At 40.5% G+C, this 134,859-nt stretch overlaps 38 protein-coding genes across 38 annotated transcripts in view; 14 read left to right on the forward strand and 24 right to left on the reverse strand.

Moving 5' to 3' along the window:
- Nucleotides 1-16,498: 16,498 nt before the first annotated feature.
- K444DRAFT_576598 (FAD dependent oxidoreductase) lies at nucleotides 16,499-18,176 on the forward strand. Its single transcript, XM_024877541.1, has 3 exons — nucleotides 16,499-17,434; nucleotides 17,487-17,730; nucleotides 17,788-18,176. The coding sequence occupies exons 1-3, from the start codon at nucleotides 16,630-16,632 to the stop codon at nucleotides 18,035-18,037; spliced, it is 1,299 nt and encodes a 432-aa protein (XP_024727771.1). The 5' UTR covers nucleotides 16,499-16,629; the 3' UTR covers nucleotides 18,038-18,176.
- A 40-nt stretch (nucleotides 18,177-18,216) lies between these two features.
- Nucleotides 18,217-18,886, reverse strand: K444DRAFT_622206 (uncharacterized protein). The gene has a single exon (XM_024882051.1). It carries the CDS (start codon nucleotides 18,869-18,871, stop codon nucleotides 18,293-18,295), a length of 579 nt encoding a protein of 192 aa, XP_024727772.1. The 5' UTR covers nucleotides 18,872-18,886; the 3' UTR covers nucleotides 18,217-18,292.
- An 847-nt stretch (nucleotides 18,887-19,733) lies between these two features.
- K444DRAFT_622207 (uncharacterized protein) lies at nucleotides 19,734-20,602 on the forward strand. Its single transcript, XM_024882052.1, has one exon. It carries the CDS (start codon nucleotides 19,831-19,833, stop codon nucleotides 20,146-20,148), a length of 318 nt encoding a protein of 105 aa, XP_024727773.1. The 5' UTR covers nucleotides 19,734-19,830; the 3' UTR covers nucleotides 20,149-20,602.
- A 3,146-nt stretch (nucleotides 20,603-23,748) lies between these two features.
- Nucleotides 23,749-24,294, reverse strand: K444DRAFT_546990 (uncharacterized protein; the record flags this gene model as incomplete). The annotated part of the gene is made up of 1 exon (XM_024876271.1): nucleotides 23,749-24,294. One exon carries the CDS (start codon nucleotides 24,292-24,294, stop codon nucleotides 23,749-23,751), a length of 546 nt encoding a protein of 181 aa, XP_024727774.1.
- A 3,942-nt stretch (nucleotides 24,295-28,236) lies between these two features.
- On the forward strand, nucleotides 28,237-29,185 carry K444DRAFT_546538 (RTA1 like protein; the record flags this gene model as incomplete). Its single annotated transcript, XM_024876233.1, has 3 exons — nucleotides 28,237-28,387; nucleotides 28,441-28,950; nucleotides 29,019-29,185. The coding sequence occupies 3 exons, from the start codon at nucleotides 28,237-28,239 to the stop codon at nucleotides 29,183-29,185; spliced, it is 828 nt and encodes a 275-aa protein (XP_024727775.1).
- A 1,884-nt stretch (nucleotides 29,186-31,069) lies between these two features.
- K444DRAFT_622209 (uncharacterized protein) lies at nucleotides 31,070-32,518 on the reverse strand. The gene has a single exon (XM_024882053.1). The coding sequence runs from the start codon at nucleotides 32,462-32,464 to the stop codon at nucleotides 31,214-31,216; it is 1,251 nt and encodes a 416-aa protein (XP_024727776.1). The 5' UTR covers nucleotides 32,465-32,518; the 3' UTR covers nucleotides 31,070-31,213.
- Nucleotides 32,519-34,508: 1,990 nt separating this feature from the next.
- K444DRAFT_711141 (uncharacterized protein) lies at nucleotides 34,509-36,351 on the forward strand (the record flags this gene model as incomplete). The annotated part of the gene is made up of 4 exons (XM_024888236.1): nucleotides 34,509-34,712; nucleotides 34,848-35,943; nucleotides 35,992-36,103; nucleotides 36,157-36,351. The coding sequence occupies 4 exons, from the start codon at nucleotides 34,509-34,511 to the stop codon at nucleotides 36,329-36,331; spliced, it is 1,587 nt and encodes a 528-aa protein (XP_024727777.1). The 3' UTR covers nucleotides 36,332-36,351.
- An 878-nt stretch (nucleotides 36,352-37,229) lies between these two features.
- On the forward strand, nucleotides 37,230-37,949 carry K444DRAFT_670468 (glycosyltransferase family 31 protein; the record flags this gene model as incomplete). Its single annotated transcript, XM_024887629.1, has 1 exon — nucleotides 37,230-37,949. Exon 1 carries the CDS (start codon nucleotides 37,380-37,382, stop codon nucleotides 37,947-37,949), a length of 570 nt encoding a protein of 189 aa, XP_024727778.1. The 5' UTR covers nucleotides 37,230-37,379.
- Nucleotides 37,950-39,312: 1,363 nt separating this feature from the next.
- Nucleotides 39,313-42,522, forward strand: K444DRAFT_546796 (uncharacterized protein; the record flags this gene model as incomplete). Its single annotated transcript, XM_024876257.1, has 4 exons — nucleotides 39,313-39,408; nucleotides 39,490-39,830; nucleotides 39,889-41,962; nucleotides 42,013-42,522. The coding sequence occupies 4 exons, from the start codon at nucleotides 39,313-39,315 to the stop codon at nucleotides 42,520-42,522; spliced, it is 3,021 nt and encodes a 1,006-aa protein (XP_024727779.1).
- A 630-nt stretch (nucleotides 42,523-43,152) lies between these two features.
- On the reverse strand, nucleotides 43,153-46,316 carry K444DRAFT_547332 (putative pro-apoptotic serine protease; the record flags this gene model as incomplete). The annotated part of the gene is made up of 3 exons (XM_024876299.1): nucleotides 43,153-43,382; nucleotides 43,443-45,937; nucleotides 45,985-46,316. The coding sequence occupies 3 exons, from the start codon at nucleotides 46,314-46,316 to the stop codon at nucleotides 43,153-43,155; spliced, it is 3,057 nt and encodes a 1,018-aa protein (XP_024727780.1).
- A 1,051-nt stretch (nucleotides 46,317-47,367) lies between these two features.
- K444DRAFT_638180 (uncharacterized protein) lies at nucleotides 47,368-47,924 on the reverse strand (the record flags this gene model as incomplete). The annotated part of the gene is made up of 3 exons (XM_024884218.1): nucleotides 47,368-47,558; nucleotides 47,609-47,828; nucleotides 47,880-47,924. 3 exons carry the CDS (start codon nucleotides 47,922-47,924, stop codon nucleotides 47,368-47,370), a joined length of 456 nt encoding a protein of 151 aa, XP_024727781.1.
- A 2,934-nt stretch (nucleotides 47,925-50,858) lies between these two features.
- Nucleotides 50,859-52,396, reverse strand: K444DRAFT_622215 (uncharacterized protein). The gene is made up of 2 exons (XM_024882054.1): nucleotides 52,146-52,396; nucleotides 50,859-52,097 (listed from the first exon to the last, which is right to left on the reverse strand). The coding sequence occupies exons 1-2, from the start codon at nucleotides 52,209-52,211 to the stop codon at nucleotides 51,156-51,158; spliced, it is 1,008 nt and encodes a 335-aa protein (XP_024727782.1). The 5' UTR covers nucleotides 52,212-52,396; the 3' UTR covers nucleotides 50,859-51,155.
- A 1,929-nt stretch (nucleotides 52,397-54,325) lies between these two features.
- K444DRAFT_648590 (uncharacterized protein) lies at nucleotides 54,326-55,267 on the forward strand (the record flags this gene model as incomplete). The annotated part of the gene is made up of 1 exon (XM_024885478.1): nucleotides 54,326-55,267. The coding sequence occupies one exon, from the start codon at nucleotides 54,326-54,328 to the stop codon at nucleotides 55,265-55,267; it is 942 nt and encodes a 313-aa protein (XP_024727783.1).
- A 206-nt stretch (nucleotides 55,268-55,473) lies between these two features.
- K444DRAFT_278145 (uncharacterized protein) lies at nucleotides 55,474-56,449 on the reverse strand. The gene has a single exon (XM_024871542.1). It carries the CDS (start codon nucleotides 56,203-56,205, stop codon nucleotides 55,681-55,683), a length of 525 nt encoding a protein of 174 aa, XP_024727784.1. The 5' UTR covers nucleotides 56,206-56,449; the 3' UTR covers nucleotides 55,474-55,680.
- Nucleotides 56,450-57,526, forward strand: K444DRAFT_278139 (uncharacterized protein). Its single transcript, XM_024871541.1, has 2 exons — nucleotides 56,450-56,922; nucleotides 57,003-57,526. Exons 1-2 carry the CDS (start codon nucleotides 56,694-56,696, stop codon nucleotides 57,344-57,346), a joined length of 573 nt encoding a protein of 190 aa, XP_024727785.1. The 5' UTR covers nucleotides 56,450-56,693; the 3' UTR covers nucleotides 57,347-57,526.
- On the reverse strand, nucleotides 57,482-58,588 carry K444DRAFT_622219 (uncharacterized protein). The gene is made up of 3 exons (XM_024882055.1): nucleotides 58,499-58,588; nucleotides 58,068-58,310; nucleotides 57,482-58,005 (listed from the first exon to the last, which is right to left on the reverse strand). Exons 1-3 carry the CDS (start codon nucleotides 58,509-58,511, stop codon nucleotides 57,653-57,655), a joined length of 609 nt encoding a protein of 202 aa, XP_024727786.1. The 5' UTR covers nucleotides 58,512-58,588; the 3' UTR covers nucleotides 57,482-57,652.
- Nucleotides 58,589-58,867: 279 nt separating this feature from the next.
- On the reverse strand, nucleotides 58,868-59,611 carry K444DRAFT_711159 (uncharacterized protein; the record flags this gene model as incomplete). The annotated part of the gene is made up of 1 exon (XM_024888237.1): nucleotides 58,868-59,611. One exon carries the CDS (start codon nucleotides 59,609-59,611, stop codon nucleotides 59,165-59,167), a length of 447 nt encoding a protein of 148 aa, XP_024727787.1. The 3' UTR covers nucleotides 58,868-59,164.
- Nucleotides 59,612-60,584: 973 nt separating this feature from the next.
- Nucleotides 60,585-61,748, reverse strand: K444DRAFT_622220 (uncharacterized protein). Its single transcript, XM_024882056.1, has one exon. The coding sequence runs from the start codon at nucleotides 61,433-61,435 to the stop codon at nucleotides 60,809-60,811; it is 627 nt and encodes a 208-aa protein (XP_024727788.1). The 5' UTR covers nucleotides 61,436-61,748; the 3' UTR covers nucleotides 60,585-60,808.
- A 356-nt stretch (nucleotides 61,749-62,104) lies between these two features.
- Nucleotides 62,105-63,233, reverse strand: K444DRAFT_670476 (NAD(P)-binding protein; the record flags this gene model as incomplete). The annotated part of the gene is made up of 4 exons (XM_024887630.1): nucleotides 62,105-62,149; nucleotides 62,209-62,736; nucleotides 62,800-63,116; nucleotides 63,167-63,233. The coding sequence occupies 4 exons, from the start codon at nucleotides 63,231-63,233 to the stop codon at nucleotides 62,105-62,107; spliced, it is 957 nt and encodes a 318-aa protein (XP_024727789.1).
- Nucleotides 63,234-64,181: 948 nt separating this feature from the next.
- K444DRAFT_638187 (4-coumarate-CoA ligase) lies at nucleotides 64,182-66,045 on the forward strand (the record flags this gene model as incomplete). Its single annotated transcript, XM_024884219.1, has 3 exons — nucleotides 64,182-64,457; nucleotides 64,531-65,658; nucleotides 65,713-66,045. The coding sequence occupies 3 exons, from the start codon at nucleotides 64,182-64,184 to the stop codon at nucleotides 66,043-66,045; spliced, it is 1,737 nt and encodes a 578-aa protein (XP_024727790.1).
- An 877-nt stretch (nucleotides 66,046-66,922) lies between these two features.
- K444DRAFT_638188 (uncharacterized protein) lies at nucleotides 66,923-69,131 on the reverse strand (the record flags this gene model as incomplete). Its single annotated transcript, XM_024884220.1, has 4 exons — nucleotides 66,923-67,506; nucleotides 67,558-68,213; nucleotides 68,287-68,833; nucleotides 68,891-69,131. 4 exons carry the CDS (start codon nucleotides 69,129-69,131, stop codon nucleotides 66,923-66,925), a joined length of 2,028 nt encoding a protein of 675 aa, XP_024727791.1.
- Nucleotides 69,132-69,802: 671 nt separating this feature from the next.
- Nucleotides 69,803-74,253, reverse strand: K444DRAFT_622222 (uncharacterized protein). Its single transcript, XM_024882057.1, has 3 exons — nucleotides 72,210-74,253; nucleotides 70,945-72,161; nucleotides 69,803-70,897 (listed from the first exon to the last, which is right to left on the reverse strand). Exons 1-3 carry the CDS (start codon nucleotides 74,122-74,124, stop codon nucleotides 70,049-70,051), a joined length of 3,981 nt encoding a protein of 1,326 aa, XP_024727792.1. The 5' UTR covers nucleotides 74,125-74,253; the 3' UTR covers nucleotides 69,803-70,048.
- A 2,557-nt stretch (nucleotides 74,254-76,810) lies between these two features.
- On the reverse strand, nucleotides 76,811-77,500 carry K444DRAFT_638190 (uncharacterized protein; the record flags this gene model as incomplete). The annotated part of the gene is made up of 1 exon (XM_024884221.1): nucleotides 76,811-77,500. One exon carries the CDS (start codon nucleotides 77,498-77,500, stop codon nucleotides 76,811-76,813), a length of 690 nt encoding a protein of 229 aa, XP_024727793.1.
- A 1,642-nt stretch (nucleotides 77,501-79,142) lies between these two features.
- On the forward strand, nucleotides 79,143-79,871 carry K444DRAFT_638191 (uncharacterized protein; the record flags this gene model as incomplete). Its single annotated transcript, XM_024884222.1, has 2 exons — nucleotides 79,143-79,535; nucleotides 79,674-79,871. 2 exons carry the CDS (start codon nucleotides 79,143-79,145, stop codon nucleotides 79,869-79,871), a joined length of 591 nt encoding a protein of 196 aa, XP_024727794.1.
- Nucleotides 79,872-80,669: 798 nt separating this feature from the next.
- On the reverse strand, nucleotides 80,670-82,172 carry K444DRAFT_576629 (thiolase). The gene is made up of 3 exons (XM_024877542.1): nucleotides 81,952-82,172; nucleotides 80,958-81,902; nucleotides 80,670-80,912 (listed from the first exon to the last, which is right to left on the reverse strand). Exons 1-3 carry the CDS (start codon nucleotides 82,117-82,119, stop codon nucleotides 80,715-80,717), a joined length of 1,311 nt encoding a protein of 436 aa, XP_024727795.1. The 5' UTR covers nucleotides 82,120-82,172; the 3' UTR covers nucleotides 80,670-80,714.
- A 183-nt stretch (nucleotides 82,173-82,355) lies between these two features.
- On the forward strand, nucleotides 82,356-83,592 carry K444DRAFT_622230 (mus-8). Its single transcript, XM_024882058.1, has 4 exons — nucleotides 82,356-82,689; nucleotides 82,750-82,814; nucleotides 82,863-83,087; nucleotides 83,136-83,592. The coding sequence occupies exons 1-4, from the start codon at nucleotides 82,648-82,650 to the stop codon at nucleotides 83,257-83,259; spliced, it is 456 nt and encodes a 151-aa protein (XP_024727796.1). The 5' UTR covers nucleotides 82,356-82,647; the 3' UTR covers nucleotides 83,260-83,592.
- A 211-nt stretch (nucleotides 83,593-83,803) lies between these two features.
- On the forward strand, nucleotides 83,804-87,221 carry K444DRAFT_576637 (kinesin-domain-containing protein). The gene is made up of 3 exons (XM_024877543.1): nucleotides 83,804-84,021; nucleotides 84,070-86,495; nucleotides 86,542-87,221. The coding sequence occupies exons 1-3, from the start codon at nucleotides 83,908-83,910 to the stop codon at nucleotides 86,780-86,782; spliced, it is 2,781 nt and encodes a 926-aa protein (XP_024727797.1). The 5' UTR covers nucleotides 83,804-83,907; the 3' UTR covers nucleotides 86,783-87,221.
- On the reverse strand, nucleotides 87,104-88,107 carry K444DRAFT_711190 (uncharacterized protein). The gene has a single exon (XM_024888238.1). It carries the CDS (start codon nucleotides 87,890-87,892, stop codon nucleotides 87,320-87,322), a length of 573 nt encoding a protein of 190 aa, XP_024727798.1. The 5' UTR covers nucleotides 87,893-88,107; the 3' UTR covers nucleotides 87,104-87,319.
- Nucleotides 88,108-89,378: 1,271 nt separating this feature from the next.
- Nucleotides 89,379-90,728, reverse strand: K444DRAFT_648600 (Aldo/keto reductase; the record flags this gene model as incomplete). The annotated part of the gene is made up of 6 exons (XM_024885479.1): nucleotides 89,379-89,603; nucleotides 89,655-90,209; nucleotides 90,262-90,349; nucleotides 90,397-90,463; nucleotides 90,529-90,551; nucleotides 90,631-90,728. 6 exons carry the CDS (start codon nucleotides 90,726-90,728, stop codon nucleotides 89,379-89,381), a joined length of 1,056 nt encoding a protein of 351 aa, XP_024727799.1.
- A 387-nt stretch (nucleotides 90,729-91,115) lies between these two features.
- On the reverse strand, nucleotides 91,116-93,502 carry K444DRAFT_576640 (uncharacterized protein). The gene is made up of 4 exons (XM_024877544.1): nucleotides 93,092-93,502; nucleotides 92,561-93,034; nucleotides 92,040-92,514; nucleotides 91,116-91,987 (listed from the first exon to the last, which is right to left on the reverse strand). Exons 1-4 carry the CDS (start codon nucleotides 93,418-93,420, stop codon nucleotides 91,313-91,315), a joined length of 1,953 nt encoding a protein of 650 aa, XP_024727800.1. The 5' UTR covers nucleotides 93,421-93,502; the 3' UTR covers nucleotides 91,116-91,312.
- A 523-nt stretch (nucleotides 93,503-94,025) lies between these two features.
- K444DRAFT_546869 (MFS general substrate transporter) lies at nucleotides 94,026-95,913 on the reverse strand (the record flags this gene model as incomplete). The annotated part of the gene is made up of 7 exons (XM_024876263.1): nucleotides 94,026-94,387; nucleotides 94,449-94,851; nucleotides 94,901-94,996; nucleotides 95,046-95,338; nucleotides 95,388-95,505; nucleotides 95,553-95,648; nucleotides 95,698-95,913. The coding sequence occupies 7 exons, from the start codon at nucleotides 95,911-95,913 to the stop codon at nucleotides 94,026-94,028; spliced, it is 1,584 nt and encodes a 527-aa protein (XP_024727801.1).
- A 1,298-nt stretch (nucleotides 95,914-97,211) lies between these two features.
- Nucleotides 97,212-98,428, forward strand: K444DRAFT_648603 (alpha-ketoglutarate-dependent taurine dioxygenase; the record flags this gene model as incomplete). The annotated part of the gene is made up of 5 exons (XM_024885480.1): nucleotides 97,212-97,526; nucleotides 97,573-97,809; nucleotides 97,870-98,074; nucleotides 98,121-98,177; nucleotides 98,253-98,428. 5 exons carry the CDS (start codon nucleotides 97,212-97,214, stop codon nucleotides 98,426-98,428), a joined length of 990 nt encoding a protein of 329 aa, XP_024727802.1.
- A 238-nt stretch (nucleotides 98,429-98,666) lies between these two features.
- On the forward strand, nucleotides 98,667-100,496 carry K444DRAFT_604389 (uncharacterized protein; the record flags this gene model as incomplete). Its single annotated transcript, XM_024878806.1, has 2 exons — nucleotides 98,667-99,586; nucleotides 99,664-100,496. The coding sequence occupies exons 1-2, from the start codon at nucleotides 98,947-98,949 to the stop codon at nucleotides 100,494-100,496; spliced, it is 1,473 nt and encodes a 490-aa protein (XP_024727803.1). The 5' UTR covers nucleotides 98,667-98,946.
- A 587-nt stretch (nucleotides 100,497-101,083) lies between these two features.
- On the reverse strand, nucleotides 101,084-102,411 carry K444DRAFT_622235 (uncharacterized protein). The gene has a single exon (XM_024882059.1). The coding sequence runs from the start codon at nucleotides 102,222-102,224 to the stop codon at nucleotides 101,151-101,153; it is 1,074 nt and encodes a 357-aa protein (XP_024727804.1). The 5' UTR covers nucleotides 102,225-102,411; the 3' UTR covers nucleotides 101,084-101,150.
- Nucleotides 102,412-102,799: 388 nt separating this feature from the next.
- On the reverse strand, nucleotides 102,800-105,142 carry K444DRAFT_670489 (subtilisin-like protein). Its single transcript, XM_024887631.1, has 6 exons — nucleotides 104,933-105,142; nucleotides 104,823-104,884; nucleotides 104,285-104,775; nucleotides 104,029-104,234; nucleotides 103,850-103,973; nucleotides 102,800-103,798 (listed from the first exon to the last, which is right to left on the reverse strand). Exons 1-6 carry the CDS (start codon nucleotides 105,135-105,137, stop codon nucleotides 102,937-102,939), a joined length of 1,950 nt encoding a protein of 649 aa, XP_024727805.1. The 5' UTR covers nucleotides 105,138-105,142; the 3' UTR covers nucleotides 102,800-102,936.
- A 23,995-nt stretch (nucleotides 105,143-129,137) lies between these two features.
- Nucleotides 129,138-131,227, reverse strand: K444DRAFT_711216 (glycoside hydrolase family 43 protein; the record flags this gene model as incomplete). The annotated part of the gene is made up of 6 exons (XM_024888239.1): nucleotides 129,138-129,580; nucleotides 129,656-130,169; nucleotides 130,230-130,665; nucleotides 130,716-130,862; nucleotides 130,914-131,095; nucleotides 131,148-131,227. The coding sequence occupies 6 exons, from the start codon at nucleotides 131,225-131,227 to the stop codon at nucleotides 129,272-129,274; spliced, it is 1,668 nt and encodes a 555-aa protein (XP_024727806.1). The 3' UTR covers nucleotides 129,138-129,271.
- A 432-nt stretch (nucleotides 131,228-131,659) lies between these two features.
- On the reverse strand, nucleotides 131,660-133,243 carry K444DRAFT_670490 (chondroitin AC/alginate lyase; the record flags this gene model as incomplete). The annotated part of the gene is made up of 6 exons (XM_024887632.1): nucleotides 131,660-131,811; nucleotides 131,859-131,955; nucleotides 132,003-132,374; nucleotides 132,427-132,855; nucleotides 132,907-133,173; nucleotides 133,238-133,243. The coding sequence occupies 6 exons, from the start codon at nucleotides 133,241-133,243 to the stop codon at nucleotides 131,660-131,662; spliced, it is 1,323 nt and encodes a 440-aa protein (XP_024727807.1).
- A 1,217-nt stretch (nucleotides 133,244-134,460) lies between these two features.
- K444DRAFT_670491 (GPI anchored protein) overlaps nucleotides 134,461-134,859 on the reverse strand; it is a gene marked incomplete at both ends in the record, with an annotated part of 1,533 nt that continues 1,134 nt past the window's right edge. The window contains 3 exons of the mRNA XM_024887633.1: nucleotides 134,461-134,487; nucleotides 134,577-134,691; nucleotides 134,819-134,859. The exon at nucleotides 134,819-134,859 is cut by the window's right edge and continues 1,134 nt beyond it. Of these exons, the coding sequence (XP_024727808.1) occupies nucleotides 134,461-134,487; nucleotides 134,577-134,691; nucleotides 134,819-134,859 (183 nt within the window). The remainder of the gene's footprint in view (nucleotides 134,488-134,576; nucleotides 134,692-134,818) is intronic.

The following is a 134,859-nucleotide window of genomic DNA, read 5'->3' on the forward strand; positions in this document are numbered from 1 at the left end:
AGTAACTTACTAATACTTTCTCTATTAATATATAAGAGATCGAGAATACTCTAAAAGTAATTACTAAGATCTATAAAATTACTAAAGGCAAGAAGTATATTTCCGTTATTTGAGTAAATAAGAAGATACGAGATTTCTTTTTTAAGAACCAGGAAATTAAGAAGTATAAATATAAGTATTATATTTCCGATTAATTCTGCCCTAATCTATAGCTTTAATTTAATATTATAGTTCCTATTCCTGAGTCTAGTATTACTAATCTGGGTACTAATAGCCATATTTATAAAAAGGATTATTTGAAATAAATTAAGAAGCTTGGTATTTAAGAACTTTTAATAGAAGAAATAGAGATACTATAGTTCTATCTCTAAAAAGATAATATATTAATATATAGAAATCTTAGTAATAGCTACTTTATCTTAGCCTTTTAACTTTTAATAATAGATCTATTAATATAGCTCGGATTTTATAAGATATTAAGTAAGTATTCTATTTACCTAGTTATTTACTCTTAGCTAGTCTAATACTTTATTTCTGGAAACGTTAATTATAATTAGTATAAAGGCAATACTAAAGATCTAATTACTACTAAAGCTTTAAATAGCAAATTCTATCTTAATAAAAAGTATTAGAATATTAGCTATATTTTCTTTATAGACTATAAAAAGACTACTATCTTTAGTAAGAAGTTCTTTAAAGATATTAATTACTCTTCTATTTCTAATAAATTTAAACCGGAAATAGCTAAGGAAATAGGTAAATATTTACTAAAAATAATAGAAGAAAAGATTCCAAGTATAGTTTATTTAACTAGATAAATAAATACCTTTAACTAGATAATTTATAAGTCTGAAATTATAGGAAAGTATTAATTCTCGGATAATATATAAGTTAAAGAATAGCTTAATAATAATTTACTACTTAATAGGCCTTTTGCTATAGTTCCTATAAGTCTAATTATTATTAAGAATAAAATATATAAAAATGAAATCTTTTATAAGATTATTAAAGCCTCTTATTTAGAGCTTTCCCTTTTTATTAAAGGTTAATTTAAGAATACTATAGATAATATAAAATTCGAAGAAGCTATCCGTTTAGAATATATTAGTATAATTTAGAATATAATTTATTATAATAAGCCTTCTTAATATCTTATAGTAAAGATAGAAATTAAATAATAATTAAAAGTAAATACTAATTAATATAGAGAACTATATCGGATTTAATATAAGAATATAGCTAAGCAAGTTCGGATTATTTTTAAGTAAGTTCGGAAATATAAAATAAGACTATTTAAGGGTAATAAGTCTTATTTTAGGTATATAGAAAAGAAATTAGATTAACTAATAGAAGAGGATCCTGAATATTTTATTATTTTAAATTCTAAATAGGATTTTTCTATTATTTTTGGTACTTAAGAAACAAGTACGAATAAATAGGGGATTAGATATAGTATAGTAGGCTATACTTATTAAAAATCATATTATTTTAGCGGTTTTAAGATTTAGGTTATATAAGAAAGCTAGTTTTTCTATAGATTTAGAGAATAATTCTTTATAAATATTTAATTAATTAAGCTTTTATATACTATATATTATTTATATTTTACTATTTATACTTTTAATTTATTATTTTATTATTAAGTTACGTTTTGTATTCTAGTATACTTTATATGAGTTTTTGTTTTATTATAGTTTTTCTTCTATATTAGGTCCTTCTAATTAGATTATAGCAGATACCGGAAAGTAGTTTACTAATAAGAAGTTTGTTTAGTTTATAAATACTATAGGAACCAAGGTTAAGATTATTTTTATAAAAGCTTATAATTCTATTAGAATTATAGAATACTACTATAGCCCGATCTAATATACCTATTTTATTATTATAGCTAAAGTTAATGGAATTAATAAGGATACTATATTCTAAATAGCTTTTAAGGCTATTAATAACTTTATAGGACCTAATAGTATTATCCTAACTCTTTTGGTTTATAGTACTTTATCTCGAATAATTGAATATAATACTTTATTACCTACTATATTATAGTAATTAGTAGTATTTAAAAAGGTAATAGTAGAAATTCAGAAGCTTTAAGCTAAATATTAAATTACAAATACTTTAAATATCCGAAATAGTCCTAGTATTACTAATATTTATAAATTATCCCTGAATTCGAATATTCTTATTTAATATAAAGGGAATACTAGTTAATCTAGTAGTTAGGATAGACTATATAAGCTAGTAGCTATTAATAGAGAGAACTATATACTAGCTCTATTATATAGTAATACTACCTTCTATTCGATTTCTATAAAGCCCTTTTATATAGGGGATATTAAAGTTATTACTAATGGCCCCGAACCTGAATCTGTTCCCGAATCTAATAGTAAGGCCAAAGGTAATACAAGTATAATTCCTCCTGTTATTCTATTAAAGTATAATAGAAGATACCCTTATAAGACTCCGGATATTACGGTATTCCTATAGAATAATAAACTATATAAGAATTCCCGTTAAGTTAAAGTTACTAGCCTCCTTAAAAAAATATATTTAAGGTTATTTCCAGATCTCAAGTACTAAAAAAGATATATATCTTTAACTTCCGGTTTATTAATAAGATTAAGAATAAGAATACAGAGAAAGAGCTTAAGAAGTTAAGACTAGTTATCTAAGCTTATAATAATAGTAAGAAATATATAGTATTAATATAATTATTTATTATCTAATATATTAGCTAGAGAATTATTCTTAATATTATTACTATAATAATAGATACTATGAAATTATATTTATATAATATTTTATAAGCTTATATCTAATTAATAATTTTACTTAATTATAATTTCTATATTAACTCACTTTATAAGCTTACTAGAGAGCTAAATCTAAAAGACAATTCTATTCTAAAGGTTATAAAACTACTATATAATATACTAGAAGCTAGAAACTACTAGTTCAAGACTTACTATTCCTACTATATTAATAAGCTCTTTATAGAATAGTTGACTTATAACCCTTATCTATTCTATAGTAAATAACCCTTCGGAATTATTAGCCTTTAAACTAATAATACCCTATTTATTAGAACTAATAATTTTATAAAAGTAGAATAACTAAAGCTCTATAAGGCTAAGTTCTTGGCTAAAAAACGTAAATCCCTTACTTTTAATTATAATTTCAAATTTAATAAAGATATTATTTATATAGATATTACTAGAATTACTCTTATATAGGAATACTAGTATAAGAACCTCCGAACCGTTTCTATAAAGAATATTACTACTATAAGTAATAGAGGTACTATTTATTAAAATCTCTCTATTAAGGACTAATATATTACTTAATATATAAGAGAAACATATATTATATTAGTCTATTAACCAGAAGCTTTATATAATCTATTAATTATTATTTAAGCTATTAAACCCTCGGAAACTAATATAAAGGCACTTAATAAGTATATTTAATAGTAAATTAAGAATACTACTAGAGGACTAAGATTTATAAAGCTAGTAAAGAAGTCCTTATATTTAATTATTTTTATAAATACTTTATTTATAAATAATAGAGATCTTTTTTTTAAATTAGATATATTCTAGTTCTAGTAAATAGAACTAGATATACTAATATTATTTACTAGTTCTCTACTAAATATAAGAGAGTTACTAGAAGTATTCTAGCTTTAGAACTCTATAGTATAGCTTATGGTTTTAATATAGGTACTTTAATTAAATCTATAATTAATAGAATACTAGAAATGGAACTACTATTAGTTATCTATACGGATTTAAAGTTATTATACGAATATCTCGTTAAATTGGGTATTATTCGAGAGAAATGCCTAATAATTAATATAATATATTTTTGCCAGGTATATAAATAATAAGAAATTATAGAAATTAAGTAGATTAAAGGAAAATTGAATCCTATTAATTCTATAATAAAATCAAAGCTAATAAATACTCTCAAGTACCTAATTAATATAAATATCATATAATTAGATATAGAGAAATAGGTCGAGTATAGATAAGATAGAAAATAGGTATATGAGATGAGAGAATATTATAAGAGGAGAAGTTATATATAAAAGGCTATAGCCTTTAATATATAAACCAAACCTTAGAAGTAATATAAATATATAAAGTATTTGGGAAATCTGGTACTAGGCCGGATTAGGGAATTTATATATAATTAGAGGGAGATACTATTTTTTGCGTTTTTAGAGAGTTTCTAGTATTAGTATAGCTATTTCTCTGGGAATTATATATATAGTTACGAGATATGAGATATAGGATATAGGTAATAGGTAATAGGATATAAGTAATAGGATATGGGATATGGGATATAGTTATATAACCTCGCATCCTATTAGTAACTCGACTAGTAGACTAGACCCCTTTAGGTTTAGTAGATTTAGAAATTATATATTAATATTATAATATTATAATTCCTATTTCTAAATAATAACTTTATTAATCTTATATAAATAGTATTTCTATACCTATATAATAGTATTATATATTCCTAGTAAACCGATAATTAATATAAGCTTTAATATAATAGCTTACTTATCTTTCTTTTTAGTTAGGATAATAATATTTGATTTAATTATACTATTTCTGAGCTATTTAATTAATTTCTGGGCCTTTTTAAGCTTAATATATATATTCTCAAGTTATTTCTTTATAGTAAAGACTTATATATTAAAGGCAGCTATTTAAGCTATTTTATTACTAAATTCCCGGGCCTTAAGCTATATAATTTTAGTTTTATAGAAATTTCTAAAAAGTTTTCTGATTTCTTAAATAGTATTATATACTAATTTATTAATATTTATAGGATATTATTTCTTTAATTTAGCCTTTAGAATTATTTACTAGCTCTTGGTTTTAGATTAATACTTTATATAATAATTACTACTTAATATTGCGTATTTTCTAGTTATAATAAGTATTTTAATACTAGTTTAGCTACTTTTATTATAGTTAGAGTTTTCTTTATTACTAGAAGTTTTTTTATTCTTAGTTTTTTTATTATTAGAATTCTTATTATTATCTAATGCCTTATATTTCTTAAATAAGCTAGCCTTATTCTTTTTAACTTTTTTAGTATTTGGCTTTATAAAATTAATAAGGAAGTTCTTATTAGTATTATTTATTTCGCCTATTAAATTATTAGACTTATTATTACTAGTAACTAAAATTTTTATTTTATTATTCTTAAAAGATTTTACTAAAATATTTTTTATAATAATCTCAGGTATATTTTTAAGAATAATACGAGCTATATTTTATATATTAACTTATTTTTAAATAAGGAAATTACTATTTTTATTTATAAAAATAGTTTAGCTAATAATTATATTAATAATAGTAATAGCTACTAAACTTGAGATATTACTATTATTACTTAAGTTATTTAGGATCTAGTAAATAGCCTTATTTAGTCCGGCTATAAATAATATATTACTGAGATTTCTTATTTGTTTTATTTTTATTAATAGTTCTATTAAGGTAATAGTAATAATATAAATAATTAAGATTATAAAGATTAAAGTAATTAGAAAGGTTTTTCTTAATTTTTAATAATATTTCGAACTAATATAAGCGAGTATTTACTTTTAGTTTAGCTTTAAGAATTTACTTTTTTTTATAATTTACTTAGGTAATAAAGTATAATCTAATATAGTAAAGAAAGGTATTTTGCCTAGGTTTCTAGGAAAAGAAATAGGTACTAATATAGTAAAATAAAGGAAATATACTAGAGTTTAAATAAAACCCGGGAAATATCTAGATTTTTCTTTTCTTTTTCTAGTTATAGAGGCCTTATTATTAAGGTTTATTATTATCTGAGTAATTTTTATTAAACTTATTTTCTTTAGTATACTAAATCTATTTATTTAGCTAGATAAGAAGTCTTACTTTACTAGGGTTTTACTCGTGAAATTTATATAATTTAAATACTAAGTTTTTAAAGTTTAATATAAGGTATTATTTATTATCTATATTCTATTTCTTTTATTTAATCTTATAATAAAGCTTATTATAAAGTATTTTAAAAAAGAGAATCTTTTTGACTTTCTATTTAAGTTTATTATTAATTTTAATAAAATTAGATTCTTTATTAGTTTGGCTAGATAATAGGTTAATAGGATTCTTATAAAGTTTATTTATTTAAAAAATTAGTCAAATCCTATATAATAGAAAAAGATCTAATTAATATAAATAGCCGACTATTTTATTAATCTTAAATAGTCTAGTAAGAAAGTAGTCTAATTTATTAGATAAATAGTTCGTTTTTTATATTTTTTTAATTATATAAACTATATTTTCTAGACTAAAATCTGGTTCTTACTATTTCTTATTAGCTTACTTGGCTTAATACTTCTAAGCTATTACTATATATTCTCGGATATAATTAATAATAATATTAATTCTCTTAGCCTATTATTATATTTCTTCTTAATTAAGTTTTTTTCTCAGTATTTTAAACTCTATTATTAGTAGTATCTAATTAAAGTTTAGCCTGAATTCATATCTATAGTTAATTATTAAGGGAAATAGGCTAGTTAATTTATATAGGCAAGTAATACCTATAATATTAAATACTAGAAATAAATTTACCTAATTATTCTAGAAGTAATTAATAAAGAAATAAAGTCAGGTATTAATAATCTAGTTAATAATTTCTGTTTATTTATTAGTTTAGGTATATTCCGTAATTAAGAGCTTTAGCTTAGTTCTAGTTAATCTTAATAGTTTATTTATAAAGTCTGAAATGAATTAGGGTTCTTAATTACTTATAATAATAAGGAAAAATCCTCGAAATTACTAGATATAGTAATAGAATAGGCCGGTAATAATTCTAGCTATAGTATTCTTAGTTATTAGTAAGCTTATATATTATTTAAATAATTAATTAACTATAATAAATATATTATTATATTTCTTATTTATAGAGCCAGAAATATAGAAGTCTATAAATAAATTATCTTATATTTTTAGAGAAATTAATAATAGATATAATAGGTCTAGTATTTTATTTCTTGGCTTATAAAACTTTTAATATTTATAATAGTTTACTATAAAGTAATTAATATTTATAGAGAGAATAAGCTACTAGTAAAGTCTCTAAACTAGGATTTTTATCTTATTTTAACCGGGATATATAGTAATTATTATATTATAAATATATTATATAAGCCTAGTTTATAAATTATTATATTTATCTAATATAATAAGTCTTTTATTATAAAATATATAACTATTTAATATTTCTTATAGATTCATATTTTCCCGGACTTTCTTATATTTGTTTTTTAGAACTAGATTCGTCTAATTAGCTTATAGAATTTTAATTATAATAAATAGCTTATTTATTTCTTTTATTTTAGTAAAAGTATAAGCTATATCTATTATTTTAGTAAAAATAAGAATTAGATCTAATAAGATAACTTATCTAATTCTTTTAGCTTTCTTGGCTTATTTTTAGGTTAGTATAAGCTTGTTTTTTTAGAATAAGATATTAGTAATAATATTATTTTTACCTGGCTAATAAGTAATCTAGTAATAGAATTATAATAGGAAATTTATTTATTAGATTTATTATTTATTTAAGAGTCTCTTAGTACTAAAATACTCGGGAGCATTATAATTAGTAATAATTAGAAAATTAGATAAGCTAATTAGTTCTATTTACTATTTCCGGAATTCTTAGATAATAATAAGAAGTTTCTTATTATAAACTTTATAGTAGCTTTTGGTTTCTTAAAGAGCTTTAAAATAAAATAAGACCGGGTATTATTATTCGTTTTCTAGGCTTTTTTAAGAGAATATATTTATAGTAATTAGATCCAAATAATTAATTTCCAGGCGGGTTTCCCTATTATATTCAAAATAGAGAAATATAGGAATAGAGAGAAATAGATTTTTAAGCTAATTAAAGGCATCTAGCTAGGTTTTATTAAGTATAAACTTTAGTAAAGTATTTTTTTTTAGTTAGATAATTTAGGAAACAAGAAATATATTTATAGGCTTAGATAAACCCATAATAGAAGTTATAAAAGCCCAAAAATAATTATATCTTTCTTTTTATTATAGGTTAGTACTAGTTTTAAATAATAGAGGTTTTAGTAGGATTTATTTATATACCTTAATCCGAGATAATAAATCCTAAGAAAATTATCTTAGAGATTTCAAATTCGTATTTATAAATATTAATTTATAATCCGGTATTCTAGAGCTTTTATAAAATTATTCTAATATATTATTAATACTTTTTCTTATTTTTAAAGAAAATTAGTATATTATTAATATAGGCTAAATAAAAGTCATCTAAATAGTTTATTAGAATAGTATTAATATATTACTAGAAAATTACTAAACTATTATAAAGTTTAAATAATAGAACTACTAGTTTAAAGAATTTATATCTTATTCTAAAAATAGCTTATATTATAGAAGCTAGTTCTATATAAATTCGGTTAAAAGTATATTAAATATCTAATTTAGTAAATACTAATAATTTAGCTAATTAGTTAAGAGTTTTAGTAATAAGTAATAGGAAATAATAGTTCTTTTTTATTATAGTATTTAGTTATTAATAATTAATATAAAATTATAAGCTATTATTTTTCTTTTTAATAAATAAGACTAGTAATAAGAAAAAGAATTCGAATAGCTTAATAAAACCCTTTTTTTAGGTTTTTAATAAGATATTCTTTTATTTTTTCGAGTTTACTAAAGCTTATCTTATAAAAATAAACTATTTTTATTAAAGGATCTAGTTTATTAAAACAGAGCTTATAATTAAAGAGTCAAAACTAGAGAAGCTTATTTACTACTTTCTTAGAGAATATTCTAGCTATATTATATAGCTATATAGGAAGAGATATCTAGAGCTCTTAAAGTTCTTTAGGATTAAAAAATAATATATTACTAAGAGTATTAGATTTATTTATATTTAGGAAATATATTAGGTTACTAGTTTAAGTATAATACCCGGTAGGCTATAGTATTAGTTATTTAATTATTATAAGTAATAGTAGATATTTCTTTAGTTTATAACCCTATTTCTTAAATATATAATTAATCTTATTAATAATAACTAATTTAATTAAGTTACCGGGGTTTTTAGTACTTAATTAGAAAGTAGCCACTCTAATAAAATAGTAGGAATAGTCTAGTAACTCGACTATTTCGAGAGTAGTAAGGTCTAGCTTTTTCTTTCTTATCTAGTATTTAGCTTTTCTTATAAGAAGATCTTATAAAGAAATAAGAAATATATCTTTTTGCTTTTTAGATCTGGTTTTACTAGTTTCTTTTAAAATTCTAGTTAGAATATTTTTAAAGTAATTAGCTTTTTAATATTTCTTATTAAAATATTAGATTTTCTAAATAAGATCTAGCTAATTTATCTCGTAGTTCTTTAGCTAATAAAGTTAATTCTATTAATAGCCTAATAGAATATTATATTTTACTAGCTATTTTCTTTCCAGAATTATATTATAAGAACTAAGATTAGTAATAAGCAGGCATTATTAAGTTTAGAAATACTAGTTAATAGCTAGATCTATAATAACTAGATATTAAATAGCTTTATTAGGTTATTTATTAAAACCTTATAAGAAAATAGGGGTTTTAAGTTTATATAAGAATATTTATAGTACTTTTATTAAAGAGTAAATATGCTTTTAGTTAATTAGAATATATATATTTACTCCGGTATTTACTAAATACTAGAAAGTTATAATTTTGCCTTTCTAATATACTTAATAATTAATAAGGAACTAGTTCCTACTAATTAGCTAAATGAGATCTATAAGTTCTTAGTAAAATTCTTATTCTAGAAAGGCTATTTCTATATCTAGAGCTAGACTTTTCTCGACTTATTAATATTATATTTCTTATTAGATAATAAGTAAAAGTTAATATTTTTATTATTTATTCCTAAATTATTAGCTTTCTCTAAATAATTCTCTTTAATAAATATAACCTTATTAGAGTTAGGATAAGTACTTTTTATATATTTAGGCTTTTTATAGCTATAATAATAAAGACTTTTTAGCTAGTCTAGTTTCTTTTTAAATTCTCGGTAAACTATTTCTTTTAGTTATAAGAATACTAGTTACTAAGATTAATTTATTAGATATAGGATTACTATAGCTTCTTGAATCCCGGTAGGCTTTTTAGCCCGAGATAATATTTAATAATAAGTAGTTTTTATTAGTTATTTTTCCTGGAATTACTAATTTTTAATTAAGAGAAGCCTATTTTCTTATTTTATATATTATTTAGTAAGGTTCCTAGAAGTATTAAACTTCTTATTACTTAAGCTTTTAAGTAACTCGAGATTTATTTTATTTATTAAATTATTATATTAGTTATCTAGTAACTTTCCTAATTTTATTATTAAATAAGTAAACTTTATCTAGAATACCGGAAATAGCTTATTTCTTTATTTCAGGTACTAGTATACCTCTTTTATTTCCTAGTACTTTATTTCTTTATTTTTACTATAAGTTTATTAGAGAATCTTAAAGATTTATTTAGTAATTAAGATCTATCTAACTAATTCAGGTTCTAGTTAATTACGGATAAAGTTACAGGTATTTCTAATAACTAGTTATATTATATAAGTAATTTTTAGTAATTTACTATTAAATTTAGAAAAGTTCTATATTAGTTTATTTCTTATATTAAATATCTAATTATTAATCTAGTAATTATTCTTATTTATAAATAGGACAGGATTCTTAATTTTAATAAGCTATAATTAATTACTATAAACTAAAAGTAAGAAAGAGTCTTAGTATTAGTTCCTAAATAGTTCTCCTAATAGAAATCTATAATATTCCTAAATATCTGTCTATTTAGATCTCTACTTTATTACTTCTTTTTATATTAGTCTTTCTTTTATATAAAGTTAACTAGTAATTACTTCTAGCTTATTAACTTTTTTAGTAAATTAGTTAATATATAAATAAAATTTCTAGTAGTATTTCGCTTATTTATTAGTTATAAGGCAGTATTTATTAATAAAGTTATTTCATATAAGTAATCTCTATTAGGCCTTATTTATTTTCGAAATATTTATACTAATTTTAAGTTCCAAGTTAGCTAGCTATTTCTTAATATTTTTTTCCGAAATAGTATTATAATAGCTTTTCTAGTAATATAGGTTTATAATATTAAAGTCCGGCTTCTTTATTTTATTATACTAGGGCCTCTTATCTAATATATTTATAGTAATAGTACTTGGTCCCGGGCTATTTATAGTAGCTTTAGAAGAGATATTAGTTATAGAGATAAATACTAAGTAAGTTCTTCTTATTTAATATTAGTAAACTATAACTAATTATTATCTTATCTAATTTTAAGTTAGTAAACTAAAACTAATTATTATCTTTTCTTATTTTAAATTAGTAGACTATTACTAATTCTTCCTATATTAGGAAAGAGGGCCGGTTCTTTTACTCTTATTAGTATTAAGGAAATATTATCTGCTCTAGTTAAGGATTAGGCTTCGAGATTAACCGGATTATAAAGAATAATATCTTTCTTCTTTTATATTAGCAGAGGACCGACTACTAGAAGGAGGATATTATCTGCTCTAGTTAAGAGTCAGGCTCCGAGGTTAACTAGATTATAGAGGACGTTATGCTTCTAGTTAAGCTCTCTAGTTCTTTATAGTTCGAGAAGGTTATTAAATATTAAAAGCGGTATTCTGTCTTTGCTTTCTAAGAACAAATACGGGTCCTTTGCTAGTAGTATTATATTACCTCTATAGGCCGAGTCAAATAAGCTTAGTATTATATAATAGCGGGATTAATATAATAGTTAAAGGCTCAAAGTTTAAAGAATCTCATATATTAGAAAATACTAAGCTATAGAACAAAGTAGGGAGAATACCTTGACCTTTAGTATTATTCCGTCTAAGTAATTCCGGCTTAGCTTCGTTTTGTGCCTGTTTCCGATATCCTGTCCTTGGCAGATCATGCCCTTATACTAGCCGTCACACAAGCCAGCTCGGAAGTATATATATATACTAGCTATATAAATCTCCTGTATTACTTTACTATATATTCGAATTCTAGAGGTATTAATATAAATTAATTTTTGAGCACATTATATATAGAGGTTTTCTGTTAGATGATTTGCCCCTAATAAATAATATATGTAGTACTTGGACAGACTTTAATGGTAGAGCCAGGGGCTTGATGTGCACTTACACTTGACGATGCTCGATAATTAGAACTCTTTACGGAGCGCGGGCTCTGGAAGAATATTATCTCAAAGGACACCGGCAGGATTCGATTTATAGGAACACTGGGCCTTCCATTTGCGCAATCCGATTAATGGCCAGCTTGAAGCACACTGTCCCTAAGCTCGCTCGCGAATTACCCGTTGACAGCTTGTCACCTGGGAAACCGCAACCAGGAAGAGCGATTGCAATGGAATCCACAAGACACAGCAAGAGCAGGTATTCCTTCCAAGGTTGACGAGCTTGAAGAAGCGAGGCTAACGATGTACCTTAGCACCGAGAGGAGGAGAAAGCAAATGATTGCGTTGGTGAAGCAACGACCCGCAAAGCCACCGCACGGCACGTTGACGAGTACCCAGAACATGGAAGAAAAGGGCAAGACAATATAATTTGATATGAGGAGGAACACATAAATTTGACAACTTCTGGATAGGGGCGTTGCTAAGATGGGAGGAGGATTTTCTATTGAAAGAGGTACGCCAGTGGCAGGAGACAGAACAAGATCGGCAGGAGGGTAATTTTAGGTTTACTTCGGCTATATGTACTGGGAGTATGCATGGATCGACCGCTATTGCTTTTGCTTCTGACTGGGAATGCCAGTACGTAGTCCTTGTGGTGACTATGGGGTTGAGACCAATTTTAGCGAAAAAGAGGTAGAATAAGAAGAAGACAGCCCAGCAATACAATCGTTATCGAAAACACTCACAGTTAGAGTTTCACCCTCGCCTTCTAATTTCTTAGCATGTTTGCTTTAGTCTTGCACATTAAGTTATAGTTGCGGGTTCAATTTTGTTAGACTGTTTAGTTACTAATCAATCCCCCCATCACATTTCGCCATTAAAATCTTACACGAAGAAACCCCTTCAGCCGCTTGGCGAACCCTTGATGATTACTGGTCTTTGGTCACGTCATGGTGAAGCAACTCCAGCATCTCCGAGCTTCTAGTCCCAAATAAAACAAAGTTATAGAGCGTAACTATCCGCCAGGGAACAGATGTGAGGTTTGATTCTTGATTTGCAATTCTTGGCATATGAGAGATCCTTCCGCCGAACTCGACCACTGAGGTCCCCCTTTCCTTCCCATTTTAGCCCTTACTTTCCAAGTTAGTGTATGCAGCCCAGGCGACAACCCACTCAACCTCGCATTTGTTTCATATTCCGAGTGCTCACACCAAATAAGAAGAATATTCACTATATCGACAGCTTTTCTCTCGTCATCACGCGAGTTCAAACCAGCTGGAAGGCATCGCTACAGCTATAAAGTCTCAAAAGTTGTAGTCACAGGTGCCGCGTGCGGGAGTAACTGGTCTAGTTACTCTCAAAAATCTGCTCGAAGAAGACTTTAACACGACGGCGTTCGAGAGGAGAGATACGATTGGTGGCCTCTGGAAATACACCAGTGACAGAGAGGTTGTGTCTGTCTTGGAGACAACCGTGAGCAATAAAAGCAGGTTCAAATTTTCCTTTGCCGAAAGGATCTGCATCATTTCCAACTTCGGCTGAGGTATACAACTATCTGGAATCTTAAGCAAACAGATTCAATCTTCTGCCACACATCCATCTCCGAACGAAGAAACTAAGGGTAACTCGTAACCACGACGATACACAGTGGATCGTTCATTTATGAGAACGGAATAAGTTGAAGACCGCGCAAACCTTGATAAAGTCACCATTTGTAGTGGTGTGTGAAGAAGGCCGGAATGCCTTTGATTGAGGGTAGATGTTTATTCGAAAGAGAGGTCATTTGTCCCCATACATTCAGGACTCCGAGCAAACTTCAAGGGTAAGGCAGTCGCCGTACTGGGCATCGGTAGCAATGCAGCAGACATCGCAACAGCTCTTGTAGGGAATACAATTAGGGCTTACCTCTCTCACCGCGGTGGTGTCAATATTGTTGCTCTGCCCTCCATCTAGAATTTAAGTTAATGATGTGACATAGCTGCCTCGCAATATTGACGGCAAGCCGGGTGACCTCGCAACCAGCAGATACATAATCGGCTTGAAGTACACATTGAAAGCAATTTCACTAGAAATATCGGAGGAGTTTTTTGACATGATAATGCATCTCTCACAAAGAAGGCGTTCAAACTTCAACCCGAATGTTGCATACACCCTCCTAAATCGACCTTGTGTTACCAACCCATGGCAGCCGACACCTTGTTCTTTAATTTTGAAGATGAATCAATAACTTCCAGGCATAGTGTCCTGCAATTCTTTGGCGCAGGCACGATCAAATTCAACAATGTTTCGCAGCCGAGGTAGATGCCTTGATTTGTTGCATGAGCTACTGTCGAGACTTCTCCCTCCTACCGGAACTTACGACTACTGAGAAGAATGTCTGGAGTGAGAAACCAAACTCCGGCGGGCAACTCCTCTGAAGGTTCTACCAGAACATCTTTCCACCTTCACAGGGAGACTCAATAGCCTTCTTGAACAACTTTACCTATGGAATACAGATCTTGCCGTTATGTCTGTGGCACAGGTTTTGAAGGGAGCATTACACTTGCCATCAGTTGGGGAGATGAATCGGCAGTTCGATAAACATCAGGCTTGGCTGACAATACTCGCGGAGCGTGAGATGGTGGCCTCGGATTTTGTTTTAAGAGGAAAATTGGCTCCGTTGGTGCCACGACGCTGCTGGAACGGGGATCAATTAAAATTTTGGGTACGGGGCTGCTGGGTGGAGCTTTTGGGTGAAGGATACGAGGCTCTTCGGCTGTCGATGGGAGCGGAAGAAGTGGGATGGAGCTAGGGAAGCCATTATGAATGTGAATAAGGAGACTAACAGACTGTAGAGATTTTTTATATATCGATTCAAGAGAAATATAAAGAGCGGGCTGGCGTATCTTTGCTTTCGCTCTCGTCATGGTATGGCTATCCTCGCTAGCTGTCAGGGGTAAGTCGCTTAATTTCAATTATAACGCTTCAAGAGTCAAGACTATGAAAGTAGGACCTAAACTTGATAATAACACGCATTACATAAAAGGCATAAAAGTTATATTAGTGTAGAATTCGTTAACTCGCCTCGCCTTCCAGTATTGCGCAAAGCCCACACTTTAAAGTATTCTGATCGAAATATGCGAGTCGTGCTGGGAGCTATAGGGAGCAGAACGTCAATATTATGAAGACAATGTAAAGCCAATTCTATGACGGTATAGGGTACAAAAGCTTTTAAAGTCATTTGGAATCGTGTGCTAATAAATAAACAATAGAACAATATACGTATAACTTTTTGATATCCATCCATCTGCTCAAATTTTCTCATCGCATGGAAAAGTCAAGTCATGCGCTCTCAGCGGAGGGCTGCTCTAGTTAGGATGAAAATCTAACTAGAGTTTGATAAAGCCTTGGAGATAGGAAAATATAATCATTGAGCTTAATCTATATTTTCTTCGCCAATTAGAGTCGAGGGAGCTTTATCTGTCGACCCAGTAAAATTTGGTTATAATAGAGAGCTTAGTAGCATATATACGAGCAAGAATGAATAACGGTATAAGAAGTATAAAGATTTGGTCCATTGAGCGGTAGTTTACATTCTCCTAGTAAGTGTCATGGCCTGGACAAGCTATGGAAGTGGAATGTGGGTATGTTTGGTATAAAAATATATGAATAATAGTACCCTAAGGGCGGTAAAGAAGCTATATATACGCCTGTATATAGTACATAATAGTAAGCATATAATTGTCCCCTCGGTTTCTTGTTAACAGACCGCCCTGGGACTGTCCCCCCTGCTGACTCACTCAGGGGAAGCGAGTCGTGGATTCACCCCACCAGCAAACGTGGTTGATGTGTTCCTTATAAAATGAGATGTTATTGTTCAAATAATGCTTCTGAATAGATTCTTTTCAATCTCGTAACCCCCAAGGTCCGCAAGGTCTAGTGAAGCTTATATCTGAAAGTGCACAGCGAAATAGCACATGATTCCTCGTTCCCTTATAGTTTTACGGAGGTTCCAGCACAAAGTAAAGGGAATATAGGGTTCAAAGCCTGTAAGAGCCTCTAAGAGATTGACCACTGGAACAGCATAACCTTAGCCGTAAGCCCCTTAGCTGGCAGGGCAACAACAGCGCCCAGAGCGCTGTAACCGAGATTTTTTTTTACAGGGCTTGTTAGGGCTCGTTAACTGAAGGGGAAAATCACAGGGCATTATGGGTGCTACAGGCTCTGAGCCCTGTATTCTCTTTACCTTATGCCGGAACCTTCGTACCCCGTTGTTACCCCGCTTTCTCCTTATCAACACGATCTACAGTCAACCTGCCGATCATGATGAGGCTTTCGCATATCCTGATTATGACCTTTAAGATTCGACCTACTACTCTGCCTACCTTACTAGTTTTCTTTTACTGCGCAACTTCATGGCAAGGATAAGATGACCTCACCATCATACATCATCGTCGGCTCCGGAGTCTTCGGAGCCTCGACCTCGCTCTCCCTCATCCGCAAGTACCCATCCGCCAGCATCATCCTCATCGATCGCGATGCTTTCTACGCCCCTTTCCGTGTCGCCGCATCCTGGGACTGGAACAAGGCTGTCCGCGCTGACTATAGGGACATTCTGTACACCAAGCTCGGCCTGGAAGCGCAATTGCTCTGGCGGACGGACCCGGTCTGGCAACCGTTCTACCACCAGAGTGGCGTGATGTGGATCTCGTCCACAGCGTTCACGGAGCAGGTGCTGAAGAACTTTGCTGAGTTGGGAGTTGAGGTTGATATACGCGCTTACTCTGTAGAGGAGGCCAGGGCTTTGTATGGTGGGCTTTTTGAAGATGCTGATTACACTGGTGTTAAGCAGGTATTGGTGAATAGGACCAGTGGATGGGCGGAGGCGAAGGAGGCGTTGCAGAATACCATTAAGACAGCTGTTGGCCTTGGAGTGAAGTACGTGACGGCTGAGGTCACAGCGCTTGAATTCGAGGATAGCCCAGGGAGGAAACGATGTCACGGCGTCAAGACAGCTATTGGGGAGTCCATCGGTGCTGATCGGGTGATTCTTTGCACGGGAGCTTTCACTCCTAAATTGTTGGTTGACAGTGCGCCGGAGTGGACGGATCTTCACGTTGGCGATCGGATCATTGCCGCCGCTGTCACCGAAGCCATTGCCCCCCTGACCGCTGAGCAATACCATATTCTAGACACGATGCCCGTGGCAATCAATGACAATCCCACAGAATACGGTGTGAATGGCGCGTACGTTTTCTGACTTCAACTTACTAACTATTCGAGTAGGAGAAAACCTCGGATGTCTGCCGCTGCCCAAAATCAACGCACTCAAGTATTGGGGTCAAATCATCTTCCGAAATACTCTTGAGCATCACATTACTCGCAAACCGTTATCTATGCCACCGCTTAAGTCGGACTATGCGCAGTGGGACGTGCCGCTGGCGTTGAAAGATGACGTTCGAAGGGGACCCGAGTCGATGTTTGGGCGAAAGAAAGTTAATCAAGAACTGGAGAAGTTCAGAATCTGCTGGTCTGTTTCCTCTTTTTTATATTTCAATTTTGGCTAATTTTGAGGCTGTGGTGGTAGGGAGGCTTTGACGCCAAGTCAAGACTTCATTGTTTCTCCTCACTCTGCTTGCGATGGGTTGTATGTTGCAACTTGCGGCTCTTTCCACGGGTTTAAATTCCTGCCCGTTCTTGGGAAGTACGTTGTTGAGATGTTGTGTGGTGAGTTGGAGCCGAAACTGAGGGAGAGGTGGGCGTGGGATCGAGAGTTACCTCCCACGAAGGTGAATAGCAAATGGCCGAAGAGAGATTTGATAGCATTGTCCGAATAAGGTTTGTCGTGAACGGCACCGGGGGAGGAGGGGTAAGTTATCCAGTGAAGGATTTGCACTTTCCTAAGCATCTTCTGGTTTGATTAATATTGGTATATTCATTGGACTCTCGCAGTAAACATCTTCACTTAATTACGAGTTATGAATGAAATCAATTCTTCAACAAATGTTACACAAGACACGACTATAATTTCAAGAATTGCTGAATATCTAACCCCTAACTCCAACAATGCAACAACGCCAACAAGACACAATCTACCAGAGCGACCAAGAAGCCTTCTCATACCCCCTTTCCCATCCCTCCAGATCTCGATCTAGCGCCGCCCTCCCCCTCATAACACACTCCGCATTCCCTAGAATCTTTTCCTCGCTTCCACTACTCACAACATCGATCATAGCCGCCGCAAGCTCATCTACATCGACGCTCCCAATAAACACACTCCCCAGCCACCTTAGATCCCCTTTCTCTCCTTTCTTCGGCAGAACCATCGATGGCTTCACAATGAAACTCTGCCAGTGTCCCCCATGCAAAAATTCGCCATTCGTCTCAAAGTCCATCATTTCCAGTTCCGCTTTCCCTTTAATCCGTCGCCCTCCCGAAAGGAACAGTAAACATCGCTCCTGATCTTGTTCCGCGAGCCGTCCACTGGTGTGCACATATCGGAACGGCTTCTTTTGTCGCGCGACGGAGGGGGCAATAGCATTACAAAAGGCGAGCGGGTAGTCGATTTCGATGTCCTGGCGGCCTTCGGTCGTTCCCAATGCCCAAATACACGCATCAGCTCCTTCCATCTTCTTGATCACTTCTTCGGAGTATACAGTGAAGTCTTTCATGATGATTACCTCGATTTTCGGGTCTTTCGTTAGGCTTCCCGGGAGAGGACGGCGGGACAGCGCCATTATGGATGTAACGGTTGGGTCGCGGCGACATTGGGAAAGGATTTCGCTGCCGATGAAGCCGGTGACACCTGTGAGGATGACCTTCATATTTGCAATTTTCGCAACTAAAGCTTCATGAGTGATGAGGTGTTACGCTGAAGGCCGTATTCGGAGGTTGCTGAAATAGAAAGAGGTCGAGTGAAGTGTGAAGTCGTGAGGAGATCGAGATGGCTCTGCGACTTTGACCGTTGTTGGGGAAAGATCACTTTGATCACTTTGATAGGATACTGCGTGCTGAAAATAACGAATTCCATTGCGGAGGAACTCATTAGATATAGACCCTCGAGTTAGGCTTCGCAAGAGTCGATTGCCCGGAGTGTCCATCGTCCCGGGTGATGAAGCGATTCGACGACCTGTGCTGTCTAAATCCCCCGACCGGCGCAAATCAGCCCCGAACGCCCCGCCGCCCAACCTCGCCAAAGCCCCCCGATGATCCGATCTCAGACGGGATCATCCGAATGGGCACGATGTTTTGCAGTCGCGATGCGTCCAATCGCAGCCCTGCCCTCGCAAATCGAAGAGTCCTTGGGTTCGTGAGGGTTGCGCCTCGCTTGTGATTTCCGGCGAGTGAGAAGCTTGGAATGTGCGGTTGCGGCGTATTTAGAGTTCTCGTGGACCGGGTCGGGTCGATGTTGCACCGTGGATCATCCACGGTGGATGGCTTCTGGAAGCGCCCACTTGACCAAAAGCGAGGGAGATGGAGATGCACTGGAAAGTTACTTGTACTTTTGTACCGAATATTAAGATTGGGATGGAGCCGATGGAGAGGGATAGCTGGCCTAGCCTATGAGTGAGTGAAGGGAGGCTGTGAAGCAGCACGAAAGCTCTAACCAAGCACTGCGTTCTACTTGGCGATGGCCACCCTTGCCGTTCTCATCCTCGCTGTTGCAATCGATGCCACTGCTCTGTGTAGCTTTGCCATTAAGTCAACACCACTTGAAAAGTCCTCAAAAGAGACTAAATTCCCAAATCGATCATTGCGGACGAAATTCACGGCACTGGCTTCAAAGCTTTCTGGGCCGGAACAGCCTTCATGCTCTGCTATGTCGTATTCCAGCCTGTCATCGACTGCTTCTCTAGCATTTTTGGCCGTAGACTCGTCCTCACCTCCTCAGTGCTGTTCTTCCTTGCAGAATGTCTGCGCTTTGCTCTGGCGAAGAACTTCAAAATAGTCCTCGTTTTTCGAGTGTGTAAGACGCTGGTGGTGATGGAATTGCTGTCATGACGGAGACTATTGTTTCTGAGACGATCCCGCTGAGATTGAGGGGCGAGTGGTTTGGTGTTCTTAGTGGGAGGAATGCTATTGGAACTCTGCTGGGTCCGATCCTTGGGGGTGTGTTGGCGCAGCATGTTACTTGGGTAAGCATACTGTCTCTCTCAAAGCAATCGGGCTGGTGTTGACTATCGCAGCGATGGGTCTTTTATATCAACCTCTCATTCATTGGCGTTGAGTGATGGTTCCTCTTTCCATCAACCTCACTGTTCTCCTTACTTCCCTCGTCGACAAACTCAAACGCATCGACCTGATCGGCTCTCTGATCTTCATTGGCTCTACCACCGGCTTCATGATGGGTATCTCGTGGGTTGGAGTGCAATACCCTTGGTCGTCTTGGCACATCGTCATCCTATCGCCATTGGTTTCCGTGGTTTCATCGGATTTTACTTCTAGGAGGAGTTCCTGACCGTCGAACTTATCGTACCCACCTGCATCTTCAAAACCCACAACGCAGTCGCCGGATACCTCAACACCATCCTGCACAGCACGACCGTTCTCTCTCTGGTCTACCGCTTGCCTCTCTACTCCCATGGCGTAAAGGGATAACCACAACCATCACATGGGAGCGGTCTTCCCGGAGACATTCACAGTCGCGCCGGTCGCTGTTATAGCCGGCATTCTGATTGGGAAGTTCAGTATTTCCCGCTGAGTCATCTAGCCTGGCTGGACTGCCGCCGCTCTCAGCATGGGAATCCTCTTCCTTGGATGTCAACACCAGTACCGTGGAGTGGATCCTCCTGAATCTTATTCCGGGTATTAGAACGGGTGCTTTGTACCCCGCCTTACGATGTAGTATCCAATCTGCTTGCGCGGACGAAGACCTCGCTGCGGCTATCTCAATCTACAGCTTCTTCCGCTCCCTTCGCAGACGCTCGGTATTGTATTCGGAGCTATGGGTCCGTAGAATGAGCTGGTGGTCAAGCTCCAGAAGTATCCGAACTTGGCACCGTATTCTGGTGAGTATAGACGGGATGCCGGTGGTTTCGCAAGAACTCTCAGCGCGATGCCACCTAGTCAGGATAAGGTGGATTTGGTGCAGGCGTACGTGGATTCATCGAAGTTTGTTTAATCGCGAGGTTTCTACTAATTTCGCCTATTTCCCTAAAAATAGGCGAGGCATACCCATAAGCAAATTTCAGCGAAACACAAGCTATTTGTATGGGAATTGCCTGCATTGCTACTGCAAAGTAACCTCAACCCATTTCTCTATAATAGATTTGATCCAAAATGCCTACTCCTTCTGCAAGTATCGAGAAACGATTATAGCAAGCTATTAAAGCTATTTGTACGGGTCAAATTAATACCTTTCCGCAAGCTGCAAAGTACTATTATATCGACTATGACCTTTTGATTGCCCGCACCCACGGAAGACCTACGAACCATATAAAGGGGAGGCAAAATAAGAAACTTACGGAGAAGGAGGACCAATCTTTAAAGTAATACTGCAAGCGGTATATTATTGCAAGAGATCCCCTAAAGAGATATTATATTAAAGCAATAGCTAATAGTATTTGTTTTACTATAAGAAAGAAGCCTATATTAAAGCCTTAATTAACGAAATAAATAAAACGAAATCCAGATCTCCTAAAGAAAAAGAAATCGAAATCCCTAGCTATTAAACAGAAAGTAATCTACGAATCGAGGAGATTTGCAAATACTTTCGGGGATTTAAAAAGGCAAGGAATAAGTATGAGATTAAGTTAGAGAACTACTAGAATTTTAATAAAACGGGATAGTAAATTAGATCTTTAAAAAGATATATTATCTTTACGTTTCCTAATATTACTGCGGTTTATATATCTAATTCAGATATAAGAGAATTAATAACTAGTTTAGAAGCTATAAATACTACTAGTAATATAATACCTATAATACTTATATTTCCTGGCTTTATTCTTTTAAAATATAAGTTTAATAATAATATTAATTATAATGGCGCTAGCTAGAGGCTATATAAAAATAGCTATTATATAACTGGTTTTATTTAGCTAGCCGGCATTTTAGTAGTTTTAGCTAGTATTTCTCTTCTTTTATCTATTTTCTTTTTCTCTCTCTCTCTCCTTCTTCCCTTTAGCTTAATATTCTCAATATATAGGATTTTCCTAAATCTTTAAGCCCTAGTTATTATTTTAATTCCGCTATTATATTAATAATAATATTTTCTTTATAATAAATATAGAAACTAGTATTAGGTTTATAAATAACTAATTAGCTATTACTTAGCTAGAATACTTCAAATTAGTAACTTGTTTTAAAAAGAAAATATATTATAAAATTAAATATAATAGTAAAAAGAAAATACTAGTAATAAATAATTATAGTTCCTATTTTATTTATAAGTTTATTAATTATTACTAGAACTATAAAATTCTTTTATTTAAGCTAATTCCTTATTTTATATACCTTGCTTTAATTATATAATATAGGTTTCTTTTAGCTTATAAAGTAATACTATTAAAATATTCTTATAAAGCAAGTTTAGTATAATAGAACTCTTTATATAAAAAACGACTTTTTTAATACTTATAATAAGATCTCTATTTATACGGAAAAAAAGAATCTAATTTAGTATATTTGAATAAAAGAAAGGCTATAGCTATTTAATTTATTAATTATTCTTAATAAAATAAAGTAAATAAAAGTATTATATTTTAGGACCCTTAATTCTAATTAATTCAGGTCTTTTAAGCCTGAATTCCCTTTATCTAATTAAGAAATAAACTAGAAAAACTATAAAATAGGGCCCTAAATATTATGGCTTTGGATAGAGTTCTTAAGGGAGAGAAACTAGATAAAAGGAGAGTAAAAGAGGCTTATAAGGCTAAATATAAGATTAAAGAAAGAAATTAATATATACTTACATATTATAAGATAATTCTCAAAGAAGATACTAGGCTATATATTATAGGAAGGGCTTAATTTCTTACTTAGAAGAAGGTAAAGTATTAATAAGATTAATAGGCTTGGGGATTATTAATAGAGGGTTATTATATATATAGTAGTAAGGAAAGTAAAGAACTGGCAAGAGAAGAAACATATTATAAAGCGGTAATATAGGTATTAGATAGCGGAATTAATATACTTTTATAGAACTAGGAGCCGTATATTACTATTTATTAACGATTAATTTAATTAAGTACCTTTGCAGTACTATATAGATCCGTGAAAATTAATTTATATGGCGATTCCATACAAATAACTTGTGTTTCGCTGAAATTTGCTTATGGGTGTGCCTCGCCTATTTTTAGGGAAATGGGCGAAATTGGTGGAAACCTCGCGATTAGGTGGTGAAGTGTGGGTTAACGGGGATGGGATTGCTTGTAAATCATTTTATTTGAAGACTACCCCCTTGACCAGTTTACTATCCCTCAGATGGCGGTCGCGTGCTAGCCAAGCGGGACCCCCTTGCTAGCTCCTGGCAATGTCTCACTAAAACGAAGGATAACTCTAACAGATAATATAATTTGTTGCCCACGCCGAGCGGCCCTTGACCGGCTCAGCCCCAGAATGCTACCGCCTGCTTGCCCAACGACGCCTGCCCAGCAGTGTTGGCGTGGCAGCCGTCAACCTCTTGTCCTTTCATTAGCTGGAATGTACCCGGGTAGGTCACATTCTGGGTAGCGTCCGCGGCAGCCTGCTTGGCCAGGGACTCTGTCAGCGCTGGCCCTGTAGGCCCAGCTAAAGCACAACTCGATGGGTTGTCTGGGTATATTGGCTGGCCAGTGATGTAAATCTTCGCGCCGGGTGCTGCGTGTTGGCGGGCATTGGCGATAAGACTTTTGACCTCCTCGTAGGTGGCCCCCGGATTCGCGAAGATACAGACTTGCACCCAGACTGCGTTGGGCTTGCCGTACTTGGCGACCTGAGTGTCGAACAGCTTCCAGGACGCTGAGGTGGTGCTTGTCCAGGACTGGACCACCATGCCGCTTGTTCCGTACGGGCCCCACATGCGCTGCCCGCCGACGGCGACGTATCCCTGAGCGACGTTCTCGGCCATGGAGCAGCCGATGAAGCCCATCGAATGGGCCGGTTCGGCCTCCATGGAGCCAGTTTCGCCGGCTACGCCATTGAGTGCAAGGCCAACAGCCGCAAAGAAACGAAGAAGGTTAAGAGTGTAATGCATAACGATTTTTTAGTTTTGATACTATGGATGTTTGTTAGAGTTCGGCTTTTGTGTTGTTGAATATTGTTAGTGTTCTTTTATGTAGGACTCGAGGTCGTACTTATATATGTTGCGACGGACATGGTTGAGAGTGGTTGACAATTTGTACTTACCCAGCAAGTAATCCGCTTCTCTTCGTAAATTAAAAAAGTGAATAGCCGGACTTGACGTTGTTTTAAGGAGCCCTACCCTTAGTTAATTTGTCCGCGGGAAGCAATTTGTCTGTACTCATACAAACCCTTACTAAAACTTAAATAGTGTACTTTTCGCTACATAATTAATAATAATTTATTAAATATATAATTTATTAAATATATGATTTATTAAATACATAATTTATTAAATACATAATTTATTAAATACATAATTTATTAAATACATAATTTATTAAATACATAATTTATTAAATATTAAAAATTCAAAAATAAAAACAAAGTTAAAATATATATAATTTTATATTTTATTTTAAGGTTTTTCTTAAATAATTTAAACTTTTTAATATAAAAAAGAATTGAGAATAAAATTTAATTATTATTTTATTATAGTTTTATTAATTTATTTAAAAGAAATCTTAATTTTGAAAAAGTTTATATTAATATATATATTTATATATATTTACTTTTCTCTCTCTCTTTTTTATATTAATTAATTAAATACTAGTATTTTCTTATTTAAGAAAAATTATTTAAAAAAGAATATCTCGAATATTAATAAATTATAAAAGTTATTAAAAAATAAAATTCAACTTTAAAGAATTATATAATATTTATTATTTATATTTATTATTTATATTTATTATTTATATTTATTATTTATATTTATTATTTATATTTATTATTTATATTTATTATTTATATTTATTATTTATATTTATTATTTTATTTATTATTTATATTATATTTTATATTTATTATTTTATATTTATTATTTATATTTATTATTTATATTTATTATTTATATTTATTATTTATATTTATTATTTATATTTATTATTTATATTTATTATTTATTATTTATTATTTATTATTTATTATTTATTATTTATTATTTATATTTATTATTTATAAAAATGACTTATAATATATTATTATAATAGAAATATTAAATAAAAAATTATAAGTTTTTATAAGTAAAACATGAATTAAAGAATAAAACTTAGTTAATTTCTATAAAAAAAAAGAAGGAAAATAAAATAATATATAAGCAAATTATAAATTATAAATATTTAAAAGTTATTTAGTTATATTTTATAATTTAAAAAACAAGTTTTTATTATATTATTAATCTTAATTTAAAAGTTATTTTCTTTCTTATTTTCTTTATAAAAATAATAACAAAAACTTTATTTAAATTATTTTATAAGAGTTATAATATATATAAATGTTTTAATTTCTTAAATCTCTTATTTTAATATAAATTATATTAATTAAATTAAAAGAAGTTTATAATAATTATAAATTTTTAATATAGCTAATATAATAGAAATTAAACTAATATCTTGCTATATACTTGTTTTCATGTAATTCTTTAGCTTCTTGCTTTATTTTATATTTAGTTTTCTTTCTTTTTAAAAAGAAGACCTTAAGTAACCCAATATATACTTCACCTGCACAATGCCTCCTTGATTCGTGGTTATACTCATTCGATTGATTTTTATGTATTGTATTTCCACCTACCCCTCTTTATTAATTGAGCGCGGACAAATTGCTTTCCGCAAACAAATTGCTTTCACTAACTAATAGCGGTTCCTCTCCCACTGCGCTTCGCTTGGAGTCGGGATAAGCAAGTGTCTCGGCGAGAGCTTGCCCCCAAAAAAACGCGCGCGACACTGTAATAATTTTATAAGAACGTACGAATTACCCACGCACAGCCCTTGAATTTTATTCTAATTTAGTAGAAGTTTAGAACTACATATAAAGATCTAAACAAACAATTATCCGACCGTGCACCGAATAGCAGGTCAAGTTATTCTTTCTTCAAAGTGAGTTTTATGACTAAAATTCGTGGTTTTTCATATCCAATTATATGGTAGGACACTTACTTAGACAGGATACTTGCTTATCCCGACCACAAGCGAAGCGCAGTTGGGGAAGGGGGACCGGCTATTAAGGGTAGGGGCTTCTTAAAAGCGACGTCAAGTCCGACTACAGTGAAACCTCGATATAAGGACACCGAAATTGTCCCCAAAAACTAAGCATATACCGAGGTATCCTTATAACGAGGTGTGGCACACAGCAAAATTAATCCCTGCGGGGCCAGCAGATGTATCCTTATATCGAGGATATCATTATATTGAGTATCCTTGTAGCGAGGTTTCACTGTATTATATATTCTCGGTATATAATTTGTCCGGAGCCAACGAAGAGCGGCTTGTTCGACGACTAAAAATTAGGTCAGTAATTTGGAAGTCAAATAGTTAAAATATCTTATTAGATCCTTAGAATTTCGAGGGCTAATAGGGTTTGATAGACGCGGGTAGTATGGACCGGCAACCATTCGTCGCCATACGAGATAATTGAAGACCTCTCCAGTAAACCGCCCAGTGCTAAGCCGTTAGATAGATGCGGAGTACTTTTCTTCCTCAAGGGTTAATACTGGTTCCCCTCTACCATGCATTGCCGGAACAAGTACCGCTCCGCTTCCCCTCCTACTATTCACTGTGTACTGGTGCCTTTGGAGCATGGCCGGGCGGGGTTGAGTTCAACGCCCCTTTGGTAAGGGCGATGTCACTGCAAGCCTCTCCCCTTTTCTCCGACACACCGATATCCAACCGGAACCGTTGCGGCATGGAAGAAAATGGTTGGGATCAAGAGGGGTTGTAAGGGTGTGGATTGAGTCCTGTCAGGGAAGTTAACTATGTAGACTCTGTGTGCCTAATAAGGTAACCACGCGTCACTAAGGATACTTCCAATTTCGATCCTTCCACGATGGATCATCGTCTGAAGGCTGTGGCGGCGCCAAGATCGGGTTTAGCCTTTGATTCATTCCTCATATTGATGCTTGGCTTTAAGCGAATACGTAAACGAGAGCTGACTTAAGGTGACTATTTCATAAGCGAGTACGCAAACGAGAACGAAGTGACATGCAAATGATAAGGACCGCGGTCTTTTGATTATGAAGCATTTTATTGTCCCTAATTCGAGATGCTGTACTCGGCGCAGGGAACGCTTATCAGTGTAGAGATTTACGTGTGCTTTTAAAGAAGAGCTTTCAGGCAATTGGCGGCACTGTCGTAATTGCTTCCAATATCTACAGTACGCTTTTCAACAGGTCTGCACTGCTCCATCAGTAAGAGAGGCTTTCAACCCTCTAGAGTGAATGCATATTTATACCATATATACCTCTAGATTGAATGCATATTTATACCATACATACATTTCCTTTGAGCACAATAACCCTAGGGCTCTCATCTCAAGTTTTAATATCAGGGATCAATTTGCCCTCTCACTGGCTCTCCCCCATCCATTCTAGAAATGCTCTAGTCAGTTTGCCAGGTCAACGCAAAAATATTTTATGTTCCTCGTTCTCGTTTAAGTTTCCTTGGCTCTGGCTTTCTGGTGTTACTCTGACGCGTCAATCACGTATCAATGCCTTGGCGCACGGCGCTAGTATGTGCTCGTATTTTGCTGCCGCTCGTCGCCAGGCCTTATAAGAAGGGATCTTTCCACTTGTTTACTTATTGTTTCTGATTGCTATCTTTCCCACCTCTTTCAAAATTCTCTCTCCGATCTCATCAGCCAACGTTATTCAATACTGAGAGATTCTCTTGCTACATTTTTGGTCGATCAACTACCTAATATCTTTGTTCGAGATTTTGAGAATATGGCCAAAGAACAACCCTGGAACTACGTTCCTTCACTCCCTCTTGCTATTGTTGCCACCACAGTATTTGCTTCCTTGACCATCCTCCACATATTTCGGTTATTTAGAACTCGAACTTGGTTCTGTATTCCCTTCATCATAGGAGGCGCATGTGAGTTCAAAACACACATATTATTGACATTGTCTCTAACAATGTCTCTACAGTTGAAACAATTGGATATGGGGCACGCGCAGCCGGTCATTCTAACCTGGACTCCCTCACGCCATACATTATTCAAGCGCTTTTAATTCTCCTCGCTCCGATTCTCTTTGCGGCATCCGTATATATGATCCTTGGCCGTTTGATCCGGGCGACATCTGCCGAGTCCTACTCTATTATCCGTGTTAATTGGGTCACCAAAATCTTCGTTGGAGGCGACATATTCTCCTTCTTGGTGCAAGCTTTGGGTGCTGGAATGCTTTCTGGTGCCAAGACCCAGAATAGCAAGAAGCGGGGCGAAACAGTCATTTTAGCTGGCCTCATCTTCCAAATTATCATCTTTTGTTTTTTCATTCTAGTGGCTCTCGTCTTCCACAACCGCCTCCGCACCCGACCAACTGAAAAGTCTACTGCCTCTGAACTGCCTTGGGAACGTCTCATGTTTATGTTATACGGTGTGAGTGTCCTAATCACTACGCGGAATGTTTTCCGCGTTATCGAATATGCGATGGGTGGTAAGTTTTTCTGCTAGCTAATAGCTACCTTAAGATTTTATATGGCGTTGTTGTTAATCAAAATACAGAAACCGGTTATCTCTTACAAAAGGAATGGCCGATATATGTCTTCGATACAGTCCTCATGGCATGTGTTCTTGGTATCTGCCAAATGTGGTACGTGGGTAAGATCAGACCTAAATCAGACGACGTCGATCTCGAGACAATCGGTGAAGGCCATCAACCCTCTCAATAAACCCAAATGGCTTGACCAACTTTCGAGGGATTTTACCATTGGCGTTGCCTGATGTTCATCGGGTCCAAACGTCGGCGAATGCATTGGAATTTCATGGTATCTTTCGGGATTGGCACGAGCCCAGATTTCTGCCAGGGAAGTCCGTCATAGATTGGAGCACGCAGAGTGTTTTGGCGTCTTTAGATATGTGTCCTTTATCATGCATTAGTTATTTGCAAGGTGTGTTAGACTGAGACTATGGGCCGTTGAGATAATATGGGAAATGAAAGGATTTTTGGTTATAAATTGCTAGGTTTCAATGTAATGCGTGTAAATCGAGCAGAGTAGGGAGTTGAATTGAGGTTAAAGAATTAATAAAGCTAGCTAGAAAAAAGCTCCAGTGAGGTGTGGAAGTTCTGGAATATATATGTGCAAAGCTGGGCTATGCGAAGTAATCGCTCCCCGCCCAATTGAGAGATCCCAACTGCAATACACCTCCTCAGCAGATACAAGCGTTTAGTAATTTGCGTATTCTATCTAATTAGAGAGCACTATTTCAATTAAAGTTCGTCTGATATTAGTAATCTAGGGAGCCATACGATCTTTGAACCAGTGTCACGGCCTGGACAAGCTATAGAAGTGGAATATGGTATATTTTGATATAAATATATATGAATAATTGTGCCCTAAGGGCAGTAAAGAAGCTATATATACGCCTGTACGCAGTACGTAACATGCCCCCTCAAAAAGGAAAGGAAACGTCCCCGTTAAGCCTAGCCCATGCCGTCCAAATGAGCCATTTGCCCCTTAATATAAACTGGAAAGGAGGAACAAATAGAGCTTGTTATAAGAAGTGAGCTTATTAGAGGAAGGGAGCTCGTTATAAGAGCAAGATTGAGTAGAAGGCAGCTCTTAATAAGAGCAGGTATTGAGGGGCTCGTTATAAGAGCAGGAGTAGGAGGAAGGGAGCTCTTTATAAAAGTAGGAGTTGAGAATTACTCTTCGTCTGCTTCGTCTTTGTTAGCGGAGGCAGAGGGGCTCATTATAAGAACAGGAGAAAAGGATTATTCTTCGTCTTCTCTGTCTTTATTTTCTTTGTCTTCGTCTTCGTCTTCTTTGTCCTTATCTTTGTCTTCTTTGTCCTTGTCTTCTTTATCTTTATCTATATCGTCTTTATTAGCGGAGACAGAGAGGCTTATTATAAGAGTAGAAGTAGGAGAAGCAAGAGCAGAAGCAGAATCTTATAGCCAAATTTGGCGAATAAGTTAAGTAATTTATTAAAGTTGGATATCTAAAAGCGGGGCGCTATCTTGGAAAAATTATTAAGGGATCTTAGACTAGGGGGTTTTAGATACTATTCTAGAGGATAGTATAAATGTGGGTCGAGGACTTAATTAAGAGCTTATAAGGTATTAATATAGAGGTCGAGATCTTATAGGGTATTAATTTGGAGGTCGATTAATTATAGGATATTAAATATTAATATAGAGGTTAAATCTTAAGGTATTACTACTATATTATAGCCTGGATAAGCTATAGAAGTGGAATATAGTATATTTTAGTATAAATATATATAAATAATTATACCCTAAGGGCAGTAAAAAAGCTATATATATACCTGTATATAGTATATAATAACTAGATAGGCCAAGGATATATTAATTTCTCGGATTATTAAATAGTAGGCTATACCTATATAAATCTTACTTTCTTACTAGTTCTAGAGCTTTAAAATTTAATAAAGCTCCTATAAACCTTTTAGACCTCTCGTTTAAGCCATTATTCTATTTTCTATTTACTTAATTATTTATTTAGCTAATATAATTTCTCAAACCTATCTAAATCATTCCCAGATCTTATTAAGTTTCAAAACGATTTATCTAATCAAAAATAATAACTATTATTGTTCTGACCTCCGCGGCAGGTTTGCAACCCGTATATCTCCTTGGAAATGGTTTATGAAGCATTTCTCCTCTGAGATAGGAGACAGTGGTAGTGGCCGCAAAGCACTTAAGATACACACCTCAATGCACCGCCACATGTCTGGTTTCAGAGCTGTGTAGGTGCGAATTCAGCTTCACCTTCGGAGAATATATCTCCATGGCCCACCTGTACCATAGCCCACCTCGCAGCTTCGGTCCACTCCTTTCCAAGTCCAAGTAAATTCACACACAGCTCCTTGACAAGCCTGTTCCCTGAATACTTCGCCCACCACATCTGATCTAGTTGGCCCACCAGAACGCCCCAATACATGAATATTATCTGGGCCATCGGCTCGCCTTTCCTTAACTCATTCATAAACTCCGTCCCCGCCAAAACCAACCACGATAGTGCCATGTTCTGATCCATTATAAAGCATGTTTCCAATTGTCCTATTGCGCGTTCGTAGACCCCGTGTAAGGGGGAGTTGGTCATACCAGTGGTGGCGTCATTTAAATTCCTCAGAAGTCTTACTGGAGGCATCATCCGATCCTCCCTGAGGGGTTCAGCTTCGCGCTGAGGCCTGAACAGGATTCCGAAAGGACCGCCTTCAAGCCACTGGCGACTCACACCCACAATAGATTCGATGCCTTTAACAAAATCGAACAAGAGCAGAAGACTCTTGGTTGGCAACGTGGGTTCATCATCCTCCCCAGTGGGGAGGAGGGGCGATACAATCGTACAAGCCATCATTAATAAGGACGACGCGAAGACAGCATTGCAGTTAGACGGCGTGATATTCTGCAACACCATGTGAAGGAGAGCGATTGTATTATTCTGGTATCGAAGTGCTGCACTGACATAGGGAGCCGCCGAGACTGGATCCTGCAACTCGCTTGCGATGTGGAGAGAGGTAAGCGCGAGGATAGACTCCATGAGATACTCGTGCTTCAGCGCTTCTTCGACAGCATAGCCTTGGAGTATGCTCGCACATTTAGTAGTGAAGCTATGGCACGTTTTCGTGCACCAGTGGTGCATCAACTCGAGTTCTCTGAGCCTTGTTGCCGGCGAAAAGGGTGCATTGCTGATATTATAGCTGAGACCAAGGTCTTGATTCATGTCTGTGCTGGATCGAGGCGTACCTGCAGCTGGGTGGATCGAGGGTGCCGGGGGTCCGCCGGAGACTGGACTCAGTGTGTTTGAGTTGGAGTTCGCACCGGAACGATTGTGTCGTGTGGAAGCTGGCCGCGAATACTGACATTCTTCGTCGCGAGAGATGCATGTTGCGCAGCGCGGGACTGCTTCATCACATTTAACGCGCCTTCCCTTGCATTGGTTGCAGCCATTGCGCGACTTATTATGCGGGCGTCTCGGTGCCATAATTTGCTGGAAATAGGAACACTGGAAATCTTGCACTTTGGATGAAGTCACGGCCCCTTATAGTATGGCAATAGCAGGTTAAGCCGCCAAGCAGCTACAAAGCGTGATCTTGGGAAGCTAGCGCTCAGCCTTTCTTGATCGTGTCTGCTTACGGTAAGGCGTACCAAGCCACCTGTATCAGAACCAACTTGGTAAGGAGCACTTGGCAATTACGCCGAAGCTGGGAAAGCTCCTGGGATAGAAGTCCCATAAATCAAGGTCTCAATCAATCAGTCCATCAACCCATCCATCCATCCGGGGCCATACACGAAGAGTGTTGATGCAACAGTTGTCATTCATTGATCGTTATTGGTTAGCACTGTCACTGGGTTGCTGATGCCACGCGTTTTAAGGCTTAGCGCTCGGTCTGTCACCGCGGAATTTTATTGGTCAATACTGTACGTGTGTCAAGTCTACGGAGGCTGTGTTGAAACCTTAAATCGCGGTGACATAATCGTGCGGCAGGACTTGCACCAAAGCCCATATGTCCCTGGGGGTTTTGGTGCGTAGTGTAAGTCTTGACTCACGATTACTCGAGTTCCCGCTCACGTGCAAAAATAAACGTCGCTTAAGCCCTTCAACTGCTCAAATTCAAGGGATCGGGTACTCGTTTTCCCTGTCATATGTACCCGTTCGTATCGTCCACTAGTTTTCACTGGTGGTTCGTGAAAGCGACCTGGCCATGAAAGCGACCTACCAAACCCCCAAAATTGGTGTTCCTCGCTAAACTTGTAGCACAAACCAGCACATACCAGCTGGCTAGAAGTACCTCCCATACAAATTACTATGTGAAATACTTGGTCAGGTCACTAGTAGGGCCAGGCCGCTTCCACAAACCAGTCGGAAGAACGGGTACACCCTACCAAAAAATCGCAAAATTGTACGATTTTTCTAAGCTTATAACTTTTCTTTAATTAGTAAAAGATTTACTTACTTTTTTTTTATAGAATAGATATATAAATAATAATAAACATTTTTTTTCGTTAATTATTATTAATACTTTTACTATTGTTATAAGGCTTAACTCTGAGCTTAAAATTCAGGTCAAAATAGCTCTTCTTCCGAGAATACTAAATTAAAGATAAAAGTATATATAAGTATAAATATATTGAAAGTAAGTATATAAATAGCTTAGCTCGATATAGTCTGTGCGCACATAGGGCGCTTCCAGGGAAGGATTCCTCCAATTTCATTGTATCTCGTCGCTTCTTCTCTTTCTCAAGCTTCTCATCAAGGCATCGAGTCTGCCACGCTTGATGACAACGACATCTTTGACATCGCCAATGGCTTAAGATACTCGGACGCCTCAGCTCTCGAAAGCTCGATGAATGATGCGTGTCGTGGGGAGCGCCGCTTCTCGCCCGGCCTGTCCGCGTGTTGCACACCTTCCGAGTGGGTTTGCATTCCTCAATTTACCGTATCTTATCTCGAACTCGCGTATGATTGGCATTTTCATGACATAAAATCTTTGGATACCTTTAAGCTGAGCCGCGTTTGGCAAGGTAATCTTACTTCCAGACCTCAAGGGGCCCAATTGCCAACTGATTTCCCCCACGTGATCCCACTGAGGCTTTTGACAATCCAGTGACTGAACTCGGGATTTTGTGTGCAGATTAGTCCAGAAGTTCTGGTATATAATATTGTTTTCATAAAATGAGATCGGCAGATGAGTTCCAGTCTGCTGGGTCCCAGAAAACCTCCACATTTTAAAGTTTAGCTTACACTTCGTCCGTTCTTCAGATCCACCAGTTCTGCAAACTCCTTCCTATTTAGGATGACACCCCTTTTGATGTGTGGACTTGGGTGGGCGTAACCCGATGGCGCGATTTGAAGCTTCGATTTTGCAAATGACTTTTCCTATTCACATTCATCCACCCCGTCTTTTTATGCCTTTCGTTGAACTCACTGCTTCCACTGGGGTACAGCATCGTGACAACTGCCTTTCTCTGAACTAACCCATATATTGTACCCTACTTCTAAGGACCATCGCACAGCAGAATTCACGATGTTCGGGAAATCGCTGAGACGTCCAATTTGGACGGGTTCCGAGGATGATATCGAGGCCAAGGCCATCACTGAAAGCAATGTGCAGGTTGGGCCGGAACAAGGACATGGCGTCGTACAAATCGTGGACTCTCATGAGGAAAACGACCTATCACGGTCTTTGTCACAAAGGCACATTCAGATGATAGCCCTGGCTGGTGCAATTGTAAGAAGTCGAATATATCGTTTATTGTAATGAACGAGCGCTAAAATTGCTAGGGAGCAGGACTCTTCCTCAGTCTCGGTGGTGCGTTGCAGACAGGCGGGCCGCTCGGCGCCCTGCTCGGATATGCGCTCATAGGACTCGTTGTCTGCGCTGTACAATTTGCACTCGGGGAAGTATCAGCATTATTCCCCGTCACCGGATCCTTTCTTCGTCCGACATGCCGAACTCCTTGTCGATCCTTCTCTCGGCTTCGCGATTGGATGGAACGTGGTTTATGGGACATATCTAAGTGTGCCAAGTGAGATATCAGCAGCTGTTGTACTCATTGAGTTTTGGACCGACAAATATGCTGCACTCTGGATCACGCTCTTCATCATCGTCGCCTTTCTTGTTGGGATTATAGTCGTTAGAGTCTACGGAGAAGTGGAATTCTTCTTTGCTACACTGAAGATCCTCCTAGTCGCTGGAATCACTATTATGGGCCTGGTCATCGACCTGGGAGGAGTCCCAGGCCAACAACGAATCGGCTTCAGATATTGGAATAATCCTGGGCCCTTTGTCGAATACCTCGCGTCTGGATCTTGGGGTTCTTTCCTTGGCTTCTGGGCGGTCATGAACAACGCCGTTTATTCCTTCGCTGGCGTCGAGAGCCTTTCCGTTGCAGCGGCAGAGACTAAAAACCCGAGGCAGAATATCCCAAAAGCATGCAAACGTGTTTTTGCAAGGGTTTCGGTCATGTACATATTGTCAGTGTTGATTGTGGGCATGCTTGTCCCGAGCAATGATCCGAGTTTGGACGACGAATCAGGAACAGCTGCTCAAAGCCCTTTCGTCACGGCAGCGGCCAGGGCTGGTATATCAGTTGTCCTTTCAATCATAAACGCTGTGGTTCTTACATCAGCCTGGTCTGCTGCGAATCAGTCTCTCCTTGCTGGGACGAGAATTCTATACGGTCTAGCCATCAAGAAACAAGCACCCAAGATATTCCTCAGGACTACGAAATGGGGCATTCCATTTGTATGTGTCATTTTACAGACCCTCGTTGCGACGCTGGCCTATATGGGTCTATCAAACGGAGCTTTGACCGTGTTTTATTGGCTGCTTGATCTCACGGCTTGTGGGACACTGATCAGCTGGAGCGTGATATTATTCAATCACATTCGGCTACATCAAGCATTGAAGAAGCAGGGAATCTCTTCCCAGGAACTGCCGTGGAGCAATTGGTGGACTCGTATGTACCTCATCCAACCCATCTGTTCCAAATACTTACCGGAGTTAGCTTACTCGTCTCGGGTCGCGCTTGTTGCGTGTATTATGTTCCTTCTTACCGGCGGCTTCTCTGTATTCGTGGAAGGGAACTGGGATACAGCTACTTTCATATCATCATACCTGTAGGTCTCAGTTCATTTGTGGAATCTTACTTTCTGTACTGAAAGTTCTGCAGCGATATCCCGATTGTCATCATTGCATACGTCGGCTGGAAGCTCTTCAAGAAAACAAAGATCCTATCCTTGGACGACATCCCGATCCAAAATGCCCTCAAAAAAATAAGAGAGAAGCTAGAAGAACGGATTTCGCTAGCAAGAGGATGGCAACGACTGAACATCCTGTGGGGCTGATACGACCACAAGCCGACCCAAGAAAGTCCTCACGAGCTGGACACGGATCGTTGATCCCTGAACGGGGTCGAGATAATTGCGAGCTAGAAATTTGCATACCCACCCATAAGCCCAAATAATTCGAGAATCCCCAGTTGCATCTTACTCGGCAAGTTATGTCCCAGTGGAATGTACTCTTCCCACAACCACGTTTCATGGCACCATAAATGCGGTCACACCTCGTCAGAATCGACCACAAAACACAATTCTAGTGCAAGTTGCAACTTTCCCCAGCGCTGATCAGTACTTTTGTTCATCACTGCTTACGCGTACTCTGGTGGCGACTCCTTCCAATCCCCTACCCATGTATCGCCGATTCCCTGGAAACGTCTTGATTCTTCTCACATGCTTCATTCTCATAATGGTCTGCCTCTTCCACAACAACATACTCTCTTCCAGTATTGGCATCCCGGAATACTTAAATCACCCGTCTCTAAGCACTATAGAAACACCAACGATTATCGACCCCCTCCACCTCCAGGATCGACACACCACAACAACCCTCTCTCTGTATACAACCCCGTCATGCACCTGCCCAGTCCAGCAAATCCTCGACGAGCCGCTAGCCATCGAACAACAAACCATCACTCGCTTACACGCCCACCGCATCGTCGCAATCTTCAAAACCGGCGCAGCGCCCAACAGCTGGCTCACCCCACCATCCAACTCTGCACCACGCTGCGCTACCTGCAGCCCAAGTGAAATCTCCTTCTCAGACTTCCAGTCCTTCTCTCTGGCTTTTCATCATCAACGACACCCTCCGAAACGTGAACAACGAGCTGAAAGACGAGGAGCTGGATTTCGAAATCTATCGCTAGATCACAAAGTAACAGTCTACGGGGCAGGATATTGGAGACCTAGTGGAAAAGCGCGGGAACGACAACCGGAGGCGGGGCTGGAAGCTCGATAAGTATATGTTTATTCATATGGTGGAAAAGACGTTCGAGGAGCAGCCGGATCCGAAGTGTATGTGTTTATTGAGACGGACTCGTACGTGTTTTGGTCCAACATGATCGCCTTTCTCTCGTGCTTCGACTCTTCAAAACCGCTGTACTTGGGCTCAGCCGTCTCGCTCAGTTCTCTAAGGTTCGCGCACGGCGAGTCGGGGTACGTGCTCTCCAACGCAGCCATGCACCTTCTCCTCAGTCCAGAAATGAAGGGGGACTTGGCAAAGAGTTGGGATGGAAGGATGAAGAGTAATTGCTGCCGTGGTCTCGCGTTAGGAACAGGGTTGAAAGAGAAGGGCGTAGGGATTACGGTCGCGGATCCGTTGCTGAATGGGTATAAGCTTGCCAGCATTAAATTTGGACCGGGGGAGCATTGGTGTCAGTCTGCGGTGACAGAGAAGCATGTGCTACCGGTCGCATGGCGCTACGTCAGAAGTACGTCTGCGAAACCTACCGACGGGGCAGAGGAGCAGAAAGGAGTGAAGGATGTGGGAGAAGGCAAGAAAACGGAAGATACCAAGGCTGAAAGTAAAGAAGTAGTAGCGAAAGTCGTTGATAAAGTAGAAGAGGAGAATAAGAAGGTCACTGTAGACTCGAGACCAGCAACCTGCAGAAAAAGAGAAACCGAATGAAGAGAGTAAAGAGGGCAAGCCCCACACTATACCATACCTGGGAAAAGGAAAAGGAGGGCAAATCCGGCAAGCTTCCAATCACTGAGTCCAAAGGCGAGACTGCAAAACCCCTCACTGACGACTCCAGGCCTCCGAAGACATGGAAAAGAAAATCTCCAGAAGATCTGGGGAAAAGCAAGACAAACTCAAAAATCCAAAGCTCGCAGCCGCTGAGAAAGCGGCATGGGAATCGATACATAACTGCTGCCATGTATGCAAAGAGAGAGAGGATTGCTTCCAATATGTGTGTTATGACAAGACTTACATGCTTGGGCTCTCGTGCAGACTTGGGAAGCATGTTTCTGTTAGTGATGATGGGAAGATTGTGTATAATTTGGGCTGGATAGTAGATAGGATACGGAAGTGGACAGAGAAGGACGCTTGTATGGCCTGATATAGATGAGTTGGTATCAATGTACCTTCATAGGGGTTAGGTTTAAAAGGGGTTTATATCACGTGCTGGTAAGCGAATGGCCAAGCATGCAGCAGATGTGCTAGGGAATTGGAACAGCACTACTTCTGTTTGAAATCTTACTTACTTTTTGAGGTGGAAATAAGATCAACTAAGTACTAGGGTGTGTCTGAACTAAAGAAGTTCTCACTCTAGCTACTTTAGGCATGGCAGCACTATCCCAATCCTGGCTCAGCCTTATCATCCCCGCTCCCCCTCTCACAACTATTAATCCAATGGCAGGATTGACAAATTCCTTTTGATCAGAAAAGGCAAAAGTACGCCAGCACTTTGATACTTGCTCCATTGATTTATTTCAATGTGCAAATGTGAACGGGAGTGTACGGACCCCATCCAGGCAAAGGCGTTTGCCTTCAGCCTTGCGGCTGCCTCCTGCCTGGCAAGTGGACCCCCAACTAGCTTTGCGGGAGCAAACAACCTTTGTTTGTGAGGGAAAAACGACAGTCCTTCTCAACTCTCTCCTCTCTTCTTGATTACGCAAAAACTCCCCTTTGCCTTTCACGAGAATATCTATTGTTGCACAATAGCCCATTCACATTTCAGCCCCTGTCGTGCTCCCCACGGCCTTCCGTCCTGGCTCTGATCAGCCCCACGCTCTGCTCCGATAACCGACCCGACCGATTACCCTTCAGGCCAGCGCCGCGCCCGCAACAGCTCTTCCTCCCGACCATGCCAGCCCTCCCGAACAAGCAGGCCAGACGAAAAGGTGCGACGCCAGTCACAAAGCAGGAGCAAGGCGATGTTTGGCGTCGTATACTCGACGTTATGGGTCTGGAGCCGCTGAGGGAGAATCAACAGCACCACCGACACTCTCCAACAGCCATGGACACCGACTCTGAGGCGGCTGAGGCCATGGCTGCTCCAACGCCAGCTGCTTCTGCACCAGCGGCCAAGAAGGTGACAATCCTCGATCTGCCATCGGAGACGCAGAAGGATATCTTCAAGCATGTAAGTAGTCCAGATCCGTGGTCCGAGATCGCGTTGCGATGGTATGCCCGAGTCCAGTGCTGATCTGCCATCTTTTACCAGGCCTCCTCCACCGACCTGATTGCCCTATCCCTTGTCTCGAAGCACTTCAGAGACATCGCCGCTGAGCAATTGTACCGCAGTTTCCATATCGTCTTCCCTGATGAAGATGACCCTTCGAACGACTCCCCTATTGATGGTCTGGCAGGCGGGCTAGACACCTTTGTCACGAGCGAGTACGACAATGCAAAATACTTGAGAGAGATCATTCTAGAGACTCTGAGTGGAGGGGATAAAGGTGAACGCGCATACCGTCATTACCTCTACGACGTAAGCTGCGGAAAGTTTATGAATACGCTGCTGCTCCTTACTCTGCGCAAGGCTAAGGCACTGGAGACATTCAGGTCAGTATATTCATTGTCCCGGGAGCCTGCAGAACATCATGCTAATATATTCAAATAGATGGGATATCAGAGTCGAACTCAGCCGCCAGGTCTTCAAGGCATTGCATCAAATTCAAGCTTTACAACATCTCCATCTTCGAATGCAAGTCGGCCACTCGATTTACCAAACCCCGCCAGCACTCGCAACGCCTTCCCTTGGTCCTACCATCATAGACCTTACACTTCCGCCACCCCCTCATCACAGTGCCCCATTGATGGTGCCGCTACCTCCAATGCCGCCAAATTACCAGGGTGGCAGTTCTCCGAATTCATTCGCCTTTGGTAGTCAGATGTCTACAAAACTCCACAAAAAGAACACCAGAAAAATCAGCGAATTGATTCCATTAAAGAGACCACCACCAACGATCTCTGGTTTCAATAACCTGAAGACGCTGTCAATATTGGACATGGATACCTTGGACTACATCCACGAGCTGAAGACTTGTGTTCGGAACTGCTCGCCAACGTTGAACACCCTTAAGTTATCATTCTCCGAAGCTCTTGCAAACAAGTCGAGGAAGCCTCCGCCAGAGGTCCAATCCGATGATGATTCCGATCAAGAAGATGAGTTCGGACAGATCATTGTGCCCACTGGCCCACCTCCGCCGATGGGTGGTGCCTCAGATCCAAACGGTCCCTCCAAGGCTCTCAAGGCAGCAGAAGAGAAGAAGAAGCAAGAGGCGGTGTTGGGCAAAATATTCGGCATGGACCCTCCTGTATTCAGACCCAAGCCTCCACCTCCACCTCCCAAGGAGGAAGTCAAGAAGGAATCAAAGCCGGAAGAGGATCCGAAGAGACGCTTTATCCGAAACCTTGCTCCAGTAGCTGCAAAACTAATGGCACATGTTAAGCCGGGCAGTGACCTGACTGATGAGGGGAAGGAGACTCTGAGTATGATCGAGAAGGCTGCAAAGATGTATATTGAAAGCATAGACAAGGGGAAAGAAAAGGAACCGGGAGAGGCTAGCGGGAGCAGCACGGCAAAAGCAACCCCAGCATCATCGAGTGCTGGTGTGGATGATGCAACCGAGGAAGACGCTGTTATGAGTGGAGCTGCTGCCACTGGCCCAGGCCTTTTTGACGACGACGAAACCCCCAAGAAAAAGAAGCGACCGACCAGCACAGAGACAGGTGTTTCGGACCCAGATGAGATCAATATCGAGGAGCCGGAAGGAGAATTGGCCATTGAAGAAGGCGCGCCCGAAACCACTTCAGAAGAGACTGCTGAATCGGCCGAGACCAAAGAAGACAAAGCCGAATCTACAGGCGCGGCGATCGACGCCATCAGTTGGGCAAATAAACTGCATGTCCTTGATCATCATATGGCCATTCGAAATTCCCACGAAGAGATCGAGAAGGAGGGCGAGAAATTGAAGAAGCGAATGGAGGAGTTCAAGCTGAAGCTACAGTCTGGCAACATTCAAGATGCCGATTATAAGGTGGTTGAGGAGGCAGAAGCTGAGTTCAAGCGCGTCGCCCTTCGTGTTGAGGAACTCTCAAGGAATATGCAAGAAGTCAACGATGAAATTGATGACTTGAAGGCAACTAGCAAGGAGTTCATGAGCACATCTACCCATTCGAAGATGAGCGAGTATGTTCGCACCACACGAGGCCTGACGCTCAATACCCTGGCCATTTACCTCATACCTATTAAAGCATCTATTCTTTCCAGAGCTGTTGATGTCAACGTTCTTCAAAGTCTCACATTGCTCAATGTCGGTCCTCAAATCCCCTTCTGGAACTTGCTCGTTCGCGATAACAAAAACCACCCATTACCTCTGCGGAAGATTTACACAGACAACGTCACATTGCCGTTCCTTACACTCGTTGGGCAACTGGATATGATGACCGAGCTTTTCATGTTGGAGAGAACCGCAAAGACTCGAGTTGAGAGCACAGCTGCCAAGACGACCGTCACCATCGAGCATATCCGGAAAATGGCACTGAAGAAACATGCCAGCACGTTGAAGATCTTGATGATCAGGAACGATTCAAGCATGGAATGGGACCTCAATGTCAAGACTGCCATGCTCCTGTGTCAACGAGCCAAGCATCTAGAGGAGCTAGCCTGCAGCTTTGGCTTCCGAACAATGGTAAATGCCTATCTAATACCTTCATTTAATCTGCGGCTAACACGAAATAGCACACGCTCATGCAATTCTTCCCTGTCCTCACCTCTCTCCGCGCCCTCCACACGATCCAACTCCGCAACGAAGACAATTGCCACACGGTTCACACACAATTCCGCAAATTCCTCGTCGACATCGTCGCTAGTAATCCAGACGTGAAGCTCGAGTACATTGCCCTAGTCGATAACGTTGAGCGGCTGGTCCGTCGAAAACCATCACCAAAAAAGCTCAATGACAAGAAAGGCAAAGGTAAAGCTTCTTCAAACGGAATGGACAATACTTCGAAAGCCCTGGCGGAACTTATCATCGGTCTCGGCTCTTCCTCTACTTGGGGTGACGGCAGCGGTGCGAGTAATGGCACAGCAACGCCAGTAATGGTAGAGTGGCAGGATAGCAGCGATGATGAGGACGTGGGTATCACGGGGCAGACGGGGCTGAAGGTTGAGACGATCGAGGGGATTCGGTTCTGTGATGTGGGCGGGGTGAGGATTTTCGAGAAGGATGTTTTGGCGGGACGGCTTTGATGGATCCCCACCATTGTCCAATTCCTTCGAGGTACATGTGTCATAAGTAGTGCGCATTAAGCATGGATGTATAGAAAATCATGGCAGTAGCGAGTAGAGATGGACAAGTCGACGACAAATGGATGAGGAATGGAATCACGACTTAACGATCTCGCCTCTGGGTGCGACGAACAGACCGGTGGGTTTATTTTGACTTGATTCGGCTTGGCATGGGACGGGAAGGGGTGGGGCAGGCCGATCGATACCTATTTGTGCAGACATACCTTTTCTTCTCAGCGTGCGGTAGCTAGCGATTGGGAAGGAAGGCAGCAGGCGAAAAAATTTCACATAGGAATCGATTCATTTCATGCACCGACTTGACTCTGTTGCTCTTTAGTTGAAATCACTTGTGATTCGTTCTCGCAGCTGAAAGGAATGAGGCGGTAAGAGCAGGGTGGAGGAGGGAAAGTAGAAGGAAGAAGGTGGAGCATCTTCTATTAATAAACCGATGCTTTGCAGCTGATTCTTGCTGTCTTTTCTTTCTGACTATACACGACCTCCATCCAGGTCTGCAGTTGTACAGTACTCTCTCATCGACACCTCATGCGTCCAATGATCCTCTACGCAACTCCATCTCCACCAAAACGCCCCTCAAAGGCCCCCCAGATTCTCATCCATCTCAAATGTCTCCCCACTAATAACATTGATGCCATCGTGTCCTTCCCCCAGCACCGGCTTCCCTTGCTCGTAGGTCACCCTTCTCCAGCCGCACTTCTCGGTAGAGTCCTTGATCCACTCCATGGTTGGGAAGTAGTGGTCGTTCTTCTTCATCGTGATGACCCAGGGCACGTTGTCGAAGGTCATGGCTTTGAGGCGGAAATCTTGTGGGGGTTTAGCAGGGCACTTTGATAAGTAAAGAGTGGAAGGGGGAGGGGACATACATGTGTTATCAGGGATGCCCACGACGGCACTCAAGAAGCTCTCTAGATCCGGGGTCGGCTTGCCGTTTACATGTGTGATGAAATTCGTTGGCGCGAGACCGTACTGGTACGCTGGACTTCCTCTCGTCCTCGCGGAAACATAAACCTCACTGTGCAGCTTGCTGATTTGTTGACGCACAGCATGATGTGGTTTATGCAGTATGGCGCCACAAAAGCTGATCGCGCGGTCGGTCTCCAGGTCATCAGCTGAGACGGTGGGGAGCTTGATGCTCATTTCTACACAATCGCGCACGATGACGGCGTCGAGCACTTCGTGGTCGTACATCACGTCCAGCTCAGAAACTCGGGTGATAATCTTGCCGTTCAGGGTCAAGATCACATCGCCTTCAAGGAGAGCGCCGCCTTCTTCTCCGCGCTCGAAGGTACGTTTGCGGATCATGAAGAGTTGGTGGCGAGAGGAGTTATCCAGGGCGACCTTCTTGATCCATTCTTCTGAGACTCCCATAATGCGGGCTTGGCTCATTTGGATGGCGTTGAACTCGACGCTTAGCATACGCAACTTAGGGATCTCGCCGCGCTGGATCTGTTGAATTACTGGGAGGAGGGTGGGAGTCGCGAGGCCGAGGTGGTAATCTGTGTCCTTTTGGGTGACCGGTGATCGTTCGCCGAGATATGTTAACCATAAGGCCTGAACGGTTCCGTCTTCTCCAACCAGAACACCACTTCCACATTGCCCGCTGAGACTTGTGTCAACGGTGATAGCATCAACGTTAACGGCTCTGTATCTTGGAGCTCCAGAGTTGGCTGGAATTGCCACAGCTGTTATGTCGGTGATGGTGGTTTGAGCAATGACAATTCGCATGTTCTGATTGAAGCCAACAAAGTATGTCGAGGCACCCTGGGTAACATGCGTTGTGCTCAATTTAGCGCTTTGGACTGGTGCATCAACCAGGGAGGGATCGTATTTGATGATGGCGTAGTTCTGTAACGGGTGCATGAAGATAACCTTGCCTTCAACAATGATAGAGTCGGCAATGGTGATGGAGATATCACAGAGATCATAGGGCACGATTGCTCTTGAAATAACAACCAGACCCTTCTCTGCGTCGATCACGACACCCATACCCCATTTCCGATTGCGAGGGAAGCCATCAAGCTTGACTGGCATATGACATAGAACTCGAACAAAACTTCGGACAATATCTGCAGCCGCAGGATATTGGAGGTTTTCGAGTTGGATGAAACTTGCTGCTCGCGGCACCGGAGGCACTTCAGGGAGAGCATCAGCAAGATCTGTGAAATCCCAAAGGCCAGTGCTATCATTTCTGACAGCCAGCCGCATCTTACTTGACCAGTGACGATCAATGTGTAGAATGCTGGTGTTGAGGGTATGTAGATCTCGAAGATGCTTGTATGTGACGACGACTCTTGATCGATCAGGTATTCCCTTCATGACCTCGATGAATGCATCTAGATCCGGCGTCTTCTTATGATCAACAGTCTGGATGATCCATCCGTTATCAGTACTCTCAAATCTGAAAGATCCAGTTGCCTCACAAACGAACACGCCTTTGCATGCTACTGCGTATAGTCTTGCTTGTTGGTATGAGAGGTTGTGGAAGCTAGCCCCTGCAACTGAGACGAAGCGATCAGGGGTAATCTTGTGCAGATCGCCCACCTCAACTTCGACCTCGATATCTTCCCCACCACGCTGCAGCATGAGCTTGACCTTGTCACCGACGCTGGAATCGAGAATGTCATCAAGTCTGACGAATTGGGTGAGCAATTCGCCATTGACCCTGACCAGAACATCTCCTTCCTCAATCTTGTTGTCCGAAGGACCTTCTGGCAAGACAATCTCCGCCACCAGCATACCAGTCTCCTTGGGGAAGCCTTTCCGTACAGCGCTCTCCCATTCGGGAGCGAGACCGAGCCTCCGACATTCATCAAAGGGCTTGATCATCCACTGACATTGTATTGTTCCTCGCGTGATGGGTTTCCCTTCTTGTATACATCGGAGAGCACGTAGCGGTCGATCGAGAGGGAGGAAATAATCAGTTGCGGCTCCATCACTTCTTCCGCCAGCTTGTAGAGCCACTGCATATCCATCGATGTTGACTACTGGACTTCCAGAACTTCCACCGCTCGCAGCTGCAGCAGCTTGTATGTAGTTCGTGTTGAAATCACAGTAGCCGTCTCCATATTCTGGCGCATTCCGATCCAGCCGACTGATGACCCCGGACAGAATACTCAGCTTCTCTCCAGCATCATTACCCACCACCCGAATCTCTGCTCCCACCTTTGCAAGATCTGGTCTCAAAGGGAGAGCAGCCACAGGCATGTATTTGATAGCTTTGGGGTCGAACCGAAGGATACCGAAGTCGTGGACAGGGTCGCGGTAGACGGGGTAGGCATCAACTTCTTCGTGGTTGTCGAATATGCAGTATCCCCAGAAAGGTCCAGCTCCAACCACATGTCGATTTGTCATGATATATCTGTAGAATATTAGCCAGGGAGACACTGTAGCTTAGGTAGAACATACCCTCTTTCTGCATCCACCACAAAGCCTGTAGCCTCACTCGTCAATGCAGGGTCTGTATCAAAGGAGCAGGTCTGGCAGAACCGGATGGAGACGACATTTCGAACCACGTTCTCGATGCAGGCCTGCCATTCTGCTGTATCTGCCATGCCGGGAAGTATCCTCGTATCCTCGATCTCGATCTCCTCATCCGCGTACATTGTGCCAATCTCCGGTGTGTTCTGTCCCGCGGACTCCTTCCCATTGATTGCCCGATGCTGCTTCTGGGGTCGTTCGGTCACGGAGCTTGGGTGCTGCTTTCGCTTCGCCCGCACCGTTCCATTTGTGCCATTCATGGTCGAGGTGTGGAGCTGGCTGGCAGAGGTCGTGCTGAGCCGGCGGAGCGTAGAGGGGCTCGTGAAGGCAGAGAGCGTCGAGGAGTGGTGTTGCAGCTCCAGAGACACAATATTCGAGGATGGAAACGCGACTGCAGAGGCAGAGCTCGCAGGGTTCGTAGATGCGACAGCCTGAGAGAAGCACGTCAACGAGTGGTGTCTCAGTCGCGCATAGAAGGCTCTATTCATCCAGCATGGATGGACGGAGGCACCAGAAAGGGCGGGTCGAAGGAGCGTCGGAAGGAATGTGAGGCTATTCCGACAGCTGGCGAGGTGGCACGTCTAGGGTCAGGATGGTGCTGCTGCAGTCACCAGATGTCGTCGAAGCGTTGCGTTGCGTTGCGTTGCACGAGACGAGGGAGGGAATGCGCGAGGATTTGCTACTGCGTGCAATTGGCAGGGGGCAACGACGAGAAGGGGCACGGCACGGATCGCAGCGTGATCCCCAGTTCACATCAGGCTAAGCGAGCGCAATCAACGACGTTTTTTCAATTGCTTCATCTATCCATCGTCCACCATCAAGCATGGAAGTCATCGTGTATGTAAGTGAACGACCCGAAGAACGCAGCGAATTCCTTATTGCATCCCATTTGAAAGAAGAAAAAAGAAACCCTCAGAAGACAGCCCATTCCATGTGTCGAAACAATCCAGATATGCCGCCAAGGGACTTCCGTCAACGCCTCCCAATGATTGACCAACGCCAGCCCAACGCCATGCATGTAGGAAATCGAGAAATAGGGCAAAGAAAAGTAGAACCGATGACGTCTGCAAGTGTGTCAGTTGAAGAGCTTTAAGAGAGTGCCTGAGAGTGCGGAGACTTACAACCATGCCTCAAGCTTCAGACACCCCCATCCCAACGCCATGCATGTATGAACCGAGGGAAATAGCGAAGGAAAGCTGAATGCCGACGTCCGCAAGTGTGTCAGTTGAAGAGCCTCAACAGAAAATCTGAGAGTGCCGAGGCTTACCGCAAGCGTAGACGCAGAAGTACTGAGAACTCACGGCGGCACGTTTATTCATCGTCCGGGTCATCTGCAATCTCGGTGGTGGCCTCTGTGTCGTCATTGTCATCGGCAACAGAGAATGCTTCAGACTCCTCATCGGATTCCTCCACCACCTTGCGTTTCTTCGAGGCTGGCGACTTGTATGGCTTTCCTTTAGACGGAGTGGGGGCCTTCGGTGTCTTCACACGGGGAGCCGCAGCTGCAAGTAGCGGTTAGCACATTGTACCAGATGCAATTGGATAGAATTACCCTTGGTAGCCTTGGACGGAGTGGCGGGATAAGAAGCGGACTGGGAAGCAGCTTGACCACCAGTAACGGAAGCTTTGGCGAACTCGGCAGCAGCAAGCTTCTTCATGTCTCTAATACAGTGCTTCTTGGCTGCGTGGGTACGGCCACCAATGTGAACACTATCAGCATTGATGGGTTTGCCAGAATGGCCGAGGTGGATCATCTGGAGCATCAAGGAATTCTATGAACAATAAGTATTGCTCCGACGAATATAAGAATGAACGTTACTTACGTCCTCAGTAGCAGACCATTTGCCGGAGGAAGACACCATTTTCATGTAGTTGTCTGTAATCTATTTCGTCGGAAGTTGGGTGAAAGTTCAGCGGAAAACGAGCTATGTCAAAGTTAGCACATTGTTCTCAACTCGAAAGCGATCCGTTTTCCGCTGGTCTTCTGTCAAGAACATGAGCGGAAAGCTAGGAATCCACATCGCTTTCCGCCGATATTCTCAATCAAAGGGAAGGTTGAAACTGAGTCAAACCCCCCCTGACGTCGTCAGGAACATCGGCGCAAAGCAAGTTCGCTTTACGCTGATGTCTGTAGCTTTCCGCTGTTGTTCATGATCAAAGGGAATATGGAAGGTGGAGGCAAGGGACGATTGCAACTTACAGAGGCGGTGGTGGTTGTTGAGGGAAGGAAGGGAAGGAAGGAAGGACTCGAGGGCTGCCTTTATGCCCAAGGGTCGGGCAAGGCTGGCAACTTTGGCAGCGAGCTAGCGGGGGACCCCCGCCAATCCGCTGGCCTTGTGGACAGATGATCCGAATAATTCGATTCACTCGCAGCGAGTGAATGGAATCATGTCTCCTTGCGAGTTCCAAGCTGTGGTCTTATCCGGAGGTGAGGGAAATGCAGACGAGACTGTGCCTCTTGGTTCGAAAGCAACTCAAACATGGACAAGAGACTCATTCCTTTGAGTTTCAAAGCGTAGAAATTCGGATGAGGGAGTTATGAGCAAGTGGTTCTATTCTTGATTCTGTTTACAAGACTCTGCTTATCTTTACCTTTGGCAAAATAGTATCCCAAAATGCATTCTCAGCTTTCCCCTACTACTTGTTTTCCGCCCAAGAGGTATGTGTCTAAAAGAAGAATTAGACGAGAATGAAGGATATCTTCCTTTATTGCTATGCTTTGTATTACCAGCTATTTTGCCTTTGAGACCAGCGAAACCAGCCCAATATGTTATGCATTTGTCTCTTAGCCATTACTCTGAGTTGCTGCCCATACGACCAATACGAGTGAAGCGGACCAGGAGGTCACAGCCAGCAGTTGGAATTGCCACTACCTTAACAATAAAGGTTATCTCGTCCCACATATCTGCAGGAAGGAGTGCGCCGACTTGCAGTCAATTGTCCCTTATGCCTGTTTTCGGCTAGTAATGACGCATGCGATGCTGGACTAAACCGCGAAGGGCCCATGGGTATTTAGAAAAGTAGGCTTTCGTCGAATCTTTTCCCCTGTCACTGCACGGCTGAATATGCCTCCACTACTGCGAATCGCGAATTCGTTAAGCTCTCCCTTCGCTACGCACGGACCCCGGAAGAGCTTCTACAGAGTCACCCCTGCGGCCGCGTCATGTGGTTCTCCCAGGACATTGGAAAATCAAAGTCTGCCCCGAGTCAAATGTTTTTTTTAATTAAATATGTCTGCATCTTGCAGCTGTGCTTTGATTTAAAGCTATTCTCCAGCATTATTGCTGCAATGTGAAATCGAAGCGATACAGCACAATGCTCTTGCCTCGACGCAATCGCATCACCCACTTTAAGGTAGAAAAGCTAGCTTAACCGACCCTCGAATATCCTCGAACACTACAATGCCTCTCGTGCGGGGTAAACAAGTCACAAGTTTGTGACTAGCCTTGATGGCCTTGTTCTCGGAAAGATTGATAGTTCCGTAGCTGTCTTACCCCGCAGTGCTGCCGTTCTGGAATGCATTGACTACCTTGTTGAAGCGCGTCCGTCATTTTTGATCTCAGCTTAAGCTATTGTCACGGGTAAATTCTTGATATCTGTTCTCCCTGTTCGTCAAGATCGGAGCAGCCTGGTGAGGCTAGGGCTGATGAAGATAGGGGAGCTGGGCGGCCTCGTCTCTGTTCTTGAATATCATTTGATCAAGTACGAGAGGTACTTCGTACCGTCCTGGCCGCACTTCTCTCTCATCACCATATCCGTCATCCTCTTCTGTCAACAGCCTCTCCCCCAGAGCCCTACCCTTTTCATCCTCGCCATCAAGCCAAATCTCATGCCCACTCCCCTCATACACACAAAAAGCACTCGCACACCCCGCCAGACTCACACCCGCAACCACCTACCAAGCAGCACCAACCACACCCCCCTCTAAACCCGACCCAAACCACCACCCAGCCATTACCGGTCCCGCAGTCCTGAATGCTGCAGACACACTCTGGCCAAGCCCCATGTACAGTCCCCAGCACACTCGGATACGGGCTATAGTTATTCAACAATGTAATGCTCGCGGGAAGTGTGAATGTTCGCGCTGTAACCCGAAGCAGAAGAACGAGCGTGATCCCACTCCAGATCAGGGGTCCTGACGATGCTACTTCCGCTGTTGCGCTGGTGGGAGGGAGGAGCGAGAGGTATGGAACCAAAAAATACGCCAGGGGGAATAGGAGGAGGAAAGTGCGGAAGGAAAGGAGGATTCCGAGACGGCCATGTATGGTGGGATAGAGGAAGAGTTAGAGAGCCATGCCAAGGAGGCCAAGGATTAAGCTTGCGAGTCTGATGGTTGGCTCGGGCACACCAACACCGCCCGCGAAGGAAGGGGGAACGGGTTTGAGTTGATAAGTCTGATGAGGAGCGAGGGGTCCAAAGGAAGAGAGTCCAGAGGTTGGTGAAGGCTCTGAGTGTTTGTTAGCACGAGTTTGATTTCGGATCGGAAGAGAAAATGAGCATACCCAAGCGGAAAGTCAAAGAACGCAGCTGTGATAAGGGCGAAGGCAACATTGCGCGTCCAGATTTGACTGAAAGGCAATTTTTTCCGTGGTAAGAGTTCTTCCCGAGATGCCTGGAACGAAACATGCCAGACATTAAGATAACGACGTCGTTGAGACCCCGATCTTCGCAACGACCAGGCTTCTCCCCACAGTGGGGCTCGCAACCTGGCCAGTTATAGACTGGTCCATAAACTGCCGCCCGGTCAGAGAACGACGAGATGGGAAATCATGTTACCGTTTTCAAGACAAGCTTTTCGAAGCTCATTATGACGAACTACTCCTAGGATGACGCACTCGCAGAGATAATGGCTCTGAACAGGGAGAATATTTGCCAGAAGCGCAAAGATATTGAATCGAGTATAATCATTAAGAGAAGTGATCTCTTGTTCTGCCTTTATGTATTCTGAGCGCGCCGTACCCAACCTACCCAAGTCTTTCAGGAGACAATCTCAAATGACAAATGGAAATTCCCACCCATAATATCCTACCCCATATCCATTTTACACTCAGTGACCACCCACCAAGCTGGTTGTCAATCAACTTTCGAAGCGGAGCCGATTATAGGTCCTTGCTTCCATCACCTGGAAGGACGCTAGCCCAGTCCTTTCCAGCAATTAAGAACATCTCGGCGGTTAAGCAGATGGTGAAGAAGAAAGTAACAAGCATGGTGAGGGCGTAGACCTTGGCATACGCCTTGATAAGTCTGATACGGGAGCTCCAGTCAAAAGTCTTCCACGCATCAAGCATGCTTACAACGCCGTTGCCGCCAACAATCTCGGGAATGACCTTTCCGCCAAAGCTGCGGTCGAAGGGAACGATAGTCTCATCGGTATCTGGGAGGAGGGAAGCTTGAACTCGAGTCAAGGTGACGTTGGCAGGCAAGACAAGCAAGAAGCCAAGCACAACACTGAGGACGAAGATGCTGAATCCTTTCAAAGACAACATGGCCTGATCGTGAGGGCTGAGTTGTGCGATCGTCTTGGCGTCCTGAGTGAAGCCAGCCAATTCAAAGAGTCTCAGCGGTACAAGGATAGTGATCTGCTCCGCAACAGCAAGAACAGCAGTTGGGACAGCCACCTTCCGCCATACTCTTGGCGAAGGAATGCGACGGTACCAGCTCTTGGGGTTGGGCTCGGAAATGACGATTTGTGTCCAGGCCAGAGGAAGTTGTGCGCAGATGACGGCTGCAATAACTCCGGCTACTCCGTATGGGACAAAAGGAATGAATACAAGCATCCTTGCGATCCATCGTACAAGGATTGCATTCACGATGAACACAGCGAAACCTCGGAAGCGTCCACGGAAGCCCCCAACAGCCTGGAGGTGCTTCACCGTTCGGCGGAAGCTGGAGGTTATGTATGCTGGTCTGGCCGGCTGTTCCGGGTCTTTGTTAATTGTGGAGTCGGGATCTTCGATTGCGAGGGGCTCGAAGGTAATGGCCTCTTGAGGGGATTCGATCATAAGGAGGGTGGTGAGGACGCGACCGAAGGTGTAGGAGATCTGCAGCAGGTTAGCCAAAGTTCAGTCTTAGGAATCGAGTAGACGTGCGGTGAACCAAATACCAAGGGAGATGAGGAAAGTTGTGCCCACGAGCAGGGCGCCCCAGGCTGGCATCTTGGTGGGTTCGCCATCTTCGTTGCCGATGGTGGCCACGAAGCTACGGCGAAGGAGATGTGTTGCGGTTTCCATCTTGCTAGATTCGATGCCGCTGATAAGAAACGACTGAGGATTGCAGACTGTTGATATTTGGCGATGATCGTTAATCGTGAAGCAAGATGGAGGATGTTGAAAGATCGAGGGGAGGGCAGGGAGAAGTAAGACACGAGGGGCCAAGATGCGGTTGGCGTTTGAGGCGCAGTCGTCGCGAGCCTGCGCCGGGGATTCACGGTCCGTGATTGGCTGGTTAATCTGCTTGGAGTATACAAAAAGAGAATGGCTGCCTGGCTAGACCCACCTCACTGCTCTATTTTCGTAAAGGGCGGGAAAAAACAACACGAAACGATCGTTAACATCATATTTCATGCTGTCTCTTCCTACTATGTGTTGACTCAACATTGTGCGCTTCTAAACCGTGTTTCTTGCAGGGACCTCGGACTAAGTAGATCTAGTTCTTCCAGCTGTGTTTTATAGGCGGCTCTCAAATCAAGGCCACGAAGTTATGACGTCCCAAAAGCTTGCTGCATTACAGTCTTGACCTTTTGAAGATATGTTACTGCCTTACAATGATGTTTGATTAAAATTGCTCACCACATCTCCATAATACTACGATTATCACGTAAAGGGCAGGATAACTGAGCTGGGGTAACCCTTACCACAATGCACGAAATGCCTCCCTTGGCTCAAACTCATGGACATACGGGCCTCGGTCCTGAAAAGTTCCTGAAATCATCAATACTGGGGAATCGACCTCCGATCTGAATTCCGCAAGATTTAGCAAGTGTTAATCAATGGAAGGGGAGTCAAAGAAGGGATATACTCCGACACTGATTGCCCAGCTCCAAAATCAAAGCCATAGCCCAAACGCCAATCTCCGATCTACAGCGTTAGTTGAACCCTGCTATTTTGGAGGAAAAATTACTGGTATTGTGTACTCCATTATAGAGACTTTGGGACATGAACGAGGACGGGGGGATATGTATTGTTGGCCGAGCGGATTTACACCAGTAGAGAGATTTTGCAACCCTACTGCGAGGCTGGAGGAAGCAGGATGACAGCCTGGCAGCGCCGTTTAATAATTGATCCGTGCTTGCACTGTTTCGAGCTGACGGTGGACGATGTGATGCCTGGTGGCTGAAACGAAGATCTACGACTCATGAGAGTAATGTTGGTACTTGATGAGTCGACCAAAGGCATTGGTGAGTCGACCAAAGGACTGCGTCAATGGCTGCCCCACGTTTGCTGTGGCCCAGCCCCCACGGCCACAGTGGGAGCCCACCCTTGAAGCCACAGACAGGAATCCCCAACTTCATCTACCTCTATTGTATGGAACAGAGCCTACTGGCACTAATCTAATATAAAGATTAATTGATTTACATGTTTGAACTAGCCTACCTGAGAGAACAGTAGTGAAATCCAGATATGGGGAAGCTATTGGTCACGTGACCTGGGTTTACCCGTGATTCCCGTCTGTCAACGGTGAAGCCGCGCGAAGAAAGTTATAGCTTATTGGTCTTTTGTTCAAGTGCTGTCAGCTGCTAATTCTGTAACATAAAAGAAAGGCTAAGAAATGAGAACCTGGAAGGGGACACTGTCACATCACCTGCGAGGAGTTGAAAAGGATAATCACTAGTTGAGAGAATGCCTCGGCAAGCTTGGAGGCAACGTGTTTCAAGGGTTGTTGTAGATTCTACTTACCTGATCGCACCTGGTGTGCGAGCGCGTGTTTGATCGATCGAGAATAGCTTCAGATGCAACCATTGGCTTCCCACCCCCTCATCCCACCATCTTCTCAGCAGCCTCCCGAAAGCCCCTGGACTAGCGTCGAGGCAATACGAGACAAAATGCTTTCCCCTCCCATTTGAATCTTTCCTCGTCTTCCACTACATATTCTCGCCCGTGTACCAGTCGCAAATCGCATCGTTCCCATGATTCATCCACACACTTTCGTTTAGACCCTCGTATTGAGGACGATTTGATTTTCTTTTCCTTCATTTCTATTTCCGCGTTCCCCTCCACTTCCCCGCCACATCTCTTCGTGTTCGATTCCCTTGGATCAAGATACCTCAGACATGCGACTCAATGTCCTCCTTCTCGCAATACTCGCGACTCTAGTAACAGCAGATTCAGTGTCGTCTTCGAATGCCAATGGCGACTGTAACACTGGCTTTGTCGTCTGCGCGCCTGCAGGCGCCACATCCGCAACGACCCCGCAGATTGGCGATGCAGCGTTCGCGAACCTCTTCACCGACATTGTGCAATCCTCCCTGCCAGCCTTCAAACGCTCACTATCTGACCGAGCCGTGGCATCCTTGTGCTGCAACGCGCTACTATCCTGCCTCACAATAACCGCACTTGGGCTGCCCATGTGTTACGACAAATTTACGACGAACTTCTTCCTCCCCGACGGCAGTCACGGCACCATAGTAGGCGGCTCCTACACTTCATCTTCCGGTGACCACGCCAATCTCGAAACTGGTGATTACACGCTCGCCAGTGGCCAGACAGGGAATATCTATTCGAAGGACCCAGCAGCAAAACCGAATACAGCAACACTCCCAATGCCAACCCAGTTCACAGCCTCTGGAGTGGGCTCCGCGGTCCCGATCTCCAACCTAGGCAGCCAGGTTACTCACACGTATACGACTACGATCCCAGAAAGTGTCGTTCCAGCGGTGACCATATCTCCGAGCACGGTCTCTGGCGTTGTGTCGCAGGAGACGATATTGTTGCCAAACACTATTTTGACGCTTGTCTCGGGGTCGTATGTCAGCAATACGGGGGCTGTGACTTCGCTGTCTACTTTGACAGAGCCCGCCTCGATCATTCCGGGGACGACATTACCGGCCAGCACAGTGAGTGCAATCGTGACGGTGGTTACTACCACACAGGTGGGTGCTATTCAGAGCTCCACGACACCGAGCGCTACTACGAAGAAGGGCGGTGCTGGAAGAAATAAGAGATCGGGAATGGGATTGATTGTTGTTCTGTTGGCCGGTCTTGTTATGCTTTGACGTTGTTGCGCTGAATCATGTATTGGCGAGAATCTCCTAATGACGCGGCCACACTTCCTGCATGTGCGAGAAAGACGGTTAATGAGCGATACATCATTATAAGCATAATGCTTCCAGCTACAATCGTGTCTCCACAGTTCACTTTTTTTTCCAGAGAGGGAATGGCAAGTGACGAGGACGCTGGAGCGCCTGAAGTCATGCGCCTGTACGCGCCTGGCAACCTCCCATTGGGCCTCAAGCGAGCGCTTTAGGGGCTGAGCAAGCCACTCAAGGCAAGTGTTCGGAATCCCTTCAGCCCAACAGCCACCAACATTGGAACCCTCTATTCCCTTGCAGGCCCAACAACAAACCCTGCAAAACCTTCAAATTCGCGACAAAAGGAAGGTCGTTCAATTTTCTCAAGGAACAACCCATCAATCCGACAAAGATGTGTCTCCCAATGTGACAGTCACCACTCTCCTCAGCCTCTCCCTCAGCCTCTTCGCCCTCGCAATCCCATCCTCAAACGAACCCGAAGACAGAGACCAACACCCCAAGCGCGGAGAGGTAGAATACAGGGCCGTATGCCCCAGGAAATGGGGTGGAACCCAAAGAAGGAAAGGTGTTACCTTAGTGGGCCGAGGTTCGCATATGATGTCGAGGCCTATGATTGTGAGGCTGCTAAGTAAGCGGGAGATGTTGCAAGCGGAGTAGAGAGCGGGGAGATTTGAGCGTGATTGGGGAAATAGCAGGGTGGAATGATGCGGGTCCGGGCGAGTTAAAGGGACAAGGGACGCGTTGGCTGGAGTTTCGGGCTTTTTATTTGAGAGCAACACTTGCAATTTTTTTTGGGGATCTTGGTTGTGGCGGGAGTATGCGCAGTCAAGTGGGTGAGTTTTCAAGTTGAGTCCGCTGGGGGCGGCTTCGAGGATTGAGCCATTGTTACACACATGCTGCATACGTCCCCTGACTGTTAAGGTTCGTCGCCATAATTCACTGCAGAGTTCCAATAACTCGTTACCGTTTAAGTATGGCACCTGCAAAACCGGTGGGTCTCGCACCTCCAATTCTTGCAGTCATTTCATTGGTGCATCAACTTACCCACCATGATGTGTCTGCCAGAAGTGATGGGGATACGAGAGGATCGAAAGCCACACAATCCCTGCGGAAATCAATGCACGGCGTGCATCAGCAGAATCCCCAAAAACAGGATACTAGATTTCGACCCTGAGTCTCGACCATGATCCCTGAATTGCGACGTCATTAATAAATCCAGCAATGACAGCTCCAAACACCGCCACATGTTGGCAATTCAACCCCACCTCCTCTATGATACCGTCCCATCTCCTATCTCTATTCGGGATCAAGTTTCCAACTCACCTAACCCTCAAAGTACTTCTTCTAGACTTACCAAAACCTCCATTCCACCGCAACCGAAACCTCGCAAATGGACTCACTCAAGAACACAACCGGAATGGGCAAAGCCGAGCCTACGGAACAACAAACCAAAGACGAATATAACAACCTCTCCGCCGAACAAAAGAAAAAGCAAACATACAGCGAGTGGGTGAAGGAGAACTACAACTACCAGTACGAGAGATGGATGCCCTGGATCGAGGACCAGTATCTCAAGTGGTTTGGGAAGGGAGATAATAAGGCTTCTTATGCTACGAAAGGTACTTCCGTGTCCTTCCTTCGCCTGCCCCCGTTTCCTCCACATTTTCTGTTTCGACTTGGCTAACGCGGGCAAAAACAGAGCAACTCAATAAGACGAAAATCACGGGCATCAAACAAGTCGACCAAATCCAAGACGACGTTAACAACCTCGTCGGCAATCAACTTGGCTCCAACGGGCTCCTAGCCCCGGTCGGCAACATGGTGTCTAAGGAAGGTGTTAATCGTGCCGAGAGAGGAGGCAAAGATGACAAGGGGACGTATGGAGGACCAGTTGCCGGGTATAGTGACCCCGTTCTGGAGAAGGGGCAGGCTGCCGGACAAGGCGTGGCTGGTGGTGCGCAGAAAGTTGGCAGCGGAGTTCTAGATGGAGCTAAGGGTGCGGGTGGATATCTTGGTAGGTTGGCTGGTGGGGGGAAGAAGTAAAGTCTAGGGGAGAAGGGGAGAGGTGAATGTTACGACGGTCCGTACGGGAATATTTGGTCCTTTGTAAATAACGTTCGGACCCTGACGGTTGGAAGTAAGCAATTCGCGGGAAGGCGTTGATAGTGAAATTGATACCTTTGTTTCCGTCAACTCTTATGATTGTCTGGTTTCTACTTGCCCATCAGGCCTACAAGAACACGTTTGGCTATAAATTTCAGTCCCTATTCAACATCCCAGAACCTACCAAAACGTGGTAGTCCAAACAGGACTTTGCATATTTAGCTCTCCTCCCGAAAGCTTCACCGATCACCTCGGCCTCGGCCCCTCAAAACCCTTCTTAACACTATTCACACCATTCGCATGCCTCTGCTCCACCCACGTAATTGGCGCCAACATCAGCGCACCCAAAATACACAGCCCCGTCGCAAACACCTGCCACAACCAGATAATTGTTGCGCCACCAGGCCAAAAGAACTTCACAACCTCATTCAACTGATACAAGTCCTCTTGGCTTTGAATATAGTATTTCCCGTCGTTTGCGGGGTGTACGAGTTGCAGTTTTGTGGTCAGGCGGACGTCGGACTTGTAGAAGGGGACGAAGAAGAGGGAGAATATTTGGTGGATTTCGGCGAACAGGATGGACGACTTCTGGTTGAATTCTACAATTTCTAAATGTTAGAGGGGATTGTTTGGAAAGAGGGGACCAGTTGGGAGAGCGAACCGTCACACTCAATGTTGAGAATAATTCGTGGTGACAGGATTTTGTACCAGCGATAAATCATCCAGATCACCCACCGCGAATTAATCTCTCCGATCAATGGCAGTGAGATGTGCGAAAAGCTGGGGACTCGACACAATGGATGGATGAAGCTGGCGTCGGGGAGGAAATAGGCATCGAGGGCATCCTTTTGGTCTGCGGGAGAACCTTCGGTGAGCAGGTGGATGACGTGCGAGATTTGACGTTCTGGATGTTCTCGTCAGTAAAAACTAATACCAATTGAATAAAGTGGATTTCGCGATTCGGGAAGTAGATTGCAACGAGAGGTGCAGTTTGAGTTTCCATTTGTCTCCCCAAACAAGCTTCCCTGGCCAGATGGCTGCTCCCAAGCGCCAGAGTATTGTCAATTCAATTAGAGGATATCATGAACTTACTTGGGTGATCCATTGTATGGGAGTCTTTGTATTGGGAAGCGCGACGACAAGGTATGAGAATTAAAAGGAGAAAGGAAGATATTGTGGAGGGAGGAAGCTTCGGAGCTTCAACGATTTCTGAGGTTTAGCCATGATGTCACCACGGAGAGCGATTTTCATGTGAAGATCTCGCTAAACTCAGGGGCTGGAGTGGGGAAATTCAGGGGCTTGGGTTGGCGTCAAATCTCGAGATGTGCAACGAACTTTTCCAACCTCGAGACTACGATTCCGAGCTAACTACGCATCCATCTTTCCAATAGTGCTAATTCAGAACATTACAAAAGTCTCACACACTCGAATGTTCCAATGCCTGTCCATATTTCTAAATAGCTCGCATGTCTATCAACGTCTAACTTGACAACTCATCCCTAATTGAGGAACTTTTCGTTACCTCCTTCCCAATTGATACGGCATCAATCGCCCAAAGTGACGATACTCCAGGTATAGGAATCAAAAGTTCGATGGCTATTGTACGGCCCCTCTTAAAATTCTCAAGCATCCTTTTCAATCTCCTCTCCCTTCTCCCCCCCCAGGAGGCGGAATATCTATTGCCATCCCAATGTCTAGATTCTCGAACTCAAACATACCCACTCCCTGCACACCAAGTAGTTTCATCTCCGCTACCTTCTAATCAAACACTACACCTTTCATTTCCATGGTATCAGTAGTCGTCACCATGATGTTCGGCTCTCCATCTGTCCAGATGTCTTTGATTGCTTTACCAAGCAACTGATTAGGACCCTCTACCTCGTCTTCAGGTTTGTTATTGTCGCCGACAGTGGAGCAGAAATAGTCGTCTGAGATATTTAAGAGATGTTTTTCCTCCTCCTCGACTTCCAACTGCGAAACAAGAAGGCGCAAATCAGCCAAGGCTTCCCATTTCTTCCTAATTAAAATGTCCCCTCCAACACCACAAAGCTTTCCAGGACTCCTACATCCACACACAGAGAAGCTTAAATCTATAATCCTACAAGAGCGACCTTTAATGATGAGGTAATCGCCTCTCCCAGCCTGTGCTGGGGAAAGTGGCTTGACTTCGGAAACCTGAATCTCGTCCATTGCGCAGACCATCATTTCGAAACAATGAGAGGTATTGCGCCGATGGAGACAAGGTGCGTCTTCCGGTTGAGGTGCTGTTGCGATTCCTCTGAGGCAAAGCATCCCTCTAGGGGAGAAGAATGTGGTGGTCTTGATTCGGCACGGCTGGTCGTTGATCGTAACAAAGTCTCTATCTTTTACTTGGTGAGCTCGTCTCGAGAGCGTGATCTTTATTAGACCCACAAGCATCAAAGTTTGCTTGTTGGCTTCCAAAATTTCTTCAAGATTCAAATGGCTGCTGTTTATTGATGCTATATTGGGTCCGATAAACTTGACGTGATATTGAAGTTCGAAACTGTATGTATCGTTCCGGGCGAGATACGGCTTTGAGAGGGTTGGTAGCCTGGTGACAACTCTTCTTGAGGTGAATACTCGTCTTGATAACGGGGAAAGAAGTGAATTGAGAAAGAGTGATTAAGGAGACTTCTAGAAGAATACGGTACACCGATTGAGTTAGTCGGAACAACAATGTGCAAAAAACGGCACCCCATGGTGTGGGCTCCGCAATTAGGACCCAGTCTAGCTAACCAAACTCAACTCCAGAGTCGATCATTCATTCCCAAATATCTAGGAACACAACGAAATTCTTTAAAAAATACTAACGAAAACTACAAAAAATGGGTGACATACACGCAAGTTGCTTTCGGTATCAGGATTTCCATGTTGAATATCGTGATTCCGCCAAAATAAGCGGATCCTCAACTCGAGGTCATTGTATTCAGCGCAGCGAAACGTTAATTACAGGGTATAACAGTGCATCTTACCTATGCCATACTATACTAGATGTAGGTGTATATGCTCAGCCTATTTTCAGCATCGCAAAACTCTGTCGCAGTTCCAGCGCAAACCATGCAGCAGTCCTTGTCAAATGCAGCTATACTGTATGCTCCCAGTGAACTACTGCCATAGCACTGAATGAAACAAATTAGCTTGTCATCTATGGAGATATTTGCTCGTAGCGTTTACAAGAAGGAAAATCAATGCGAGAAGAGCATACTTCAGAACCTTCCCACGGTGCCCACGACGCAAAATTCTGGACTATGACTTGTTTTGGCAATTCTTTGGCGTGACACGAGACAAAACATGCGTGGGAGCGAGTAGATAAATGCAGATACAGCAACCTGACAAAGTCTCATTGATATTCTCTTCGGACTTTCACCATCCACACAAACTTTATTCCGTAACCTCTAACTCCCATCCCTCAAACTTCACCTCTAATTCCTTCTCGTCCGGCTTTGGACTAGCAGCATAAACCCCGACCCAAGCCTGCACATCCGGCTCACTCAAAATCCAGGTAACCTCTCGAATTGGATGTCTCCTCTTCCCATCAATAACATACACCCAAAGGGTATCCGCTTCTGTATCCCGCTCCATCTCCAGCGTAACCATCTTCCCCTCCTTGATACCCACCTGTAGCAAACTCCAATCCGCCCACCGATCCGCGGCTACAGTACCGACATACGCCTCCTCTTGATAGAACTCGATTCCGGTCTTGACCCATTTCCTGTCGGTATCTAAGATTATTTTCGGGTCTTGAAGGACGATGGCTAGGCCGCCTTGGTCGTACAGCCGTGACCAATTGCCGCTTATGGTGACGCGGGCTCGCTTGAAGGCGGATAGTGGGATGGTTTTGTACATAATGGGCGCATTGAACGTCTTCACCTCTGGTGGACCAGGTTTGCGCCATACGTCGGTCGGAAAAGAGGTGGTTGGACTCAAGGTGAATGAGGTACGGTCTGACGATGGCGCTGGCTCTGCAGCTTTGAACCGGGACCATGGAAGGTGGGATGAGGATGCCATTGCGGACGTCGGAACGAGGCTTTTAGAAAGCAAGAGATCAACTGTTAGTGATTGAGGAAGTAAGGTGTTCTGTTTCTTGAAACGTGAGACTCAGCGACTGTAAGACACTGCGTGTGAAGTTGTGGGAGGGAGAGGTTGTTTTATAGGATAGGCGGACCGCCTCAGCCGGCTGATTTCAAAGTGTGGCGCAGGGCAATTGAGGGGCATTTCGGGGCTCGGGTTCAATACGAGCACCGCTGGCAAAACTGAATTACAAACAATTCTAGCAGCTCCAACAAATAGAGTTATGACACAGGTGTGGGTGTCATGTAACTTCTCCTCTGGGTAGGGAATGCGGGGTCTGATTATACCAAACTAGAAGCCCAAGGCCACTCAGCTTCCTGCGCGTCGGATTGCTAACCCGAGTTTAGTTAGAACCCTTCCCGTAAATGGATTGGTTCTTCTCAGAATTGCCCGTTAAGGAAGGAGAGAAAACTCCTAGGCATCTTTGAAGAATTGGGATGGTGGATGGAATACTTTTCATCATATTAGTTTGATGTTATGAGTGGAAAATCAGGTACTGAAAGGTAAGATTATATCCAGTACCCAGCTCAAATCTTTTCCTACAAAATTGCACCTAAACATGAGGAATCTACATCTTTTCTTGCCTCTACATCTGATAGACTGCTGTTAGTGACTAGCATTACCGATCTTGTCACTTCGCAGCCAGTCTCCCTGAACAGTGACATGTTAGCATATCTTTACCCTTGCGCATGTAGCCATCGCGGGTTTACCTTTGCAAACGCTCTTGCTTGTCGCTTCCACAAATCAGCATTGACTTGCCCCAGCCATTGAGGCAATGTTCTATCAAGACCCTCTTCAATATCAAAACCCCTCGCAGCTCCAACATACACAGTCTTTCCATTTATCACGGGATCTGCCGTGACATACTGAGTGAAGACCGCCACGTCATCTGGACTTTGAAGCGGAATGTTGTTTTCCGTAAAGAGGCGAGTGTGACCTTCGACCATGGCAGTATCCGTGGCCCAGGGAGCAATGACATTGACACGCGTGTTGCACATCTTCGGTGCAAGACTCCGAATCGATCGCATCAAACCGAGTATTCCGACTTTGCTCGCAGCATATCCCGGCATGCCGGGTGCTTCTTGAAACGCCGCCGCTGAGGAGATCAAGGTGAGGAGGCACTTAGATGGAAGCTGTGAGTTGTCACTGCCCGCATGTAAATAGGCAAGAGCGATGCGAGCAAAGTATATACATCCGTTGAGATTGATGTCAAGTAAGTCCATTATGAGCTTAGGATACTGTATTTGTAATAAATTAGTATCATGAGAAAATGAAATTGACGAGTTTTGCTAGATGCGTACTTCCTTGACTGTCTCCAAGTTGTTTTCAGCTGCAACTATACTTCCAGTTGCTGCCATCTCATTAATCCCGGCGCTATACACTGCCATATCGACACAACCATGCTCTTTGTATGCTGTGTCAAATAATGCAAGTTGTGCTTGGTAGTCGCGGGCATCGACTCGTGTGAAATTGCACGTTCCATCGCCAGGTGCTAAAGATTCCTGCAAGTGTTTTTCAAGAGCTCCGCCGCCCTTTTCATCCCGATCACTGAAGAATACATGCGCTCCGCTGTGGAAGAATCTGGAGACAGTTGCCGCTCCAATTCCGTTCGCGGCACCTGGAAAATGTGAGTAAGGTAATATTTGAATGGGATGGGTTTGATGTTACCTGTGATCACCACAACTTTTCCTTTACATGTTGCCAGCACCTTCTCATCGATCAATATCTCTGACATATTTGGTCAATGTTGAATTTGAGTTGTAATGAATTGAACAGAGCTCTGATCCCAAAACTACCAGCTTCTCCCGGCCAAAAGTTCACCAAAGTTCAAAGGCAAGAAACTGTCAATTTAGCCCTCTGGTACTTCTCCTCCATCGAAGCTATATGCAAATTAATAATTAATTTTATGCTTGCATCCACAAGCCGAAAGGAAGCCAATCATGCGGGATCCGGCGATGAGAAGTGCGGGGTAATTCGTGCACGGCACAGCCTTTTCTTCAACCCGGCATTTTCAATTATTAAAATCATCCCCAACGTAGGAAGCTCTATGCCGTATCGGCGGATGTGTTTTGTGAGTCCTCAGTAGTCCTCAGCAAAATTCGCATGTTATTTAGAACAGCCCTTGAAGATATTGCACCCGGAGCGGGGTTCTGAAGGTGGATGGCCAAATTATCCGAGTTCAACTTGGCTCGCTTGTTCAGGGGTAACCCCCAACATTCATTCCGCCTCGAAAGAAAATATGCTCTCTCCCATTCGAGACAAGAGAATTTCCGATGAAAGAGACTAAGAAGATTGTTATGGCTTGACATAGGCTCATCACCTTCAACAACATTCACCGATTATAACATACTCCCGGGTCCACCACGGTGGATTGGGTGGCGGGGGTCCTGAGACTTCGACACCACGGGAAAACGTGTAAAAGTTTCCACGTCCATCGCCCGACATGCGAACTCTTCAACTACTCAGCCAACATTCACATTTCAATTGATCAAGTTTGAGCTTTCCATGTTAATCTATATTCTGCTTAGGATGGGGTTGTAGGTCGGCACTCGCAATATTGCACACTAGCCTGGTCGGTTCAAAGGGGAAAAGCTAGAAACTCCTGCTCGAGTCCTCTTAACTTTATTGTTGATCATTTCGCCAACTCTCACTCTCGTCGAGATTTGATTGATCCCTTTGCGCCATGGTTTTCACTCCTCCCGCAGCGTTGACGCCGAAGCTTCCAGAAATCCCTGACCTCCCCCTCTGCGATTTCATATTCGATGAGCGTTATGGCAGACATCCGATTGCAAAATCACGGGACCCCTACGTTTGTGGTCTCACCGGCAAATCATTCAGTCTTACCGAACAAAAGGATCGAGTTCAGTGTCTAGCAAGAGCACTGGCGCAGGAGATGGGGTGGGAAGTCAACGGAGGAAGCGAGTCTGATAAAGCGGTTTGTGTGTTTGCTCTCAACACTGTGGGTCTGCTTTCCTCTCTCCATCCAAGTCTAGGGCTAGAACGAGGGATAATTGACTGATTCAAGTATCTAGATCGATATTATGACCATAAACTGGGCGATTTTGAGACTGAATGGCGTTTCCTCCCCGGCAAACGCAGTCTATTCTGCAGAAGAGCTAAACTATCAACTCACCAACAGCCACGCAAAAGCAATTTTCACCGTCACGCCTCTCCTCCCTGTAGCTTTAGCAGCAGCCGCGAAAGCCGGTATCCCCAGTACCAAGATCTATATCTGCGAAATGGCTGGACACGAACGAATTCCCGAAGAGTTCAAATCACTTACGCAACTGATCCAAGCCGGTCAGAAACTACCAGAGTTGGAAGTAATCCGGTGGAGTAGAGGTCAAGCCGCAAACCAAGCAGCATTCCTATGCTATTCCAGCGGAACCTCCGGACTCCCCAAAGGCGTCATCATCTCACACCGAAATGTCATTGCAAACACCATCCAAGTCTGCATCTCCGAGCGAGAGCCTCGCCTGAAACTAGATCCGAACTATACGCAAGCCGTGCTCGCACTCTTACCCTTTTCTCACATCTATGGGCTGGTTATCATCGCCCATTGCAGCACTTTTCGTGGAGACGCCGCGGTCGTGCTCCCAAAGTTTGACCTCCAGAATTACCTCAAAAGCATTTCCCGGTTTCGAATCAACAGTCTTCTCGTGGTCCCTCCAATCATCATAACAATGGTGAAAAATGAGAAGTTAATGGGCACCTTCGATCTCAGCAGTGTTCGTTACGTATTCTCTGGCGCCGCTCCGCTGGGACAAGAGACGGCTCGAGAGCTGGCGAAACAGTATCCAACGTGGACCATCAGGCAAGGTTATGGCTTGACTAAAACATGTACTGCAATCACCTCAAGCCATCCTGATGACATATGGTTTGGAAGTTCTGGATGCGTTTTGGCTGGCGTTGAGGTGAAAGTCATTGATGCGGAAGGCAATAAGGTGACTGGGTATGATCAACCCGGAGAGTTACTCGTGAAAAGTCCAAGTGTAGTCATGGGCTATTTGAATAATGACAAGGCGAATATCGAAACGTTTGTGAACTTGCCCGAAGGAAGATTCATGCGCACTGGCGACGAAGTTATTATCAGGAAGTCGCAGAAGGGGAATGAACATGTCTGGATCTCGGATCGGTTAAAGGAACTGATCAAAGTTAATGTGAGTTGTTTCATTCTCTTTTTCTACATGCTACATTTTAATAATTTGATGTAGGGTCTACAAGTTGCTCCTGCAGAGCTTGAGGCATGTATCCTTGATCATCCAGCAGTCGCCGACTGCGCTGTGATCTCTATTCCAGATGAAAAATCTGGGGAAGTCCCCAAAGCGTTCGTAGTCAAATCAGTTTCTTCCAAGAACCAGAGTGATAACACCACCCGAAATGATATCTTGAAGCATGTGGAGCAGCTAAAGTCAAAACATAAATGGCTGAGAGGCGGCGTTGAGTTCATGGAGGCCATCCCAAAGAGTCCCTCTGGGAAGATCTTAAGGAGAGTCTTGAAAGAGCGGGAGAAGGCCGAGAGGATGAAGAGTGGAGTCAAATTGTGACTTGTATTGTATTATAAAGCATCTCTAATGCCCACTGGCCTCCTTTTGCTCTCTATTCCTGGGGACAGTTAATTGTGTAAATGTGAATAGTAATAACCCTTCTCAGGTCCCACTGCGAGGTATCTTTTGTAAGCACGTTGCCCACGCCGTAACTCTTATAACTACAGAGTATGCGAAGACACATTTGCCTACTCGTACGGAACTGCCTTACTGAAGGGATTTGGGTCTCGTCTAGTACAAAACTGGGTGTGTGGGTAGGAAATACCGTGATTGCCGCGTCACGAGGATGCCCGAGCGTAAGGCGGCATTGCCATGGGAATCCCAAGGAGAGCGATGCTCACTTTCTGGCTCAGCGCGAGATCGGTTTCCAGGCTTGACTCCGGGGTGAGAGTCCATATATGGTGGCCACGGCTGCTCTGGGGACCGGGATTTTATAGGGTTTACGGGGTTCCAGCTATCAGATTAGGGTCAACAGTAAGTCTAAATTCCATATTGTGGTCACTAATCTTGCCCCTGCGGGCAAAGAAGGCAATGATAAACTCTTAGACCTGCGACTTACTACCTTTGCCCGCGGGGCAAAAATAACTTTGGCAGACATCTAGGCTCGTAACTCACCTTTGCTCCCAGTGGTAAGAAAAGCACCATCAAAATCTGGTAGAAGAGTATTAAAATCGAATTGCTGATCATCACTCAGAGTGTAGTCAAAATCATTTAAGCCAAGATACATTAATTATTGATTATTAGTATAATAGAAGTTATTATTCGTAGATATTGTGCTAGTGAGCTAGACGAAGTCTCATTGTATGCGAATACGGACCGGAGTGCCGGCGAGTAGTATTGTGAACTACCATGAAGAGTGTAATCGACTAGTAATACTTTAGATGCTCGCAATGCCGTACTTAACATTCTTTCGCAACGGTTGAACCTCCCCACGACCACCAAATCCAGCCCGGACAATGCCATCAACCTCCCCAGTGCTTTCCGACTCGACACTAACCAGCGCACCAAAGCGAAGCTCCATATCCTTAAGGGCTTTGGGGACATTATTCGAGCCACCAAGACATCCAGCAGCAGCTAGCCTGTCCAGATCCTTGTTGCCTCTTGTTGTCATAAGCACTTGGACGAAACCGCCATCTTCCGCAGGTACGCCATTCTGGTAAAGTGAAATCATGGCAAGCACGAGGATTGGTATTGAAAGGATCAGTAGCAAGCCGTAGGGGATGTAGAAGTTGCGTGGAGTGGCGAAGGTGTATTTGTTTACCATTTGAGTTGTACTGATTATGGTGCTGATATTCCAGTAACCGATTTGGTATCCAATGGCAAGTGTCAAGTTGAACAGGGCTTGATTTAGGTGATCCGGGGTAATGTTGTAGCTTGGGCCAGAGCCGAAATCCACATTATCAAAGTTATAGTTTGGGTTCGTATTGAATTCGGTCATGTCAATCATGGTCTGATTTGGGTCTAAAAACAGATTAGCTCCGGATATAACATGTTAAAAAAATAGTCACTTACACAGTATGTCTTGGGCGTACGAAAAAACATAGTATGTCAATGCAAATTCGGCCATAGTTCCATTTGGCAGTGGCAGTAATACGTTTCCTGGAACACCACCATAAAATGGGTAGGAATCAGACATCTCATACATGACAGCTTGCTGACTGCCACTGAGTACAGTCACTATGCTGTCGAATATGGCGAATAGATTTACTGAACCATACATGGTCCAATTATCATCACCATAAACCTCACCGCCAGTTTCTGAATTCCGCCAGGTAGTGAAAATATCAGAAATATTCAAAACTTGGTAATTCAGGCTACGTTCGCCATTGACATATTTTGTGTCGAGTTTGTAAGTTGCGCGCCTAGTGGTACACTCGAATTGATGAAATTCAATAGCAACGTAATTGTCTAACATGCCGATGGGCCGAGTGAAATTTAGCAAGAATAGCTCGGAGTAGGCAGTGCTATCATTCCATTTAGCAGAAAAAGCATCTGCTCGGCCAGTCCATTCCAGAGTTTCATTGAAAACGGATACGGTGCAGTCGAAGTGCGGGACAACAATGTTCTGCGAAAATGCACAGTCCGTACCACACGGCGATGCAGTCGCTGGAATGGCACCAGATAGAAGTGTGGATGTTGCAAGCCGCTGGGTACGTTCATACGGAGTCCTGCATAAGTCAGATTAGATTCAACGTATTGAATAGAGTAGCAGAGCTGCCATTATGAAAGAACGATACTTACTCGTAAGTCCAGTCATATCCTCTAGTAAGATTATCCTCCAACCTGGACCACCCAATTGTATACTCGGCCAAGGATATTTTGCCGACAGTGGGGTTGCCAAACCAGCCTAGAGCGGAATCATTTCCCGTATAGTACGCATCGTATGTGGGCACAATGCCAGGGTAATCTGTGGTGAATGGGAAAGGAACAACGATCAGTGCGCCAGGTGGGTAGATGAGAGCAACCGGTATTGTCCATGCGATAATAGCCAAAAGAAACAGGATAGGTGACGTTTTAAACGCACTGCTAGAAAAGAAAGACAAAGGCCTGTAGCGCAGGGTATAAAAACACTCAATGATAGAAACCGATATATGCCTTCTTCGGAATACCGTCCACATGTACTGAGTAAATGCAATTGAGATTAATGCGGTAGCAGAGGCTCCGACGGCACTGGCGGATAGATGAGAGATTGCAGCGACATAAGTTTGGGGGAACGCTCCATGACCGTTTGCTGGTTTGTGGTCTAGATAGAGGAAGAATCCAAGGTGGGCGGCTGCGATTACCAGAGCTGTTCCAATGCGTCAGCCTTACTGCTTCAGTTAACGGCCAGATGGATTAAACGTACCAAGACAATAGCAAGTTATGATCTCTGCCGGCGTTTTCCATCCTACCCCCCAGGACGAAGTTAACGGTTCGCCCGTAGGAACTACCGTCTCAACCGGTACTGGCTTTCTTGGGAGAGGTTGAGTTATTGGAGAGTACCGAGGAGGCGTCATCCACGAATGTCTAGTTTGTTCATGGCTAAGAGCCTCCTGCTCTTGATGTTGCACTGCGGTATAGGGACCAGAATATAAATTCGTGGACATGATTGTTATTGCGAAACTTGAGTGCTACAACAAGTAGACAATTGCGAGACATGCGAAGGTTGAAATCCGATGCTTGGGCGCTGAACAAATATTCGGCCGCTGGTTGCGCTTATCGCAGTGTTCTAGACGGAATCCCATTATTGGACTGATCTCCACAAAGAGGCAGTCTAGATCACGAGATCCTGGCTTCTGCAAAAAGCAACAACATCGCAAAGCAGTGGTATTGGCCACTGAACGCCGAGCTGAGATGTATCCTGCGTGTTGAACCAATGATTGTGCTTTTCAGGACAAAGATAAGGAGGGGAAGCGTCTCTAGGCACTGCTGTTCTGATGAGTCGAATTCTAGATTTCGGGAGAGTCGCAGTTGAGCCGCAATGTTATGGCGACAGACCAGTTGAAGGAGGATCCCACAACGCAGCTTCGTTTATTCTAGGCTTGGCAATAAAGCCACCTCTCTTCGTGCCCAAGATCTCAAGCGATTGTAATTGCTAGTTCACCTAGACAAGAATCCGAATTCGGTTGGTTGCTGAGACTCCGGCCAACCGCCTTTAAAAAGAACAGCCTAAACAATATTATTCAACGAGGTCTACCCTGACTCCGAGATTTAGGCGGAATTCTGCTGGGCGGTGAGATACCAAGAGTCTGGGTCCAAATTTTGTCGGGCGATTTTGCGACTGAATTTTTATTCTTTCTACAACTGAGATTAGGAATCATCTTGAGCATCCTAGCTAACCATTGAGAACCCCAAACCCATACCCGATATCCAATGACCCATTATTATTGTTGAAGACTGACTACTTTTGACCACTTCGACTTTCCCCATATACCATCTTTGGATCCAGTCTTTTCTGCAACGCCATCTGTGTTTTCTCCGTGAGTATCTAGACCCCCACAAACTCCCCACAAAATCCGCAGAATTACCCTCTCGGCAGCGAAAAGCCAGCCTGAGCAGCCATCTTCTCACTCGCCCTACGTCGCAACGGACTCGCAGTCGCAGCATTCACCCGATGCAACCCCGCGAAATCATGAAGAACTTCTCCTGTTTCCAGTGGAGACTTTGTTTGACTCGCTGAGTGGAGTGAGCCGAAACTGCTCAGCGGTGGGAGCTCAGCAGGCATTTCCAACCCACTGAGATCCATATCCCCAATCCCAAGCTCCTGATCGAATTCCGCTAGCATAGCGTCATCGAGTGTCGGTATGGAGTCGGAGCCACTGGGTGGAGTTGGGAGGGAGGAGATCCCGTGCATGGCTTTGAATTTCTCGAGCAATGCCACATCGTCTGCAGACGTTCGCTCCACACCCAAGATCTCCCTCGCTTTTGCTCTCAACGCGTCATCACTTGGAACACTGCCTTTCGCCATCTCGATTCTAACGAATTCGTTCAAACCACTTTCTAGATCCCTCGAGCAGAACACCGTAGCAGGCTTCTGCCATCGCTGAGGCATGCTCTCGAGGAATTTTGCGGCCGTGGTAGCTTTGATATTGAAGACTTTCTGGTCCATCTTCACAGGAACATCGGTTGTAAAAGGTTCGAGGGGTGCTTTTGGCCAAACATGTGGAGGGGAAAATCCAGAACCGCCTCCTTTGACTTGCCATGAAGCGACGGTTGATGGAAGGCCGGGTCCGTCTTCTCGGGGGGCAAGGCCAACATCTCGTTTGAAGCGGATGAGCCACTCCGCATTGTCGGCTGCTGTTTGGTTCCAGGGATCGTCATCATCGTAGACGACCCAGCGGGCTTGGTTCTGAATTTCTGCATCTGTGGGCATCTAATTTGCGTTAGCGACAGGCATGAGTAGATGAACAGTATACGAACGTGTTGGTTTGGGTTATTTGGTGACGTGCATGTTGTCACGAAGCGAGTGAGCTCTCGCACGAGTCGGCCATAACAATTTGCGTCGTTGAGAAAGTACTTGAGTGGTAGGGTGGGATTAGTGTTGGTGGAGGGTTGGTTTTGAGCGACCATGTGGAGTGGCTGGTCATTGTTTGGTGTAAATGTTCCTGTCACGCTGTTGCTGCCGCTGTTTGGTGAGGACAGATTGATTCCCAGATTTTTCAGATCCCAGTGTAGTGTTTGGGGAGATTGGGAGCTGTGTCGGTGATCCTCTGCGCAGCCGTCATGACAAACTTCTGGTAAAGGATGCATGAGGAGCCCAACATCAGAATCATCCGGCGGAGCAAGTCCGTTCTGGCGTTTGAACAAATGTAGAATGACAGGATCATCGATTGCCGTTTGGTTCCACGGGTCGTCGTTCTTGTAAACTATTAATCGTGCTTGTTGTTGAAGATCGGCATCACTCGGTGGAATCCCAAGTGAGATTTGGAAAGCCGTCCAGTCTTTGAGCTCATTCTCTAGGCGAGCATGATTGTGAATGCTATAATCGATGCTCTTGTCGTCCGTAGATCTGACTTGTTCCGATGCCATCTCAGAACTTCGAGGTAGACCAGCCCATCTTCTAAACTCCCGAAGCCAGCATGTTGACGCACCAATTAGATACTTGAACCATCCCACAGCCGCTTTGGATTTGTAGCTTGAGGTCGTCTCGATGTCATCCAAGATTCTGCAGCATTCGACTTGCAATTCACGATCAGTGGGTGTTAGTCCCAGCGCCTGCTTGGCCATCACAAAAGCCATCAATGAACGCTGTTTGGAACACGGAATCGTCTCCAGGTCAGTCCTGTCATGAGGGGTCTGAGCGGCAATCATCTCTAGCCTCTGTGCCCAAGGAAGAAAAGCTTCTGCACCAGTCAAAGGAGACTGATCTTCCGTAGTGCCAGAGAGCATGATCAGATCACGGAACCAGGATATTTCAGGGTCGCCAGGCAGACTCGCAAACTGATCTGCGTTGGTGACAATCTTTTGAGCTTCGAAAAGAAGATCATCATCAGTCGGCACACTTCCCTTCAAAACTCGGTCATGGATATATTCAACGAGTCCTATCTTAACCAGGTCTTCAATCGTTCGCGACTGATCCGCTGTCGGATTGGTTGGCTCAAACGGATTCATAGTATTTCGCTCATCGTGGATCAAGTCTAGCAAGTGTCAATTCTGGCAGCACCAGTCGAGATGTTCACGCTTACATGGCGGCATTCCGTTCTCGACAATGTCCAAAACTTGTGGTTCGAAACCCCAGTCACCCTTCCAGTCAGCCATACTCTTTCCTCCCTTGAAGTGCTCGGCAAGGTGGTCTACTCGAATACTCCACGAATCCATCACGATACCACAGAAACCGCATCGAGAACGGATCTGAGGGGTCACGATCTTCCAAGTTTCCATGGAGAAATTCTGGAATTTGACGTCGTGAACCAGGTTCAAGTGCTGACGAAGGTGATCTTTCCGGTAGAAAGTCCTCTCTCCCAAAGATCTCTCCGCACAACTCGAATAGTTGTGGATTTCGGCATGATCTGCTGCTGGATTGGGCAATCCGCAGAAGACACATCGATTGTGATCGTAGTCTATACAGAACTGGTTTGGGCCTTCTGGACAACAAACCCACCTTTCGAGCGATAGATGCAATGACTTCTCGTGTCTCTGCCAGTCATGTTTTGTTTTGAATGTTTCGGTGCAGAAAGTACATTGGAAGGTTCGGGGAGGGGTTGTCGTGGGGCTGATCTTGACAGGCTTCGGAGCTTGGCGGCGGCGACGACGTCGACCTCTGTTTCCAAATGATCCAAATGATCCGAAAGAACCACGAGATTTGTGAGAGAAGGCAGAAGCAAACGAGTTACCACTAGACTGAGAAGTTCCTAGACTGCTAGTGGAAGACACATTGCATAGAGATCTGCTAGATCCATCATCAGTGTGACCGTAGCTTGTGAACGGGCTGTCGCGGCCGGATGAAAAGGTGGAAGCGGTGACGGCCTTTGCAATAGCAGTGACGGAGGCAGGTTCATGTTCTGGTGGAGAGTGCTTCCATCGTTCCAGGGGATTCATGTTCTCCAGAGCTGGTGTAGCGCGTCTTGGAATGTCCATTGCATCAGAGAACCCGCGCACATTGGGTGACGTTGATCTAGGCGCCCGAACTTTTCCTCGCCGACGAGCATTGGCCAGCCAATTGGTGATCTGAGTCTTGGTAAGACCAGTCTGCCTCTGAAGGACTTCTTTTTCCTCGTCAGTTGGATAAGGATGGCTCTGATGAGTGGAAAGCCATCCTCTGAGAATCCGAATCGAGTCTCGGGAAAGTCTTGCACCGACTTTGGGAATGGGTCCACCGAGATTTGAATTCATGTTCTCATCCGAATTCTTGTTCAGGGCAACGAGGTCAGGAGTGGATCGACTCTGAGGGAATGAGCCTTCCAAGGGCGAGACCAGATTGTCAATCGACTTCGAGCAGCCGTCGTCGTTCCAGCCCGGAATGTTCAGATGGTTAGACAAACTGCACGGGCAAGCAAAAGAGACGCAATTGGAACAAGATCCAAGCGGATCTCTATGACTGATCTTGCACTCCAGTCCCTGCCTGCAGCAGTTATCGCATGGGCTTGCCGGCCAGTCGGAGAAGTCGAGCTCTCCCGAATCATCAGCGTCTCTGGGCAAGCCAAAAGATTGTGAGCTGAGGTTCCTGTCAACAACTTCTTGGTGATGGTTGGGCCGGGTGAGACTGCAGGAGCGGGCGAGGGCAACGCAGCTGGTGCATGAACCCTTCCGGAGACCTTCCTTGATGACCTTGCAATGAATACGCGTCCGCTGGCAGTTTGCACACGCTTGGCTCGGTACTTCCATGCCGTCGATCCATCGTGGAAAGTCCGTAAAGTCGTCGGGGCCCATCATCGACGGGTCTGCAAGGGCATCTTGCAGGCACATGGAGAGCTGCTCCTCCGGCGCCGAGAAGTGCTGGATGCAGGTGAACGAGTTCTCGTCATTCTCAGGCTCCGCAAAGGCTAAATCAATATCGTACGGCCCGGACTCGAGATTGTTGAAGTCGATGCCATTTTGGACCAATTGGTGGGCAGCTTCGTCGAAGTCGAAGAATTCATCCATCTCCTCGATGGTCGTCATTCATCAGCAGGGCGTCGGGAGTATGAGATAAGCAGGTGGTAGGAGTACAACGCACAGCACAGTAGTAGGAGTTTGGATGGAAAATCAAAGGAAAGGCGTGAGTGAGGAAGGGTGAGAAATGGGATAGTGGACATAGATAGACTGATGATGCGGTTCTTGCTCTGCCCTGTTCCCCCCTCCCCTCCTTCGTCAAGCGAGAAGTCGATGACTGTACTCCCCCTGCCCTGGCCGTGCAGCACTGGCTTGTCAAGAAAAATTGACATGCGCCCTTCAGCATCCGCTTGTGTGCGTAGCGCGCCCGCAATCGTCGTGCTAGAAAGTGCCCGATTGGCGATGGAACAATCGAACACCACCGCACCTCTTCCACCGCTTTCCGCTTCTCCAGTTTTCGGACGGCTTCGCCGCTCAGGAGGAAGCAAGGCTGCGAGTCACGGCAGGCCGGACATAACACTCTATCCTAACTGTATCACTTGGGATAAAGATGGCTTGGATCCCCCCCACCACTCGCCGAGTGCAGGTGCTCGAAGAGGTGATGCTTTCCCACCACATGGAGCGATTGAAGCCGATGCTGACCGCGGGATCCGACATCGGTTGGATCATCAGACGGACCTGGAAAAGAGCAACTGAGCAGGTTTGTCAGCTTCCGCGGAGATGGTCTGCAAGGGAAAACAAAGATGGATACTCTGGCTTTGGAGGGCTGATCTGCTTCACGACTAACGACGCGTGTTGGCGGCTGGTGGATGCTCTACATCGACGAGGATGTCACGATGTCAGGTGGAAGGAATGGGCCGATCACGTGCAGCCACCAATGTCCCCCAATCCGCTTCCAATTGCGGCGTTCAAGTGAAACGAAGGAGCAGTTCTATTATTTTTCTTTCGGTATAATACACGTCTATTTGTCACTCATAACCTAGACCGGAGAACGTTCGGAGCTGAATCCCGAGAACTCACAGTCATGTCCTAACTCGGGATTCCCGAAGATGTTAATGAATCTGCAGGAGGCATTGCAGTCAGCCGCTTCTATGCAGGCCCGACAGCTCTCTATACATTCTATCCATCCTAACAGCAGCCATTTTTAGGCGAGAGATAAGCAGTCAATACATTTCATTCAGTTTCCGTGTTGTGCTAAATCTAGCAGAGCCGAGCAGGGCAGAAAACCGTCCCACCATAATGTTTGGTTGAAAGGGCGGTAGCTAAACCGCTTGGAACCATCGGACAGGAAGCATGTGAACTCCATTCCTTGAATTTGGAATTGTTCGAGACCTCTGAATGCGTGAGTGAAGAAGTCCCTGCTCCGCATGGGCAGGTAAGTCTCGTAAACGGTGTCCCATATATATTTGACAGCATTCAGAAGAGAGCTCAAGTGAGCTTATAACGACCACTTACTTTGACGGCTTGTTATAGAGAGGTATGAAATGTTTTCATCCTTTGTGTCCAGACCCCAGGTTCCTTGCTGACAGACGGAACAGGAGAGGGCATACACCATTTCCATTACTGCACGGGGGGTCTAAACGCTAGCGTGGAAGGAGGTTGAACAAAGTGGGCCAGTTTGTTCCTAAAATGCAATTTTGCTACATGAGTTTAAGTTATGAATGCCATTGTTTGGCTTCATTTCATTATCTACTATTTCACCTACAAGTCCCGTTAAATGAAAATTAGTAAGATCGAGCAGCTTATGTACTGTACATGAATTAAGTACCCGAGTCGGAGTGTATGAATCGATTCTGCACGCTATACAGCTTACCTTGTTTGTGGCCTGCTATTGAGGACCAAGTGTGCAAATCAGAGGGTTACAGCTAGTAGATCACAAGGCCTGACCCCGAGCCTCCTGCTCTCATATATTAGCCATTGAATGCCAGAATACTGTAAAATGTCACCAGATTCAGAACAAGATCTGCAACATCCTACTTGCTGTTGCACTTCGGGTTCCTGAGCCGCGTATATCCTCGCTCCTGTGCATCCACCTACCTCCACCCGACACCGAGATCTAGCCGCCTGACTGACGAAACGAATACCGTGCCACTTGAGCACGTTTGGTGGTGCAAGTAGAAACCATTCAGCCAATACCCCTATTTGTCGAGACGCTAAAAGTGAAAACAGGATCCAGCGTTCAATAGCTGCACTAACTTCTGCACTACCAATCTACGAATAGGGCATGATTAGTGGGAAGTCTAAGCTTTTTTCGTTACTGCTCCGGGAAATTGGTCTGTGGCATATTTGCAGAAGCCTTGCTCTTTTATGGGAGGGAATGGGACAACGGATGTAGAGCAGATATAGGGTCTTTAGACTTGCTAGAGAAATAATCTGCGCTTTCTTCATTCATTTATACTACAAGGACTGATGCTAATTTGGAGCTACATGATATGTGCGAGTCAGTCGAGGCCGACTTAAAATGAAATACCAAACCAACGCCAAAAGGACATTTGTGCAACTGGAAGCCAAGTAAATGCTAGTCGATGCTCTCCCCCCCATTCCGCGTCTGGTTCTGTGCTGTTCCTGAATATCTCTCATTACCATCACAGTCATGCCTTCCACTTGGAACCGTAGCGCGCTTAGCAGAACGCCTAACCTCTCCAGTACCCGCTATAGCCAGTATATACCCCCCGAACCTGCCTACCATACCATATAAGCCCCCCACCCCCACCCTAGAAGCCGATGAAGAAAGTATCATAAACAACCACCCTTCTCACCTCCCCCTCCTGCTGCTTGGCTTCCGTCCCCCAACAGCTCCACCAAATGCCAAAGGATCAACAGTCCTATACCCGCTCTCACGCCTATCCTCCTTGACACTCTTACTCTTTCTTCTTGGCGGGCTGTGTTCCTCGATAACAACCACTTCATCACTTCCCCCTCTACTCCGACTCCGACTCCGCTCGACTCTCTCCTCCCTCCTTTCCTCAACAATTATTCGCTCCACCCTCTCCGGCGGTCTGACGATCCTAATGGGACTTCTCTCCCTCCTCACCTCGACGGTCTCGGACGCGCGTCGCGATCTCGTCGACCCTCCATGTCGGGATTTCCGGTGTTCGCGCACGATGACAGATTCAGTGTACGAGGAGTCTGAGGAGACAGTGCCGAAGTTCAAACAAGTATATATCAGCCAAAGGCAGATCAAGAATCCTCCAACAGAGCCCAGGACAATGCCGACGATTGTTCCAGCCGAGGGGCCAGAGTTGATCGAGCCATATGTCGTCGGTATGATGCTAGGGGTATTCTGTCTTCGTATTAAATCGTAGATTTTCGTAGCGAGCTTTGGAAGGGAGGTTTCGTCGCGGGATTGCAGATGTTGCGATCGTGGCGCGAGGCTGCCGGCGAGTGCGGATGCGCGTGAATTGAGCGTAGAGAGGAGGGACGAGGAAGAGGGCAATGGAGCCATTGCGCGCCCGTGGCTGTAGGGCAAAGATGCCTTCCGCTCGTTTGCGCGTTGCGATGCGAATGCGCCGATGTTTTGCTTGCTTGGTCGTTGATCTGCGTGGTGATGTGTGTCTGGCTAGGCCCAAGCTTGTGTCAAGGTCCTTGGAACAACGTCACGATAGGGTGACCAGTGCCGATAACAACAATGCGAGGATCCGCGACTCAAGATTCGGACGGTGGGGTTGGGCTTGTTGTGTTTGATTGTTCGCAAGGGAGTTGGATGAACGAGAGACGAAGAAGATCGGATTGGTGAGGCTGGGTGGTCTGAGGATTGACGGCTAGGCAGGAATAGAACGAACTTGAACTTGGCCTCTCTTCAGGTTCTCGAGCTTCGATCAGGGTGTCGCAGGCATGCTGTCTGTCGTATCAAAAAGTCAACCAGTGAGGTGGGGTGAGTAGTGTCTGCTGCGGCCCAAGAAGCAGAGCGGGACCCAATCCAGGGCTGGTCGACTGCAGCGTGGTGGAGCTGCCCGAGCTGACTCCTGAGGGCCTGTTTGTGTTTCTGGTTCCAGGTTCCAGGTTCCGGGCTCCAAGTTACGTGCAGTTGTACCGTGATGTCTCTGATGGCGCAAGGAACAATGAGAAAGATGCGCCTGGAGATGAAATCGGAGAGGTTGGGATTTTATGGCGTCAATTCAGTCTCCTGGCTCGGATATGGCGGGGGTTGGCTGCGGCGTTTACTTTGCTCAGTGGCTGGCGAGGGAACAGACAGGAGCAGGATGCACGTGAGAGCGATAAGCTCACCCGAGTACGGAGGTACGGAAGGGGGATGTAAGAAATCACCGCCACCCCCCTTGTTAGGCGGTGAACTTTTTGGCCAATTAGGCATTGAATTCTTACGGGTTTGCCCCATAAATTCCCTTATCTAGCGATGGCAGAACCAGGGGGGTGGCGGTGATTTCTTACAACCCCCTTCTGTACTGTAATCAATAAGATAGATACTTTCGTACCTTGGAGGCTGGAGCCGAGGTGGAAAGCGATGTACTGTACTGTACAAGCCTTGTCCGTATTTTCATACATTACCTTCTATTGTACTTTCGAGGCCAACCAATCCTCCTTCTTCGTCTCAAAGGCTGGCGACGCCTCGGTCTTGATTAGTCAGGAGAAGAGGGGCAAATCCAAATCGTGGTCTCGGAACACTCCTGCACCCGCTGCTCAGCCACACGCACTTGGGTGCAACACCAAATGTTGCAACAAGACATCTGTTTCTATCAACGCTTTCTCTCTCCTCTCGACTTTGTAATTGCTCTGTATCTCCTTGTTCATTAATATACCCCTTTTCTTTGCTGTCTCCTTCAACACCGATATTTACCTCCGATTCCATCTTCTGGAAGGACCGGATCCTCGGGATTCTCGAAAGCTTATTTTTAGTCACTGACCTTACGACACCCTCGACGTCGGCGCGGACCATTTGCCTTCACCTGCTACATCTCGCACAATCACGAATACCTACGAACCTGCGAACTCCGTTGTACAAGCCGCACACACACCGAGCGCATACCTGGACTGAACAAAGCAACCACACCCCTCCAATCGGCCAGTGGCACTTCCCCCCATTTCCATCACCAACCCTCGTTCCTCCTCTCTTCCCGCAAACCCTCAAGATGTCGCAAAAATACAACCCTCCCTCCGGCGCACCGCCAGCGTACGACGGCTCATCCCAAGGCGGATCGCAAATCTCCTCTCCACCACCCGTACACGCCTCCCCCGCCCCACACTCAGACTACTACAACGCCTCTCCCTACCAGCAAAACGCGCAACCCTATCCAAACCAGTACAATGACCCCCATCCTCCGACCTCAAATGGATATTACGCGCCGCCTCAGATGCAACAGGGGGGTTATTACCAACAGCCACAGCCAGGCTACGGGCCAGGATATGGACAGCAAGGCTATGGACCAGGTGGATATGGACCCCAAGGTGGGTATCACAATGGGGGCTATGCGCCGGGGTACGGACCGCAAGGGCAGTACTTGGGTGATCGAAGGGGTGGGAATGTGGGATTTATGGAAGCTATGTTAGCTTCTCTGGCGTGTTGCTGTTGTTTGGATGCTTGTTTGCTCTTTTAAAACGAAGCGAGGTAAAGGGGCCGTGGCAGTGAGGAAGGGTGACTAGACTAATGACCGGATGGATAGTGGGACATTGGCGAAAACATGGAGCAACAGGACGCAATAACAGAGAGGGATTGTGGAACGCAAGCAGGTTTCCGGAGAAGAGGGCTCACATACATGGCGTTGCGTTTGGCTTCTTGGCTGGCTGGACCGTCCGAGGAAAGAAACACGGGTCCCAACTTGGAAATCTCTAACATGCATGGAAAGGTGTTGCTGGAATGAATCGGCTTTTGTATGAAATTGTAATTGAAGTACTTCATCCCTATCTGTATTGAGCTGTAAAGAGTACTTTGAGGATGTCAGGTTTAAACATTGGGAAAAGCGGAAGTTCTATGCAGCATCTTCTCTTTGCCAACTCTCCCGGATGTTGTGATACTGAGACACAGCCATGACTTGGTTGCAACTGAACCAGCTGCCTGGAAAGCACTGCAAGGCTGCTGGCCAAAATTGTACCCTATGCTTAGGTCTTGTTTTGAACATTCTTTGAGCAAGCTCTCACGGCATACCTGGACAGCTCACTATCCTAGCCCTTGGTAACTCAAGATGCCAGGGATTTATATCTCAAAGATGAGTTTGAAACTCCCTGGTTGTCAGGGCTTGAAGCTATTGATGCTAATGATGTCGTGCGCCAGGACTTGGTAATACCGCGAGGATATACTTGAGGCCAGAACTGAGGTTGGCACGCCAATGCGGGAGAGATATAAATGACGGGCCGTCCCATCCCTACGCAGTGACCGATGTCCCTTTGGCCAGTCACAAACTCAACACTAGCATGGCATGACAACGGGAGGCAAGGCTCGCAGTGGGAGTTTCCATGCCCAGTGTACAGTTTCGAGGTGAGTGAGTTGTCTGGCTGCAAGCAGAATTGGATTTAGAAGCCCTGAAGAGATGAAGTGTCCCCGTTGTACCAAGTCGAGTCAGACGTTGGGGTACTGGTAAAATGTAAACAATCGGAAACGTCACCTCTTCAAAAAAAAAGGGGGGGGAGGGGGGTACATCACCCATCTCTGTGAACTCTCACTCGGTACTGTGCTGTTCAATTTACTTTATTCTCAAACAATGGTATCATACACTATCAATCCTTTGCACCACCATGGCGGTTGCTGCCCCTCCACCATTACAGATTGCAGCAACACCATACTCTCCAACCTTCAGTTGATGCAGCAGGGTAGTCAGGATTCTCGATCCTGAGCTGCCAAGTGCATGTCCGAGAGAGATGGCTCCACCCAATGGATTTACGTTCGCCCCCTCAAGACCGAGAATCTAGAATTGTCAACAACGTCCTTAACTAGAGATTGTTTATCATACCTTTTCGTTTGCCTTGATGACTGCAGCAAAAGCCTCATTGAATTCCCAGACAGCAACATCTTCCTTCTTGATCCCAGCTCTCTCAAGAGCGATCGGGACGGCCTTTGCAGGAGCAACAGGGAAATCAATTGGATCGATAGCTGCATCTGCACTTCCACAGATTCTTGCGAGAACACGAGAACCTGCCCCGTACTCCCTCACAATGGCAGCATTCCCCAGAACCAAAGCACTTGCCCCGTCATTCAAAGTGGAAGAGCTGGCCGCTGTAACCGTTCCCGTACCATCTCGGACAAATGCCGGCTTTAGCGTTGACACTTTGTCCAGCTTGATATCTAGGTATCCTTCGTCAGTGTCAATGATGGTGTCACCTTTCCTTCCTTTGACTGTGACAGGGGCTATTTCGTCCTTAAAGGCTTGCCTACTCCATGCTTCCTGAGCCCGGGAGTAGCTCTGCTTTGTGTATTCGTCCTGCATCCCTCTCGTGATCCCGTATTTCTTTGCCGTGGTTTCCGCGCAGATGCCCATGTGAAATTGGTTGTACACGTCCCACAGACCGTCCTTGATCAAACCGTCTTCCATCTGGACATTTCCAAATGCTGGCAGACCACTGGCTCTGGGAATATAGTATGGGACTCGAGTCATATTCTCCATTCCCCCTGCCACTTGTGCTTCTGCAAGGCCGAGTTGTATGTTTTGTGCTGCGAGGACAACTGCTTTTAGACCGGAGGCGCATACTTTGTTGATTGTTGTAGCTTCGACGGTGGAAGGAAGGCCTGCGAAGATAGCCGCTTGTCGGGCGGGAGCTTGTCCGACATTACCTTGGAGCACATTCCCCATGTAAACATCTGTGATCTTGGAAATGGGAACTTTCGATTTCTCGATGGCGGATTTGATTGCTACCGCGCCGAGCTGGGGAGCGGAGACGGTGGTGAACGATCCATTGAACTGGTAGTGTTAGCTGAATGCCGGCCAAAAGAGTAGTTTCCCATCATACCTTTGCTGTCGGCGTCCTGGAAGCACTCAATATGTAAGCTTCTTGTATTTCCTGTCTGGCCGAGGTTGTTGAAGAGAAGTGTCGCTGGACTTGCGATAGTCGTTGTTTTGAGGCTGTAGAGGAATTCCGAAGGGAAGACATAGCTGTGCGAGCGGTGCGTAAAGACATTGTAGTGTAGGAAACCAAACCAGCAAGCAAAAGGAAAAGCGTGTGGAGTCGTGGTGAATAACGCGGACGAAGGAAGGGGGCGGAACCCGCTCCGTTTAAGCTCGGCTTGTGAAGGAACAAGGGAGGCGGGGCGGGACCGGGACAGGGGCTGTAATCGCCACGTGACAAAGCTAAAAACTGGAGGACCCTTGCAATCGCTGGCTGTGGCTTTCAAGTAAGTTCATGCACCTCCAGCCTGTCAACGCCAGACCCAAACCGTGAACAAAGACTTTCCATTCTGCAGCAAATTCCTGTCCATCAACCACCCGCCTCGCCCTCGCCCATTCTTGATTTGAGATCTCATTTCATTATCCCACCGGCTGTCGCAGCTGTGTTTCGCATAGTTTCTGTTAATCACGACTCGGGAACCTCGATCACCACTCGAATCAACTTCCGCCTCCCCACTCTACGACAGCAAACAGAGCACAAGATTCGACGCTTGTGACTCTTTCCGCACACTTCAGCGCCCGGCCAGGTTAATCTGCAATCATGTCTACACCCGCCCGTCGCCGTTTGATGCGAGATTTCAAGGTTCGTGGCGGAACCAGTTCAGAGCACACGATCATTTCTTGGGACTGACAAAACACCCAGCGCATGCAAACAGATCCTCCTGCAGGTGTATCCGCATCGCCCGTGGCTGATAATGTCATGACTTGGTAAGTGGTACCTAGTCTTTGCTTTGTGCTGCTCTGACGTTTCAACAGGAATGCTGTGATCATCGGACCCGCGGACACTCCCTTTGAAGACGGTACCTTTCGACTTGTTATGCACTTTGAGGAGCAATATCCAAACAAGCCACCTGCAGTCAAGTTCATTAGCCAAATGTTCCATCCAAACGTATACGCCACCGGTGAGCTGTGCTTGGACATTCTGCAAAACAGATGGAGCCCAACGTACGATGTGGCGGCAGTCTTGACGAGTATCCAAAGGTATGGGATCAAAACTGGGCCGGGCGGAAAAGAATCTAACTTTAGTAGTCTCTTGAATGATCCTAATACATCTTCTCCAGCAAACGTTGAGGCCTCGAATCTCTACAAGGATAACCGAAAAGAATACCACAAGCGGGTCCGGGAATCGGTAGAGAAGAGTTGGGAGGATTGAGCAGGGAAAGACTGGAGACTGGGTATACTACACGGTTTCGATAACGGTTAGCTTCTGGCGTTGGTGGTGAGGGCTACTTCATGAATGTTTGTTGTATGGGAGATTGGAGCTGGCTGGTTGGCTGCTGATCCTGGCTGCGGAAACAACGAGTCAAATTCTAGGCAGCTGGGCGAAAGTCGACATCGATGGCTTCTACTTGAAATCCTGCATAGTATAGCGGTCTTGCCAGCGTTATTAATTCGAAACCAAAACAATTGTCCCCCCTTGCGTCGGTACAATAACAATCGCCCCTCCTCCCCCTTCCCTCAATATCACCGTGAACTCCTCGAAGCCAAATCTTCCCCCGTCGGAGTTTCCCTGGATTTTCTCCTTCTGCGCTCCAGTAGTATCGTGATTCCGGCAAAATAACATGCGCAGGCATCTTCCCGAGTGTTGTAACTCGATGCATTGACATGGGCTGGTCGCCAATTAGCTGATTAGCTGCTACGCGAGACTTTTTCCGAAGACGCGCGACCAAGAGGCAAGGGCCAAGTGTGTCAACACCTCCTTATCGCCTACAACCGTCACGCAAAACCTCGACAACGCCTTTGTTGTCAAGCTCACTATTCAGCTGCATGTGATCGCTCCCAGCTAAGACACGCCGCGATCATGTCGAACAGCATCAAGGTCGTGGCGCGGTTCCGCCCGCAGAACCGCACCGAGATTGAGCTTGGAGGGCAGCCTATTGTGGAATTTGAGACCGAGGACACATGCCGTCTGGACGTATGTATTCATCGGACAGTACAGGACATCTGCTGACGCGATGGGCAGTCAAAGGAGGCCTCGGGGGCTTTCACGTTCGATCGGGTGTTTGATATGAACTCGCGCCAAAAGGACGTCTTCGATTTCTCCATCAAGTCCACGGTCGATGATATCCTCAATGGGTACAACGGCACAGTCTTCGCATATGGTCAGACGGGAGCGGGGAAGTCATATACGATGATGGGGACGGATATTGACAACGATGAGGGCAGAGGCGTGATTCCCAGAATAGTGGAGCAGATCTTTGCCAGCATCCTCTCGAGTCCTGGCACCATCGAGTATACGGTGCGAGTCAGCTATATGGAAATATATATGGAACGAATTCGAGATCTGCTGGCTCCACACAATGACAACCTGCCTGTGCACGAGGAGAAGAATAGGGGCGTATATGTCAAGGGGCTGCTGGAGATTTACGTTTCGAGCGTGCAAGAGGTTTATGAGGTCATGCGAAGAGGTGGAAGCGCCAGAGCTGTTGCCTCGACGAACATGAATGCGGAGTCTTCACGCTCACACTCCATATTCGTCATCACCATCACACAGAAAAACGTTGAAACGGGGTCAGCGAAGAGTGGGCAGCTTTTCTTGGTCGATTTGGCTGGTAGCGAGAAGGTCGGCAAGACAGGTGCTAGCGGACAGACTCTCGAGGAAGCCAAGAAGATCAACAAGAGTTTGAGCGCCCTTGGTATGGTCATCAATAACCTTACGGACGGGAAATCATCCCACATCCCTTACCGAGACTCGAAACTTACTCGAATTCTTCAAGAAAGTTTGGGAGGAAACAGTCGGACCACGCTCATAATCAACTGTTCGCCGAGTAGTTACAATGATGCCGAAACACTGAGTACGCTGAGATTCGGTATGCGGGCGAAGGCGATCAAGAACAAAGCCAAGATCAATGCAGAAATCAGTCCCGCAGAGCTCAAGGCACTTCTCAAGAAAGCCCAATCGCAATGTACAACTTTCGAGCAGTATATTCAGACACTGGATGCGGAAGTTCAACAATGGCGAGCTGGAGAATCGGTGCCAAAAGAGAGGTGGGCGCCTCCTCTAACTGGTGTCGGAGTTTCAAAAGCACAATCACAACCGCCAAGACCCTCAACGCCTTCGAGGCTTGCGACAGAGAGTCGTGCAGATACGCCTGCCATCTCTGAACGTTCTGCGACACCAAGTTTACCTTTGGACAAGGATGAGCGCGAAGAATTCTTGCGGAGGGAGAACGAGCTCCAAGATCAAGTTGCTGAGAAGGAATCACAAATCGCTGCCGCGGAGAAGACTATTCGAGATACAAAGGAGGAGCTTGCATACTTAAAGGAGCATGACACCAAGACAAATCGGGAGAACGAGAAGCTTACTAGCGATGTCAATGAGTTCAAGATGCAGCTAGAACGTCTTTCTTTCGAGAGCAAGGAGGCACAGATCACGATGGATGGTCTCAAGGAAGCGAATGCCGAGCTTACCGCCGAGTTGGACGAAGTCAAGCAGCAGCTCCTCGATGTGAAGATATCCGCCAAGGAAACCTCTGCTGTTCTGGATGAGAAAGAAAAGAAGAAGGCAGAGAAGATGGCCAAGATGATGGCTAGCTTTGATCTTGGTGGCGAAGTGTTCAGCGATAATGAGCGCAGCATCAAGAAGGTCATCGAACAGGTGGATGCATTGCACGAGCAATCAGCTGCTGGGGAAGCAATTGCGCCCGACGAGTTGCAAGAGATCAAAATCGCCTTGGTGGAGACACAAGGCATTGTTCGACAGGCTGAGCTGTCTTTGTATGGCAATTCGGCAAGTGACACCAACGCCAGGCGAAGGGAAGAGTTGGAAGACCGCATTGAGAATCTCGCGCGCGAGTACGAAGATCTTCTGGAGAAAAACCTCAGCGAGGCCGATGTTGAAGAGGTCAAGCAGAGACTTGCCCACGCCTATTCGAACAAACAAGATGCTCAAGTTTCGCTTGTTGAGGACTTGAAGTCTGAACTGGCGCAGAAGTCAGCCGAGGTACAGAAATTCAAAGCAGTGAATGAGGATCTGCAACGGAAAGTCAAGACTGGTGTTGTTCCAAATGGTGGTGCTATGGCGAATGGCAAGACTGTCCAGCAACAGATTGCTGAGTTTGATGTCATGAAGAAGAGCTTGATGAGGGATCTCCAGAACAGATGCGAGAGAGTTGTCGAGCTTGAGATTTCGCTGGATGAGACACGGGAGCAGTACAACAATGTTCTTCGGTCGTCAAACAATCGTGCCCAACAGAAGAAGATGGCATTCTTGGAGAGAAATCTGGAGCAGCTGACACATGTTCAAAGACAACTTGTTGAGCAGAACGGAAGTCTGAAGAAGGAGGTCGCCATTGCAGAGCGGAAATTGATTGCACGAAACGAGCGGATACAGTCGTTGGAGTCACTGCTTCAAGATTCACAAGAGAAGCTCACAGCGGCGAATCATCGGTATGTCCTCTTTTGCTGGAGTTTTGTTCATGCTAACAAGGCACAGATTCGAAGCTCAATTGACGGCTGTCAAGGAGCGTCTGGAGGCAGCGAAGAGCGGCTCGACTCGCGGCCTTGGCTCCCCGACTGGCGGATTTTCCTTCGGGGGAGCGGGATCGAGGATCGCAAAGCCTCTCCGAGGAGGCGGAGGCGAATCTACTGGCACCATCCCAACCATCTCAGGACTGCAGAACGAGGCGATGTCTGGGAACAAGAGGAGCTCGTGGTTTTTCTCAGGGCAGAAGTAAAGAAGGGATGAATGAAAGGTAGAATAGATGAGTCATGTATACCCACGTTTTTCGTTTGTTGATTGGACATCATTCCCTGGGTGCCCCGGCTTTTCTGCATACTAGATGGGCAAGGCTGGTATCGTTATGCGTGGACGGAGAACGGACGGGCATATGAATGGAGCAGTTGTCGATATAGCGCGTTCAGACTGAGTAACAATTGAGAATAGCTCAACCCTTGCTTCTTCCTTTCAAGGCCTTTATCGAGCGAGTGGGTTTACCGCCCTGGAGAAATGCGAAAATGGATGTTTTGTGGGCATCACTACGCAAGGAAGCCACGTCTTACCTTCTCAGTGGTTCCAGTGTTTGTTATCGCGAGTGCCGTCCACATCTCTGTTTCATGTATTGTTTCTAGCTGGTGAGTCTTCGGTAAGGAATTGAAATTGTGGCTCTATACTCGCAAATCAACGAGTTTTTAAATTATGCAAAAGTCTTTGCAGGTACTTCTCAGATGCCGTATCTCGCCATCCAGGACACCATGGAGATAGCAATCCTCCATCAATTCATAGGCATTGTTTGGGGTCGAATGATGAATGGCGTCTGCGCCCCAAAGAGCACACACACCTGGTCACCTTCCCGGACGCCGGAGGGTCTCAGGCCAATATAGCCAGTCTTTGCCACAAACAACGACCTCCCTTTCGATACCGATCCCAAGGCCATGTGGTAGTGCAACGATATCTCATTGCCCGACTCGGGCAAGACACAAGTAGCCCTCAGTCCGCTTAGTGGATCTAGCCCCATCGCGAGAATCCAAGAACCCCGTTTCAAAAAGGCATCATGAAGTACCTCGCGGCCTGTGCTTCTGCCGAGAAAGGGGTGAGAAGAGATGGTTCTATTATCCATAACTAAGACTCGTGCGAAAACTTGCAAATTACCTTCGCCACTTGGGTATGGTTCCTGTTTATTCATATGAGCCTCAAAAACGGCTGCAAATTTGAAACCGCACTCGAAATGTGGTTCCACGGCGAAAACCAAGTAGTTACTGTTGCAAACATACGACACAGTATCCAACCGGAATCCGCGGACTATCAACTTCTTATCGGCAGCAAAACACAGCTGTGGTGGCTGCATTGCTGATTAGTCGCTGAACCACCCTTAGTGGCGGTTCGAGCAGTGGGAAAATGGTTGCTTCGTCTGCCTTCATCTCCGGTATTGGACCCATAAGTCTCCAATCGGGAACCCTCGAAGGCATACCAAAATCAGATAGCCCGTATTGTAGCAGTGGCCGCTTGTAGCAGAAGTGGAGTGGATTCAGATATGTCGAATTCTGAAGAGCGTAACGAGCCAACTGCTCACGCATCGGCAATCGTCTCTGGGTATCTCGGCTCGAATGGGCTTACTGTGTCCGGATTCCTGTTGATTACACTGAGAAGAGCAAACACTCTATCTATGTCATCGGAACAAGCACAATACTAGAGAGTCCGAACCATTTGCTCGCATCACCGACCAGATCGGTTTCCCAGTCGCGTTCTGCATCCCTTTCCAGGCCTGAATGGTTGCATGAACGTGCACGCACTATTGCATAATCCAGTTTCCCGACGTCATGTCAATATATTCCACAATCTTATGGGTTGCTACGAAGTCTTCCCAACCCATGGTCTCCGCCCCACAAAACAAAGTTGCCCGTTGAGAAAGGGTAACCCCTTGAACAACCCAGCGACGGGAAACCGTGGCAATCCAAAGAATCTCTCCAGGGCATTCCATTCTGGTCGGGATGCAAGTTCTCGTAGAATTTGTTGCTTCCATTCAAGTTGGGACTTGCCGTCAACTTCAGAAACAGCCCCTTTGATATTACCGAGTGTTGGATTAATCACTGGGTCTCTAGTAGGTTGACTAGAGTTATGGGATGATTCGGTCAATTTTCTGGCTATCTCAGATATAGTCCTCCATCGGCTGCACGGACATTCAAGCCTTTGAGAAACCGTAAGCTCCAAAGGTACCCAGGAGGTGGGTCACCAAGCTAGACGAGGACCTGACTAGTTTGGGAGTAGATTCGAGCCATGAGACCAATCTGGACGAATTTTTCGGCATCAGAGTTTTGATTGATGCAAACAGCATTCAAGACACAGGCGCCGGGGCTTGTCTAGAGTTTGGAACCTGCTCAGTGCAGAGTAGAAATTGTCGGTAATCTTGAAATCTCCTTTCGTGCGCGCCAGAGTCTTTGGAAAGTCCGGCCTGCCCCATGTGTAGGACAACGCCTCATACTGTGGAAATTGAGAGAGTGAACGTGTACGAGCTTGCGTGTAAGGCTCTTGTGTGCCTCCTCCTCTTACGGAGGCCGAAGTTCAAGGATTTGGATGTGATCGTATCCGCTAAAAGGCTCGTAGCTGTATGTTACCTGAGAGGTTGCCATTATAGAGTAGATAAACCACGCACTAGTAGATTATCAAGGCAACAACTTCACAGCACACAATCGAGATCCCAAGTCTCAGCCTAAAAGCTTAAACTCTGTCCAAGAGTTAAATGGCGCTTCGGGTGTTTGCCAGGTGCAGTTATGAGTTCAATGGACTCACTAGCCATGCATTTTCAAGTTGACTACTAATAAATACAACAACACTTAATCCTGCCGTGCTGGATCTGTAGCTGGCTTGTTCTCGATCACTCGGTCAATCTCGTTCATGATTTCTGCTGTCAACTTCTCAAGTACGGCCAAACATTTGACATTTTCAACAATCTGATCGGGTCTCGAGGCTCCAGTGATTACCGACGAGACATTCGCATTTTTGAGACACCAAGCCAAGGCAAGTTGTGACTGCGTGGCTCCCAACTTCTCGGCAATTGGCTGTCGGATATCAGCCCCTCCTCCCTGTTTACGTTCAGGATTCAAACATACCTTCAGCTTTCCAACCTTAGCCACATTACTCTTCCACTCTTCATTTCCGTAGTTATCTCTCATGAACTCTGCGAACTTGTCCTTACTCTCTGAAAATCGTGATCCATCAGGTGGCCCTTGGAGCGCGTCGTTGTACTTCCCGCTTAGCAATCCCATTTTCAGGGGGCTAAAAGTCGTTAATCCAAGCCCACACCTCTTGTACAATCTCTGAAATTCCCCTTCAACCTTCTTGCGGTCAAGAATATTGTACAAGGGCTGCTCAACAATGGGTGCCACCATCCGCAGATCTTTTGCGATCCCACATGCTTCCGCAATCTCATCGGCAGACCATTCGGAAGTTCCCCAGTAAAATGCCAAGCCACTTTCAATTACGTAGTTGAATGCCCGAACGGTCTCTTCCATGGGAGTTAGGCGATCCGGTCGATGGGCGTAAACAATATCGACATATTTCAGATCGAGACGTTCAAGAGAAGCGTGGAGTCCTTCCACGATGTGCTTTCTTGACAAGCCGTGGTTGTTGACGAGAACTTCGCCATTGGCTCCACCCCAATTCAACTATTCATGATCAGTTAATTCGCTTTCTTGCTGTTGGGGTCTGAGGACATGCTTTGGTGCTAATCACAATGTCGTTTCGCTTCCACTTGTATTTCTTGATCGCCTGGCCCATGATGATTTCGGACTGACCACCCGCATAGCTATTCCGAATTAGCCTTACCTATGAATGACGAGCAAGGCAATTTACCTCTCTGCGGTGTCGAAAAAGTTGATTCCGCAGTCATAAGCCTGTTTCATACATTCGAATGTGCGTTCTTCCAAAATTCGTCAGCTCTTCTTTCCGGTACGCCGGTACATCGTCTTTCCATGCGGAACTCACCATTCGCTACATGCCCACCAAATCTGTAATCATGCATTAGTAGCAAACGTTTTAATAACTATACCAGGAGGTCTTGGAACATCCGTTGAACATTTCACTCACGTAAGCCACCCTCCAAGCCCTAGAACGGATACATGGAGTCCCGAATTGCCGACTCGCCGGTACAGCATCCCCGTTTTTCTAGGCTCTTCCCAAGCCATCTTGTTCTCGTTTCCCTGGTGGCTGCAAGGGATTGAACTCAGTGCATCCTTGGTGGTATTTGTAGGAACGTGAAGGATATTGATCATCACTCGAGAGGGAATCGTAGCCTTAATACAAAATTTCATCGGAGAAATTCTCGGAGTAATCGCGAACAAGGATCTCGTTCGTATCCACAATAGAGACTGTCTCGATAATGGTCAATTCAGGGTGAAATTTTCGCTTCATTTGGTACTTGAGTACTTCTTTTTCTTCCAAATGTGATACCACGCGTTGTTTTTCATCGTGTATGTTCAAAGGGAACCGCAACATGGATATTGGTCACGTGAAATCCGAGAGACTTCAACCCTGCCAACGAGATCCTCGTGCCCGGACCTCAAAGTTAAAGCAAAGTGCCCCGAGATAATATTCTAAGAGTTCTTAATATTCAGGCTGATGAAACTGCTACATAGTAGTTTCCCTTTCAGCTTCAAAAGTGATGCCGCCGAAGTTCAGACCCAACCAGTAAATAAGACGGTAACCCGACCTCACGCCGCAATTAAGAGACGTTATGTTACAAAAACCGGCTTGAATAATGCCTCCCGTATTAGAGAAAACAGTGAAGGGGGCTACCGGGAGAAAATTGACTTGGGGGTGCGACGGTAGAGAATCCACCACCTCGAGGGATCTGCGAGGTTTCAGTGTTTGGCAGAAAAGGGCCCAAGGTGTTAAATGACTCGAAGCCGTTGAACGAGCCATCGCAACTTTGTAGTTGCTCATACAAACCCCATGAGTTTGCAAATGTTCTTGTAAGGTCTGGGTCAATGATGGTGAACCACGATGGGTCTTGGCCTGCTAAGAGTATCTGCTGTTCGGTCTGTTCAAACTCCAGGCCAGGGTCTTCAGCGTGGGCTCCCGTTGATGCGCGGCCGTGATCGCCATTTTGCTGAGAGCAGATTGTTAGATGTGAAGGGGCCGTGGGAACTAGGCCACGGTCACTGCCATCTTCAGAGCTGAAGCCAGTGGGAGTACCGAGCTGATCACTTTCACACGATTCCCTGATCCGTGAGCTTGGTTCCAGTAACAAAGGCTCTCCATTCTGGACCTCCGCAATTTTCATGCAAAGCATTATTGACAATGTTTCGTTGCCACCACGACAGGACATAAGAATCCGATGAAGTTGATTTAGGACCTCTCGTGCATTTTCCGGGAATGTCCAACTCCGAAAACTGACATTAAGTGCATCGGTCACTGCACTCGCTATTTCGAATATTTTGAATTCCTAAATGTGTCAGATAACAGTCAGAACAATGTGCCGCTGATCTTCAACTTACGATACTTGGCCCATGAGATTCAATCGCAGCAGTTGGCAGTTTCGAGATAACTGTTAGGAACTCCTGCGCTATTTGAATTGGGTGTGACAGAGACGTGGCGTGGTCAGAACCGGAGTTGCGGAGAAGGGATATTCTCCACAAGACTGCTCGCATCCATTGACGAGTGACACAGATATCGGCTCGTTGAACATCGTTGCTCGCTTCCCAGTCAATGGGCACATCCTGAAGTCGTTGCTGCAACACATCAAGAGAACTTTGATTTTGATTTGTTGCAACTGTCCCTCCGGCATCCGCTATATCGACATCATCAATGTTCTGGAGAATATCAAACGCGCCGGATTGATCAAAGATCCAGAATAAGTTGACAAGCTTTCGGAATGCTGGTAATACGTGATTGTCCTCGCCACCACCGGTAGATGGAAAGTGTGTGTTGCATCTCAGTACGGCTGGAAGATTGTGAAGCATTGCAACCCCGCTTGGCAAGATCAGTTACAAACTTTTGATCGATAAAGGGAGCATACCGTTCCGTGACAAATAGCAACCAAAGAATCCTTCTTCTTGACTCCTGTTGGGAAGATGAAAGTCCGATATAGGTTGACTCGCGGTGAAGCCCCATGATTTGAGCTAATGTAATGGCCTCACGGAGATATGACAGAGACGAAACACCACCAGGTTCGAGATTTTCGTGGTAGACATGAAGAAAGAAAGCGATGCTAAGCGTGTCGAGACTTGCATGCCGCCCTTTGCCGTCAACGCTTCTAGCACGGTGGCACTCGGCTTCCATCCAGCTGGCAGACGCTGTATCTGCAAAAGAGTCGAGTTTAAGTTGGGCCATGGTAGCTGCTCCCACAGCATTAGCTAACGCATACACCAATGTATCTCCGTCGTCCTTCTGTAAATCGGCGGTAACATCCTCTACAGACACAATGGGCCAAACAGGGTATAGTCGGAGGCGGAATATACATAGCCGTAGTACGAGGGAAGCAATCGAGGTTCTTGAGTGTGGTCAGCAGATTTCAAGGGTGTATGAGCGTATGAGGCGTTGATTTTACCTCGCTGAGTCTTGGGGGATAGTGTCACCCGTAACTTGGGACAATGGCGTGCTAACTACATCAGGGGAAGAGCCACAATCCGCGGGGCGGTCTCCATCCTCCTCTGTGCCCTGCCTCTGGCCCTGAGTGATCTGCCGAACCGTTTTCGGGCGAAGGTTTCGAGGCCCCCTTGTGTTTGGGACTTTCTTGAACGTGCATTGTATCCCAGCAGCTGCACAGCCGCCGCAGGGTGGAAATTCGGAACACTTGATCTTCCGGATTCTGCATCCATCGCAAGCCTGTCTTATGACTTTACGCCCTGGCCCTGGGGCAGATCGTTGTACAGGCATAGCGGACGTTCGTCTGCATAACGGCCAGTGATTCAACAGTGGTGGGAGATGTACATCAGCCTGTTGGGGTAACAAATCTCACATTGAACTGAGGTTTGCAGAAGTAAAAATGCGGGGTCGTCACGCTGTCGAAGACGCTCGGCAAATGACGGCAGAACCCCTGAGAATGGCGCAATCCCTGCTCGTTAGTGCATGCAGGGAGCTGCATCTCGCATACTTCGCATTTTCGGCCACAGTAACTTTACTTGATTGTTCGAAATCTGGAATGCATAGAAATAGGGGCTACTGGTATTTGGATATAGATCACCGAATATGGCTATCCTTCTAGACAGGTTGATATATTGAAGTGTTGTGCTTCAGACACGCGAGGTTATCCAGGACAATGAAATAGGGGTATTCGCTTAAAGATGGGCTAAGACCCCATCAGCGCTCCTAGGTAAGCTGTCCCAGAACCCCTCGCCGGTATGCATGGATAATCGAACTTTCATCTCTGAAGCAAAGTAGTTACTCTGATCCAGAGTTACAAATTTGTACTCTTTCTCCCTTCGAATATAAAATCCAGCTGGCACGGTGCGTTGCTTCGTTCGAGCCACTCACTGAGTCACTCAATACTTGAATCTGAAGTCCAACCTCTTGTTCCCATCCAGCTCCCGTGCCCCCTGATCGTTTTGATATACCGATCTCTCGTCCATAGTCATAGAATCCCAGATTTTCTCCTTTCGTTTATTCAAAATGCTCAGATACGCTCGCTGCGCCAAAAATGTCACGAGAGACAGTGCACAGATGGAGATCAAGACTTTGTTCCCTTGGTGGCAGTATGGCGAATCATAAGAGCGATATATCTGTGAACCAATCAGAGATCCGATCTGAATGATCACATTGTAGGTTGCTGCTGTAATTGCTCTCTTCTTCACGTCGAAGGTGTTTTCACTGATCCACGAGGAAACAATGGGGTGGAAGTAGGGATCTGGGGGGCATAAAGTCAGTAGGCAGTTAAGGCAACGCATTGTGCTTCCGGGGAAGCTTACAGCCAGAAATCAGAGTGATCATAGAGAAGCGCGCCCAATTTCGTCCGCCATCCGGAATAGTGATGAGTGCAGCAAGAATAGGTAGGATCCAGAATTCTCCGAGAAAGCAGTGGAAGGCGCGCTCATTGAAGTAGTCGCTACTGTACGACAAAGTGAGCATTGTGATTATTTGCAACACTGCCGCCGGAATGGTGAGCATATTCGAATTGAAGGTGCTGTATCCAAGGCGTTTTAAGGTGAGCGTGAGATATCCAGTAACGGGAGTAGCGGGTATGTAGGCAACAAGCCCAATGAAGTACAATCCCCACATTGAGGAATCGCTCCAGGAAGCTTTCACATCTTTCCAAGTGGCAGCTTCCTTGAGCGCAGTGAGGCCCTTTGCAGGGTCGTCGCGGAGGACTCTCTGTACAGTATCAGTATTTCGAAAAGGGTCAAACATCTTGGGGAGCAACATTTGTCATGATTGTTTCTTCTCGCTCTGTGTACCAAGAATTTCGGAAAAGGACACCCTTCGTAGAGGTTGGTGATTGAGGAAGATAGAAAAAGCTCTGCTTCGTTGTAAGCATTGCCCCACAGAAGTGGTGAACAAGGACTGACTATAGCTCCAATTAGAAATGTGAGGAGACCCTCGATCAAAAAAAGCCAAAACCATCCTGACTTGCCACCAATACCTCGCATTTCTAGGATTCCTGCCGGTAGCAAAGCCGAGATGACTCGTGCAACGTTCAACGTTGACCAAAAGCAAGCGAGACGAATTGCAAGCTCTTTCGTCTTGTAGAAATATGTTGCAAAGAGAATCGTGCCAGGAATGAAGCCGCCTTCACAGGCTCCAATAAAAGCTCGTGTGATATAAAACGATGTACGGTTGGTCATCCAAGCCTGGGACCATGCTGAAGGTTGTCAACCAGGGGCCTAAAACCTTGCTGAAAGGAGACTCACAAACTGTTCCCCAAAGCATCATCATAGTAGGCAGAACATATTTGAAACCATACCGTTTGGTAAGAAACTGGACTGGGAACTCCGCAGTCAGGAAGCAGAGGAGCTGAATGGTGGTCCCCTGTCTACTTGTTAACGACAACTCTTTCCCTGGCCAAGAGCACACACATTGTTGTAGTTATCGCTGGTCAGATGCAGGTCCTTCAGGAGATTGTCGGCTAGAGCATTTGAGAGATTTCCTCTGTCCAACTGGAGTCCAAAGAACTGCAATGTGTTATTAGCCTGGTTTGGGTTTCGTTGCCAGATCCCGTACCATTACGCAAATCCAAGACAGAAGATAGAGATCAGTCTTCCGAACGACTCTCCTCTCCTCTTGCTCGGTCCATGTGGCGCCAGGGTCAAATCGGTGTCGACCTTCATAAGTCTCGTGAGGAGCAAGCGAATCCGACAGATGCTCCCTTCCAACTCGTGCCACTGAAATCTGTGAGGTAGAAGGCTCTCCAGAAACCTTCCTTCTATCGACGTCCATTTCTTTGTCCATATCTATCATTTGTCCGCAGACTCAGCACAGAATTGTGGATGAAAATATAGGGCTGCGGATTTCAGAAGATATTCCAATAGCGAAAAATGTAATGAGTTGGAGTTGAGCCATCTTATAATCAGAGCAGCGAGCTGTTAAGGAATCGTGCAGTTCGGTCCCTGGCCTCAATAGTCGCAATTACTTAACTCGAGCACGCCATCAACATAACATGGATCTCGTCGAACTTTGCCGGAAATCGGTGGATCAAAGTCCTAAGAAGTCGTGCAATTCCAAAGTGGCGTTGAAAGTGGGTTGCGGGGTACTTCAAAGATGGGTGTCGTCCTCCAAACCACGTAAGTGCAGCAAATCTGATTGGCCCCAGCTCCGAGAATTTGTCCGGCGCTGAAGTGGCCCACCATAACCTTGGCATATTTGTAACCTCCCCTTTTCAAGAGGTCGAAAGGCATGTAGTGAGTCTTTAATGCAGCCAACAAGTCGCGAAGCCGCAGTTAGCGGGTACAAGAACATATACGGGACTCTAGTCTTTGATTCTGTTTTGCATCAGACTCTTAAAACACATTTTCATTTCAGTAGCAGAGAGCGCCCAATATCAGTGTGTCAAATGAATAGAGTAGAATAGAATAACAGCCGTTACTCTTATTTTATTCAAGCTAAAAACCCGTTACTCTTATTTTATTCATATATTATTCAAGTTATTCATGAATAACTTGAATAACGCACGTGATTTGCGCACGTGATTGAGCTAGGTTACTCTTATTTTATTCATATATTATTCAAGTTATTCATGAATAACTTGAATAACGCACGTGATTTGCGCACGTGATTGAGCTAGCCTAATCGGGTAAGGATTCGGGGGGGCCCGCACCTAGCGTCACCTCGCTACCTAATCAGGTAGTAGTAGCACTTGGTAAGCGAATCGAACCTTAGCAATAATTAGTTTATTTATTATAGAAAATCAGTATTTAAGTAGACTTATATAAGTATTAGCTTAGCTTATATAAGGCTACTTAATAAATACCTTAGTTCTTTTTTTTAAATTTAAATATATGTTAATTTACTATAATTAATTGACTTCCACGTGACTTCCACGTGGTTATTCATGGTTATTCATGTTATTCATGAATAATTATTCTATTTTACTCAAGTTATTTAAGATATTCGTTACTCATATTCTATTCAAGTTATTCATGAATTATTCATGAATAACTTGAATAACTTGAATAATCCTTTGACACACTGCCCAATATTGAGTCAAGTGTTAAAGTTAGATATCTACAAACCGCGCTATGCCTTCGGTCCAGTGCATTGATTCCCTTGGAGCCGACATCCGTGGGGGAAATGTCATAGCTCGGACACGATGCCTCCGACCTATGATTAACACCGGATCTTTGGAAAAATACAAATACCAAGATCTCACACCGGTGATTGGGAGAGAGTTTGAAGGACTTCAGGTCACAGAGATTTTGAATAGAGAGGAAAACCTCGTCGGAGACCTTGCTGTGACAGTCTCAGAGCGAGGTGTTGTATTTCTCCGGGACCAAGACGTTTCTCCTCAACAGATGAAGGATTTGATGGAGAGAATCACGCAGGCCGCTGGTTGTGTAGGTCCGCTACTCCGCAAAATGCATTCGACTAATGTTTTTCCAGCCCGAGTCATCAGGTCTACATGTACATCCCTTAACGGAAGCAGGCAGCGAGCTTGGAGACCAAATCAGCGTCATTAGCAGCGAAAAGCAAAAGAAAGGAGGTGGCTTAACCCACCAACTGAGCGACGTCAGTCGTTTTGCGAGTGCAGGATGGCATGCGGATATCACCTTCGAGCCTGTGCCTTCAGATTATGCAATGTTGAAAATTCACACCCTGCCTGCAACTGGAGGAGATACCGTACGTTGATTCGATTCATTCAACTCCTCTTGATGCCATTTCTGACTTCAGACTTTCCAGCTTTGGGCGTCGGGTTATGAAATATATGACCGCCTCTCGCCTAAGATGCGCGAGTTCCTCGAAAGCTTGACGGCGACGCACGAAGCGAGGTTCTTCCTTGAAGAAGCTGAACGTCTGGGGAATCCATTACGGGATGGTATTCGTGGCTCCCCACTCAATCGTGGGTCTTCACTTGAAGCAGTGCATCCAGTGATCCGTACGAATCGTGAGTACGAATTCCAGTGTTAACTGCCCCAGGCTAAATTCCTCAGCTGTTACCGGATGGAAGTCCGTCTTCGTTAATAAAGGATTTACTAGACGAATCAATGGTGTGACGTGAGATGAATCTGACCTACTTTTGCCTTATCTGATCAACCTTGTCACTCAGAATCATGATGCACAAGTGCGATTTAAGTGGAAGAAGAACGATCTAGCGATTTGGGATAATAGAAGTACCTGGCATTGTGCAACTTATGACTATGAAGCTGCAAGGGCGGGAGATCGAGTTTGCTCACTTGGGGAAGCACCTTACTTGGACTTGAAGAGTTTGAGCAGAAGGGAGGCACTGGGAGTAAATTGAGATCAAATATCTCCAAAAGGAGCATTGCCTACTGATGAGTCTCGATGAGAACATGTATACACACCCAGAGCAAACTCCTAGCAGCGCCGGAAGGGAGAGATCTCCGATTTCTCAATGCCTGATTAGGAGACTAGATTCAATACCCCGCATTTGACTCCGTTCGCCTGCCAATAATGAACTGCAAGTGGATGCTCGCCAAGTTGAGTTGTGACGGCATGAGACTTGATTTGTCCGCGAACAAGCCACAGCCTCACCCGGCGCACCTCCAGACGTGGCGATGACACAAATGTGCTCGGGGTTCCGAAGATGGAGTCGTTCCGGTCGTCCTAGGCTCGGCACTCTGGTCAACGGAGTATGTTGAGAAGCGGGGTTCACACGTTTAAAAAGACCACCGCCTTTCTATACTTCTTCTTTCTGTCGCCTACTTCAGTTCTTCTGCTTCTCCTACAAGGGCGGCCAATTGAAAGCCTACAATTCTTTTCCAACTCCTGAAAGCCTCGCCGAGAGGAGAGATCACGATGCTCGAAGTTTATCTCGACCCGTGTACCGTCAACAGCCGAAAGGTCCTGGCAGGTCTCGATCTGCTCGGCACAAAATATCACTTCAACCACGTTGACTATTTCGCCGGCGAACACAAAGCAGTGGAGTATCTTGAACTCAATCCAATGGCAACGGTTCCGACTGCGACTGATGGTGACTGCCGTATCTTCGAATCAAACGCGATATTGCACTATGCTGCCGAACTTGACAACGTTGACGACAAGTATCCCAAAGATGTGAAGACTCGCGCGAGAGTCAATAGCTGGTTACTGTGGGAGGCCTCAGTTTGGTTTCCAAGCTGCTATGTCTACCTCTTCGAATACATCGTCAGACCGTTGCTTCAGCAGGAACCCGTCCAATCCAACGTCGATGCTGAGGCCCAGAAATGGAATAAACTCGCTGGCTTCCTCGAAAGTCAGTTGTCCAAGACGAAATGGCTGGCTGGCGACGAACTTACAATCGCCGACATCTCGATTGCTGCATCCATGCATCTCCACGCAGCGCAGCGTCTTCCACTTGACAAGTACCCGAATCTGAAGCGCTGGATGCTTGAGGGTATTGAGAAGCTGCCTTGCTGGCAAAAGACGCAAGAGGCAGTGAACAAGGCATTGCTTCCAGGTACGGTGGCGTAGTTTTGAGGTTTTATGTGTACCATATAGCTGAAGTTCTTTGCGTTTAAGCAGATACTACCAAAGACGCACATGTAAATGGCAATTCAACAGTCCGAGCAACTTTCAATTATACCAAAGACGTCGACCAGCTCACTGAACTGTATTTCTACGAATATAATGGTGTTAAAAATATCCACGAGCCTGGTGACAGCCCACACGAAATGGCCGTGACTGATGGCTGGCACCGTGCCAACACATTCTCGATCGACAAAGAAGGGTTTTCTCTTCACGAGTTCAAGACGGACCACAACAAGTGGGAAGACGACGAAGCAATCAAATCAAACTTTTATCCAGAGGTTGTGGAGATGCTGAAGCAGAAAACCGAAGCCAAGCGCATACTTGTCTTTGACCACACAATCCGTACAAACGCAATCGCTGATAAGAAGTTGACAGACGAGACGAAAACTTCTCAACGCACTCCGGTGATGCTCGTGCACTGCGACTACACTGCAGAATCAGGCCCAACACGCGTGCGTCAACTGCTGGGAGAGGAAGCAGATGACTTGTTGTCACGTCGTGTTGCCTTTATCAATGTCTGGAAACCAATCAATGTCGTTGAGGAGAGGCCGTTGGCAATGTGCGATGTCACCTCTACCACACCTGAAGACTTCTTCAAGCTCTATCTCAGGTACCGGGATCGCAATGGTGAGAATTATGTGATGCGCCACTCTCCCAAGCACAAATGGTGGTACTTTCCGAAGATGACGCCCGGGCAAGTTATCCTTCTCAAGACATATGATTCCGAAATGGACGGGAGAGCTCGATGTTTGGGGCACACTGCTTTTGAGGATCCAACTTCGTTGCCAGATGCTCCCACTCGGGAGAGTATTGAGATTCGTACCATTGCGTTCTTTTGAGATAAGAACCTGTTGAAATTAGGGGCCTGAGGCCCGTAATAGGCTTAGTAAGCCCTGGAACCGAACGCCATGGGGCTGTGCACTAGCTTAATACCCTGTCCAGCTGGAATACCCTGTATAGCTGGAATACCCTGTACGGCTGGAATACCCTGTACGGCTGGAATACCCTGTATAGCTGGAATACCATGTACGGCTGGAATACCCTGTATAGCTGTAATCGGTTCAGCTGGCATATGGATTTAGTACATGTGACTTAGGGGGTTCAGGGCTATATATACGGGCTACTTACCACTGTAGAACAGCAGTCAATTCAGTACGTTTTACTTGGTTTATATTGCAAGCACGTGACCCTAGCTATATTGCTTTAGCTAGTTCAACAGAACCGAGGTGTAAGAATAGTGCAAAAGTGTAGCTGAAGACAACGCAAGAACAGCCGGACTTAGCTGTTTGTATCGAGCGACATTACCTGCATTGAATACAAAGGTGCAGGATGGCTTCTCTCTCCTACGTTTCCAATAGCCCCTAAGCTGTGATCAGGCACCGATATCCGGGATTCCCAGTCACAAATGTGGGTCTCTGGTCTGCCTAAATATCCCAGCCCTGATATCTATCCTTCATAGACATTCCCCGAGAAGTGTCCGAGTGCTTCTCATTTCACTCTTCAACTTCCTTCCCAAATCGCACTAATACATGCCAGAGGAGCTTCAACTCTTGCAGAACCTCGGGGAGGGTCCCTCTGTCTTTCCATGCCTCCGGATCCCCTGACAGCACTCTCACGGCTGTCCCAATTGCCTTCGCATTAATGAATCCGTTTTCCGCAATTCTCGCAGCTAGGGACGGCATTGTGGGGCCACGAAAATCCTTTGTGACATGCACTATTTGCATACGAAACCCCTGATGCCAGCGTAAACGGAATTCGTATTTCAAAGACATCGCTTCGAGATCTCGCCCTGTATCAGTACCGTGGAATGATGGATCCGCCACGAGTTCCAAGATATCCTTCACGAGAAGTATATCGCCGTGTACCTGAGCTTCCACATAATGGTCTAGGTTACGACTTGGGCCGGTTTCATTCTGGACTGGGTTGTTGAGGTTGATAATACGCTTCATGAGCTTTGAAGGACGAATGTTGGTCACGCCAAGGGCAAAATCCCGCGTAAAGCACTCCTCAAATGCAGCATCGAGGATGCCATGGAACTCCTCTACTGTACCATGATACTTTGGATCTGCTTGAGAGCCGCCAAATGTGAACGTCGACCGTTGCGACACATCCGGCTTGAGTACGAAGAAGCAAGACCCAAACCTTGGGGCAGGACCATCAGGGCTGCGCATCAAATCCAGGGCGCCGTACTTGGGACGATGCGTAGCTTCAACACCACTGTATGCACCGTTGGAGAGGGACCGTTCCCATTCATCTCGTGGGGCTTCGGGAGCTGAGACGAGGCCGTTTGAGATGCCGGTCTCGAACTGACTCTTGTAGATGCCATCCTCAAGGAGGCCGCTTGCGACGGTGCGATTTCCGACCGGACGATCTGGGTGGAAGTGCAGTGCGACACAAGCGTACTGGCGGATGGAGTCAAGAGCAAGATTAAGGGAGGAGGAGGGGATGTTGGACAGGCGTAGGATCGCGGTTAGGTTGTCGATCGCGTCTGCCTTGAGGGAGAGGGCATCGGATCGCAACTGCGCGATTGCTCTTTGCTGTGAAGGGTATAGAGTGAGCCGAGACATTGCTTTATAGCGAGGCGCGAGTAACAGAAGTAATCCTACTACTAAGAAGTAATAGGGCAGAACAATTAGTATATTAAAGAGGAATACGTGGGGATGTAACTAATAATATAAGCTTAAGTGCTGAGAATATAACTAAGAAAGAGACGAGAGAAAAAAAGAATAAGAAAAAGATATAATGAGAAGCGTTCGCTCAAGCGTAGCCGAGCGCACTTGACTAGATATATAACTATCTCTTAAATTCCTATTATACTAGCTTAAGAAAGAAGTGAAAAAAAAAGAAAAAGTTATATATAAATACTTCTTAAAATATAAAATGAAAATAGTTTTATTATAATATATTATATTTATTTTAAGAGCTTAAATTTAAGTTATTAAGCCTCGTTTTTATATAATTACTTAAAGTAATTTTTGTTTTTGTTTTAATTAATATTTAACTTTAACTCTTAATAACTTGGCTTATATAAGACGGATTCTTATAAAAAGTAAGTCCAGAAATCGGCCTAAATTAGGGGATTCAATATATAGAATTTTTATAATAATTTGTTTAATAAAAATAGAGAACCTTATAGAGATTTCCATTTCCCTGAAGTGTTCTTAATGAAAAGTCATCGAGTTCTCAGAGAACTCCATAGCGGGTTGCTATAGGACGCCTTGAGTTCACCCAAGAAAGGGGCTAATCCCTGCCCATTACTGTCGCGAATAGCTCATAATATCAAGCGAGCGCCATAAACGCCGCAAGCAATACAGGATATTTCGGCGTCCCCAACCCCGTAACGGGATCCCACCCAGCAACAGAAGTAAAGCCTGCCGTCCCACACCCTTGATTGCCCCCAGTGGTGATATCTGTAAACGCCCCGGGGTTAGCATACAAGGTCGGATTAATAAACCCCACAGCGCTCTTCCCAGCAGCAATCCTCTGCTCATTGATCAGCGTGATAATACTTCCAAACACAGGCGCCGAAGCGGACGTCCCATAAACCAATGACAAGGAGCCATCCGCAGCAACAACATAGTTGGCACCGTTGGCAGACACATCGGGAAAGCCGCGTACGGTTTGGGAATTATTGTATTGCGTGGCTGTATACGAGGGCTTGTGGGATGTGAAATAGGTGGAGATGGCGGAGGATTGGTATGAAGGCATGGCAAAGACGTTGCTGAAGCCGCCACCGGAGTAAATTACTGTTTCGCAGGCTTCTTCGGGGTTAGTTGCTGTGACGGCTGTGTTGGGCTTGATCTGCGTGGCGCCTACGGCCGTGATGTAAGGGCAGGTGCCGGGGAAGGAGGGGTTGAATGTTCCTGAGCCGCCGGAGTTGAGGGTTCCTCCTGCGCACTTGGCGCTGGTGCAGCATTCGGCGCTGTTTCCTGCTACGCCATTGTCTCCAGAGGAGTAGAGAACTGTCACCCCGGCGAGACCGAGCTTCATATACTCGTTGCATTGACGGACCTCGTAGGCGGCGGGTAGATCGGCTTCGTTGTACCCGTATGAGGTTGAGATCACGGAGGTAGGTGCGAAGGTACCGCAGTTTGCTGCTCCTTTGTAGCCGCCTGAGGCTGTATCGGGATAGATGCCATCACTGAGTTTCAGCGTTAGTTAGGACAATAGCTGAAGAGAAGACGGGACTCACTAAGTTGCATCATCTCCTCCGCCTGAAGTGCAGTATGATGCATCGATGGCATCTAAGAAGTTATTGAAAGAAGCGCCCTCGACAGTGTCACCTGTTTGGTACAGCGTGACCTTTTGTGGGTACACTGTATTTTGTTAGAAATTCTGACGAATGCTGTATTGTGCATCGGATCAACCTACCCAGTGCAATGGCATACTGAAGGTCGAGATCTGATTCACCGTTGTAACTGAAGCTCTGAGTTGTGGTCTGGACAATCGCGCCATCAATTAGATCAACAGTCGGACCTGTCCCGGATGAAATTTGACGTTGCAAATTGGAGTAGAACAGATTCAGATCAGACTGCAGATAAGCTTGCGGCGTGTATTCAACGATACCATATGAAGATCTGGTCATGTGAGAATGTGTTCAAGAATCAAGAACTTTGGAGAACCGTACTGTGCCAATGTACCATTTGTGAAATTGTACAATGCTCGAAGACAATCCGGGGTGATATAAGTAAAGCAATTCGCCAAACTGAACGTGACCTGAGGCTGCTGAACGGCAAGTTCTGCAATGGGGTTGGGATTTTCTTTGACCTGGGTGACCGGCTTAATTTTCAGGCTTCGGCCTTCCAGATCTCTTCGCTTTTTCTCCAACTTGACGGTGGCGTCAAAGTGGACAGTTGGCGTGATGAAATCAACGTGCTCTCGAATATGCGCTGGTAAGCTGTATGATTCGCAGGCCAGGTGGTCTTTGCCTGTCGTGGCGTGAGTATAGATGCCGTATTCCGTTTGAAGAAGGGACTCGGCCTCCTCGACAGTCACATCGAACTTGATCCAAGTGAGACTTTTGGACATCTTGATTCTCTCGGAATCAATGCCGCTATCGACGAGCCACTCCTTAACTGCAGCAATAGTGGTTGTTGATGGGGCGAACCTCTCTTTGATCTACTTTTGTTAATTTTAATCGGAGTGGAGAACCTCAACTCACCAACCTTATCAAATGTCCAGTGCTTGCCATAGTTTGGTGACGTAGGGTGAGAGACGTCCATCAAAACTGGGGATATCAGCAATGGTCCCATGGAGGAGGCAAATTATTGCTCACATTCATACCCACTATCGAGATTCCGCTGCGTCAACCCAATGGACATTGGGATGATAGCATCGCCATTCAGTTTGAGATCACTCCGACGAGACCACTTGTTCATCTGAGTTTCTCGCTTCTCGTGCACAACATGTGAGACAGGGGCCGGGGCGGCAAGGGCGATAGCCGCAAATCCAGTAACGAATGCCAAGACAGAGAGCTTCATGACCGTAGACAAAATGTAAAGATGGATAGCTGGATGCCCTTACAATGGGGTAGCTTGACGAGATATATAGCTAGGAGTTTCGGGCATGGTCCTCCTCAAGCTCTGTGGCTCGCCCAATACAAATAAAGGCACGCCCGCGAGGTGCCATTAAGGTTGTCCGTGCTAAAGACCAAGACATTCCCGCTGTCAGAATCTCGTCAATGATAAGGCCTCCGCAATGTTACATGCGCTTGGAAACTGCACCCTCAATAGGAAGGTTCTTAAGTTCGGGGGAAAATCAAGTGCCTTTTGCTAAAGTGGTAGATTCGACCTAACCTTGCGATGCCACAGGGATGAAATATGTGTCTTGTCCAGACTCCAGGATTGCAGAAGCTGCGGTGAGCTAAAATAGCATAGCTATTAGACTACTGCTAACTAAAGGAGAATTGACTGCCATTTCAGGTTATTTTCTTGACGATTGTCAGAAGTTAGTCACCAGGGCCATTCCTTTAGGAAGGTATGCAGAAAAAACCAATACTTCAAAGGTGTGTGAGGACTGCGGAGGTGTTGCGGCGGTGCGATGAAGGGCCGTGAGTTGTGAGCATGTTCGTGATGTCCTCTTTTATCACAGGCATCCTTGATTCCTTATCAATGCACCAACGGTGAGGGGTGGTGATAAGCAAAAGAAGAGCTGACTACGAACGGATTAACCCCTGCTTGACTGCGAGTCGGCATTGAAGAGGCACATATTCAGGGATGGTGACATAAGTCGGCCTTATCGTGCTCAACGGCGAAGCGGGGGGAAGTGGGTCGTGGAGTGAGATCTGATTGAGGAAGGAGGTTTGGATGTGGAGGTCTAGTTAGACCTTGCTTTGCACACGCGCCGGCGCGACTCCACCTTTACAGATTGCGTCCGACCCATGAAGAAATGGACGAAATCCTCGTGACATCCTGGCTGTAGGCGGTAAAAGCCACTATAGCAAGTCAAGTACTCAATCACTTGACATTGGTCCTCGATTGCCTGTGATCTCCTAGCTCTTCAACTGTCCTCAAATTACAGCTGCTCAAGAGCTGGACTGTGGTCTAGAGCGTCTGAGCGTCCACTAGGGAGCTGGTGTGGCTCTGCCTGCATGCAAGTGACGCTTCTGGCTTGAATGCCCAGGAATAATACAGGACTTGAAGACATGGCACACAGCCATTCGGTGTACCGGATTTATGAAAACATATCGCTTGCACGCAAAGAGAGTCGATTTCGGGACGGAAATGGTGGTGTGGGAAAACTAGTGCGTCGTCTTACAGGAAACTGCCTTAGTCAGCAGCTCTCGGGCCAATTGCAGCACCCGGATTTTAGTGTGTAACTAGACACTTCCTCACATAAGAAATAGGTTTCTTTATATACAAAGTACTCTTCTTTTCCTAAAAGTATTTTATTAACTCATATATATAATATATTATAATAATAAGAGCTTAGAAATCTTGAACTTAGAAATACTATTATTAAATAAATTATATTTAAATAAAATTTTAAGAGAATTATAATTAAAATAAAGCTTAAAACTTATTATTAATCTTTAATAAAGCTAAAAATATAATATATTGAAACTCGATTTTATATTTAATATATAATACTTGTATTAAGCTTATTATTATATAATTATATTTTTTATTTTTTCGAAAATTAAAACTTGCTTTAGTTTCTTTTCTTAATAAATTCTCTTTATATTAAGAATTACCTGTTTTTATATATTAAAGGCCTAGCTTATAGTAAAGAATTATATTATAATATAAGTTATAGAATTATTATATATATATAGAAAATACTAGCCAAAATTATTGAAATTCCGGCTAATATAATAGATATATATAATAATATATAGACAGATATTAGATATTATAGATCTAGTTTTCTATTTTAGGTAAAGCTTATAATTAGAATTATATAAATAATCGGAATTATACGAATTATATAGAATTATATTTCCTAATTAAATAAAAGGCTTTATATATTTGGCTAAGTACTAGAAAATATATAAAGAGATGCTTCTAGCTTTAAAAAGAGGTATTAATTAGTCTTTTATTAGAATTAATTCTTGGAATTAGTTATATTTATAAGTATTACTCTATAGCTTATTTACCTTAATTACTTATATATTACTTTACTATTATATACTTTATATTCTAATTAATTTAATTTTTAGAGAATAGTTTATTACGAGATAGTTAAGCTATTAATAAATAAAACTATTAATAGCTAAAGTATTAACTAGAAAAAGCGCCTCTATTATTACTAGAATAACTCAGCTAGATATCTAGAAAAGTATCTAGTTAGGTACTCTTTATATTACCTAATTAGAAAAAGGAAATAGAACTTAGATATTTCTAGAACTAGCTAGTAAAATAATAATAATAGAGAAATTAGTAGCGGTTTGCTATTATATTACTAAATTAAAAACAGAAATATAATAGAAAAAGAATTTAAAGAAGTTAGAAGCTTAAATCTATTATTTTAAAAACATTCAGATACCTAATATAAAATCTATTATAATTCCGGTAATACTCTTAGTTTAAAAGGCTTTAAAAACCCGAAAACTGCTTATTTATAAAAGAAAGAATATTAAAGAATCCCAGAACTTTTTTTACTAAATAGAATTATCTAAGCTACTAATATAATAAAGATTATATATTATACTTTCTGTTTTAAAAATATAAAAAGTAATTAATAAATATTAATATTATAAATTAGAAGACCTTTATTAAATTTATAAAAAATTCTATTTTAAATTTAGAAAACTATAATAATAATGCCTTTACTAAATTTAAAAATACTAAATAATAGCTAGGCTAAAGTATTTAAAGCTTTATATCTTATTTAAATAGCCTATTAGATAATTTAGATTATATAAATTTATTATAAAAGCAAAATAACTTATTTAATAGCTTAAGATAAAAGATTTGAAATAAGATTAATTATTAAGGAAATATTTTATAAGAAAGAGAAAAGTTTATTTCTATAGCTATAAGAATTAAAAATAATTTAAATCTATTTATTTAATAGAAATATAATAAGCTAATAAAATAGTAAAAGAAAAAGAATAGAAGAAAAGAGAAAGAAAATAATAAAAGAAAATAAAAAAGAAATATATTTCTATTACGAGATTTATAAAACCGAAATAATAAAGATATAGTAATAAAGTCTAATATAATACTTATATTAAGATCTATAAAACCGGATATAATTTACTTTATTTACTAGAAAAAGAATTATTATATTATTATATACCCAAATTAAAAGAAACCGACTTATTATAACTATAATAAGTCTAGTTATAAAATATATAAATATCTAGAATTAAAGAAGTCAGGAAATAAATATATTTTATAATAGTTATATTTATTTATATTATAAAAAATAAAGTACTTAAAACGAGAATAGTAATTAAAGTTATTATTAAAATAAAGAAAAGTAAATAAAGAATTAAAGTATTAATTAATTCAGATATAGAAGCCAATTATATAAAAAGAAAATTAGTTTTAAATATAAATATATTATTAATATTAAAAGTAATTTCTTTATTCTTATTAGAAAAAAAAAGATTTATTTATATAGAGATTATATTTTTAAAATTATTACCAAAAATATATTAAAGAACTAAAAGAAAACTAATATATATTTTATATTATATAATTTTAATCTAAACTATATTAATATAATACTTGAATTTCTATAGCTTTATTAGATTAATTTTCTAATTTCTTTTAGAAAAATAATATAAAAATACTATATTTAATTATAAAAGATTAAAATTCTAAATATTAGAAAGTTTATTAAAGTAATAAAATACAAGATATATATTTTTCTATTAATTACTTATTTTATAATAGATAGCTAAAAGATTACTACTATTATTATAAATGAAATAGTTATATTTCTTAAGAAATATTAGAATCTTTTTCGAGTATTTTCTATAGAAACTATAAATATATTATCTGACTATTATATAATAAAATATTATATAAATCTGGAATTAGAATTCTAATTACTATATAGTTTTATATATATATTATTAGAAAAAGAACTTAAAATTCTTTAGAAATATCTTAATACTAGTTTAGAAAAAAAAAATCTATTATTTTATTAGCCTAGCTAGTATTCTAATTATATTTATTTCAAAGAAAAGAAGTAGCCTATATTTATATATTAATTACTAGAATCTGAATAAAATTATTATTAAGAACCAAATATTATTATTATTTATTAATAAAATAATAAATAAGCTTTATAAAATAAAAAAATATATAAAGCTAAACTTAAAAAATATTTATTATTAGTTATAAATACAGGAAAGTAATAAGTAAAAAACAGTATTTCAAATATATTATAAATATTTTAAATACTATATTATATTTTTTAAACTATTTAATACTTTAGTAATATTTCAGATATATATTAATTATATATTAATAGGTCTTATAAATATTATTTATATAGTTTATTTAGATAATATTTAATTTATTTAGAGAATCTAGAATAATATATAATAGTAGTTTAATATATTTTTAAGTAATTATAATAGTATTAGCTTTTTATAAACTTAGTAAAATATAAGTTTAATATAAAAAAATAGATTTTCTAGAATTTATAGTTAGCCTAAATAATATAAAAATAAAAGCTAGTCGAATTATAGCTATTAGGGAATAGCTAGTTTTAAAAAATAATATTCGAGAAATTCAAGTATTTCTGGGTTTTACTAACTTTTACTAGAGATTTATTTATAAATATTTTAGAATAATAAAAGAATTAACTAATTTATTAAAAACTAATAGAAACCTATAATATTATTTTAGCTAGATAAATAAGGCAAATAAGGCTTTTAAGAAACTATAAATTATATTTATAATAGTATTAATTTTTTATTATTTTAATCTAGTCTTAAAAAATTTATATAAAAATAAGTATTCTAGAATTTATAATTATAAATATAATTTTCTAGTTCTTTAATAAAGAAATAAAAGCCAAATAATACTTTATTATTTTTTATTTAAAAAAGATAACTATAATTAAAAGTAAATATAAAATATATAATTCTAAACTTTTAATTATTATTCTAGTATTTTATATTTAGTAATTATTAGTTTACTAATAATATATAGTACTATTATATAGGTATAGAAATACTAGTTATATTAGTTAGTAAAGTTATTATTTGTTTAGAAATAGGGATTATAATATTATAATATTAATATATAATCCCTAAATCTGCTAAGCCTAAAGGAGTCTAGTTTACTAATCGAGTTACTAATAGGATGCAAGGTTATATAACTATATCCCGTATCCCATATCCTATTACCTATATCCTATTACTTATATCTTATTACCTATATCCCGTATCCCGTATTCCGTAACTACGCACGTGACTCCCAAAGGAATAGCTATACTAATACTAGAAACTCTTTAAAAACGCGAAAAATAATATCTTTTTCTAATTATATACAAATTCCCTAATCCGGCCTAGTACCAGATTTCCCAAATATTCTATATATTTATATTACTTCCGAGGTTTTGGTTATATACTAAAGACTATAGCCTTTTATATATAACTTTCCCTCTTATAATATTCTTTTATTTCATATATTTATTTCTTGCCCTATTTATACTTAACTTATTTCTCTATATCTAATTATATGGTATTTATATTAATTAGGTATTTGAGAGTATTTATTAGCTTCGATTTTATTATAGAGTTAGTAGAATTTGATTTTCCCTTAATCTATTTAACTTCTATAATCTCTTATTATTTATATATCTAGTAAAGATATATTATATTAATTATTAGATGCTTTTCTCGAATAGTTCCTAATTTAATAAGGCATTTATATAATAACTTTGAATTCGTATAGATTACTAGTAGTAGTTCCATTTCTAGTATTCTATTAATTATAGATTTAACTAAAGTGCCTATATTAAAGCCGTAAGCCATATTATAGAGTTCTAAAGCTAGAATATTTCTAGTAACTTTCTTATATTTAGTAAAGAACTAGTAAATAATATTAGTATATCTAGTTCCGTTTACTAGAACTAGAATATATCCGATTTGGGAAAAGAGATCTCTATTATTTGTAAATAAAGTATTTATAAAAATAATTAAATATAAGAACTTCTTTACTAGCTTTACGAATCTTAGTTCTCTGGTAGTATTCTTAATTTGCTATTAAATGCGCTTATTAAGTGCCTTTATATTAGTTTCCGAGAGTTTAATAGTTTAAATAGTAATTAATAGGTTATATAAAGCTTCTAGTTAATAGATTAATATAATATATATTCCTCTAGTATATTAGGTAATATATTAGTCCTTAATAGAGAGATCTTAACGAATAGTACTCCTACTACTTATAGTAATAGTATTTTTTATAGAAATAATTCAGAGGTTTTTATATTAGTATTCTTATATAAAAGTAATTCTAGTAATATCTATATAAATAATATTTCTATTAAACTTGAGATTATAATTAATAGTAAGGTATTTATACTTCTTAGCTAAGAACTTAACCTCTTGGAGCTTTAGTTACTTTGTTTTTACAAAATTATTAGTTCTAATAAATAGAGTATTATTAGTTTAAAGGCTAATAATTCCAAAGAGTTACTTGCTATAAAAAAGGCAAGGGTTATAAGTTAACTATTCTATAGAAAGCTCGTTAATATAATAGGAATAGTAAGTCTTAAACTAGTAGTTCCTAGCTTCTGGTATACTATATAGTAGTTTTATAACCTTTAGAACCAAATTATTATTTAGATTTAGCTTTCTAGTAAGCTTATAAGATAAGTTAATATAAAAATTATAGTTAAGTAAGGTTATTAATTAGATATAAGCTTGCGAGATATTATATAAATATAGTTTTATAGTATCTATTATTATAGTAGTAATACTAAGAATAATTCTCTAGCTAATATATTAAATAATAAGTAATTATATTAATACTATATGTTTCTTACTATTATTATAAGCCTGGATAACTAGTCTCGATTTCTTAAACTCTCTCTCTATATCCTTATTTTTAATCTTATTAATAAACCGGGAATTAAAGATATATATCTCTTTTAGTACCTGAAATCTAGAAGTAACTTTAAATATACCCTTTTCTAGGAAACTAGCGACTTTAACTTAATAGGAGTTCTTATATAGGTTATTATCCTATAGAAATACTATAAAATCCGGGTTCTTATAAGGGTATTCTCTATTATACTTTAGTGAAATAGCGGGAATAGTAAGAGGAATTATACCTATATTACCTTTAGTCTTACTATAAAGTTCGGGAATAGGTTCAGGTTCGGGGCCATTAGTAATAACCTTAATATCTCCTATATAAAAGGGCTTTATAGAGGTTAAGCAGAAAGTAGTATTACTATATAATAGAGCTAGTATATAGTTTTCTCTATTAATAGCTATTAGCTTATATGGCTTATCCTAACTACTAGATTAACTAGTATTTCCTTTATACTATATAAAAACATCCAAATTTAAGAGAAGTTTATAGATATTAGTAATACTAGAACTATTTCGGGTATTTAGGGTATTTATAATCTGGTATCTAGCTTAAAGCTTCTGAATTTCTACTATTACCTTCTTAAATACTACTAATTACTATAATATAATTAGTAATAGGGTATTATATTTAGTTATTCGGGATAAAATACTATAAATTAAGAGAATTAGGATAATATTATTAGGTCTAGCAGAATTATTAATAGCCTTAAAAGCTATTTAAAATACGGTATTCTTATTAATTCTATTAATTTCGGCTATAATAATAAGATAAGTATATTAAATCGGGCTATAGTAGTATTCTATAATTCTAACGGAACTATAAGCTTTTATAAGAACAATTTTAACCTTAATTTCTATAGTATTTACAAGCTAAGTAAACTTCTTATTAGTAAACTACTTTCCGGTATCTGCTATAATCTAATTAAAAGGGCCTAAATAAGTATTAATCTAATACTATTTTAAGGTATCTCAAGTATATAATATACTAATATTTTAAAGCTATTAGCCGGCTTAATATCAAGTACCTTTATTAATAATATAAAGTATAGGCTTACTAGAAATATAAAAAATATTAATAATAATAAAGTAATTAAAGCTAATATTATCTCTTAGGTTAAACTTAAATTATTCCGGTAATTATCCGAATTTCTGGTATTATTCGTAGTACTTTATAAGATACTTAAGGGCTTCTATATTAATATTATAGCCTGCTTATTCTAGTATGTTTTAAAGCTTACTAATAAATAAATAACTAAAACAGTAGTATAAATATTATAATTTAATCTCTATAAGAAAGCAGGAATTATAAATAAAGAATTCGGAAATAAAGCTTTATAGAATAGTATTTCAAAGCAAGAAAAAGTATCTAAAACATTATACTATAAGTATGAAGTATTTATTAGAAGTAATAAGATAATTAGTAAGATTATTAAAATAAACTCCTAGTTTATTTATATTAGCCAAACTAAGTAAGAATAAAGTTTTTATAGATATAATATGGAATTATACTTGTCTAATTAGTATTCTTACTATTATAAATCTAATAGAAGATATAGATCTAATATTAAACTAGATATTAATTTAATTTTTAGTAATTTCATTAAGTTTAATATTATTATTAGTTTGCTATAAAGCTTGGAATTAGTTAGAACTAGTAGTTAAGAATCTGGAAACTCTAGTATTAATTATAACTTTATAAAAGTAGTAAGTATTATATTTTAATATATTATTAATTATAAATATCTGGGTATTTTCTATTTATTTAATAGATTCTAAGATATAGTTTTTGCCTATTATCTAGTATATAAGGGAAAGGGAAATAAGGTTATTTATAAGGGTATTAGTTATAGGAATAGTAAGAATAAGAGCTATAAGAGCGGCTAGAAAGCTCTTAATAGAAATAAAATAGAAATTAAAGTAATATTTCTTTCCTTTATCCGTTTCTACTAGTAAGGCTTTAAAAGCATTACTTACTAGTTTATTCTTACTATTTTCATTATTTTCTTTTTTTTTAAATTCGATAATATATTATATATAAGTACTATTAAAGTATTTATTAAAGTTATAGGTATTTCGGGATCTAAATTAGTAAATGTTTTTATTCTTAAATTAAGCCTTTTTAGTCTCTTATTTCTCTAGTATATATTTTTATAAGTAGTATTCGGGTCTTTTATATATAAAATACAACTTTGGAATATACTTATTATAATTACAGGGTTTAGAATAGTTATTATAGATTCCAAAATTATAACTAGGTTTATATTAATAATTTCCGGACAGATAGTAGTTTAGAGGGTTTTAAAAATAGTATTATTAATTAGTAAAATAGGTTTTAGTAATAATTTATTACTTTTTCTTATAGGTAATAATAAATAATTAAAGCTTATTAATAAGCTAGCCGAGATTATTAGAAGAGTCCGAAACTATATATTAGTATACTAGTAAGCCTTAATAGGAGATAATAATCTTATTATATAGGAATTTAGTATTTTATAAAGCAAGAGCAAGGCTATATTATAATTTATATAAGTTATTAATTAGTATTTAGATAAGCTCAAATATTGTCTTTTTAAGGTTCTTTACTATTATAGTTATTAAGGTAATAGTATTTTATTTATCTAAATTTCAATAATAGAAACCGGAGTCTTTAAAGAAATTATAAATATTTATATAGGCCTCTTTATATATGTGGCTCGAGAGCTAGTTATTATAGAAGTAGTCTTATACTAGTTCCTTTAATATAATAGGAAAAGCTCTTATTAGTGCCTTTTCTGGGAGCTTTATATATTAGTAAATATTAAGGAAAATAATGAGTTTATAATTAAAACTACTATTAGTTCCGTTATATTTCTGTATTTTAAAATATATCTTTACTACTTTCCTAATAAGCTTCCTAGCAGAAATAGTAGGTACTAATTAATAGTAGTTCGGGTTTAGTAGTAATACTAGTAATAGTAAAAGTAAAAGTAGTAAATAGCCTTAATTTAGAGGAAGTAGATAAATAGCTTAATTTTTTAATTAAGATTATCTAGTTCTCTTATATCTAGTTTTATCTAGAATAAGATAAACTAATATAATAGGTCTCTAAAGAAAATCTGTTCTAATTAGATTATTATTAATAATATTAGCTTTATTTCATATGTTTTTTATTTCTTTTTAAATAAAGTTAATAAAGAATTATATAATAGTAAGGTTTCTATAGTTCTATTTAATATAGATACTATTTTACTAAAGTTAGGCTTAAAGATTTTATATAAGTATATAATTAATTAGACTATATACTATAGTATTAAAGTTTTTAAAGTTATTCTAGAATAGATCCTATAGAATATTATTCTTCTTCTTATATAAGGTATACTAATATATTTTAGTAGTTATATATTCCTGAAGTTTAGCCTTTATTATAGTTATTAGATTAATACTATTCTTCTATTTCTTAATTAGTTTCTTTTCCTTATTAGTATCTATATTAAACCGAGTTCAGGTTCTCCCTAGTATATATATATAATTTGTAGTAGGAGGAGTTTAAAGGTAAAGTAGTTTATAATAGGTTTATAAAAAGGGTTTAGTAATAAAGATATCCAGATATCTAATTTAGATATTAGATATCCTAGATATCTAGAGGTATTATAAGTATTAAAGTAAATATTTTGCCCTTAAATATTTTATTTATAATAAGAAATTTAGGAAGTAAAATATTATAATTCTAGAAAAATCTAAAGCTCAAAGAACTCGATTTAATAATAAAATTAAAGTAGTAGTTAAATAGCTTTAAAGGTATATATAGAGTATATATTCCGGAAAAAGGGTCCTATAAATACGGGTATTATATAAGTAGAAAAGATAGTTTCTAAGAAAGTAGTCTTAGGGCCAAAAGAAATTAGTTTTAAAAGATAGTAGAAATTAAATAAATAAATAATTAAATGGCTAACTACTTATTAATTAGTAAGTATTAGATATCTTCTTTATAGGCTATTAAATACTTTTATAAAATTAATAAATAGTTTCCTCTTTTAATATAAAATAGACTAGATTTATCTTAGGCTACTAAATACTTTTAGAACTAATTTAAAATCTTCTCTAATCTATATATATAAACTAATTAGTATTAGTTTATTAGTAATATATAGTATTATTATATAGGTATAGAAATACTAGTTATATTAGTTAGTAAAGTTATTATTTATTTAGAAGTAGGAATTATAGTATTATAGTATTAATATATAATTTCTAAATCTACTAAGCCTAAAGAAATCTAGTTTACTAGTTAAGTTACTAATAAGATATAAGGTTATATAATTATATCCTATATCCTATATCCTATTACCTATATTTTATTACCTATATCCTATTACTTATATTTTATATCCTATATCCTATAACTATATATATGACTTCTAAAGAAATAATTATACTAATAATAATATTATTTAATATATATCTAATATATTATTATTATTAAAATAAATTATAATAACTTAAAATATTTTATAACTAAGAAAAAACTAAATAATTAATAAATAAAATAAATAGAAAAGCTAGTTATTTTTAATTTTATTTTAGAATATTAGCTAAAATATAATAATTTTATTAATAGGCTATTAAGAAAGCCAGATTTTATAATAAATATAAATAAAAATACTTTTATTATTTATATTTTATAATAAGATATAATATATAAAATAAAGAATTCTATAAATAATAATAATAGAATATTATATTATTTCTATAATACTATAATATAAGGTTTAGAAAAAAGGAAATATAATATATATAGGATTATATATAACTTAAGAGTATATAATAAACCTCGGATATTATGGGTATTAATTAGAGAGATTAGAGGCCCTCTAATTTTATAACTAATTACTATTTATATTATAAGTATTAGACTTATAAATTACTAATTATATATATATTATTAGGGCCTCCTATTTAAAAGGGGCTTCCCTGGACCTTATAGGAAAAACAGAGATTAGTTCTATACTAAATTTAATACTATAGTTTTATAACTTACTAATTTATTCTATTATCTTATTACCTACTAATAAATATCTTATAAGCTAATTTCTCTATTTTTAAAGGAAGTAGTTTAATAAGTAATTATATCTCGAAATCTATAAAATATATAACTTCTTACTAAAGCTATTCTTATAGAGGAAATCGACCAGATTAACTCTAATATAGGTAATAGTAAAGGCTTATCTAATACTTTTAATAGGGCCCCTTAGGAGCCTCCGAGAGCTAGTAATAATAACTGAAATAATCCCGGTAATAATTAAGATATTAAGATTAATACCCGAGTTACTATTACCTAAGTTATAGAATAGGGCTTATATACTAAAATTAAAGTATTCTAATAAAAGTAAGAATTAGTAAATATAATTAACTAATATATCCTATAATTAGAATAATATAAAGATATTTTTAGGGATATTTTATAGTTTACTATATCTTATAGAAACTTTATTTATAAGTCTATTTTATTTTCCTTAGTAATTCTTATTAGGGAACTTCCTAAAATAAGATTAGAACTTATTTCCTTTCCTAATATAATAAGCTTTAAGAGTAATCTCAATACTATTTATTAGAAGCTATTATATAATATTCTAAAAATATATTTGGACTAAAAAAAGCTTTTTAAAATCCAGATACCTGACTTATATTATAGAAAGTCTCTTAAGGAATAGAGAATATTTATATTTTCCTGGAAAGTAGTTTTTAGAATCTAACCTTAGACTTATAATAGATACTTTTCTAGAATTAATTCTATTATAAGTATTTTTAGGAATAAATCTTATAATACTTAAAAGGCTATAATAAAGTAAAGCCTACTATTATATAAGGTCTATTAGAAGCGATTTAAGGCCTATTTAGCTAATATATTTCAAATACCTCAAACCCGTTAATAAGATACTTTTAAGGAACTTCGAGATCTTTATTAGAAAAATAATAAGATAGTTACTAAGTTATATATTCGAATAATTAGTCTTAAAGTTAACTAGGACCTATACCCTAAAAGAGACCGGATCCGGACTCTTAATACTACTTTATCTAACTATAAGACTTATTAGATACTTATATCTATTTTCTTAGGAAATAAAGTAGTATTTATTTCCGAATAATTTAAGAAAATTCAGAAAACAGAATATATTACTTATCCTAAATTAATAAGAATAAAGACGGGAGAGTCTAGTAAGGGTAATTCTATTCCTAAAGACTCTAATTTAGTAAATTCTGATTTATAAGGCTATTAAAAAAAAAAGAATAAGTTCCGAAAATTATATAAGAAACCCTTAGGTAATATTTTGGCCCTTTTAAGGCCTTAATAAAATACTAGTTCTATTTCAGGTATAGTTTATTAGACTTATAAATAGAAAGAATACTTCTCAGGAAATATAAAGTATTTCAAGTATACTAAATAGGTTTAATAGAACCCTAATAAGGCCAAAACTATAGAAGAGTTAAGGTATCTATAGAAGCAGGTTAATACTATAGCTATAGAAAAGTACTTTAGAGGAAACTTTTCTAAGAAATAGGAAAAAGAAAAAGCCAAATCTTAAATATTAATAATTTTAGCTATAATAAAAAAGATATATTATTTTATATAACTATTTAAATAAGATTAATATAGCTAGAAGTAAATATCTTAAAGATATATAATAAATTCGGTAATACCGAATCAGATTATAATTTCCTTAATAATAATTAGGCTTAAAGCTAGGGCTTTATTATCTTAGCTAAATATAACTAAGAATTTATAATCTTTTATAAAAACTAATTTAAGATTTATTAAACCTATAATCTTAAACTATTTATTATAGATAATTATAATAAGATATATTCTTTTAAGCTCCGGTTTTATAAATATAAAAATATTAGCTCTTATAGCTTCGTTTTTAGTATAGAATTTTATAAAGTAATTCTTATATAATATATAGACTATATTAAGAAATAATAGATATATATATTTATATAGCCTAATAATATTAAGATTCTAATACTAAAAGAATTTAGTAAGAAACTTAACCGGTATCCTGAGCTAGTATCTTAAGTTTTATTCTTAACTAAAGGCAAATATAACTATTCTAGATAATAGGCTTTATATATTTATAATAGTTACTAGGTCTTTATTTTATTATATAGTTCTAGTAATATTAAATAGAAGTTTTTAATATAGTAAATTAATATTCTCCGGAAAGGGGCTTTAGAAATATTTATCTATTTCTAGAATAATAAATATAAAGACTTCTTAGAGGTTTTTAACTCTAATAAAGCTTCGGAACTTTCTAATCTTAGTAGTATTAAATATTCTATTAATATAGATAATATAGTCCTATATAGGTCTTTATATAATTTATTAGAAACCTAACTAGAAGTATTATATCTATATTTATAGAATATACTTTATAAATATTAGATAAGATTTAGTAAAAGTCTAATAAGAATACCTATTCTTTTTATTTCTAAGAAAAATAGATAACTATATCTTTATATTAATTATTATAGACTTAATTAAGTTATAATTAAGAATTAGTATTTGCTTTCTCTTATTAATAAGATTCTTAACCAGTTCTGAGAAATTAAGATCTTTATAAAGCTAGATCTTAAGAATATATATTATTAGATAAGAATTCATAAAAAATATAAGTAGAAAACGGCTTTTAGGACCTATTATAGCTATTTTAAATATCTTATAATACCTTTTAGGCTAGCTAATATACTAGTTATATTTCAAATATATATTAATATTATATTTATAAGATTCCTGAATTATTTTATAGTTATTTATTTAAATAATATCCTTATTTATTTCCGAAATAAGAATAAATACTATAATTATATTTACTAGATATTTATTAGGCTATATAAAAATAACCTGTTTTATAAACTTAGTAAATATAAGTTTAATATTAAAAAAGTCGAATTTTTGAACTTTTTTATTAGAATAAAAGATATTTATATAAATCCTAAATAGGTCTATAATATTATTAAATAGCCAGAACCAGAATTATTCTATAATATTTAAATATTTCTTGAATTTACTAATTTCTATTATAGGTTTATTTACTATTACTTTTAGATAATTATAGGCTTAATAGATCTCTTAAAAAAAATAAAAAAGAACCGGAAATCCGGTCTCTTTATATAAATAAATAAAATAGCTAAAAGCTTTAAGACTTTAAAAAAAGCTTTTACTATAATACCTATTCTAGTCTATTTTAATCTTTCTAAAAAGATTTATATTAAAACTAATATATTAAAATTTATAATTACTAATACTATTTTATAATAAGTTAATTCTAGTAATAGCTTAAAAAAATACTAGTATCTAGTAGTATTCTAGTTCCGGAAACTTTCTAAAGCCAAATATAACTATAGTACTTATAATAGGAAGCTATTTATAATTATTAAAGCCTTTAAGTATTAGTACTATTATCTTAAAAAGTTCAGGTTTATAATTAAGGTTATTATAGACTATAATAATCTCTAATATTTTATAGAAATAAAGTATCTAAAAAGCTATTAAGTATATTAGGTAATATATATTATAATATATGATTTTAATATTATTTATTATAGAAATGCCTTAAACCTAGTAAATAGACCTAATAAAAGACCTAATTATAAAGAAGGTCCTATTAATATAACTTGGCTTCTAACCTTTTAAAATAAGCTAAAGAAAGCTTTTATAGTTATAATTTAGAGGTTCTTATAAATATCTGAAAAGTCTTTTCTTTAGAATAAGTATTATTTAATACTTGCTATATTTATAGTAGCCAAAAAGAAATATTTACTATAAAACAAGTAAATAAATTATTTTATAAATCCTTTAATTATAGAATTAGTTAAGAAGTAAGATATAAAGAGATATCTTAAAGGCTCTACTATTATAGCTAAAGTAATAGAGGTATTTATAACTATATTATTTAATAGAACTAAAGATTTCTCGGTCTCTCGAGTTTTTAAATTAGATAGTTATAAATACCTAATTCCTTATATATAAATATATATGGCTATTAAAAGAGCTATAGTACTAGCTTCTTTATCTGAATTTCTTCTGGATATTATTTAGGTAACTTAGAGAAATAATTTTTAATATTAGAATATTATAAAATAGAGGCTTAATAAGAAAGATACTAAAAGAAAAGAAATCTGGAAAAATAATTCGGGCCTATTTAGGTATTATTTAAGAATTATTATATCTAATAATTTCGCTTTATATTAAGAAGTTATAAAGCTTTATTATAATAATCTAATAGCCGGATATTATAAAATAGAAAAGATTTTCGAGCTTTTTAGAAAGTTCTAATATTAGGAAAATATAGAAGAAGATATTTATAATTATTATTAAGAATATAATATTTATTAGAGAATTAAGGTAAAGAGGCATTTATTATATAGTTTATTTAATAGCTTACTATAGCCTAAAAAACCCTGAAATAAGATTTCTATAAATTTTATTATAGGTCTATTACTATATAAAAACCCGGTAAAAGGTCCCGATTTTAATATAATTCTTATAATTATTAACTAGTATTTTAAAATAGTAAGATATATTATATACTATAAGACTATTAATTCTCTAGGACTTACTAAAATTATATAGAAATATGTTTTTTTAATCTTTAACTTTCCTAATAGAATTATTTCTAATTAAGAAATAGTATTTACTAGTTAGTTCTAGTCTATTTTCTATTTCTACTTAATATATAAATAGTATTTGAGTATAGCTTATTATTCTTAGATAAATAATTAGATAGAAAAGCAGAACTAGGCCCTAAAATACTATCTAAAATATTATTATAATATCTAAAAGAATAACTAGTTTAAAAAGTTATTTTTTACGAAATTTATATATAATAACTTAAAATATTAGGTTTTATAAGATATATCTTTTTATATATATTATAGATATTATTTTTAATTTCTATAGAATCCTGAGAATAGAATTATAAAAAAGGTACTAGCTATATATAAGAGGCTAGAAACTCTTAAAATAAAATAGAAAAAGCTTAAGAATTTATAGTATTATATATAAAATAACCGGGAAACTTATTATAATAAATACTAATTAGCTAAATACTATTTTAAAAAAGCCTAGATAATACTATTAATAAGAAATATTAAACTTAAAATAGAAAAGCTTAAGCTAAAATTTATAGGTCTATTTAGAATCCTTAAATATATTAGTAATTTAGTATATAAGTTAAAACTACTAAGTATATATAATTATTTATATTTAACTTTCTATATTTCTTTTTTTAAAGAATATATAATAAAAAAGAATTAGAAGCTATATTTATATTTTTCCGGAAAACTTCCGGAATTAATAAATAATAATAAAAAATAAGAATAAGAAATAGAAGCTATTATTAATTACTAATAAGATAGTAAAAGTAAGAAGTAATAGTATTTAATTAAATAGAAAGCCTGGCCTAAAGATTATAATATCTAGTTATTTATTTTTCCTAACTTTAAAAATTCTAAGGAATTTCTAAAATTATATAACCGAAACTATAGCTTAAAATCCGAAACTATCTTTTAATAATTTTTTAAGATTAAAAAGAATTCTGGATTATTAAGAAAAAGGCTATTTAAAAGAAAGAAAGAATCTAAATAGCTAAGAAAAGGCCTGAAATAGTAATAAAGATATTCTTTCTTTAGATTTTTTTATTTATAAAGGTTTTCTAGGGTTTTATTAAGGCTTATAAGAATTATATTTAAATTATTAGAAAAAGATTTAGAATTAAGAAAGATTTATTATAGATAAACTAGCTATAGGTATTTTAAATAAATAAACTCTAATTCCTATAAATTCCTAATTTCTAAAATAAGAATACTAAATACCGGCCCTATTTAGGATTTAATAAAGAATTAGCTAATACTTTCCGGAATTCGCTTATTTCTTAATAAAATATAGTTATATTATAATAATATTAGTATTAAGGATATTAAGAGAAGTAAATAAAGAACTTATAATAGTTATAAGTATTATATTATTAGTACTTGAAATACTAGTAATAGATTATTTAGTAATTTCGGTAATAAGCTTAGTAATAAGATTAATATCTTAAAAATAAATATTATAGTATTTTTTTAAGAAATTAGTAAATATCTAAATATATTAGAAAAAACTTACCTTTAGAATACTAATTCAAATAGTATTATTATTTATCTTATTAAGATAGGAAAAAGAATTTTAAAGCTTATTAATATTTTTCTAGTTTTTAAAAATTTAATTAATAGTATTATCTTTATTAATATAATATTATTTAGGATATATTTTAAGAAATTTCTTAAAGATTATAATAGTATTTTTCTAGAACTAGTAAGCTTCTAATAGGTAATAAGAAATCTGAAATTATATTAGCTTTAATAAATATTAAAACTAAAGAACTTACTAATATATAAAACTTAAAACTCTTATTATAATAGTTATAATTCTTTTTACTAGATACTATAGTATATAAGATAAAGGAATTAATAAGTAAATACTTGAAATATTTCAAGTATTTACTAGTAATAGGAAAGAAGGCTATAAGGTTACTTTTATATTTATTATTATATAAGTAGATAATAAAGCTAGAAGAAGATATTATAGAATTAATTAAAAATAATTAAAGAAGGCTTAGAAAAAAATAAAAAAAGAAGCTAGAAAGTAATAATAGAAAAAGTTATTATATATATAGTTATTAGAAAAGAAGAGAATATATAATAATATAAAGAGGTTCTTTTATAGAAATAAAGAACTACCTGAATTAATTACTAGTTTTTATACTAGTTCTAATTAGAAACTAGTATAACTAATTAATATATATTTCTAGGAGCCTATAAATAATCTCTAGAACCTCAGAAATATTTATATAGGTTTCTTATATAAATATTTATTAAATTCTTTTTATATAGTTATTTAGATTATTCTAATATAAGATCTAATAAGTAATATTAATTTTATAAAATAGTACTTTAGTACTTTAGATTAAACTAATTAGAATACTCAGATCCCAAATAAAATTATAATTACTAGCTAGTTCTTATACCTAAAATATAATTACTCTTTCTTCTTACTTATTTAGCCCTAATCTAATTAAACTATTTTTATATCTATTATCTAGATTATATTAGTAAAACTATCTCTTAAGATACTAGAAGTTTATCTCAATTAAATAAATAATTAATTAAATATTTACTAGAATAGATTAATAAATCTTAGAAATAAGATCCTAGAAGGGAAATATAATTATAATATATATAGGATTATATATAACTTAAGGGTATATAATAAACCTCGGATATTACAGGTATTAATTAGAGAAATCGGAGGCCCTCTAACTTTATAACTAACTACTATTTATATTATAAGTATTAGGCTTATAAATTACTAATTATATATATATTATTAGAGCCTCCTATTTAGAAGAGGCTTCCCTAGATCTTATAGGAGAAATAGAGATTAGTTCTATACTAAATTTAATACTATAGTTTTATAACTTACTAATTTATTCTATTATCTTATTATTTACTAATAAATACTTTATAGGAAATAAATACTTTTTAATTAGTAAAATATTAAAGAATTTCGAAATAAAAGTCTATTTTAGTAATAAAATAATATTTGAGATATTATTATTTAAATTTATTACTAGTATAACTAGTTATAAATAGTATATATTACGAATTCTAATTATATAAATAGCTAGATCCAAAATAATATATAAAGAAAATAGAGAAATATTACTTAAATTACTATTATAATACTAAAAGCTCGATTTATTAATATAATATTAATAATATAAATAGTTTTTAAAAGAAACTTTTATTAGAATTATTAAAACTTAAGAATTTCATATATCTAAATTATTAAAATATTAGAGTATTATTTATATATTATAAGAGAGAAACTATAATAAAACAAAAACCTATATAAAATATACTAGAATATAAAACGTGACTTAATAATAAAATAATAAATTAAAAGTATAAATAGTAAAATATAAATAATATATAGTATATAAAAGCTTAATTAATTAAATACTTATAAGGAATTATTCTCTAGAACTATAGAAAAACTAGCTTTCTTATATAATTTCTGTAAGTTATATATAAAAGGCCGCAGTCTTTACTATATAACCTAAACCTTAAAACCGCTAAAATAATATAATTTTTAATAAGTATAGCCTATTATACTATAATACTAAATAAGCCGGCTTTTAAAAAGAAATTATTATAAGCTAATTATAATAATTTTATAAATAGGTATTTTAATACTAGTAAGATATTAGAGATTTTCTAGAGAAAGTATTATTAGTAAAATATAAAAAAGAATATAAAAAACTATATTAGAACTTATTTTATATATTAATAAACTAAAATAATTTTTTTTTATTATATAATATATTTAGTTTATTTTCGCTTTCTTCTAAGCTATAATAAGAAATTATTATAAACTTTATTATAGAGCTATTTTTATTTAGGTTTTATAATAAAATATATAATTCTATACTTATTATTATTAATAAATATATAAAAATAATATAATATATTCTAATTACTAAAAGAATTTTGGCTTCTAAATTAATAGAGCTATTTATATATTATATTATTAAAGACTTTAATATACTTATAAATATAATCTTTAATAAAAAATCTATTTTTATAAATAAATTCTAATTAAATTTATATTTCTATTTAAAGATTTAATAATAACTAAATATAGTATTTTACTTATAAACTAATAAATAAATAGAAAATCTAAATTAAAATCTAAAATAGTACTTAAAATACTATATTAGCTATTAGTAAAATAATTAAATAATAAAACTTACTTTTATAGAATTTATATATAATAACTTTATATATTTAATAATAGAAATTTTTTTATTTTATATATTATATAAATTCTATTCTAATATTAAATTATATATTAAGAATAATATTCTAGAAAAAGAAATACTAGTAATATAGGAAAAAATATAAAGAATTTAAATAAAATAAGAAATATTAGAAAAGTAATAATAAAAAATAGTAAATATATAAAAAAAGTATTATTATAAAAAATATATATTAATAAAGAATTTAATATATATAATAAAGTTATATTTTATATAAAGAATATTTAATAGTTATAATTTAATATAAAACTAGTAAATAAATATTTCGGCTTTTTTAAAGTTCTAGAAATTATAGAAATATATAAATAAATATATTATTTGAAATTACTATTATTATATTAGATTTATAATATTTATAAGCTAGTAATATAATAGAACTAGAATTTATTAAAATCGAGAATAAAATGAAATTTAAAATAGAATTTATTATAATTTATAAAAAGAATAAAAAAGAAAAAAAATATCTTATTTATTAGAAAGGCTATTTACTAGTAAATTATATATAGAAACTATTAAATAATTTAAAGAATATAGCTCAAGAATTATAAAAATACTTAAAAAAAAATATTATAATATTATTAGCTAAACGGAAATATAAAAAATAAATACTTTTATTAAAAAACTATTAAAAACTATATATTTATTTTTAGAAAAGCTATATAAAAATTATTAAAAATTCTAAAAACTTTAATTTCTATATTCTATAAATATTTTATTCTTATAATTACTCTTTACTATTCTTATTATTATTCTTATTAGAATTCTTTTAAGAAATAGATAATAAATTAGTTTAGAAAGCTATTAGATATTAGTAAAAAATAAAAATAAAATAAATTTATTTAATACTAAAAAATATTAATTATATTTTTAAAAATACTTTATATTTATATTAAGCTAGTAAGAATTATTTAATTTATTCCTTGAATTATTAAAGAAATCTATTAGCCTCAAATAATAGCTTTAATATAAGAAATATATATAGTTTAATATAAAAGAAAAATAGTAATAGTTTTTTCTTTTTGAAATAAATATTAGAGAAAATACTTATATATATTAATAGCTTAAAATAGATAGTTTAACTATATTATATATATTTAAGGAACTTTAAATAGTATTAGAATAAGAAATAAAAGAAGAAATTTATAGTTTATAGAATTATATTTTTTGATTTTAAAATAATAATAATTATATATTAAATAATTATTATTCTTAATATAAATAAGGTCGGGAAACTTAGTAATATTTTTGAAATATTAAAGATAATAAGAATAAATTAAAGATATAGAAATATTAGCCAAATAAATAGTAATAAGCTAATAAATACTAAAAGAAGTATTTATTTTAATAAATAAAAAAGTAAAAAAGAAAATTAGAAAAAAGCTTAAATAAAGATTAAAGAAAGCTTAAAGAAGCTTAAAAGAGCTTAAAAAAGACTTAAAAAAGAAAGGCAAGAGATAAGAAGAAGCTAGATATAGTATTATAATTAAAGGAAAGAAAGATTAGTTAATAGAAAAAGAAAGGCCTTTTTATAATATCTTTTTCCCAAATAGTAATTATAAATTCAGAACTAGTTCTATACCAGAAATATCTAGAAAATTCTAAAAAAGGAATTTATAAATAAACTAGAAGATTAAATTAACTTTTCTAAGCTCTTAAATTTATAGAATAATAATTTATTTATAACTAGAGACTAAATTGGAATTTATAAACTAATTAGAAAACCGGAAGAGCTTTATATCTAATAATATATATTATATTTATATTATTTTTATAAGAAGAAATTACTAGAAGTGATTTATAAATTAACTAAATAGAGTTAGTAAACTATATTTCTAACTTTATTATCTAGTATAATAATAGGGCAATTATAGGAAGTTTTTAGGAAGAACTAGTAGCCGGGAAAGTCTTAAGAAATTATTTATAAAGCTATTTGTAGTTTTTTTAGATCTTTTAGAAATAAGAACTTAGAAAAAGAATTAATATAATAGATATATATAATAGTATATAGATAGGTATTAGATATTATAGATCTAGTTTCCTATTTTAAATAAAGCTTATAATTAGAATTATATAAGTAATCGGAATTATATAAATTATATAGAATTATATTTTCTAGTTAAGTAAAGGGCTTTATATATTTGGCTAAATACTAGGAAATATATAAGGAAATGCTTCTAGCTTTGGAAAAAGGCATTAATTAATCTTTTATTAGAATTAATTCTTGGAATTAGTTATACTTACTAGTTATATAATAGTTACTTTTATATAACTCTAGCTAGAGCTATTATAATATTTGAGATTCAAAACTATTATGATATTATTTCTAAGTAGTAATAGATCTTTTTTCCCTGACTTTCGCAAGGTATTAGCTCGAAAAAAATCCTGGAATAAAGATAGGAAAGCTTTAGGCAAAGGCAATATAATACGGCTTAGATTTTAGTTCAAGAAATCTTGAATCTTATTGCTATTAAGTTTGCAAAACTAAGAAGAGAAGTTCTCTATAGACTAATTCGGATAGAAAAAGATGTCTTGCAATCTTATAATCCCCTCCCCCCCCTCCCCCCCTTTTTTTTTGAAAGACGAGCAAACTCGGAAAACCTCGCGGATCCTCCATATACCGGAAGACCTTCATTTGAGCCAATACTGGACAATATCGTTTCCCTTCTCGTTTCTGCTATGTTGTGAATATTGCCGGTTGTGGTATTACGAACGGTGTACTGATACATCCCACACGACGGGCAGCGGCAGATCTCTCGGAGCTCAGGCCGGTGGCGGTTGTGAGTGCTGACAAGGATGGGGGAAATGTGTATCACATCGTGTCTTATAAACAAACCCTTCAGAAAATGGTACTGAACCTTCGAACAGACGTTCCGGGTTCTGGTGCGATTTGGAAATGTATTGCGGTAAAGCAGTGTTGTCGGGAATGCCGGGTCACCTTGATCGTTGCCTTTGCTACCATGCCCTTCATGTAACCCATGCTCAGAGCGTCAGACTCAGATTCTGGTCTTAGCAACATTGTGAGTGATCGAGTGCAGAGTCGGGAGACTTGTTTCTGGAGTATTCGTAGAATGTTTCTTCAATGTTGCGTTTCTAGAGAACCTGGATTACCCTTCAAGATATCCAGTTCCTCTTCTGGCGTCTAGTTCAGTCACCATTTCCAAGGCTCTTAAGACTGATATCCCATATCAAGCGCGAAAATTTCACTCTTTTCCCACTATCACGTCCAAACATCGTGATCTGGAATGTTCTCATCAAAATATACCTCATTGACCTCCTTGAACCCAACAACAGGAGCGTCAGATGGCCAAGGATTCCCATTTCCACTCGCAAACAATGCAAAGCTCGCTCCCTCAAAGACAAAGAAGCCTATAGGTGCAAATGCCAACCACGATGACTCAATTTCTGCCATCCATACGATAGGAGTGGTGCCAATTTTGAAGCCGAAAGTGTATTTGGGTGCCTCTGCTCGGATGATGAGAGTGATGTTGTCTGGGATAGTTGTACTGTTCAAGGGAATTTGGTTTGTCTGATGATGCTTGCCGTCAGCAGCTCACTTGATATACATGTGGACAAAATCAGGCCAAAAGGGAAGCTCTCTTACCACAGAAGTGCCATTCATCAACAACGTGCTATAAAAGCACATCCCAGTCTGATTCACGCATCCCCTGATACCGGTATCCTGATGCTGAAACTCGCTCAAGTACGCCGAAATACCTATACTTTGTAGATAGCCGAGTGATCCACTCGCTGGAAGCAATGTCGCTGAGAATGTCATGTTGAGAGATTTTTGTTTTCGAAGAATTGCTGCCGGGGTGTCGCGATCACTTAGCGAGAAGACATTTGGTGAGAATCTCAGGCCGCTCGTCTCGCTGTTCCCTTTTCCATGGTGTCGGTTTGAACTTCGAGGTTTGCCAGTTTCGTAGTTTTGCGTGTACGGGATGCGAAGTTGGTACCAGCTTGGATCGAGCTCGGAAGTGGAGAAAGTATCTTTGAACGGCGGAGGTGGATAATGCTGATCTGGCACGCTGCCGAATGACTCACTCAGAAGGATCGGCTTCCCGTCATTCAGAGTTGGCCATCCATCTGACCACGTCAATGTTGTCAAGAGAGTCTCCCTGCCTGTGTTCGTCAGCTTCGTTCAAACTTCCCAACTTGAAGGTAGGCAATGAAGACACGCACCAAGCGGTGAAGTCCCATTGATCTTTCTCCTCGCCAAGAATGCCGCGTACCAATCCCCCTCAGGTGTCTCAACAAAGGTAGCATGGCCCGTCGACTGAACAGTCAAATTATCAAATCCATAAGCGCCATTGAACAAAATGGGATTATTAGGTGCCGGAGTCCACGGCCCCTGAGGCGAAGACGACCTCGCAATCGTAGCTCGATGCAAATCATCCGTTCCGCCTTCAGCAATGAGAAGATAATAGTAAGAATCCTTATAAAACATCTTGGGACCTTCATCTCGTGCAGATGAATTATGAGGCAAAGTTCCATTCCAGAGACTGATATATTCTCCGATACAATTTCCGGTCACCAAACTGATCTCGCATTGATAGATGCCCCAGATTCGATCAATGTTGTTGTTTGGAGCCATGAGGTTCAGATATATCTTTCCTGAGGTGGGGTCTTGGAACAGGCTTGGGTCGATGCCCCACGGCTCACACCAAATTGGGTTGACCAGGTGATTAGGTCTTTTGATGAGGAGAAATAGACTCGTGGCCAGACTCTGGCAGTTGGATCATAGGTCCAACGAGTCATGGAGGCGAGATAGAATCTCCCGTTGATGAAACTGAGCGATGGCGCCCAAACACCTACCCAACATATTAGCATCGCTCTTTCAGATCATGGAAAGTGTGGCTGACCCGCTCCGGTGGGTACACCATAAAGCTGGGCATGCTCAGGTGTGGCCAATGCGTGAGAATATAGCTCCCAATTCGCCAAGTCTGTGGATCTGTAGATGGGCACGCCTGGAAAATACTCAAACGATGAGGTAGCAATGAAATATTCGTTGCCGACTCGTAGAATACTAGGATCAGGATTCCATCTCAAGAAAAGGATATGTTAGCTTTTTTATGCTTGACATTGGTGAAACTAACCCGGAAACGATGGGATTCTTTATAGCATCGACTATAAGTAGCAACGAGCATAAGAACACAGAAACACTAAAAGGCACCATGATGTCAGGTGAAAACGGGCAAACTTTGACCCGAGAAATGGATAGGCCCCCAAAAGCTGTTGGAGGTTTTGGTGGTGAGGTATGAAAATAAGAAGTGGACAATGGGGCAAGGTAAACGCGTGTCTGCAAGGTTGCTCCGAGAGCTCCCCCGGCACCGTCGTATTTAGTTAAATGGAAGGCAGCCTTGCAGTGCTCGGACTCAACTTCCCCGAATTGATGGCTATAATCTGGAGCCGGGAGTTCAGACAACAGCATGTCACATAAGCAGTACAATTTGCTCTGAAGCGGAATGTTGGACTAAAGGGAAATTCTGTGAATTAAATCGAATGCTAAACAGGACCACAGTGTCATGAAGATAAAGCTGACTCGTTGCTCAATTTATTTTTACTTTTCTAATTGTAACCCGACCACAACTTCCATCCGGAGTTCATTTCATGAAGAATTCAAATTTCCCGTGCCATTAGTACCAATTGTCCCACCACCCCAGATCGTCCTATCATTATGATTAACGAACTGCCCTTTGCCAGGGTAAGACCAAAGCAAATCTCCCCAGCTCGGTTGATCTCCCTGACTGTTTCCGGTTGCTAAAGACGTTAGTTCACTCGAACGGGTATTTGAATCTGGGACTTACGATGCTGTTCGCCACCGGAAGCATCATACACTTGTTTTGCCTTCACGGTCCAGGGGGCATTCAGCCCTCTCTTGACGACGTATTGATAGTAGAGGATCTGTCAAGTTAGCGTTCAGCCATTTTATCATAAATAAATGCACTTACATCCCAAACGCCGGGAGTCTGAGTCGTAGCCGAGGTCTTGCCTAGACCACGGCTGATAGTTGAGGGTGCAGACCAAGGTCCATTGATGAGGATGGCTTCGCAGCGATAGAACTTTGGGTCGTATGGGACGTCATGGCCCAAATTGTACTTTGCGGAGTATTCTGCTGCAGTGAGAAGGAGGTTGTTTCCGACTGAGTAAACATCAGTTCCTTGAGATTGGATTATACGAGCGGCAAGAGCGGTCCAGCCAAGGCCTGACACGGCATGGCCTTGATCTCTGCCAGTTTCGGCTCCTTGACCCGTCTGCGTATCGTAATTGCCGTATATGCCAGCGCAAAGGTCATTCTGATAGGAATTGATCGCATAATTGTACTTTACGCGTTAGAACATCCAAGTGGCAGTCAAGTTTGAACAGTGAACTTACCATAGTAACATCGTCAAGGTATACTGAAAACGCCAAAAGAGCCTTAATGCTAACCATTCCATAATTCGCTTGTCCAATAATGATCGACTGTCGAGCAAAGAGCCAATAAAGCTGATTAGAGAAGCCACTCCCACCAGAGGCCTTCGCGCCCTGCTCCACCCAGCCTCCTTCCCATCTCATGATTTCAGCAGCATTCGCGAACATGTCTCCCTCAAGTCCGACCAATAGCGACGTATCAGTTCCGATGATGCTCGTCAAATTTGTTCCCCAAGCATCAAGGATGGTAGTTGAACGATCCCAGTGGCTTTGGTTCCGGGTTATGTACCACATCATGGCATTTTGGTATGCGGCACGGACATCGTTCGTGAAGGTTGTGTAGTTGCTGCATGAACCTCTGCAGATGATGCTTTTTGGTCCTTGCATCACATACTGTGCATATCAGTAACTTCTTTCCATCCTATCATTGGGACAACATCTCACCGAAGCCTGTGAAAACGAATCTGTACTGAAATTAAGGAAAGCGGTCTTCCACGGGTCCTGTCTATTGGCAACACCGAGTCTGATTCTCTCGAGATCATCGTGTGTATGCCAAAGACCTGGATGAACAAAGTCTCCCACCCTTGACTTCATGCCGTGGACATTGCCGACAGTGGGGATAGGTCCATTGAGGACTGGAAGGCCATTCAGCTGACCGGTAGCAAAGACGGCCTCGGCGAGGAATGCCAATGGGACAATGAGTGTAGTCCACTTTTCATTTATCAGCCCTTTTGACTACAGACGACAAGACTTGGAGACGAGATGATATACTTACCTTCATGATTAAGATCATCAATAGGAAAGCTGAAAGAATTAAGGTAGGGCTCGTCGCTTGTGACCTGCAAACACCAGAGAATCGTTCAATTCAAACATTGATATCTTGCAGTCCTATACTCCTTGCCAAAGACAACAGGGCCCCACTCTGCCGAAGACCGAATGCAGGTCCGGTGCCCGCCGTGCAAGTCGCAAGGGTTCTGCAGGAACCATGATCGTTCGGGTACCCGGCATCTCCCCCGAGATTTGCCCAACGCCGATTGGGGCGGATGACTGTCACTCGTATTATTCGATAAATGCTATGCGGGGGAATTGACGGGGTTGTCGTCCGAACTCCTGACTTTGTATCTTGCTTGATGCAAATGTAATTCCGCGGATCCGGGGGAAATGTAAAACGACCACCCCCCCCCCCCCAAGGTGTCGATTAGGGGAGCGGTGTCCATCGGGGGCCAGACTAGCCACCTACCCAAAGTAGAGGCGCTCGGACAGGAATACTTAAACTGGCTTTTTCTTTCATTCAATTTAATTTTATAAGGAGTTAATATAATTTAATACTTATTTTACTTCCTTATAGCGCTAATTAAGCACTGTTTAAATATATATATTATAAAATTTGAATTAGTAATAGTTCTTTAAATTAAAGAAGTTAAATTTTTTATATTATAGCCTAAATATAAGCTTAAGAAAGCTTAGAAATTTAGCAAATAAGTTCGTAAAACCAGATCTAAGAGTTCTATAAGCCTCTAATTTATAAGGCCCTTATAAGATTAAAAAACTAGAATTAGTATATAAATTCTTATAAATTAAGCTATTATTTTAAGAATTATAAGTTAGGAAGCACGTGATTATAATATAAGGGTTATTATATACTACCTTATACTTATATTAAAAAAAATCTAAGTTAAGATATTTAAAGAGGTTAGGTAGCCAATTACAAGTCGTTGATACCCCTGCACCAATCGACACCCGCGGGGGGTCGTTTTACATTTCCCGACCTTGGTCTAATGGCTGCTCACGTTTGACAAAATGATCCCAATGCCCAATGTGAATAGTCCCCAGATCTTCTTTAGCCCGTACGTCTCGAACTCTGTAACTTGACCCCGCGCTATTTTGTAATTCTGCGATGCCCGACCTCGGTATGGTGATATTCGTCGCGTTTGTGCCTTCATTCAGGGCCAAGATAACATGTCCGAGCCCGCCAGCCCCCAGAGGTCCCGCCCAAACTTATGGATCACCAGAGAGTGTAAGAATCTATGGATTGATTCAAAGTAGGATGCCTCAAAAGTCCATCAGTTTGGGTAGAGGGGGGGGGAATAAAATAAAATAAAAATAAAACTTACAATGATACAACACTTGTTAAAGCATATGATGAGGCAAAATCCGTGGTACTGCAGTTGAGAGATTGTAAGAATCTGTGACAAATTGAGATTCCAGTGTTCCACGAACCCTGGCACACTCTGGTAAATAAAGCATTTCATTACAATAAGGGGCAAGCGCAAGCTTTGGGTACCATCGAACACAGGATCTGTTAAGCAACTCAAGCAAGGAAAATGACCTCCACCATAGAGTCTTCAACACTCACGTCAACCTGAAAGTCAACGTCCCATACCCCAGCTGATCATA

This window comes from Hyaloscypha bicolor (genome assembly GCF_002865645.1).
Source record: "Hyaloscypha bicolor E unplaced genomic scaffold K444scaffold_183, whole genome shotgun sequence".
In the NCBI taxonomy this organism is placed as follows: Eukaryota; Fungi; Ascomycota; class Leotiomycetes; order Helotiales; family Hyaloscyphaceae; genus Hyaloscypha; species Hyaloscypha bicolor.

Excerpts from the sequence above, each read along its gene's own strand:
- K444DRAFT_576598 (XM_024877541.1), top strand. The coding sequence starts at position 16,630 with ATGACCTCACCATCATACATCATCGTCGGCTCCGGAGTCTTCGGAGCC. Across the intron at positions 17,435-17,486 it reads TGACAATCCCACAGAATACG|GAGAAAACCTCGGATGTCTG; the intron begins GTGTGAATGGCG and ends CTATTCGAGTAG. Across the intron at positions 17,731-17,787 it reads GAGAAGTTCAGAATCTGCTG|GGAGGCTTTGACGCCAAGTC; the intron begins GTCTGTTTCCTC and ends CTGTGGTGGTAG.
- K444DRAFT_622206 (XM_024882051.1), bottom strand. The coding sequence starts at position 18,871 with ATGAAAGACTTCACTGTATACTCCGAAGAAGTGATCAAGAAGATGGAA.
- K444DRAFT_622207 (XM_024882052.1), top strand. The coding sequence starts at position 19,831 with ATGGCCACCCTTGCCGTTCTCATCCTCGCTGTTGCAATCGATGCCACT.
- K444DRAFT_622209 (XM_024882053.1), bottom strand. The coding sequence starts at position 32,464 with ATGGCACCGAGACGCCCGCATAATAAGTCGCGCAATGGCTGCAACCAA.
- K444DRAFT_622215 (XM_024882054.1), bottom strand. The coding sequence starts at position 52,211 with ATGCCAGCCTGGGGCGCCCTGCTCGTGGGCACAACTTTCCTCATCTCC. Across the intron at positions 52,098-52,145 it reads CCCTTGGTATTTGGTTCACC|ATCTCCTACACCTTCGGTCG; the intron begins GCACGTCTACTC and ends AACCTGCTGCAG.
- K444DRAFT_278145 (XM_024871542.1), bottom strand. The coding sequence starts at position 56,205 with ATGCAGCATGTGTGTAACAATGGCTCAATCCTCGAAGCCGCCCCCAGC.
- K444DRAFT_278139 (XM_024871541.1), top strand. The coding sequence starts at position 56,694 with ATGGACTCACTCAAGAACACAACCGGAATGGGCAAAGCCGAGCCTACG. Across the intron at positions 56,923-57,002 it reads GGCTTCTTATGCTACGAAAG|AGCAACTCAATAAGACGAAA; the intron begins GTACTTCCGTGT and ends GGGCAAAAACAG.
- K444DRAFT_622219 (XM_024882055.1), bottom strand. Across the intron at positions 58,006-58,067 it reads TCTCAACATTGAGTGTGACG|AATTCAACCAGAAGTCGTCC; the intron begins GTTCGCTCTCCC and ends TAGAAATTGTAG.
- K444DRAFT_622220 (XM_024882056.1), bottom strand. The coding sequence starts at position 61,435 with ATGGCATCCTCATCCCACCTTCCATGGTCCCGGTTCAAAGCTGCAGAG.
- K444DRAFT_622222 (XM_024882057.1), bottom strand. The coding sequence starts at position 74,124 with ATGACGACCATCGAGGAGATGGATGAATTCTTCGACTTCGACGAAGCT. Across the intron at positions 72,162-72,209 it reads CGAGAACGGAATGCCGCCAT|ACTTGATCCACGATGAGCGA; the intron begins GTAAGCGTGAAC and ends GACACTTGCTAG. Across the intron at positions 70,898-70,944 it reads CAAATAACCCAAACCAACAC|ATGCCCACAGATGCAGAAAT; the intron begins GTTCGTATACTG and ends AACGCAAATTAG.
- K444DRAFT_576629 (XM_024877542.1), bottom strand. The coding sequence starts at position 82,119 with ATGTCTTTACGCACCGCTCGCACAGCTATGTCTTCCCTTCGGAATTCC. Across the intron at positions 81,903-81,951 it reads CCAGGACGCCGACAGCAAAG|TTCAATGGATCGTTCACCAC; the intron begins GTATGATGGGAA and ends TAACACTACCAG. Across the intron at positions 80,913-80,957 it reads TCATCAAGGCAAACGAAAAG|ATTCTCGGTCTTGAGGGGGC; the intron begins GTATGATAAACA and ends TGACAATTCTAG.
- K444DRAFT_622230 (XM_024882058.1), top strand. The coding sequence starts at position 82,648 with ATGTCTACACCCGCCCGTCGCCGTTTGATGCGAGATTTCAAG. Across the intron at positions 82,690-82,749 it reads GTTTGATGCGAGATTTCAAG|CGCATGCAAACAGATCCTCC; the intron begins GTTCGTGGCGGA and ends CAAAACACCCAG. Across the intron at positions 82,815-82,862 it reads GCTGATAATGTCATGACTTG|GAATGCTGTGATCATCGGAC; the intron begins GTAAGTGGTACC and ends ACGTTTCAACAG.
- K444DRAFT_576637 (XM_024877543.1), top strand. The coding sequence starts at position 83,908 with ATGTCGAACAGCATCAAGGTCGTGGCGCGGTTCCGCCCGCAGAACCGC. Across the intron at positions 84,022-84,069 it reads AGGACACATGCCGTCTGGAC|TCAAAGGAGGCCTCGGGGGC; the intron begins GTATGTATTCAT and ends CGCGATGGGCAG. Across the intron at positions 86,496-86,541 it reads CTCACAGCGGCGAATCATCG|ATTCGAAGCTCAATTGACGG; the intron begins GTATGTCCTCTT and ends AACAAGGCACAG.
- K444DRAFT_711190 (XM_024888238.1), bottom strand. The coding sequence starts at position 87,892 with ATGCAGCCACCACAGCTGTGTTTTGCTGCCGATAAGAAGTTGATAGTC.
- K444DRAFT_576640 (XM_024877544.1), bottom strand. The coding sequence starts at position 93,420 with ATGCCTGTACAACGATCTGCCCCAGGGCCAGGGCGTAAAGTCATAAGA. Across the intron at positions 93,035-93,091 it reads ATCCCCCAAGACTCAGCGAG|AACCTCGATTGCTTCCCTCG; the intron begins GTAAAATCAACG and ends ACCACACTCAAG. Across the intron at positions 91,988-92,039 it reads AATCTCATGGGCCAAGTATC|GAATTCAAAATATTCGAAAT; the intron begins GTAAGTTGAAGA and ends TGACACATTTAG.
- K444DRAFT_622235 (XM_024882059.1), bottom strand. The coding sequence starts at position 102,224 with ATGTCTCGGCTCACTCTATACCCTTCACAGCAAAGAGCAATCGCGCAG.
- K444DRAFT_670489 (XM_024887631.1), bottom strand. The coding sequence starts at position 105,137 with ATGAAGCTCTCTGTCTTGGCATTCGTTACTGGATTTGCGGCTATCGCC. Across the intron at positions 104,885-104,932 it reads TCTCGATAGTGGGTATGAAT|TTTTGATGGACGTCTCTCAC; the intron begins GTGAGCAATAAT and ends TGATATCCCCAG. Across the intron at positions 103,974-104,028 it reads TCAGTATGCCATTGCACTGG|TGTACCCACAAAAGGTCACG; the intron begins GTAGGTTGATCC and ends AACAAAATACAG.